Source organism: Hippopotamus amphibius, chromosome 1 (assembly GCF_030028045.1).
Source record: "Hippopotamus amphibius kiboko isolate mHipAmp2 chromosome 1, mHipAmp2.hap2, whole genome shotgun sequence".
Taxonomy (NCBI): domain Eukaryota; kingdom Metazoa; phylum Chordata; class Mammalia; order Artiodactyla; family Hippopotamidae; genus Hippopotamus; species Hippopotamus amphibius.
Window position 1 is genome coordinate 204,624,380 of NC_080186.1, and position 144,179 is coordinate 204,768,558.

Sequence of the window (144,179 nt, forward strand, 5' to 3'; positions counted from 1 at the left end):
CTGCTCCAAACCCTCCCATGGCTTCCCACCTTGCTGGGAGTAAAAGCCCACGTCCCGGCAATGGCCTACAAAGTCCTATGCGATTTCACTCCCTCTAACCTCATGTCCCACTGCTCTCTGACCGTGTGCAATCCACTCCAGCCACACTGGCCTTCTTCCTGTCCCTCCAATACACTAGGCAGAATTCCTCTAGACCTGGCACTTGGCTGTTCCTTCTGCCTGGCAAGCTCTCCTCCCAGGTGCCCACATGGCTCACAAACTAATTCTCCTCAGTCCTGTGTCTATCACCTTTTCACTCAGGCCTTTCCTTACCCACCCAATCGCAAAAGCAAACTCCCCCCACCCAAAACACTGCAAAAAAGAATGTCTATATGTGTATAACTCAGTTACTTTGCTGTACAGCAGAGTTTGGCACATTGTAAATCAAGTACACTTCAATAAAAAACAACAACAACAAACCACTGCAACCTCCTTTCCTACTTAATTTTCCTCCATTAAATTATCACTATCTAACATACTAATGTTTCATTTATTTATCTCTCTCCCACCACAAGAATATCAGATCCATGAGAACAAGGATTTGGGCCTGATTGTTTACTACAGATCCCTGGTGCTTAAAACAGAGCCTGAAATAGAGTAGGTACTTAATTAATATTTGTCAAATGAATAGCTGTAATTTCTGTCTATATTTTGTCAGATGAGCACTACCTTCACTTTAGATATGTGCACCTCGCTGTTCTGTGATTCTTTATCTGGGTATGGAAGCTTTGCTTTGAATTTCTATCTTGTTTTTTCAAATACTGTTGGTTAAGCTGAGGACTGTCATGGGAGTGGTCTCTAACTATCTGGAAAGACCTAGACTAATACAAGAAAACACTTTTGTCTTCATTTTAGAGATCTTTCCATGTATCTCCTCGTTTTTGTTTTATGCTTCCCTGCCTCCTGATCTTCTTGACTCCATGAGCACATTACTTAAGAAATCTATCTGGATATCCACTCTCTGGACTTTATTTTGACTAGCTCTCCAATTCTGGATGCCCTCACCCAATCCCATTGACTGGCATCATCTGTCGTGTTTTCATTTGGTGAAACGGACTTACTTAATTCTGTCTTACCATCCTAGGTCTTTGGAGGAGGCAAAACAGCAAGCAGGCTACAGATTCTAGGGCATTCACCTGTCCTAATTTACTTACGTGGCCACAGTAATTGTAGAGATCACAGGAAACAAGGCATTTCAAAATATAGTCTACTTAATTGTAAACACATATAACTATTCCTTTCTATGCGTAACAACTACTTAGCTAAAGAATTTAAGAATAGTATTTTGAGTCTAGTTTTCATCTAGTAATGTCTGTATAGACAGAGGCATTTGAAGTCATTCAACTCATAGTTAATATCCCTGAATTACTTTAATTTGTATTTATAAGCATTTATATTTACATATATAAATGCATTTATAATGGCATTTATAAGCAACTCTGGATTCCTGAAGTATGCTTGACTCTTATCCACATTATGGTGGAGATGTGATTATGATAATCACTATGCTTTAAAATCACAGCGTGAACAGCAACTAGGGAGCTCATCTGGTTTATCTCTAGCAGAACATATCTAAATCATGCAGTCTGGTTTGTTTGTTTAAGACTTCTGGAGAAGAGACAATAATTTTTTCCAAATATAGATCGTTTGAAGATCAGAGATGAGGGGAGTTTTTTTAGTTAAATTTATTTGAGTTTAAGTATTTCCTTGGTGTACTACGGTCTTTTCCAGTTTTGCTTCTAGAAAGAGAAGGAACAGCTGATAAAAGGATATATGAAGAAGCAGAGAGTTAAAAAGCAAGGATGAAAGAAATCTAGCAGAGGGAAATAAAGAAGAAATATGAAAAGAATTAAATGTTCTATTACTCTTTCATTTTTGATTTCTAAGGGATTTGATCTGGTTCTTTTTTACAGACATTCATACTTGAATACAAAGTACAGAGAGACTCGAATGATTAAGAGATGCATGTCTGACAATTTGTTAACTGTGGATAAAACAAGTCCAGTTGTTCAACAATAAAATATGTTTAGTCTTAATATTTTTAAATAATAATAAAAGCACATGGTAATAAAAATTCAATCTATGCAGAGAGGTCTGAAAAGAAAAGGCAAAGTTTTGTGCCATATCTAGTCCTTTCAACCACTGTTAAAAATTCCTTTAGTAATTTTCTAGAAAGAAAAATTAAACGCATAGATATATGAATGTGTGTGTGAGGGTGGGGGGGATGAGGGGTGTGCATTTAAAATTTTATTCCAAAGGAATAACATCATACCTCCTATGTGGCAGCTTACTTTTTTCTCTTTAAAATACATTTTGGAGACCTTCCCATGTGCCTAGTCATGGAAGCTCCATAAATAAGGAAACTTTGTCTTTTTAACCATTGTACCCCCAATGCCTAGAACAAAGGTTTCACACACACTTTTTCTCCAGAAAAAAAGTGTTAGGTACATGAATGAATAAATCAGAAAATAAGAAAAACAACTTCATTGTTTTGAGCCAAAGCATAATATTGCATTATTTAAATGTACCAGAAATTTCCAGTCTGTTATTGATGAACATTTAGGATATTTTTAGATTTTTGGCTATTACTGTAGTAAACATTCCTGAACATATCTGTTAAATCTTATACATGTTTTCCTGTAAGTGAATCCAAGGTCATTACTTTGCAGTGCAGTAGTTCAGTCAATTGCAATTTTAACTTTCATATTTCCAAGTAACACTCTTAACCGGTTGCATCAGTTTATACTCTTATTAAAATACAAGTTATATTCTGTGGCAAACCACAAAACCTAAGTGTGTAATGACAGAAATACACATTGTGAGAAACTACATATCCTTTCGTCTACAGCCTTTTAATGAAAACTGTCAGATGAGATCTAAAAAACCTGAAAATCCTTGTGGCCTAGCTCAGCACTAAGGACATCCTTTTTCTCAAAGACAAAGTACTTGTTCCTACTGGCCAGCTTTTTGGAACTTGGCCAAAATTCATGGCTAACTGCTTCCTTTGTATATTCCAATAATAAAACATAATTCTGTTATTGTCTTTTTGTAAAAAGTTCAATAACTGCAACTTTTTAAAATATAAATAATGGTTCAAGAGCATTCACGTGACATTGAGAAAGTATATATACAAAGGAAACAGGTAGCAGTCCAGTAGAAGTGCTTGAAATTCTATCTCTTGGGCTTTCACATGGATTCCACTGCCTATTGACATTAAAATAAGAAAAGTAACCTATATGCAGAAAGAAGGTTGTATTCACATTCACATTCATGAAGGCTGAGCCGCCTGAGCCCTACACATCAAATAGGGAATATATCCTTTGTCTTCCGATGAGAAAATGTCTCAGTGATAAATGGTTACAGACAGGGGTGTCACAAGGGCAACAGCACACAGGACAGCTCCCACAAGCTTAAAAAACATTTTTTTAAAAGTCTTCTCCTGCAGTTCTTTTTGTGGCACTGTGGAGCGCAGTGCCTAGCCCCTCAAATGAAAGAAAAATATTGCACTGCAGAATTCCTAACCTTTACTGGGGCACTTCCCAGAAAACAAACAAACAATACTGTTAAAATAATTTAAAACAAAGCTTCAAAGACTTCATGATGCATAAATATTCAGACATTCTGAAAAGAAGTGCCCTGCACCCTGCACCCTGCTTGTTTGGGTCTAAAATGTATATTGTCATAAAACAGCACGGTCGTCAAAGTGCAAAGTCTAACGTCAACACTAGGAGACATTAGGCATACCATTAAAACGCTTTACATTCGTTTACATAAATTTAAACATTATCACACTCATTCGGTAAATTTCTGAGAAAAATCATATATGAGGTCATGAGTTTGTCATTAAAGAAACTAATATCTTATTGACTCCAAAAGTGACTTGGTAGATTTTCAGTTAATTTTCAAAAGAGACAAGTTGCAAATTGTGGACAGCCTTGTCGGATTGGGAACAGGAACCAGGGCACGAGGGCAAATATTTCCCGGGACCTAACTCTAGGGGGCTCACTTTCCTCACCTAAAAACACAAAGGCTGAAACAACCGTCTCCCGCCGCCCAAGGGTTTTCTCTCCCGTATTTTGTCTTTTCTGCAGGAGTCTAGTGGATTCATCACGAAAAGTCAGAAGCACAGAACAATCTAAAACACGGATGTCGATGCTATGCTTTTGGTCGTCCTTCCGCATCCCATAGAAACCTCCAGATGCAGAGCAAGAGGAAATCCACAACAGCCGCCGACAAATTCTCAGCACCTCCCCTCTCAGTGTTTTCTAGACAGATTTTTGCCGGGGCAGGGCGGACGAAGGACAAAAACACAGCCGGCAGGTCGCCCGGGGTCGCCGGGTTAGCCCGCGGACTTGGCCCTGGAGCTGTTACTGGGGGGGAAGGGGCGGTGCCTAAGGGGAGGAGTCAGGGGCGGGGCTGTAGCCCGGACCCCGCCCCCGAGCTCTCGCGGAATGCCTGCGCCTGCGCGCTCGCGTAGGCCTGTGCCTGGGGAGCCACCGGGTCCGGGCTCTCCCTCGCGCCCCCGCCCGCCGCCTCCTCCCGGTCCCTTCCCACCTCCGCCCACTTGACGCGATGACGCAGGGCAGGTTTGCGGACGTGGCGGCGGCGCACTGCACGAAAGGCGGAGACGTTGGTGGCGGCGGCGGCGGCGACAGTGGACCGGGACAGCCCAAAAAGGAGGCTCGGCCATGACCTGGCGCAGGACGGCAGCGGCGGCGGTGGACCTGGTAGCCTCGTTGAGTACCCCCTGATAACGGGACAGGTAAAGATGGCGGCGAGAGGTGAGGGGTGGCCGGGTTCCGGCTGGCGGGTTGGGCCCCAGCTGCGTCCTCGCTGGAGGCTGCGCGGACCCCGCGGTCGCAGCTGTGGCGGGGTGCCCGGCCGGGGCTTGGACCCTGGTCCGCGTGGAAGAGACTCCGAGGCAGGGAAGACTTTGGAGACCAGCCCCACCAAAGCCCCTTGTTACACTGCTGGGGAAACTGAGGCTCAGAGAAAGGACTCCTACCTGCCCGAAAATCGAAGCAGCGCATGTCCCACCTAAACACAGCTCATTACTCCCAGAACTTCGTGTTTGTGTTGACTATTCGTTGACAGCATCTCGTCCACATTGTCCAAGTGAGATGCTGTAACAGAGAGATCTGAGATTTAATCCTCGCAGGGGATAACAGGGAAAGGTAAAACCAGACGTGTGGAATGGAGGAGGAGAGAAGTTAGGTTTTTAGAAACTGAAAAGGTCTTGGCAGATACAAGTCCCAGTGATGCTGCCCCAGTGCTGAACTCGCTTGTGACCTGTGGCCCTTTTATTGCTTAAGGAATGTCAAAGCGAAACACCCAACAGTAGTTACAAAGTACGAAGGCGTTTGGGAAATCATTTTCAGTTACAGAGTGAGCAGATGAGTGCTTTAACACGGCACCCATTGGATTACTTTCTTGTTTCAGTTGCACGAAGGGGTCATTTGTGCTTTTTTTCCCTGCCTTAAGAGAATTATGACCGGTGAAGAGAAGTGAGCCAGGTGACCTGACTACTGTGTACTTTCTAATCTCTATATAGTTGGCTCAGGTAATTATATGCCTGGGCCAGAGTCTAGCTTTTCACTTCAATTAGGGACACAAGCAATTCTTGATTATTTAGAAACAGACTACCCAGTTTGTGGTCTTCTGCTGCCTGTGTTTCATTCCAGGGGGAGTGAAGAGATTGTGAGACAGATGACATTGTAGTCTTTAAATATTATTTAGCAGTATGTCATGGAGAGACGTTAATATAAATATCTAAAATGGCTTTTGAGCATTGGTCAGTGAATTTCAGCTGTACTAAGCAGTTTGGGGTTCTAAGAACACACAGGCAGAAAAAGTCTGCGTAAGTTTAGCGATGTGTAAATTGCTGTATATTAAGGGGTTCATAACTTTTTAAACTTTTTGAGAATATGAAAACAATAAACATTATCCCCAGAAAAACGTACATATGTATAAAATTTTGCCTAGGAATCCACAGGATTCACAGACATTCGCTAGATTGAAGACAAGATAGAAAAGACTGTTAAATAAGTGGAAATAAAACTATTATCTGTTTTAGGTAAAGGTGAGAAACTCAGCTTTTTTGAGAACAAAATAAAAATAAAGCATCCTTAATTTACTATGGTATTAAAACAAGTTTAATCTTTAAGTTTGTTAGAGTTGTCACTTGTTAGAATTCCTCGAAGGAATAGGTGTGATTTTAAAACTGCTTTTGAGATGTAAAATGTGGGTAGCTTTCTTTAATTTGGTGACTGTTGAGTTAGGAATTCCAGTTCCTGGTAATAAATAATGTAGCTCTTGGAACAGGTGAAATTATTGACAATATGTAGCTGTTAGTTATTTATGTTATCTGAATAGAAACCTTTGAGTTTTTTACAGGATTACAGTGTTGCCATAGAGCAGGGTCAGAAACTGGTTTTCAAGGGTTAGATTCAATGATATGAAATAGTTCCCAAATTTTTATACGTATGTCCCAAGAGAGAGAGTATATAATCTATTGCACATGTATATTACAAATTCAGACTTTTGCAGTTGTTCTTTTCTGATTTTTTTCTTTTTCATCTGGCACTTGTCCATAGTATTCACAACTGAACTAAGGCCTTTGAGACATCATTTAGTCTTGGCTTCCATGGCACAACACTTTCATGGTTTCCTCCTGCTCTGAACACTTCTTTTTCATCTTTGCAGGCTGATTTTCCTTCATCTATATACTAAATATAGCAGTTCTTCAAGGGTCAGTCTTGGACCTTCTTTTCTTATTCTGCTCTCTCTCTCTCTCTCTCTCTCTCTCTGGGTAATCTCATGTACACAGCTTCAGTTTTCACCTATGTACAGCTGAGTCATGAAATTACGTCACCCAGACCTTTCTGAATTTGTCTACATAGCCCACTTGACTACTTGACATTCTTTTTGGTTGTCTTAAAGGAACTTGTAATCATGGTCACAAACCCCCACCCCCACCCCCAAGCTCTTTTTCCAGTGTTCCAAATCTTAGAGAATGCCACCACCCTTTACTCAGGGATACAAATCAGAAATCTTGGCGTGATCCTTAATTAATTTCTTCTTTTCATACCTGAGCCACATCATTAAGCTGTATTTTATCTCCCTAGATTCCTCTCACTACCTCTCTACTCTCCATCTTTCACAATAATTGAGAACAATGTACTATCCTTTCTTATGTGAACAATTAATATGAAGCTAAAAATCTGTGGAATTAATTTTTTATGTTCTTGTATTGTTTTTTGTTTTTAACATTGACAGACTTTATGGGGGAGTGGGTCTGGTTCCCACCTGGGATCCCACCCTCTTAACATAGATAAGAAGGGATTTAGAAACCTTTGTACAATACAGTAAGTCCCCTACATATGAACAAGTTCTGTTCCGAGAGCGCGTTCATAAGTCCAATTTGTTTGTAAGTCCAACAAAGTTAGCCTAGGTACCCAACTAACACAATCGGCTATGTGGTACCGTACTGTAATAGGTATATGGTACTTTTCACACAAATAATACATAAAAAACAAACACAAAAAATAAAGAAAAAAATTTTAATGTTACAGTACAGTACCTTGAAAAGTACAGTAGTACAGTATAACAGTTGGCATACAGGGCCTGGTATCCAGTGAACAGGCAAGAAGAGTTACTGACTGGAGGAGGGAGAGGAGGTGGGAGATGGTAGAGCTGAAGGATCAGCAGGAGCAGGAGACGCAGGACAAGCTGCAGTTTCACTCAGCCTGATGTTGATGGCACAGGTTCTGGTTCCTTGCTAGATTCAATTTTATCTACCCACTTGAAAAAATGATCCAGTGATGTCTGGGTAGTAGTTCTTTTTTTCTCGTCTTAGTTGACACCATAGTACTGGATTGAATTCTGAATGGCTGCTGTAATCTTCGTGTATCGTTCTACATTCGGGTCCTGTGCCTCAGAAACTAACAATGCCTCCTCAAGTAAAGAAAATCCCCTTGCCATTTCCTGCATCGTCAGTCTCTTCATTTCTTTAGATACTTTTCTTCCTCTTGTCTTTCTTCATCCCTTCTCTGGGCCTCCAGTTCCACCAGGTCTTCATTAGTAAGCTCCTCGTGTTGCACAGCAAGTTCCATTGTTATCACTTGGCTCTTCTTAGCAATACCAGCTACATCACCTCTGTTTTTACGCTTACTTCTGGACATCCTGGGCTTGAAATAAAGATACTGTACTACAGTACTGTACAATAAAGTACACAAAAGCACAACCACTTGTAGAGGATGCATGCACGTGATAATGTACACCAGACACATGAACTAACTTACGTGATTGGACATGAGAACACACGTTTGCATCTTTGAAAGTTCACTGCTTGAAGGTTCGGGTGTAGGGGACTTACTATATCTATGTTTGGGTCCCTGGGGCAGGAAGGAGGTGATTGCTGGGTGGGCTGGAGGGGTGGAGGCAGGACCCTTGCCACCTGCATGCCCACATCCACCCTGAACTTGAGAGTGGGATAAGATGCTCTGGGAGGGATGAGGAAGTCCCCAGGCTAGGGGCAGTGGCAGCAGGGGCTGTGGCAGGTAGCCACGGCTTCAGCAGCGCTTGGTGCCATGGTTGCAGGCCATGTTGTTGCTGGCAGTGGTGAACTTGTAGTCATAGGTGAGCTCCTCACCACGCAGGATGCAGTGCAGGGCTGGGTGAAGATGATCATGTGCTTCTGGCTCTCCATGTGGGTGACTCACAGTTGGGCTCACAGGAGCAGCTGATGCGGGCAGATTGCTCTGCATGATGGCATCCGCCATGTCAGAGTCATCCATTCAGAACACGTAGCACCCAATGCCCTTCCCATCGTAGAACTTCTCCCACTTATTGTTCTTTTTTAATGAGAGTAGATCAGCTTGATGAAGGTGAGTTAAGAGTGAGTACTTAGGTTAGCTCTCACCTCAGTCTTAAAATGTCTTTTCTGAAGTAGAAATGAATGTAGTGACTTATAACCTGTTCAGAATCTTTATGGACCACAAATTGAGTTTCATAACTTTGATAAGTTAAAGTTTGGTGGAAAGCTGCCAGGGAAGAAAAATCCCTGGTTGAGAGCAAAATCATGACCTGTATAGAAGACAAATACTGTGCTAAATACGAGTATCGAAATCATTGTGACCCAGGGAGGGAGGGAGTCCACAAGATAGTTCAGTCCCATGGAACTTACAGTGCGGGACAACTCGAAGTTTGGGGTTCATGTAAAACATATATCCTTTAATTCCATCAGATCTATAAATTGTATATGTGATCACACTTTTAAGACGTAATACAAAATTATTTCTCTAATTTTCTTCACATACTCAGAATTGACCTAAAAAAATATAGCAATTTGCCCTTGTTAAAATGTCATCATCACCATGTTCTGTGATATATGGTCTTTAAGAATGGATTACTCTTCCTCCCACCCCATTGTCTCCATTGCCAAATATGTTCATTGTACTTCAACATCTATAAAACTTGAACCTAAATTTTTAAATAACTAAAGCCATTCTTCTTGTTTGCTTGTTTTTGTTTTTTTGTTTGTTTTGTTTTTTCTTCAGTTCTTTATTGGAATATAATTGCTTTATAATGTTGTGCCAGTTTCCGCTGTACAGCAGAGTGAATCAGCTATATTATTCATATGTCCCCATATCCCCTCCCTCTTGAGCCTCCCTTCCACCCTCCTTATCCCCGCCCAGGTCATCACCAAGCATGGAGTTGATCTTGAGCTATGCTGCAGCTTGCCACTAGCCATCTGTTTTACATTTGGTAGTGTGTTTATGTCAATGCTACTTCTCTCACTTCATTCCAGCTGCCCCTGCCCCGCAGTGTCCTCAAGTCCATCTCTACGTATGCGTCTTTATTCTTCCTCTGGCCACTGGGTTCATCAGTACCGTTTTTTTAAATTCCACATATATGCATTAGCATGTGGTATTTGTTTTTCTCTTTGTGACTTACTTCACTCTTTATGACAGACTCTAGGTCCATCCACCTCACTACAAATAACTCAGTTTTGTTCCTTTTTATGGCTGAGTAATATTCCGTTGTGTATATGTGCTGCATTTTCTCTATCCATTCTTATGTTTTGTGGGGTTTTTTTAGCTCTTTATTGGAATATAATTGCTTTACACTGTTGTGCCAGTTTTTGAGGTATATCAAAGTGAATCAGCTGTATTTATACATATATACCCCTATCCCCTCCCTCCCGTGACTCCCTCCCACCCTCCCTACCCCAGCCCTCTAAGGCATCACCCATCATCAAGTTGATCTCCCTATGTTATGCAGCAACTTCCCACTAGCTAGCTATTTTATATTTGGTAGTGTATATTTGTCAATGCTACTCTCTCACTTCGTCCCAGCTTCCCCTTTGCACCCCCCCGCCCCGCCCCCCGTGTCCTCAAGTCCGTTCTCTTCATCTGCATCTTTATTCTTGCCCTGTCACTGGGTTCATCAGTACCATTTTTTTTAGATTGCATACATATGCATTTGTTTTTCTCTTTCTGACTTACTTCACTCTTTATGACAGACTAGGTCCATCCACCTTGCTACAAATAACTGTTTCATTCCTTTTTATGACTGGATAATATTCCATTGTATATATGTGCCGTATTTTCTCTATCCATTCTTCTCTTGATAGACATTTAGGTTGCTTCCATGTCCTGGCTATTGTAAATAGTGCTGCAATGAACATTGTGGTACGTGTGTCTTTTTTTTTTAATATATATATATATGTTTTTTATAAATTTATTTATTTACTTATTGGCTGTGTTGGGTCTTCATTGCTGCACGTGGGCTTTCTTGAGTTGCAGAGAGCGGGGGCTGCTCTTTGTTGCAGTGTGCAAACTTCTCATTACGGTGGCTTCTCTTGTTGCAGAGCACAGCCTCTAGGCGTGCAGGCCTCAGTAGTTGTGGCGCACGGGCTCTAGACCGCAGGCTCAGTAGTTGTGGCACACAGGCTTAGTTGCTCCATGACATGTGGGATCTTCCTGGACCAGGGCTCGAATCTGTGTCCCCTGCATTGGCAGGCGGATTCTTAACTGTACCACCAGGGAAGCCCCATGTGTCTTTTTGAATTATGGTGTTCTCAGGGTAAATGCCCAGTAGTGGGATTGCTGGGTCATATGGTAGTTCTATTTTTAGTTTTTGAAGGAACCTCCATACTGTAAAACTGTTCTTTAAAAAAACAAAAGATGAAGTATCCTGAATATAAGATTCATGTAAATCAGTCAGATGGATCAGCTACATTCCAAAGTTTTCTTTGCCTTCTTTCCCCACCAGATTTTGACATTATGGCAGGGAGGCATCAGAATCGTAGTTTTCCTCTTCCAGGAGTTCTTTCAAGTGCTCAAGTACATGCATTTGGAAATTGTACAGACAATGATATGTTGGAGGAGGATGCTGAAGTGTATGAGCTTCGATCCAGAGGAAAAGAAAAAATCCGAAGAAGTACATCAAAAGATAGACTTGATGACATTATAGTATTAACAAAAGATATACAGGAAGGAGACACTTTAAATGCAATAGCCCTTCAATACTGTTGTACGGTAAGTTTTAATTTGATTTTGCATAATGCAGCTTCCAATAAATTATTTGTTCATAGTACAAATTGAAATAAATTCTGTGCCCTTTTATCTTGTATTCCCCACCACCCTCCACTTTTTTTCTCTTTCCACAGAAATCTGTATCCTGTTGGTGGATGTTAAGTTCTTAAATTTTTAAGTGAATACTTGAATTTCTGTTTATTTCTAAGTCATGATTCTATTTTCATATTGAAAAAACTCAACTGCGTTTATTTTTCTCCTATTGAAGTTGTAAGAGAATGTAGAAATATGTAAGGAAGAGTTTTTTCCTACCCCAATTTCCTGAGATAACACACGTTGGTTTATTTCTTTCCATACCTTTTTTGGGGGGAGATATATATGTGTGTGGTGATTTTTGTGTTTTTAAAATTGGATTCTGTTATACCTATTACTCTGTAAGTTGCCTTTTTGACTTTTTCATGTGTTGGTATGTCATGGACATCCCTCATAGCCTTATAGATTGAACTCTATTTAATGTATGGATGGACCATGATTATTATTAAGTTCTTCCCTTACTCATGAATAGTTAGGATTATCTCCATGTTTTGCATTGTGCAAAACTGGTACACAACTGGTACCTTTATTTTTGTGAAATATATTCTCAAAAGTGGGATTTATAGATGAAAGGTATATTTTTTATTTTACTAGATATTGAACTCTGTTTAAACCCATCTTAAATGTGTGTCATGTCCATCTTGCATCCGTAGCATGGAATCTGTTTTCATGTAAACACATAGATATGAAAACTGTTTAGATCCTTCATTTTCAAACTTTTTGTTCTCATGCTCCCAAAAGAATTTTGAAATGTATGTACTGTGCACTTCCTTGTACATTTTAAAGTGAACTTCTTAAATACATCCTCATTTTAAATAGTTATAAAGGATTTAATTTCCAGAATGTTGTCAATATTGATATTTAAAAATAACACTATTAGAATACAATTTAAATGTTTGCATGGAATCCTAAATACCACCAGGATTTGCTACCTAAAATCATCCATTTAAAATATATATATGAGATCTTTTTTTAGTAGCATGAAATTTTATCATTCCTTTTTCTCCTTGATTAATATTTTCATTCTCCCCCCCAAAATCTTTCATAGTGTAAAATATTTTTATACTTGAAAACCTTTTATTATCTGTTGTAGCTCTCTGCAATAGAAACACACGTGTTGATAAATTTATATGTATACATTTAAATTTAATTTTAAAAAGTTTCCTATGACCATGAGGTTCTATGTATTATTTTTTCGAATAATTATTGCAGTTATTCACAATTGATCAAAACAAATATTATAAATTTTAATTTAAAAATTTAATAAACAAAATATTTTATTGAAGTGCACTTCTTGAGTTAAGAAAAGCTGGGTTTGGGGATTTTTTTGCAACTTGTTCATGTATGGCAACATTATTGTTAAATCAGAAAATATCTGATTTCATTAATGTGTGTTCTGTGGAGAAATAAGACCACTGAGAAGTAAATTACCAGAATGTGCCTTAGAAGGTTGATAATGGAAAGTAATCAAGACTTTAAAATTGGGGGCAAGGCTAAAAATACCAAGGTGGAGATCCAAGAGAAGAGTGTGGTCCAGTAGCTTTATTAGAGAAAGATAGTTTTCTTTTAATGAGCCTAGAAGGTTTTCTTAGAAAAAGAGAAATTTGAAATGCCATCTGAATGATTAAAAATAGGTCATATTTCCAATCAGGTAAAAAGGAGAAAGTGTTTCAGGCATATGACAGTAATGTGGAGAAGAGTTCAAGGAGGAAATAAGGTGAACAGAGGAAGTTTAATAGGTGTTTTGGAAATGAGTGACACAGACAAGGATTAAGTGCTTTAAAATAATTGAGGAAAAGTTTGATACATTGTAAGAACATCATTGTAAGGCTTTAACAAGAGTGCTGCAAAATGGAGGGGAACCTGCTGATGAATTAGAGGGAATCCAAGAAAGAGATTATTGGAAGATGACCCAATGAATATGATTAGGGCTTAGGCTGAAACATTTATAAGTAAGGATGGAGGAGAAGCTGATAGAAAATGTATTGGGGGGAAATCACAGGGTGTATCCAGTTTCCTTAATTAAAATGAAGAGTGATGAAAGGCAGTTAGCTTCACATTATCAAAAAAGGTGGCATTGACCACAATGGGAAAATTGATATAACAGAGTTAGGGAGTTAAGCAGTGCTCCCTTTTGACAGAGCTCAACTAGCAAAAAAAAAAAAAAAGATTTACCTTACAAGGGGATTTATCATTTTAAAAAGTCTGGTAATTAGTACTATATTCCACTTATAAATATTCAGCCTTAGAAATTATTAAAACTATGCCTGTTATAAAACAGTGATAAGAAGAACAAAAAGTTCAAAGTTGGAATCCTTAATGTAACCAAGGAAGTTAGCATAACAGAGAAAATATTTAGATATTAGGGATGTTTAGAAATTGGGATATTTAGAGAGAGAACCTAGGTAGATGCTCAACCTTGGGAGCCTGGTTTAGAAAGATTATTGAGTAGTTATTAGTTAGGATATACAATACCAAAAGAGCATTTAAAGAGAATAGGGTCAGACTTTGGGGTTTGTCAGTGATCTTCATTTGCCTTAAAAAAGAGTCTCAAGGTAGTAAAATGACAAAGCATCCTTTAACATAACACTCTTATCTCCTAGTTACTGTTCATTCCTCTCTCCCTTTTCCTCCTGTCACGCATACACTTTAAAGGAATTGATTTTTCCAGTGAGAACTCTTATTCTTCATCAGACTTGATCAGTAATATGCAATTAATCCAGGTCACTACTACCTCTAAAAAACCCTCTGACAACCTTGATTCTGCAGGTTTCTGATTTTCCTACTATTAAAATTTAATAACGGCTAATGTTTGCATATACCGTGTGTCACTATTTTAGATGTTCTTTGGACATTTTAATACATTAATCTTCACAGCAACCCTATGTGGTAGGTAGTATTATTACTGTCATTATAGATATGTGAAACTGATTTGCAGAGAGGTTAAACAACTTGCCCTGAATTATACAGCTAGAAAATGTCAGGGCCATGCTTCAAACCCAGATCGTCCATGCTTTTAACCACCATCATATAGTGCTTTCCTGGCCACTATTTCTTAATCTCCTTTGTGGATTTCTCTTACTCAGCATACCCTTCAAATGTTGGCATTCCTCAGGGATCCTTCCTGTGTTACCTTTTTCTCTCAGCCTTTTTCTACTGATTTTATCTACTCTTGTGACCTCAGTTACCATTTTTGCTAGTAATCCACAAATCTGTATCTTTAACTGAGATCATTCTTCTGAATCTTAGGCATACATCTATAACTGCCTTTTGGATATCTTCCATTTGTATATTTCAAGCACCTCAAAGTCAACATGTGTGAAATCTGCATTCATTCTCTTTTATCCCTCTACAGTATTCCATATCTCAGTGAGTGACATCGTTATCCATCGAGTTGACCAAGCCAGAAATCTTAAGTTTTAGCCTAGACTCACTTTACCTCTCTGACATCAGGCACGTGATAAATGATCAGGGCTTAGTTTGCAGCATTGATGGAAATGATGGACTAATAATAAAGGTAGTTGGAGAGCCTGGCATAGTAATTGGTAACCTGAGAAACACTCCCCTGCCCCCTTACTCACAATGGCAGGTGGACAGGATATGTAGACAGGTTGAGGACTATATAAAATATATAAGGAAAGCTTATAAAAATGACCCATCTTGGGGGTAGTTGAATAATGCATTTACACCAAGAAATTTGGGAAAATGGCTTCAGAAGACAAGTGAAGGAGACAGATTGTCATTAATTCCAAGGTGTATTTTTTTAACACATTTTAACATCTTTGAAATTAGAATGGTGGCATCTTCAATACTTTTTTTACCTTAATAATATATAAAATAATGGTGCATCTTAGAGTAGATGGCATCTTAGTTTTAATAAAATATGGTACTTTTAGTTGGGTAAGTTGACATTTGTCTATACTTTAATTGCCACATTGGAAGAAAGAACTTAAGTATCTGTAATCCTTCCTTCACAAATTGTTTACAAGCAGAAGTATGTTTGTGCATGATGTACAAAGAGAAATATCAACAGATCCTAGAGTCTACTTAGTAGCTAGCATTAGTGTTAATACTATATGGGCAATAGAAGAACGTAATTGGTGATTTCTTAAGACTGGTAGATCAAGAGTGGTATAGAACTGTTATCCATAAATAAAATAAAATCTCTCTGGTTGTGATAACTTAATACTTCTAGTAATCTAGCTCAGTTTTTTCCCCTGCAAAAATAACTGGGATAATGAATATTATTACTTCTATTTTGATTTAGAGTTTAGTTGAATGTTGCTTTTTTTTTCCCCCTTTACAGGTAGCAGATATCAAGAGGGTTAACAATCTCATCAGTGATCAAGACTTTTTTGCCCTTAGGTCTATCAAAATTCCAGTAAAAAAGTTCAGTTCATTGACTGAAACACTTTATCCTCCAAAAGGAAGACAGGTTTCACGTCCTTCATCTGTTCAGTACCTTCCAGAACAACAGGAAGTTTTGTCATCTAGTGATTTTCTTTCTTCCAGTGAGTCAGCTGGTAGTTTTTTAAAAGAAGTAGACCGAGATATAGAACAAATAGTAAAATGTACAGACACCAAAAGAGAGAATCTTAATGAGGTGGTGTCTGCCTTGACAGCACAGCAGGTACGTTTTGAACCTGATAACAGAAACATTCATCGTAAGGATCCTTATTATGGAGCAGACTGGGGAATAGGGTGGTGGACAGCTGTAGTGATAATGTTAATAGTAGGCATAATAACACCAGTGTTTTATTTGCTGTATTATGAAATTTTAGCTAAGGTGGATGTTAGTCATCATTCAACAGTGGATTCTTCACATTTGCATTCAGGAGTCACACCCCCATCACAACAGAGAGAAATGGAAAATGGAATTGCTGCAACAAAAGGCATCCCCTTTGGCCCACAAGATGACCATAAGCTATATAGTCAAGATTCTCAGTTACCTGCTGCTCAACACAAAACATAGCAGTTAGTTCAGTTACAGTGTTAGCGATCACATGTGCATCTGGAATGTGGTGAATCAGTTATATACAATAACCACTTCAAAGGCAGAATTTAGGGAGATTGAAGATGCTTTGTTTTTCACCTTTTTTGTTGTTTTTTGGAGCCATTTACAAATGGATTTAGTATAACATCCCTACAGTTGCTGTTGTTGATACTGAAAGCAGTAAATCTGTATATCTGTTTTATCCATATTTAAAGCAGAAATGAATTTAAATATGTCTAGGAAGTTCTTGGAAAATGCATCATTTTTCTTATTCAAGACTGGTTATGTTTAAATGTTTTAAGTAATTATTTTTGGTTTGAGGTTAATATGAAATTCATTAAGCAGAATAATGATAGCATCAGATGTCTGCAACTGAAGAAAATTTATTACTGTGAATCATCAAAATATTTAGTTGCAAAAAAGTTGTTTGATTCTAAACTTATTTGGTAGCACTTAAAATTCCATTTTGAAACTTAAAAAAACCCCCACATTTAGTACATATGCTATGAATACATAAGTAGAACTGAAATGGGAAAGAAAATACAATGTTTGTAATAGAGGCTGAGATATATTATTGTTTTTAAGCCCCCAAAATAATGTGTTACTGTTGGGAAGTTGCCATTTGGTCACTAGAACACTGGATTATGTCAGGACCTAAAAGTTATCTTTGTCTCTTAAAGAATGCTGCCTCTACTTCTGTTTTTTTAAGTGATTATATTTGCCTCTGATATTTGAAAGCACTTTTGTTGTTCTTTGATGAAAAGTGTTATACATGTACAGATTAGCATTATTTAGGAAATATTTCCTTACATACTGTGATAAGTTGTTGCTGTGTAATAACATGCCTTAATTACATTTAATGCCTTATAATATTACTTTCTGTAAACTAATATAACTTTTAGAATTAAAATTAAGCATTATTTCAGATGGTCTGATAGGATTGATAACATAGGCTGTGTAAATTTGTCTCCACCTTCACTATCAAGCACAAGTTAATGGGATCATAACATTTTCATTGTCTCTGAGGTCGGTTGCAGAAAAGCAAGGGTAAAGAGACCTTTTGTATTAGCAGTAATAGACAAATTGTTTTGTATTGTCATCCCTTAACCTCTGTTTTTCAGAGAGGAAGTGTTCAGCTTAGATCTTTTTTTCCCTGAACTAGAGCATCCAACTTGAGAACAGAGGCCAAAGGTGTATGGATTGGTCAAATGGGCTTGATGGTGCCACTTTTTAAGATCTACTGTGGATCAGAAGAGTCTGGCTAAATAAGCATTTGCATATTGATTCCATCAGTTAATTTTTAAAAGTGTGTGTTTTTAAAATATTATCAAAATAATTCATTAGAAGCAAGATTTGGTGGAGTCTGGCTTGCCTGTTTGTGTGTAATAAAGTTATTTACCTGAAGATACATAATACCACCTCATTTTCTGGGCATTATTTCCTTTTAATGTTTCAGCTTTTTGACCAGTTGTTTCATATTTCAAACTTCAGTCTTGATACTAAGTGGGGTGAATAAATATATATGCTTAATGAGGCTTCATGTACTTTTAGGAGCAATGTATCATAGAAAGACAGGACAAAGAAATCAAACATTAAAGCCCTTGCATATATTAGAGGGCCTTAGCTACCAAAAAGTGTTAATATGGAACTTTGCAGCAAATTGACTTTTTGAGTAACTCTCTTGGTTTAAAATTTTAAAAATTGTTTTAATATGCTTGGGCATCTTGAGAGAAGTATGATCTTTCTAATTTATGCTCAGTATTAACTTGGTCAGTATTTATTAAGCCTGCTGAGAATCAAGTTTTAGGGAAGAAAATACAGATTATTTTAGCGTAGAATGGACTAGATGTCCTTTGAAGAACTTTGTTTACATCAAACTGATGAAATTAGGGAGAGTCAAGGACTCCTTTTTGCTAGTGGTACTTTGAAATTGTGATAGAGAAGTCTGATTTCCAAAATGAGTAGTTTTTTAAGAAGTAGTGAGGTGTACTATGTACTTGTTGATTAAAAACCTTTTCTGTCTTGCAGGGTGTCCTATTCCTTGAAGGAAGTATAACACATCCTTATGACACAGTCAGGCAGTTTCCTTTGTCCATATATTTGAATTATATATTTTTTCCTTAATTCCTTATAATTTGAATTATATATTTCTATATATGTGTTATACATATATATAGAATTCTATATGTTATATGTATAAAATTCTAGATTCTAATCCTTAAGTGTCATTTGTAAAAGAAAAATTTCCTAAGCATTTGATATAGAATAATTTTAGCTTTTAAAAGTACTAATACATCAAAATTTGTAGCAAATGCAGATTACTTTGTAAAACTTAATAAAACAAGAAAAGTTAACATTTGATATTGTGGCTTTTGTGTTGAAACCCTTATTTGAATTTACTTTGAGGCTTTACGTTAGAAGATATACACACATACACACACATACATATATACATGCAGATGTAAAAGCAACAGAACTGTGAATCACTGCATTTGGTTTGCTTAAAAAGTTGGAGTTGCAAGTGAAGAAAAACCTGCTATTTTTTTAAAAAGGCAGGTTCTTCTTTGTTAAAGTCTGGGTACAAATGGTTAAGGTTGTTTCAAACTAATGGATGCCATTTAAATATTTTTTGACATCATATTCATAGAAAATTATGGGATTCGTGTCCTTGAAAGATATATTAAGATCAGTTATAGAGAGTCTGGTGGCCACATTAAGAATTAGAAGACAGTAATGTTAAATTAAGTTCTCCAAAGACTTTTTGTTTTTTAAAGCTTGTCTTTTTCTGAACTCTACTTACTTGTTCAATGGCCTGAAGAGTTCTTTAAATGAACCACTGTTTAGTCATTAGTTCTTTTTAAAGGTATCTACTACTAAAATTACTACTTAACATTGTGAAACAAGGATCCAAAGTGTTACGGGGTAAAGATGGAGTTTTTAGGAGTCTGTATTTAAATGGTCCGTTATGATGGGAATCATTCTTTGAATTACAGCATTGCTCAGGAAATCAGTATTTTTCTTCCAAGTATGTGCACATTGCACTGTTAGATCATAGAAATCTGAATGCTTTAATTTTTATGTATGCAAATTATGTAAAACTTTTGTATAATGTATTTTATACAAATGCACATGGAATTGTAGAATATCATGTTAGCATGTACATCTGTAAAACTGGTTTTTAAAACTTTTTGCCCCATATTTTTCATATTTTAAAAGCTCTGCAAAATGTAATAAAAGTTTCTATTTTATTATTCTATCAAAAATGGAATCTGGTTAATTTAATTGAATAAAGCATACCTTTTCTTCTCTTCTATTTGATATAGAAATACTGTGTAAAATAGATTGAATTGCTAAAGACTTACCAATTCAGATTCCCCCTTGTTATACTGAAACAAAATACACTGGATTATTTTTTTTGAGCTCTTTATTGGAATATAATTGCTTTACACTCTTGTACCAGCTTTTGAGGTACACCAAAGTGAATCAGCTGTATTTATACATATATCCCCATATGCCGAGACCAGCTCGGCGACTCGAGGTGAGTGACGGGTGCCGCAAGCTTGAAGAAGACACAGACACAGACTGAAGAGAAAAGTGGGACCGGGGGGCTCAAGACCTCTCGGATCAAGAGCCCTGCTGACTCATCCCAGGTTGCTTTTATTGAGTTCCTCGGCTAACATTCTCAGGTTACACTCATAAACAATCAAAGGCCTCACATGACTGGGGCAATGATCCTTGTTTGCCTCCTGGGTCGGAGCTGAGCAGGTGTGGATTTGAGCTGGGTGTGGAGAGCAAAACAGCCCTGGGGGCAGGAGACCTCTCTCAGATATTGGGGGTCTGTGCCCCACCCGTGTTGGCCCCTCTGCGACTGTGCCTGTCTTAGGTTGTTCCTCCCTTGAGGAATCTTACCCGTCTCTGGCTAACCAGTCATCCTCCAGGGCCAAACACGGTGATATAAGGAAGGCTCTATGCACCACCCCTGTTGGCCCCTCTGCGGCTGTGCCTGTCTTAGGTTGTTCCTCCTCTGAGGAATCTTACCTGTCTTTGGCTAACCAGCCATCCTTCAGGACCAAACGGTGATATTAGTCTCCACGCCCCGCACCCTCAGCTCCTCCACTGCTCAAGCAGGACATTCTGAATCCCATTGCTCGGCCCACATACTTCAACATTTTCAATGTTTCAAAAAGGTTCCAGAATGTCTTCCCACACCCATATCCCCTCCCTCCCGTGACTCCCTCCCACCCTCCCTGTCCTGGCCCTCTAAGGTATCACCCATCATCGAGTTGATCTCCCTTTGTACACTGGATTATTTATAGTACGTAAGTGAAAGGAAATGAAAACAAATTTCAGGTGAATGTTATTTGGGGGGAATCTTTGGTCTCGGAAGAACTCAAGAGGTATGGTCCACTCCTTAGCAAGTTATAGATTGTGTAACAGTATGTTCTATTTATATGTCAATTTTGTTATCAGAAAATACCCTTTCCATCTCACTACTAATTTTTTAAAATACCAGTAGCAAAAAGAATTGAGACGGTTATTTGGAGTTTTTATTTATTTAATGGAGAATTTGTATTTTCCATTTTTAAAAGGATCTTGATCTTAAAATTGTATTTTCAGTTTTTCTTATAAAAAGAAGTTTTTACTAACTTCAGAGCCTTTAACCATATTAAGAAAAAGCCATTGATACTGTACATCTGAAGGTAGTGGGGAGGGAAAGGTTAACAAGGTCCTCTGAGTTTCTTAGCATTCTCTCAATACCCAGATCTCTTAGATTGTTATCACAACTTTAATCACCTAGAGTTTTGTTTTCAATGGTGGTTTGTTCAAGAACATTTGATACTGGCATCCCTGTTCAACAAATTAGTTTTTGCTATCAAATATATTTCAGTAGGGTCAAAATAAAATATCTTGATATAAAACAAAGGACACAATTTTGTTTTGTAAGAATTTAATGTGTAAACAAATACAGAAAAATAAGAATTAGAGCAACAAAACAGTTTTGCATCTTACATAGAAATTTTAAAGATACTTCAACAAGTATGAGGCTAATCTCTGCATTAAAGTTTACCATCTCATAGAATAACTTCACAGTCTCTGAGATTTTAAGCCATAAAAACAAAATTCATGCTGGTAAAGCAACCTGCAAATACTTCCTGCCTGTTCTCCCAATTAGCCTACTTTAAACTTATAAAAGATCTTCCAAAGGAGGAAGACAATGCACTGAACGGAGATGGCTGGGGGCCTCCTGGCAAATCCTTGCCCATAGGAAATGCTTTACCATCTGCAGGACTAAAATGGGTGGCGACAAATTGAAAGCCAGGAAAAGATTCCTGTTATCTTTGGTGTATTTGTCCAATTCAAGTGTTATCTTCAGATTTATAATACAGCAAGTAAACAGAACCATAAAGATAAGCTTCCTATAAATTAAGTGGTATCTGGCTATAGTACTAAGGAGGTGAGAGAATAAGAAACTTACGGTAGTTATCAATCCTAAATGACTATTTTCCCAGTACAACAGCAAACTGAGGATTCTACTCTAAGTACAGTTGATTGCTAATACTTCAGAGTGTTTTACTCATGTTTTCCATTTAGAATCTTTAAAATTTTTGATAAGCTCCTTTAAATAAGAAATCACATAGGATCAACAATATTGAACTAATAATGGCCCTCACACCCATACTGAATTATCTGAAGAAATACTACAATTGAAAGTGGTCTTTTTCCTGAGAAAGCCATGTTACAAAATGGCACAAGCCAATACACATTTTCTCCAATTTTTCCCACCAGAAAATAAGATAAGAAAATCAGATTATATTTTGTGAGGAAAACGTTTGCTTCTCAAAACTGTTTTCAGTCACTTTCCCAGCTACAGTTTTTCAGAGGGTGAGAACAAAATTTGAATTAAGAATGATCATTTCTACAAGGTGAGAGAATAAATACATAGTAAGCTTTGGTTGGAGTTTAAGCAATTTTTATAGAAAATTGTTTACAAGTGAAGAAACTAAGGCACAGAAAACTTAACCAAGCTCAATTTCAAGGTTGAGTTTAATAGTAAAGGCATAAAAAGAATCTAGGGCTCTGATTCTCAGGTTAGAGGGTAATGGGTAGTATCTTCCCAAGAGGGAAAAATTTATTTCTTTTGGTGGGTAATGTTAATAAATTGTTTTTAAAATATATAATATGAATTTCCTTGAAAACCTTTGGCATGTGTGAGTCACTGGAGGCTGAAGTTTTTAGATATCCTCTCTCCCACCCCAATACAAAAAAGCAGGGAGCTAGCTTTTAAATGAATCAAAAAAGATTAATCTTAATTTCAAAGGACCTGAGTTTTATTCTGCAAATTGTTATATAAATCAATTGGATAGCTGAGTCCCGTAAACGTAACAGATGCCACTACACCTCACAGATTACACATACATGCGTTCTGTAATGAGATTTGTATGACTAGATCTTACTCCACATTTTTATAAAGTACAAAATTAAATGTCTCAGTCTAATTTTTCATAAGCCAATGACTCAAAAGATATCAAACCTGTTATAGTGGGATGATTAATTCATATATTGTATGGTATGACATTAGCCCCAAATTCAGGTATTATAAATATTCATCCCAGCTGTATTCGTTAAGATGTAAGCTGTGAAATGTATTTAGCTCAGATTGGCATTCTTCCCTGTGCATGTGTTTCCAATCGCAAAACTTTTAATCTCCTAAAATATGCACTTTTGAGAGCTCAGGTAGATTTATGTAGTTACAGTAGCACAGAACATACATGTAAAAGTAAAAAAAAAAATTATTTTCAAGTTTCTTTGTTTTTAAAGTGCTCCATGTGCAGTATTAACCCAACTTTTGGATTATAGAAATCCATCATGATGACTAGTAGTAGTTTTAGAAAAGATCAGCAGTTAAACAAGAATAATTTGTCTAAGTATGAATATATAGATTAAAAGCTGCAAAAACTCTTTAGACACATTCTAATCCAAATAATATCCCCCCCCCTGCAAAAAAAAAAATGCACTTGAATACATTAGATGACAGAGGTGTTGAGAAGGAATGTCAAAGTGTCAGAGACTAATTGGTAAGGTAACTAGTATGTAAACTCAAAGTGGTGCTGAATATTTTGGTAACAAGTATCTCTCCAACAAAACAGGAATAAAAATAAAATACTTAGTCATTCCTTATCAGAAATAAAATAGAAAACAAGTCTGTCCAAATGTTCAGAAGCTGTATCATAAAAATATTTTTTGAGAGATTTCATAGTTAATAGGTTGCTTCATCCATGTTGTCGTCACTGTCTGCACCAAAATCATCTCCATCTTCAAAGTAGGAATTAATGTAGTCATTTTCCTAAGTGAAATGATATATTCCTCAGTGCACATTAAAAGTATGAGTAGTAACATTAAAGAATATAATGTAGGCTGTCACTTTAATATCTTTATAAAGTTAGGTAATTAGAAAATATGCCAGGCTTAAAAGAAATCTCTGTTATTTCAGTCCTTAAAACACACATTAACTTTCACACACCTGTCTGCTACTTCCTCAAGACCACCATCTCCTACTATTCTCAGGCACCAACTAGCTAAGAGAACATAAACGGATGTCCATAGGATTCAATAGGATTATACATCTCACTTATTACACCTTAGTAGGGCGATACATGGTTTAGTTGATTAAACCACTATTCACTTACTCCAAACAAATGTACAAACACTCAAGAAATGAAGCCAATTTATACTAACGTTCATTCGATTACACCAGAACTGAGGTTTTCAGTTACAATGCATAGCTGAGCATAAGCAGAGAGATTTTTGCTTCCTATCAGAAAACAAAACAAAACAACAAAAAAACCCATCAAGATACTAACTCAAAAGTAGAAGGTGCCATAGTACATTCCATCTAGGGCCCCTCAGTTTCTTTTAAGTTAAGAGAGATTAAGCCCCTGGGAACATTCCAATTGTTATGGCTGAGTAAGACTAAGATCTATGTAAATTACTCAAGATGTGTCTGCTTTCTGTCAAAAATTCAAAAATCCATTTTGGATACAGATTAAAAGAAATTTAAGAGTTACTAACCAATTGCAGTGTATGGACTGTAGTTGGATTCCAATCGGAACAAGCAAAAAAATTTTTTTCCAATCAAAACAATTTGAACACTGGTTTAATATTTGATACTAAATAATTACATTTTATTGTGTTAGCTATGATAATGATATTGTGATGTTGTTAAAGGGCCTTTATTTTTGAGTACATACTGAAATATTTATGGATGAAATGATACAATGCCTGGGATTTGCTTTAAAATAATCCAAGGCAGCTGGGGGCTTGAAGTGAGAGGCAAGGAGCAGACTGGGTGGATGAAAGAGTGGCCGAAAGGCTGGCTATGAATTGATCACTGTTAAAGCTGGGTGATGAGTCTGTAGGCGTTTATGGTGCTAGTCACTAGTTATTGTATATGACTGAAATTTGCCATAAAAAGTTAACCTCCAGGACACAAAGTTTGAGGGCATTAGCCTGCTGTGGCCCCCTTTGCCTGGCGAAGCAATAAAGCTATTCTTTTCTACTTCACCCCCCTCCCCCCCCGCCCCAATTAATCTCCATGTCTCTACTGTCTACAGCAGGGATTATGATAGAGTAAGGAAAGGTAACTCTTATTATTCTATGTATTTCATTACTTTGTCCTCCATAAACACTTTAATTTTCCGTACCCAGCAAAGACCCTTACCACCTCTAGGAAGTTGGCCTGGTTTCTCTGGTGCCAAGAAATCCAACAGCCTGGAAACCTGGCTGAATCCTGGGGCCAGTGTACTGGGGTAGGGGTGGCATGGTTGAGCGTTCAAGTGAGGCCACCTTGTAAATGAGACCTTGGCAAGGACACTTGTGTGAAAATATAAGCTAGCCAATTTGTACATACAAGTGGAAATGAGTAAGGAAGAGATACTGTATTTCAGATTGAGCATATGCCACTTGTGTTTACACATGAGCACCTCCAAGTATGTTCAACGATTTGCATTAGGTAATTTTGTGAGATTAGCAATCTTGATACAAAGATTGGGACAAAGTGAGAACTTGTTGAAATTGATGGCTTAAATGGTTCTTGGCTTCATTTGGGCCTCTGCTTTTTTCTTTAATTATAACACTCAAAAGACTGAAGAAAGAAAAAAGCCTATATTTTCTCAACTTTACATGTAGGTGTTCCACATAGATAATTTGCTCCATTTTACTCTTCAAAACAAAACGCTTGTCGAATCCTCAATATATATCAGGTGAGTTAATTAGCAGTAATTTTTCATTAATTAGTTAATTGCTAGAAAGAGCAAAGAGAATAACTTTAAATCTGGAAAGGCTTTGAGCCTGCTTATATCCAGACTGACCCAACCTCACACTCAGAATATATATCATTTCTTTATTAAAGTAGAAAGTTTTGGTTTTTTTTGAATGAAATATAGTTATATAAACCCAATGGTGGTGTTTAGGACTCTGTTAAGACCCAATACAGAATTCTGAAATTACTAAAATCCTAATGTTTGCCGCTTTTATTAGTACAGATCTTAATTTCAACATAGCTCAACTCAAGCAGACTTTATATAAACAAAGCATTTCAAAAGCCAAAGAATATTCAGGAAAATTCCGAAAAAGAAGGGTAACATGGTCTAAAAATATTAGCAAATAATCAGAAGCTTCTATTAATTGGAACATCTTAGTGATGGTTCAAAAATAGATCAATAGAACAGAGTCCAGAAATACATCTAACTAGATGAAGGAATCTAATAACTGATAAAGGAGAATTTCAAATCAATGCAGAAAGAAATTTCATAAGAATGCAAAATTTAATGCAAAGTAATTGTAGCATATAATAAAGATTTCTTAGTTGGAGCACTTAAGGTGAAAAAAAGATTCAGAGTGTGGTGTGAGAAGCTGAAATGGAGTGAAGACAATGGTCACTGGAACGCAGAGAAAACTCTCAGCTGAGGGTTACTGCATGAGACATCTACAAAGTCCCAAAGAGGCCATGACCAACAAACTTATCCTGCTTGATTAACTCCAGCTTAGTTTGATATGCACCATGTTTCTGAAAGTTGGAAATCCCAAATCTAAAACACTGAATTCTGACTCAGTCAGATACTTGAGGCTGGATTATGAATGTTCTCTGATAGTGCCCACATGCACTCTGGGATTTAAAACCTGATGGTACTGCAGGGATTGCCCCTCAAACCTATGTGATTAAACGCTTAATTACCTTATTGCTGACTTAAAATCGTATGTAGATAAATCTCAAACTAATCTGATCCATTTCCTTAACTTGGGGACTTCCACTTTCGAAGCTGCCATTTCCTTAACTTGGGGACTTCCACTTTCAAAGCTGTCTTTATTTCCTACATTCCATTTGGTATCACAATAATTTCAACACTATAATAATTCTCCTGGTACCAAGGACTTGATGCCATTGATAACAATATACCCCTAGTTCGCATCACTTAGTTTTTGTTTGCTCGTTTATTTTAATTATATACAAGATCATCCTTAAGCTTAGTAACTTCGTTACTCTCCCAGAATAGACCCTTACCTCTTCTTGCTCTTCTTCGTCATATTCCTCTTGTTCTGCAGCATCCTCATCCTCATCCTCATCGCCTTCTTTACTTTTCTCTTTGCTTCCTTCTTTCTCTTCATTTTCCTCATCTGATTTTTCACCATCACCTCTCTTTTCCAATTCCTGGTATAAATGATCTTCATTAATTTAAATGGAAACCACTAGACTCTGACTTTCCTGTTCAACCTCAAGAGAACAGTTACCTATCACCTTAATTCTAACCCTCCCTTACTAACACATCTAGGCCACCATCTAGGACGCTGTGAGTTAACTCAAGAAAGGAGGTACTCACGGGCTCCTCATTACACTGGTATTTTCTTTGATCTTGTTACTTCATAACTGGGTCTTGGGTGATGCTGAGATATCAGCTCTACTGCACAATGCTTTATTTTTATGATTTCTATCCTACCTCCTTCTAAAGTACTGAGTTGATTCAGTTTATGGAGAAGAATTTTTAGATTGTTATTTTGTTTTCCTTCAAACATGAAAGAAGAAAAGAGAATGTAAGGGTAACATTTCAAAATGTCTATGTTTTAGTTTCTAAGTGAAATTGTTTAAAATAATACCATCTTGGGGTGAATTATCCTATTAGTAGCTTATCCATGTTCTTATCTCTGTTCTCCCTCATTATTTACCTTCCCATTTCCAAGGATTTTTGTTTCTTAAAGTATCTGGCAGGTTGAAAAAAAAAAGAGATTAAAACTCAAATCTTAGTTAGTATTAGCACTTATTAGCAACTCTGAGAATGGAGGCAAAGAAGAGATGCAGAGTTAGAAAAGCTTTGATTACCTGATGGGTCCACTTATCCACCTTGTTAAAATCACTACTACCGTCTCACAAGACACAGAGTTAACTTTAAGATGATATCTTTGTATTTCTATTATGACTCCCAATAATTTTTTCCATTTGATAAAAAGTGACCTGTTTTCATTACTGTTACTATCCATTCACTGAACTGTTCCATGCTTAATTTGCACAAGTGACAGAATCTCACCAGTTTTCTAGAAGGTGGGGGACAGCAATAATTCCATATGTTAATACTTATAATTAAGGCATAAGATCACTTTAGCTAAAACATCATTATTCTTAATCAGGAATCAGAACGCTAATTCATAAGTCTGTAAATACTCCACCCTATTATAAGATATTTGCTCTGTAGATTACATACAGAGAGAAAACATATTTTGTATTTGGTGTAACTACAACTTAACTATTCCATTTGGTTCTTAAATATTTATTTTTTAAACTCCCTTTAATTACATTCAAATTTGAATTTAAGGAAATCAAAGGCAATGAAGGACTACATCAGATAGTCTCAATTTTTAATCAAAGTACAAACCCTACCCTTCCTGTCACCTTACCCCACTTAGGTAGAACAAATAAGACCAAGGCAACAGACATAAGATGATTTATCTTCATACTGACCCATGTTACCGTATATGAGTTATGACTATAATACAATGTGTGCAATTTTTACCAATTGGCAATCCCTTTGGAAAATTGCAAGTAAACAAAATAATATTTATAGATTTTTTGAAGTGTTTATAATACATGCAATGTTTATACATACATATAATGATGACGTGTTAGTGTTAAGATATCAAATTTTTTTCTTTTCTATTTTAATCAAACCCTAGTAAAAAGGCCTACAACCTACAAGATTGTGTAGTTTAAAGGGAACTGTAATGCTATACTTACTTAACTCTGTGCAAGGTATATGCTATATCTGAAAAGTCATGCTACTAGCTATTATTTAATAATTAGCAATAGAATTATTTAAACCAGTTATGTAAAATTATTTTTTAAATATAGAATGCATTCAGTGCTACACAGGGACTAGGAGGTCTTGATTTCCACTACTGCCACCTCAATTATCTTTAAATAAATAACTTCACCTTTATTTCTACCACAGACTTACATCAAACCAATATAACGCCTAAATCGGTTAACAAATATCAGATTTATGAAATTTAGAAAAAAGCTCTCATATACACTGTCTCATCACTTCATTCCTTTTGTGTTAAGCTGTTGGTTTTGATTCATCTACTTAGTAGTCTCTGTTTTCTCTTCTGTGAGATATAACTATTTACCACTACTACTTTATGGACTTAAGAACAATGTGAATAACACAATGTGAAAACACTTTGAAAACAGTTAAATTATGAACAGGTAACTTCTTCTAGCTTAAATACTATAGACCACCCTACAGAGACATCCACCTGTAAGTATGTCATACAGAAATAAGCTCAAATATTAGTTTACTGCTGTCTGATTATTCACACAATTACCACAAGAAGTGACTGGATGTCATTCCCTCTCCATCACAGAAGTTTTATTAAAGAAAACTTGCGACTTTACTTTTGCTGAAGAAATGAACAATAATAGAGTCATCTGAAAGCTAACTTTGCTCAATTAAAGCTGCTAATTCATTGAGATTTCCAGATTTAAAACTCCAGTTTTAACAATGTGTGTAATGAAAAAAGGTGTTTAAATGTAGGGAACAAGGAAACACAATTTGTTCTGATGAGAAACCACACCCAGAGGTCCAGATCAATCTTCCTCATAGCACATGTCATCTTAGCAACTTCTTTCCAGGAAGTTTTAAGAACAGTCAGAATCTGTATTCAACCAATACAAGATGGCTAGTTCTGCAACTCCATCCATCATTTCACCACAGTTAAACCTGACAGTTAGCACTATTCCTTCAACAATCCTCCTGGCTTGATTTTTAGTACTGGTCAAAAAGTAAAATTTAAAAAGATGTTTCTCTTACCATGTAGCTATGCCAACTTGGCCAGGCAAATGAAAGTTTTTAGGCCTTGACTTCCTCATTGGTAAGTAAGGAATAATACCCATCTCTCTTTGTTGTTATGAAGTCTTAAGGACATAATAGATGTAAATAGCTCATCAAAGAGCCTGCTATATAAAAAGTTTTCAAAAAGCACTAGCTGCTGTCATCACCACCACCACCACCACCATCACCATCACCATCAGTGCAAGGTACTTAATGCAGTGATAGCGGAAATAAAGGGAATAAACTGGTATAACCTCTATGGAGAATGATATGCCAATATTTATCCATATTTTCCATATTATACAGTACACATCACAACTCACCTAACAAATCTGGAAATCTACCCTACACATGTGAAATCATATACTTAACATGGATTCACTGCAGCATTGCTTATAATAGTGAAACACTAGATGAAACATAATGTTCATCAATAGATTATTGAACAAATTATGGTTCATTCTTATAGTGTAGCCAAAAAAAAAAAAAAGGAAAGAAAGAAAGCAAAAGAAAAAATGAGGGAACTCTTTTACAGACTGACATGGAAACATCACCAAGATATTTTAAGTGATAAAATGAAAAGGCAAAAGAGTGCAATATGCTACTTTTTGTCATTAAAAAAGAAAAAAAATCTGTTTTTTCTATGCATGAAGTGTTTCTGGAAGGATATATTAGAAACTGGTAACATTAGCTGTCTATCATAGGGCAATTGAATGGATGGCTAGGGACAGGGATGGGAGGGCATATTTTCAGTTTATTAATCTTTTGAATTTTACATCTTTTTATTTTTGAAATATTAAAAAAATAAAGATATAAAAATAAGTGCCATAGATAGCATTTTTCCCTCATTAGAATCTTCTACAGTTAAACATAAGACTGGAAAGAAGCATTAAAAATACACATACACCAATAGAAAAAATGAGAGGTTTTTAAAGATATACATTCATGTTTCTTTTCCATGTGTAATTCAAATGCAAGGGAAAAGAGGAATAGAGTGGAAAAGGAGTCAGGTGACAGAAGGTGAGGCAATCTGACAGGTGAGTGGTAGGGAGGACAGGATGGAGCCTCCATATCTCCCAGCCAACAATGTTCAAACCTCGCTAGTTACCCTGTGTGTTGCACTTGGCTCTGCCAAATGTACACCTTATTTAAAAGAGAGAGAAGGTGGAAAGGCTGAAGAAGACAAAAAGAGGTACAATATTTTTTTCACTTTGTTCTTATAGTAAGAAGAAAACCTTACCTCAATTTTTTTCAATACATCTGTAGTATTAGCGACTGAAGTGCCTTTGGCTGTATCTTTCACATTTTTGGATTTGGGGCCTGCTGAAGTAAAACCACTGTTAACACATTTTTCTGTAACAGTAATTGTGTGTTAAATGTCTTCGCCTTTTAACATGCCATCTAGCAAGGCGGTATGTCACACAAGGCACACATGATTTGCAGGCTGAATTAATTTTCTTAAAGAATGAACAAAATAAATCAGCACACATCACCAATTTTCCATGATGAGGAGTAAACGATAATCACTTAATAGGATATTTTCTAAGACTTCAACCAGATATCTTTACTGAAAATCTGAACTGGCAATTAACATCATCAGGGCCAAAACTGCTACAGTGTTCCCTCAGGGAGAAGTACTAGAGGGCCAGTGAAAGGCTCTCACAACTGTATCATCTGCACTGGCTTACTGTTCACTGATCAGGAATTTTAAATAGGGCAATCTTACCAGGTTTGGGAAAATAAAAAACCAGCTTCCAGTTATAAAATATATAATCACAAGGATGTAATGTATAGTGCAGGGAATAGGTCAAGAATACTGTAATAACTTTATATGGTGATAGGTGGTAACTAGTCTCATAGTGGTAATCATTTCACAACGTACAAAAGTATCAAATCACTATGTTGTACACCTGAAATTAATATAATATGTAAGTCAACTATATTTCAATTAAAAAACAAACAAATGCAGAATAAATATGTATTTGCCGGTGGTTAAAGAGATGAGAAAGAAGTTATACTCAGGGCAACACAGCATTATCTTTATAATCAGGATTAAAATAGTTAAATGGAACACACCCATCATATAAATCTGAAAACTCAAAGCACTGTTTCAACCCCAAACAAAGCACTATTTCCACCCCAAAACATTTACAGGAATTTTTTTTCATCTTTGGCCAATTACATGCATATATCTGAATTTTTTTGTTTCTTTCAACACCTGCCAGTAGCTGGTTCTTCAAGAAACAACCTTTTTCAGTCTTTGGCTCTTTTGGTATTGTCTACTTTCTTGTAAATCAGAGGAGGCCATTTTAACAAGAGAGTGTAAGCTTACCAGGAACAAAACATAAAAATTATATAATATGCGATAAAAATATTAGAGCAGAACGGCAAAAAAAGTTTTGTTGTTGTTTTGTTTTTCAACAAATGAAAATCCTGATGCACTGGAAGCTTTTACTAATCATCCATGTGTATATGTGATTCTAGGGATGAGCAATTGGTGGGATGTATTTGAACATTAATTCCTCCAAATCAAATATATTCTTTGCAGTCCTTTAAAATCTGCTAAAAATTTGTGATCCACTAGGACATGACCAGTATCATTCAACCAAATGTTATTTTACTGTGAAAATATTTGCCCAAGAAAAGCCAAGGGTATAAAGGACAGCAGATAAACTATCATATCTCAATATGTAATACTCTGTTCTCAATCAAACTAAATAGTCATATATTGTAGCTTTGAAATAAAACAAAATAAAAATACTTCCACTTAAAATATGTCAAAATTGGACTTCCTAGGTGGCGCAGTGGTAAAGAATCCGCCTGCCAATGCAGGGGACACGGGTTCGAGCCCTGCCCTGGGAAGATTCCACATGCCACGGAGCAACTAAGCCCGTGAGCCACAAAACAAAAACAAAAAAACAAACAAAAAAAAAAAGTCAAAATTCACCAAATTGTATGTTTCCAATATGTACATTTTATTATATGTCAACTATACCTCAATAAAGCTGTTAAAAAGAGGCAGGGGATGTCTTTCAAAAGACAGAAGTAGAGGGAATACTTCCTAACTCAGTCTATGAGGTCAGAATTACCCTAAGACCAAAATCAGACACATTTCATGAGAAAGAAAACTAAAGACTGCTATCTGTCATGAATAAAGATACAAAACTCCTTAACAATATATTCTTAAATCCAATCCAACAGTGTAGAGAAGGAATTATATACCACATCCAAGTGGGATTTATCCCAGGGATGTAAGGCTTGTCCAAAGTCAATTAATGTAATCCATCACATTAATAAGCTAAAGAAGAAAAATCACACGATCATATCAATAGATGCAGTAAAAGCATATGACAAAATCAAACAGCCATTCATGATAAAAACTCTTAGTGGCACTTCCCTCGTGGTCCAGTGGGTAAGACTCTGCACTCCCAGGGCAGGGGGCCTGGGTTTGTTCCCAGGTCAGGGAACTACATCCTGCATGCATGTCTCAACTAAGGGTTCTCATGCTGCAATGAAGAAGTCTGCATGCCACAACTAAGAAGCCTGAATGATGAAACTAAGACCTGGCATAGCCAAAATAAATAAATAAATAAATAATAAAATACACCAAATATTAAAACAAAAACAAACAAAAACTCTTAGTAAATTAGGAATAGAGGGGAAATTCTTCAACTTGATACAGAATATCTACAAAAACACCCTATAGTTACATCATACTTAGTGGTGAAAAACTTGACATTGTTAATAATAAAAAATTTGACACTCTCCCACTAAGATCAGGAAGAAGGCAAGAAAGTTCCCTCTCATCACTGCTTTTTAAAATTTTATTGGAAGTTCTAGCTAATACAATAAGAAAAGGATATAACAGTTATGTAGATTGGGAAGGAAGAAATAAAACTTTCTTTGTTCATAGACGTGTAGAAAATCTGAAAGAATTGGCTAAAAAACTCCTGGAACTAATAAGCAACTATAGCAGGGTCACAGGATAAGGTTAATACACAAAATTCAACAGATTTTCTATATATGAACAATGAACAAGTAGAATTTGAAATTAAAAACATAGTACTATTTACATTAGTACTCCCCAAAATGAAATACTTAGGTATACATCTAACAAAATATGTACATGCTCTATATGAGAAAAACTACAAAACTCTGATTAATGAAATCTGAGAACTAAATAAATGGAGAGACATTCCGTATTCATGGATAGGAAGAGCTAATATCGTCAAGATGTCATTTCTTCCCAACTTCATCTGTAAATTCAATGCAATCTCAATCAAAATCCTATTAAATTATTTTGCAGATATCAACAAACTGACTACTGTATATATGGAGGGGCAAAAGACCCAGAATAGCCAACACAATACTGAAGAAAAATAACAAAGTTAGAGGACTGGCACTAACTGACTTTAAAACACACTATAAAGCTACTGTAATCAAGACAGTGTGGTATAGGTGAAAGAATAAATACATAGATCAATGAAACCGAATAGAGAGCCCAGAAAGAGACTCACATAAATACAGAAAAAGGCAACTGAACTTCCAGATGCAAAAAAAATGAATTTACACAGACTGTGCATCCTTCACAAAAATTAACTCAAAATGGATTACAGACTTAAATAAACACAAAGCTGTAAAACTCCTAAAAGATAAGACAGGAGAAAATTTAGATGACCTTGAGCTTAGTGATGACTTTTGAGATGCAAAACCAAAGGCATGATCCATGAAAAAAAGAACTGATAAGCTGAACTATATTAAAATTAACTGCCATGTAAAAGATAGTGTCAAGGAATTAGAAGACAAGCTACAGACTGAGAGAAAATGTTTGCAAAAGACATACTTGAAAAAGGACTGTGTGAAATAATAGAAAAAAATATATATTGGTCTCAGCTCCTGATTCCTGGCACAGAACTCCTAAAACACTTATGACTTCCTAAGTGATAATATTTTTTTGTTGTTATTGTTCTAATAAGTGTCTAAATCCCTTGGAATATACTGGGCGATAGAAGTGTCTTTTGTTCTAAGGAGGTGACTCTTGGTGGGCTGCTGGGCAGCTTCATGCTGAGGCTGGCTATCAGAAACATCAAGCCATGATTAGAAGCCTGGAACTTTCAGCCTCATCTCCCATCCTTTGGAAAAGGGGAGAAGGGCTAGAGATTGAGTTAATGAGTGATCATGCTCATGTGATGAGGCCTCCATAAAAATCCCCAAAGTATGTGGTTCCGAGAGTTTCTGGGTTGGTGAACATATCCATGTACCAGAAGGCGGCACATCCCAATTCCACAGAAACAGAAGTTCCTGTACTGGTGACCTTCCAGACTTTACCTTTTGTATCTTCTCACCTGACTATTCGTCTTTATCCTTTATCATAAACTTTAATATATAATAAACTTGTAGATGTAAGTAAATAAACGTTTCCCTAAGTTCTGTAAGCTGTTCTAGCAAATCAAATCCAAGGTTGGGGGTGGGGGGCATGGGAACCTTTAATTTGTAGCCAACTTAGACAGAAGTTGTGGGTAACCTGGAGACATACTATACTTGTGATTGACATCTGTAGTGGGGTGTAGCGTGAGACTGAGCCCTTTTTCTGTGGGGTCTGTGCTAACTCCAGTTAGTGTCAGAATTGAATTACATTGTAGGAGACACAGCTAGTGTTGCAGAGAATTGCCTGGTGTATAGGGGAAAACCTCTATACATCCAGTGTCAGAAGTGCTGTGAATGTGGTAGTGGTATGTGAGGAAAGGAGAAACACACAGCAGCAGTGTTTTTCCTACAGACTATCATCCAAAATATACAAAGAACTCTTAAAATTCAACAATAAAAACACATTAAAAAACCCAGTTTCTCCAATGTCTCTCCCACAACCTCACCTTAGCAAGCTCGTACTCATCCTTCAATCTGGAGTTCAATTGTATCTCCTCAAAGAACCCTTCCCTGACATCCCAGTGAAGACAGTGTGTTATGTTTAATGTCTTTACTTTAACTGACTGTAAGCTCTATAAGGGCAAGCATTATTCTCACTTTGTACATTGTTTTATCCTTTTTAGCACAGTGTCTGGCAATAGTAGATGCTCAACAATTTTTTATTCGGTAGAATTATGAAAGAACACAACAGAAAGTTTCATTTTGGTATGTTATGTACACCATAACGTTCTATTCTATCAGTTCCCAAATGTTACTAGTTCCAAATGTTTTAGTCAGAAACTTAAAATATAGCCAGTATAATCATTTAAAACATTTCAAATATGGAAATGAGAATATCTACATAATTCAAGTCTTTCCTAGAGCATCAAAATTCCATAATTAAAGGAAAAACAATTAAACAAACAAAAAATCAACAGCAAAAGGCTTTAACAAGATAATCAAAATGTCAAAAATATTTTAAGGAAAAGCATTCAGAACATTGAGTGTAACTTTAGATTAACAGTTCCATAGCAAATAGAAGTTAAGCAATAACCTTTTCCTACCTGGATTATTATCATATAAGTTAATGTACCTTTTTTGCATTTTTTTCTTGGCATCAACTCTCTAGGGAGTCTTCTCCAATCTGTGTGTACAAAAGGAGAGATATAAACATGGCAGTTTCCTCTAGGAATAACTGGCATTAGCTATAACTATTTAAAGAACATGATAGTTGCTCATGCAATGGAAATAAAATTTCTTAATATCTGGCTGTACAGATTTAGCTGGGGATCAAATTATAACAGTGATATATTTTCTCCAATGAAGGAAAGAAGCTTATTATTAAAATAGCTTTGAAAGTGTTATAAAATTTCTATGACATTCTTTTAACAGCTATATAATATTTATATAATTAATTTCAAATACAGAAATTTTCATAACAAGAAAAATATAGAAAAATACTTATGGGCATGAAAAGTTATTCATGATATATTGTTAAATTAAAAAAGCTTCTAAAACAAATTACATATAGAATTCCTTTTAAAAAATAAACCAGATTTCCCTGGTGGCACAGTGGTTAAGAATCCACCTGCCAACGCAAGGGACATGGGTTCAATCCTTGCTCCAAGAAGATCCCACATACCACGGAGCAACTAAGCCTGTGTGCCGCAGCTACTGAAGCTCTTGAGCCTAGAGCCTGTGCTCCACAATGAGAAGCCACTTCAATGAGAAGCCTGCACACCGCAACAAAGAGTAGCCCCTGCTTGCCGCGACTAGAGAAAGGCTCGTGTGCAGCAATGAAGACCCAATGCAGCCAATAAGTAAGTAAGTAAATAAATAAAATAAAATAAAAATAAAAAATAAACCTAACATATAATACTTTTATATATAATATTTGTGCACAGAAAGCTCTAGGTTGGGAACAAGATTACAGTAATTCCTTGTAAGTGTTAGGATTACAGCTGTTTTTCTTAAGTGTTATTTATTGATTACTTTACTCTGTATTTTGTAAGTTTTCTGTAGTTGATATGTATTTCTTATGTAATAAAAATTTTTTTCTCACAAGTTAAAATATGTGACCACAATCCTAATACATGCGAAACTAAATAAATAATTTAATAATTATAGGAAAACTTTAAAATTAAAAATACAAATATCTATGGAAAAGTAAATTCCCTCCATTTAATGATTTTGCCTGTATTAGCTAAACAATTCCTCTAATTTGTCACTTCGTTTAGTTAATCAGAAAAATGAAGCAACATGAAAATAGATTTAAAAATGCTGCCTAATAAAAAAAAAAACCCTCAGTGTCTTCTGTAGAAAACATTTGTATCGCAAGCTATTTTACCCAAACTAATAAATTTTGCTTTAAGTATATTTGTTTTTATAAACGATCCAGAGGTGATTATAAGAAAGTATTTAGGGACACAACTTTATCAACAATCAGCACTGAAAAGAGAGAGCACTGTACCTCAGGAAAGCAACAATGCTGTAAAATGCGACTTATGCCTTCACATACAGGCAGTTTCTATAACACACCAAGGACAGAGATGTCAAAGGAAAGTTGAGTTAAAATGAGGAGACCTAGGTTTTAGTAGTACGGTCCAAGTTGCCTGGACAGGCCTCTTCATTTCTATGGCAACTATTAATTTTCTACAAAATGAATGAACTGGATGAGATCTCTGTAGCCCCTTCCACCTTGTCTCTATCCAAGGCAATTTTGTGAATGTTGGGGGAAAAAAAAACTCTCTTAGGTATGGTTCTGTTGAAAAGGCATCTTAACAACCAAAAAGAGTCTATGCCTGCTGGAAAGAAAGCAAGATACATAAGCTTAAAATAGTCTTAATATTAGACTTGTTTTCTTATACATAGGCTTAAAATATTCTTAATATTAGACTTGTTTTCTCCTCAGAAGCTATAAAATCACAAGTGCACCAAAGTGAGTACTACTGGTATTACAGATTAAAATTGTGATTGTGGCAAATGAAAACGAAAAACCAAAGGGTTTCGGCAAGCCCTATTTTATTAAAAAAAAAAGAAAAGTATCCTAAGAACTTCTACAAAAACACTTCAACTCTTCTTTGTTACAATATAAAAATCTTTTCATCTTAGTTTTCAACAGATATATGTTGTTAATTAATTACAGGAAAAGAGCCAGACTCTCTTTCCTATGGTGAAAATAGAAAATTTGTCCTTAAAAAATAGGGTAGGGAGATAGCCTTTAAAGATTATTTTAACATTTTAAGTTTTACAGTTACCTGGTATCCAGTCTTCTTTGTACACCTTCATATATCTTTTACTGTATCTTTCAATATCTAGAAATAAAGACAGAAAAAAACGAATTTTCAAATAATTGAAAACACCAGGTAACATCTTTTATTTCATATACAGCGTTTCTTACATTTGTCTACAAATGTGTTCCTGGACACATACTGAACAGTTCAATGAGTATTACATGTTTAGGGAAGCGGCAAGAAGCACCTGGGTATGAATGGCTGGGGGTGAGTGGAAACCTAAACCCTAATAATGGTTCTTAGAATCAGGCAATCTGACTCATCTCTAAGAATATTCACAAAAGCCCAAAGGCAAGTCAGGAAGCCACTTACACATAAGGGCAGGAGATCTACTTGGCATCTTCTATTTTCTTCTTGTGACACTGGCCTCCAGCTCCCAATCTTTAAACCTTGTGTAACTGGGAGGTATTAAGTACCTAAGTGAGGATGGAGGGCTTTTCCTTACCTTCAGTAAGTAGGCAAATACTTAATACACACATTCAGATAGGCTTCTCAGTGAGCTACTTTTCACAACCCACTGGGGAAGAGAATGGGGAAAAGGGTAGGAGTAGGCAAGGTTGAACTTAATGGGGTATGAATGAGCAAGCTGCAAGCCTTCCATGTCACTGCTGAGAACTCTGCAGGGACCTTCTGAGCTCACCAAAAACGAGAGAGCCATAACTGTGGCTCTTGTTCTGCTTCACCCACTTTGCCACAAGAAATTCCCTTGATGAGGGCCCAAACCCTTTCCCATCAGCACAAGTTAGCCAGTAACACCATTACACAACAGCTTGAAACCATGGTTCCTCATAAAAACTGGTTTAGGAGTATAGTCCTGAAAAGCAGAAGGTAATATAAAAGATGAAAATATAAAAATCAAGACCCAAGTATATACTCATTTTTCTTCCATGTTAAAAAAAATGCTTCCACAGACTCACAGATACAGAGCACAAACTAGTGGTTACCAGTGGGGAAAGGGAAGCGGGGAGCGGCAGTACAGGGGTAGGAGGTTAAGAAACACAAACTATTAGGTACAAAATAAGCTACAAGGATAGACTGTACAACATGGGGAATTAGTAAATATTTTATAATAACTATAAATGAAGTATAACCTGTGAGTCACTATATTATACACCTGTAACATATAATATTGTACATCAACTACACTTCAATTAAAAAATGCTTCCAAATACCACTAAGACCATGGTGTTAGACAAAGATAACTGATAATAAAAAGCAGATCAGAAACTAAGAGATAAGGCTTTTCTAGAGATTTTAACTGTTTGACTTCAATCTTGCTCTCAAGTTCTTCATCTGCAAAGAGAAGGCAAATGAGAGATTCCCAGCATCTGCATTTTAAAATTTTCTCCAGATTCTATAGTTTGAAAAAATTTAACCCTCAATTTACCAAGAAAAAATTATTACCATTTATTAATAATCCTTTCAAATAATTTATATTTTTAAGTTACTTTCAAATATTTTACAGAAGAATAAGAGATGTTGAAAACCAACTACTGGAATTCAACTTAAAAAAAACCAAAGGATATAAATAGACATTTCTCCAAAGAAGACATGCATGGGCAAAGAGCACATAAGATGCTCAACATCATTAGTCATTCAAATCAAAACTACAGTGAGCTACCACTTTATACCCAGTCAGATGGCTAGAACCAAAAAGACAATAATAAGTGTTGCCAAGGATGTGGAGAAACTGGAACCCTCATACATTGTTGGTAAAGTAAAATGGTGCAACCACTTGGGAAAACAGTTTGGCAATTCTTCAAAATATAAAATGAAGAGTTACCATATGACCCTAGCTATGTACACAACAAATAGGACAAATGTCCACACAAAAATATGTATACAAATGTTCATAGTAGCATTATCCTTGATAGCCCCAATGTGGAACGGACCCAAATGTCCATTAACTGATGAATGAACAAAATGTGGTATATACATATAATGGAATTCAACCATAAAAAGGAATGAAACATTGATACATGTTTTACTATGTATGAACCCTGAAAACCTTACACTAAGTGAAAGTAATCAGTCACAAAAGAACACATATTATGAGTCCATTTGTATGAAACCTCTAGAACAGACAAATCGCTAGAGACAAAGAAGATTCCTGGTTGCCATGGGCTGCAGTGGGGGAGGGGACAATGGGAAGTGATACTAATGGGTATGGGGGTTTCTTATCAGGATGATGAACAAGTTCTAAAAATTAGATAGCACTGTTGGTGGCACAATTCTATGAGTACACTCAAAGGCACTGAACTGTACACTTTAAAAAGTAAATTTTAGATATGTGAATTTTATCTCAATAAAGCTGTTATTTAAAAAGAAAGAAAATTTAATTATTAGGAATTTCAAAAAGAAATTAAGTATAGTAAACTCAAATTTATATTCCACTATTTTCCTGGTTTTGAAGGTATATTTACCCAAAATGGGCAACATCCTTTGAATGCAGCTAACTGTGCATCAACTGTGTATCGTGAATTTGTCATGTACAAACCTTAAATATAAGCATTTCATATATCCTGATTCCAGATTTCAAATACATCTTTAATAAATTCTAACATCATTTCTGGTTTTTCTCACACCTGTACCACCCAAGTGATTCTAGATTACAAATACATTTCTATTAATAGGTTCTAGCTTATCATTACTTCCAATTCTTCTTTATTTGCACCATCAAAATGTAACACTTTAAAAAAATTTTTATGGCTCACGCTTTTGTTGAAGAGAGGATGGTCCAGCCATCATCTTTGATCTATAATTGTAAAATATATTCCTTATTCAATTTATAATCCAATAAATTGTTTCATTTCTACATAATCTATTTCCTTTCAATCATCCTTGTTTTTGCCTTTGCCTTCAGCAGTTGTCTAGTTACAAACTATGTCAAATAAAATTTGGTACATAAATACTATTAAAAAAAATGGTCACGTCATTTTAGCAAACAGAATTTTCCAGGTTCCTATCACAAAATATTATGTGATGAGGTCCTTCTCAAAGATTAACTGTATGAAAATACCATATTTCCTTTTCATTCTTAGAGATCTACTGTTTACTCATTGATTCATGAGTTTGAGAAAATTCATCTAGGATATTGTCATCTGAAGACTCAGTGTGAGACTTTGCTTAAACAATCAATTCTACCAACACCATTAGCATTCAGGGAGCTGCTATCTATCTCTTTGCATTCCTATTTTGATTTGCCTAGTAACTGTGAAACATCTTCCTCTGCCAATTTTCTTCTCTTGTCATTACCAGTAGAAAATGAAAAATTCTGAACTTTAAATTGTGTTCTAAGAAAAAAAAAAAATTGCATTCTATGAAAGCTAAAACAAAAACAACTACACTGACAAGAGTGTCTCCAGAATTCTTTTATATCTTCTTAAAAATTAATGTAATATTGTGGCCAACACAGTACGAAAATTAAAGGATGACATAATAGTGATGATTTATTCCAATACTGCATGATCATTCTATGCAATTTCATCATTCTTCCATTTTTCATATTTTAGTCTTTTTTAGCATAATAGAGAATAACTGATGAAAAATGATGAAATAATATCTATGATGATGAAATAGAAGAAGGTTTCAAGATGAAAGAAAAACAAGATCACTAACATTCCAAAATGTATTTTAGATTTATGAAAGGGTCCAATGGGCCAATATGGTAATACTAAGATTACGTGAGTTTTTTTCTTTAAAGCAAATTCTCTTTGTTCTTTGGAATACCTCTATGAAAAAATAAGTAATGAATATCAATCATTACATATAATCACTACAAAATAGTAAGAACTGCTCAAAAAGAAATTAAAAAATTAAAATGAGGTCTCATGGACCCTGACAATATATTGAGAGTTTAATAAACCAAATTCCATTTATTCAATGACAGACCTTGTCATCATAATGCAGGTAAATGTATGATTTCCATTAAGCTTTTGAAGTTCTGAAAATGGCTTACAGAACCATCACCACTGTCACTCCTGTTTCTAGCTCAGAGGACTCAGGAACCTGAGCTGGGAACAACTGGACCACATGTTCTCTATGTACCTTTGCAGCTAAAATTCATTAAAATAATAATATTCACTGATTCATCTCTATGATAAAAATAATAAATTTCATTGTAGAGAAAATACCAATCATTTCTATAATTCTACCTCAGAACACTATAAACAAACCTTGAATACATCACAACATGAAATATGTTTATTCTGTGCCCTCAGTTCTCTGTGACAATTCTCAATGCCCTGAGCCACCAGCCATTTGATTATCAGGAAATGCTCTCCTACCCTATTAGTCCAAGTCTCTAGAGATTCAGTGCTTTACATTTGTCCGTAAGTCTCTCTTTCCTAAAGCACGTAGGTAAGTAAGTGATGAGAGAAGGCTGGTGAAGATACAGTGATGGAACACTATCTAGAATATGGCTCCCTATGACAGCTGTGTATTTCTATTCAGACTGGCCAATTCATGGTGTATACACACACACTATATATGTGCATGTATGTATGTTTTTATATGTATATAATGTATATGTATAGTATATATTATATTAACCTGTACTCACACATATATATGTATATATTATTTTTCTTAAAGCCTTTATTTTCAACCACAGTTTTTTAAATAACACATCAGGAAAGAGAGGTAAACATGAATATATTCAAAGAGAATATACTTGTATCAATTTGGAAAATTCTATGCAACACTTTTCTTCTGAAACAGTAACAAAAGATTCCTTATATCTTTAAATACATTATTATGCAGTTATCAAAGGTAGAGAGCCTGTTGATCCACGTATAAGCCAGCTACTCCCAGAAACTCGGAACAAAATTAAGTTCCCAGTCTAAAAGACTCAAATAAATGTCTTCATGGTATGAAATTTTTTTGAATTAGACATGTACTTTAATAACAATCACATTTAGTTAGGTACGTTCCATAATCTAGAGAAGCGACTAATTTTAAAAAGCCTAAAGTATACCCTGCATTATTATTTTTTTCAATAAGAATGAATATTTATTAGTTCATTTAATCTTACTTATTTAAATCTTTAAAATGAGCTTTAATTTCATTTTAAAACTCAGATAAAAGCATACAACACAATCATGAAAGCAAAAAAATTCAGTATTTTTGAGGTAAAAATATCAAACCATTTATTATATAACTTCAAGCAGCTGTTTTGAAAAATTAAGTAAACTTGTCTAAAATGCTTCTTACAATTATAAGCACATGTAATATTACTATATGAGACTTCCTTTTTGATTCTTATCCAATTCTAAATCTTTTAGAAAGAGGGAAAAGGGTATGCATTTTTAATACTAATGGAATGAAATGATACCACATGAGTTTCTCATGTTTTAATTATGTTGTTTTGAGAACTCAAGGATGATATCGATCTCTCTAATTTCAACATTCAGGGGCAGAAACTGAAAATCAATATAGTTCTACTGTGCTAAATAACTACTCAGGAATGGGTTCCCTTCCTCTAAAACCACTTCTCACTTCCAGTCTAAGACTGTTAAGCCTTCTCCGACTGTAATTTCTCCTCTCTGTCCTTGGCATAGCCAATGAATACATATTTTATATCTGATATATAAATGGTAAGCCAAAATACAGTCAAGGCTTTCAAAAATTTTACCCAAAATATTAAATAATCAGAGACCTGCTTAAAGATTTATGTATATGGATAGTAATCACAGCATTATACATATAAGCAAAAAAACTAGAAACAATCTTAAATCTTACAGCACAGAACTAGTTACAATTAATAATGTTATATCCACACAATGGAATACCACATAGTCATCAAAAATCATATTTTCTAAGAATATTAAGAATATGTGAATAAAATATATAATAAGAACCTACTGTATAGCACAGGGAACTTTACTCAATACTCTGTAATGACCTATATGGGAACAGAATCTAAAAAAGAGTGGATATATATATTATGTATCACTTTCCTGTACACCTGAAACTAACACAACATTGTAAATCAACTATACTTCAATAAAAATTAATTAAAAAAAAAGAATATGTGCCAATTGCTAACAATATGCTATTGAGTGAAAAAGGAAGATACAAAGTAAAATGAATCCAATTTTGTAAAAGGAATACACACACAGAATAAAAATCTGGAATATATAATAAAATATTAATAGTAGTTCTCTAGACATAAGGAATACAGGTGATTTTTACTTTCTTAATATTTATTTTTCATAAATTTCACTGAACATATAAAACTTCTATTTTGAAAGGTAATTTAAAAATAATATATCAAAAAACTTTAAAATATATTTTCTGTTAAATCAAGATAAATGTGCTTCTTCAAGGTAGCTGATAATTTCTGACTGAATCAAATCAATCAGCATTAAAGATCACATATCTTATGCTGAAACGCTATTTCATCTGTAGACAGCGAACCACATAAAGAGTCCAATACGCACCTTGTTTTTCTTCAGGTGTTTCTACAAAATAAGGCATTCTTTTCACAGTTTCCCTCAACTCCTGTTTCAAGGCCAGCACATAATCTTCACTCTCTCCTGTTTTCAGAGGCACTGGTTTATAATCTGTATCCTGTTTAAATTATGAGGCAATTTTTAAAAATAAATATTTTAATGTCCCTTTTGTCTATGTTCTGAAAAAGGTCAGTTTTATTGAAAAACTACATTTTACAGGTATTAAGTTTTACTATCAACTTAGAAGATTTTGAGCTTTTATAATCTAGTAAACCTTTTCACCAATCTCCTATTATGCTCTTACTTTAGAAGCAGAAAGCATACTTAATTTTCCTACCTGCCCTAATTTTTCTACTGATCACACCAATAATCATTCTGTTATATAGTCTGTTGACTGTGATTCTATATTTTAAAAATCAAGGCACGCAAATAAAATCTGCTACTTTAGTCTCCTATTAATTTCAGTCAGTGGTGGTGGTACTAGTGGGAGGAACAGCATTTAAAATAAAAAGTAGTAGCAGCTACCATTTAACAAGTGGTTACTACAACCTGGATGTACTCAATACTCAAAAGCCATGAACTCATCTAAAGTATCAGTATTTCCCCTTTTGCAGTGAGGAGACTGAGACATGAACAATCTGTATGCCCATATAACACAAAAGTGGCAAAGCAGAAATTTGAATCTATATCTTTACACGCACACACACGTATACATGTATGTATATATATTTATAATATATATATATTTATTAAAATGTGGGTCCTCAGGGTACATAAAGATATTTCTGGTTTCACAGGCTAAGCATAGGGTACATTTAAAAAATTTCACTGAATTCATTCATTCTACAACTATTTATTGAGTGACTACTGTAAGCCACAGGTGGTTAGACAAAAGGAGATACCACAATGAATTAGTCAAACTTCCTACCTGTATGGAATTTACATTCTAGGGGAGAAAAATAGGTAAACAAATAAGGTAATACATAATTTCAGATAGTGATAAGTGAAACAGAAGGGGTGAGGCCAGGAAGAGGAAAGAGTGACTGACAGAGTACATGGAGATTGGAAGTGGCTGGCCTAGAGACAGTAAGCACGCATGATCTCTCGGGGAAGTTATCTCTAAGCAGAGATCTGGATAAAATTATGAAGCCACCCATGAAAAACAATGGGGGAATCAATGGCTCCCGCCAGAAACCATCAGAGGAAAATGCCTATGGGAACAAGGAGACCAGCATGGGTAAGGAATGAGGACAGTGGTAGGAAAAGGGTCAGAAAGACAACATCAGAAAGGCCAGATGAGACACAGCCTTTCTGCCAGTAATAAGGAATTTCAATTTTATTCCATGCAGAAAACAACAGTATGTACGAATACTCCAAAGCTTTGGAAGTAATCTCACACATGAAGAAGAGCTTGTTTTAAAAGAAATCGATGTAAAGTGACATTATGTCTATACCTGAGATACTTACCTTTGTTTTTAGGCTATACTGAATATCAGAAAGGCAAAATACTAAGAGCAAAAAGTAGACACTCCCCATGTGAGACATCTACATCCCCAATAGATTTGTCCAGGGTCCTCTACTTACATACATCTTTCAACAAAGGATGTTTCCTTTTGAAAGAGGGAAAAGATTCCTGGAGGGAATATCTGGTTATTTATGATTTTTTCATAATTTATACCACAGCACCTGTGCATCTGGAAATGTAAGCTTACATTTTAAACTAAATATAAAGTTAAAGCATTAGATTAAAAATCACACCAATTAAGTTTGTAGTATACTCATTAAATTTAAAAGCAACACTAAATGTAGTACAAATGCTTATATTTTGAGAAAAAGTAACAAAATTAAAATTGACTTTAATAAAATAATGAAATAAGCAAAAAAAAAAGTTCAGTGGGAAAAAAGGTCAAGTGGTGTACTAGGGAGCAAAATTAAATTCTATAGACACACGATGAGGAGAAAATCATTAAGTGAAGGTCTGGCAGAATGGGAAGTGAGGACCACTGTAAACACTAACTCTACTTTTAAAAATATTATTTTAATATTTGAATATATCAATAACAGCATTATAAGATGGAAGAATTGAAAAAAAATTCTTGATTTACAAAATACTGAATATATTCAGGGAAAGGTGTATATAGTTTTCTGTATTTTAAGGAAGCAGTTTGAAAATTAGAAAAGTTTCAGAAAAGAACAGTGGAAATATGTAAATTAAAGATAAGCGACATACTCTCTTTCACTTCCTTATAGTTTAGGACATCATAATGATACCATATACTCAAGTCTTATACAGAATTAAAATCTTCTCCAAAACATGAAAAAACACTCTGTGATAATTTGCTGTTAATGTACTTACAGGAAATAGTGGGGGTGGTTTCAATACTACATCGGGTAACTTATCACCTCTGCTAAATCCAACTGCCTCAATATTAAACGTATAAGCAGCACGTCCTCTTCCTTTATTCCCAGCCATTGGAGCTAGTTATACCAGAAAAAGTGGGCAAATTAAGACACTATTAATGATTAAGATTCATTGGATCACATGAAAAATGAAACCAATATTTTAAAGCAAAATATACTCCACTCCTTAAGTAGCATGGCCTATTTAAAACACTTCTGGAAAGCAAAACTTGTAAAGAAATAAATATGTGATAAACTGATTCCTGAACCCCTCACATCTAGTCACGTTTGGCAAGTAAAGTGATGACAGGCTCAACTACCTCACCCAGATCCTAGGTGGAGGGCTGACCCTGGGGCTCCTTTGCAATGATGCCCCAACCAGCCAGCTGATGCAATTCTCTCCACCCCTTTGTGCTTTGGCAACAAGATCTCAGATGTACGTTAAAAAATGTGGACAAGGAAAAGGTGTGCTGATGAAGAGGGGACATCTTGCTTTTTTAATCAACTTGAAGAATATCAGCAGTCATACATACTTTAAGTTTTTAAATGATTTACTTATCCTAAAATTTGAGTGTTAGAAAGAATCCTTGAGATCTAGTCCAATGTCCTCCTTTTAAGAAATGGGAATGGGCTCAATAAGACTTTGAAGGGGTCTGCCCAAGCAAAAAAAATTTTTAAAGTTCAGAGAAAAACATCTGAAATAGTTATGTTAAAGGTAAGGTAAACCTGTACTCTTTAACTTTAGGGATAATAACAATGTCATTTTTAAGTCCTGTACTGAATTTCTGAATCATGTGAAATATGATTACACTATACAGTTGATGCTTGAACAACGTGGGGTTGGGGCACCGACCACCATGCAGCCAAAAATCCGTGTATAATTTTACAGTCAGCCCTCTAAATCCGTGGTTCTCCATTCTAAAATTCAAACAACCTCAGATTGTGTAGTGTTAGTATTTGCTGAAAAAAAAAATCCACATATAAGTAGACCCACATAATTCAAACTTGTATTGTTCAGAGTCAACTGTAATGTGAAAACAGGATTCCTACACTAGGGCTCTTTCGCTACAAATTTGCATTGGACTATAGTGAAGATTATAATGTGCATTCTTTAAAGCTTTCCTCCAATGATGATAATGAGTATCAGTAAGCCCAAGAAAGCAATAATATGCCCTGCAACATTTCCCTCCCTTTTTTTCCTAACCATTTATGTGTTGAAAAAACGAGGTCATTGTCCTTTACAATGCTTCTCCAACTTTAAGGCACGTGCAAATTACCTAGGAGTCTTGTTAACAGGCAGAATCTGAACCAGTTGGCCAAGGGTGAGGCCTGAGAATCTGCTTTTCTAACAAGCTCTCTGAAGATATCAATGCTACTGGTTTGCAGTCCACACTCTGAGAGTAGGAAGGCTGTACAATTTCCCATATTCTGGATTTGAGTAATTGCATACACAAGATGTGGTTTAACACACTCCTCTACTCCCTATAGTTTCTATAAACAGATGGACTAGAGGCTTACTCAAATTTGGGTTTGATTTTTTACAAGAATGCTTAAAAGAGATGTTTTTCCTGCTGCATCACAGGATGCACATGAAGTCTCTCTTGGTGATGCTCTCTGGACACTGGGTTCAGGTGCTGTCAGTTTGTTTCGTCCAGTATAAAGTTTCTATCAGTTTTCACTTAATGATTTTAAAATTGCAGCCATTGATGATCATAGCTTAGACTCACAATTCCATTATGGACGGTAATGTGGTGATATACAAATTTTATCATTCTTTCTTTATTAACTAGAATCCCACCAATAATCAATTTCCCTCACCTACTATTTAGTTGCTATGAAACAAATTCATACAGAAAAGATACTTATTTTAAAAACCAAGATCATTTCACTTGTCCACACTAAGAGAGGGAAAATATCCAAATGGCCTTGTTTCAGTTGCTGAGTCATTAAAACATACACTGAGCCTATAGAAAGCAGGTCTCCCAAGTATGAAAAATGCTAAGCATTAGAACTCACACCTTCACTCAAAGGAAAACCCACCCTAAAAAGAGAGTATATATCAGCTGCCATTGCTTGATGGAATATCCCTTGAGAAATATCAAACACTGCTGACTCAACTTTCATATTTATCAAGAAACCTTTGGGTGTATAAACTGACTATCATTAGTGAATGCACTGACCTTGGCAGAAAAATCAATCCTAACTCTTGAGACACTCTTCATAATTACATGGCATTCTGGCCTACAAATCCATTTCTTTTTAATTTGGTTATCATGAGTCAGTTCTCCTATACCAGGAGGAGCTGCTAAATTCACTTTCTTCTCTTGTAGAGCTGAGAAGTAATCCCTGGACCCTGGTAACAGTCTCATGGCAAAAGTGGCTCACCAGTGTGGCCTCAGCTTCACTGTTTGAAATCCTTTAAGTTGATTCAAGCATTACCATGGTCCTTTTTCATCCTGCTAAACTTCTTGAATGAAGAGGTTTTTAAATCAGCTTTCCCCATCTTCTCATTATCCAAATCATCCTGTCCTCTACTCCATGCAGGGCAATTTCATCCAACTAATATTGAGCATTCCACGCACTGTGGTAGGACTCAGAGAGCACTGAACAAAACAAGTGCCTGCCTTCAGGGCTTATGTTTCAGTGGATGAAAGAACACAAACAAGCACAAGGATGTAACATAACATGATGTGCCCCTGTAGTGGGCTGAATTATGCCCCCCACTCCCCGCAATCTGTTGAATTATGCCCCCCACTCCCCGCAATCTGTTGAATTATGCCCCCCACCCCTAGTACCTGTGAATGTGACTTTTTTTATTTGGAAATAAAGTCTTTGAAGATGTAACTGAATTATGATGAGGTCATCTGAGATAAGGGTGAGCCCTCTCCTAATGACTGGTGTTCCGACAAGGGGGAAATCTGGAGAGAAAGACAAATACACAGGGGAGACACCATGTGAAGGTGGAGGCAGACTGGAGTGCTGCAGCAGCAACCCAGGAACACCAAGGAGTGCCAGGAAGCACCAGAAGCTGGAAGAGAGGCATTGAAAAGATTCTCCCTCAGAGCTCCCAGAAGGAACACACTCGGCTAATACCTTGATTTCAGACTTCTGGCCTCTAAAACTGTGGGAGAATAAATTTCTGTTGTTTTAAGCCACCCAATTTGTGGTAATATGTTATGGCAGCCCTAGGAAATCAGTATAACTCTGAAGAAAAATAAATCATGGTAAGGGGGTAAAGAATAACAAAGGGGTATGGTACTGAATTTTCACACAAGGGAAGTTTTTCTGTGGTGGATAAATGGGAGCAGTGTGCTGTAGAGGGGCTGTGAGCTTCAAGAGGAAGGAATGAGGTGAAGATGGCTATGGACAGAAGAACAGGGGCAGAGGAAGAAGCCACAAGCTGGGAGCGTCTGAGGAGCGAGAAGCTCATGCAGATGGTGCGGAGCAAGGAGAGGCTGGTTAAGACAAGATCTTGTGGAACCCTGTGTCAGCTACGGCGAAAGGTTTGGCTCTTATCTCACTTGTGATGGGAACTATACTCAGGCAGACGCTGAAATGCAAAGTTCCCTAATGGTCCTCAACAGCAAAGTCTACGGGCCTTTTTCCCTTGTTCATGCTCTTGGACTTCTAAAGCATACCACTCACTATTGCCTCCACCCTCATGAAACTGTCTCTTCTCTAGGCTCTAATGCAATCCCAGGTTCGTCTAACCATGACCATTTTCTGTTTACTTCTCTTCTTAAAGCCCCTAAATATGGATCCCCTTAAGGTTCCATCTTTGGTTCTGCTCTTTTTTTATCTTTGGAAAAAGCTCTCACTCTAAGGGTTTGATAACACCTCCCACACCATTACCGCCACACTGGCCTTTGCCCTCAGTTTCAGCCCATTTTCTTACTACCAAAAGAGTATTTGGACAGTACCTTAAACTTAAAATACTGAGATCATCTTCCCTCTATAGTAACTAGCTTGCCTTTCATGTAAAATGTCCCTATTTCTATCCACGGTATGTTATTTCCCCAGTCACCAATATTTGAAGATTTGGAGTGAGTCAGTATTGATTCCTTATTCTGTTTCACCCCTCCAACGAAATCAATCTAATTGCTCCTTCAAAATGTCCCTTCCTTTCCATTTTCCCTACCATAATCCAACTCAGCCCTTCTCCACTTCACTTTTGATTAGCTACAAATTTTGCGGTATCCCTTGTTCTTCCTGTTTAATTCAATCTCCCACATTATTCATCCTAAAGCATAATTCTGATTATGCTTCTCTTTTCATCATACCTCTTGGCTATAGAATTAAATCCAAACTCTCTATTTCAAGTAACGAGAGCCCTGCACTGACCCTCCTGACTCACTTGTCTATACAGTCATGTCTTGATTAGCATTCTCTCCACTGGAAACCTCTTCCTCCTTGCCTGGCTGCATCTCTTTTCACCTTAAGATCCAGTTTAAGTCCCTCAATATCCACAACTGTCATTTCATCCCACCTTGCTCTTGGAAAGAGATCCTCTTGTTAAAATAAATGGATTTTTAAAAATCGAGGTGATATATATTGCTGCATTCTTCAATTCTGGAAGAAATATGGACAATGCCCCTTTTAGGAAATAGACCTTTTCCAGAGAGGAGTTTCACTTCTGTTTTTTTGCTTGTTTCTTCAACCGTATTAACAGCAGAGATTTTATATTCCCCACTGTTTAGCAGAGTACTCTCTATACAACAACAGCTCTGTAATCAATGTGAAGCTTTCCTTATTTATTTACTTACTGTGATTTGATGAGCAAATTTCCCCACAGAAATACAATTCAGTCAGCCTACTGTCAAGGATTTTTGTTTTTTTTTTTTAACTTATAGAACAAGTTTGGGACCTGGCTGTACACTGGAATCATCAGGAGAGTTAACACACACACACACACACACACACACACACACACAAACTCAAGCATCACCCCAGAACAATAAAATCGGAATCTTTGGAGGCAGGATTTAGGCAGCAGGACTTTTTACAGCATTCCAGGAGATTCCAACGTGTAACCTACATGAAGAACCGCTGCTCCAGATGAACTTCCCATTATACAGAAGAGGAAAGCAAGGTGCTAAGAGGTCAGCTGAGTGCCTAAAAATTTCTAACAAAGACAAGACTGGGTTAAAGCTTCATGACACCTTTCCATTGTCCTTGCGTGTATGCTATGCTGCCTGCAGCACACTTCTACGTTAGTTGAAGACTTTTTAAATTCCAGTAATGTCTTTAATCTTTAGAATGAAGTAAAAAAGTAATGGCAAAACAGATTGGATTTAAAAATGTAAAGTCAGATGCACCACTCTTCCATTATGGGATGCCTCCTGAAAATTCCTATTCAGAACTGTTCTGAGATAGTTTGATGAGTGTAGTTCAAATATCCAAGAGCTGAAATGCAAAAGCCTATTCTAATTAACAACAGAAAGAGATTGAGCTCATCTCTGAAATTCCTCCTAGCTCTAACATTTTAGGAGTTATAATTGTGACAACAGCAATGTCCTCCACGTCTCGCACAGTCTCTTGCACATATTACCCTGGAGAGTAAACATACAAACAGATACAAGCAGGCGAGGCAGGCGAGGAAGCTAGGAGAGGCACTGAAAGCCAGGTCACAGTATCTTTCCGGATAAATGACACCTAAATTGCCCTACTTAGAAACTAACAGTCATGCTGACTTTGTCTCTGCCTCCCTCCATCCTCTCATCTAATAGTAGAAGACTATCAGCTCTGTGCCCCTTCCTCTGTTTGCCTTTCTTCACTTCTGCTTTAGTTCAGGCCTTCACCATCTCTTGCCTGGACCTCTAATACAGAACAAATAAACTTCTCATGGCCAAATTCCCCCTTTCAATCCATTCTCCAGTCATCTCTCTAGAACATGTATCACTCTCCTTCTTAAATAACAGAGCTTTGGAGTCTAACTTTCCACCTCCTGCACCCTGCACCTCCGCCCTGCCTAACCATTCCCAACTCTGCTATACCAGCTATTGCATGTGAAGTTCCTTCTGCCTGGAAGGCCACATCCATGTGAGCAAACCCCAGCATCATTTAAGATACTATGCAGATAGCACTTATCTTCTGACTATTTCCACCACCTTAACTGGAGGTAGACCTATCTCTTCTGTTTCCCAAGTATACACTGCTTTTATTGCCCTTTTAAAAATCATGTTGTAATTGTTAGTTCCTTTCTGTCTCTCCAGTAAGTTCTTCAATTATCCATTCTTCAAGTATTTGTTAAGCACCCTCTGTGTCAGACCATCTTCTACATAATGTGAATACAATAGTGAACAAAATAAAATCCCTGCTTTCATAGCGCTCATAGTCTACTATGGGAAATGGAAAAAAATGTACTTTATAGAGTGCCAGGTAGTGATCAGCACTATGAAAAAAGCAGGAAACACAGGTTCTGTTATGGAAAGAGTGGTTGAAGAAGTCCTGCATTTTGTAATATTTGAGCACAAACCTGACAAAGAGAAGAAAGCCATGCTGAGAATTAGCAAAGGATATATAGGGAAAGGTGTAATATAAGCAGAAGGATCTGTAAGTGTGAAGACCTCTTGGAAGACTCATTCACCTTTTTCTGCCCCATTACTAACCAAAGCCTGGCAAAAGTCCAATAAAATTTGGGAGAATTATTGCTGAGCTCATGGCCTGGTAAGGATATCACTCCAATTCACCTCCCTTTGCCTAGAGGAAAAATAAAACTACAGACAGCCTTGTACGTCCCTGCTGAGAACATCCTAACAAACAGTGGTCTTTCAAGGCCAGCTCAAATGTCACTCCTCAACAACCTCTTCCATGCATATTCTCATAACACCTAGTTTTTACTTCCTCTGGTGTACACATCTCATTTGCTTTATATTGCAAACATCTGTGTACAAATATTACCTTCCTTCAAATTCTTGAGAACCCAGACCATGACTTTAAAAAATTGTTTTTTATACATCCTTTAGCTTGGGACTTGCACATAAGGATAACCCTGAACAGAGTGTCTAGATAAATTCTAACTAGGTTAGGCTTATATTCAGAAAGTCTACATCCTCATCAAAGACTTAAGGATTGTAGGGGAGAAGAATGTACCTCTCTCTCTCTATGAAGGCTTATTAGTAGCTGCCACAGTAAGTGTTTTCATAATTATCTTTTATAATGCTGTCTCATGGGTCTCTTTATAATTTTTCCTGGCTGAGCAGGGAGATTAGTCAAGTTCTCAAGGGAATTTTTGAAGAATAAATGGATGTTTCAACAGCGGGGAGATGCGGGATGGGGACAGGAACCTAGTGTTAATAGTGGGGGCGACTTCTGTGGCTGGTGGGGCCACACCCAGTCATTAACCACTTCTCCTGTCCTCTCAAGGTGCGGCTGCCTCCACCTTTACTTAGTTTGAGCCTTTCTACCAACTTTCTTTGCTCTCTTCCAAGAGCGGACAAACTATCCAAAACAAAGGAAGGTAGGGGAACGAATATAGAATTTAATTTTTTAGGAGAAAAGAGAAACCTTATCAACAACAGCTCTCCCCACGATAGAGGGTAAAGTGCTAACAGTTAAGAAAACACACCGAAGAATCTGTCCTTAGCTGCAAGTCTGCAGCAATGACTCGTGTTTGAACCAATCATACCACCGGAATTGAAAACCTACCATCAGTAAGAGCATAAATTCCCTTCTAACTCACTGCAAACAGTGAGTTAGGAAGTGGAGACTAGGTAAAATCTGGAAACGACGACTTTAAAAGATTGTGAAGGGATTAGGAGAAGGGGAGGTAAAGCTATCTCCCAACGCCCCTCAATCCGGAGGCGCTTGAGTGAATCTCCACTCCTGACTCCCCCCACCTTCCCCACGTGCCCCTTTAACTCCCCCCCTACCCTCTCCAACTCCTCCCAAGCCCTCAATTGCCTCCTCTGTTACCTGCTCCCTAAGTCTCGAGGCTTGGGGAAACTGTGTAGCCAAAGTGCCGGCCGGCACGTAAGGGGTGCGGACACAAGGTTCCGACGCGCGAGCGCTGGTCCCACCTCTGGAGAAGCCCGCTCCGCCCTCCACGCGGCTTCAGAGCCGCGTTCAGACCCCAATCAGTTAGCCCGGCCCACTCCCGAACTAGGCCCCGCCCCCCGGGCCAAGAGCTTTTTAGCCCTTGGCGGGCGCCGTAGTCGCCCAACCCCCGTGGCCTGACTCTTTCTGCGCCGGCTGGAAGTGCGCATCGCAGACTGCGGCGGGGGAGGTGGGCGGCGGCCCCGCTGCCTCCCGCGCCTCGCTGTAGGCCTCTGCGGTCAGCCCCCCAACCCCCCCGGGGTGGGAAGAGTCTCGCTTTCTGGATCTCTCGTTTACTGCATTGGCTCCTGCGTTAAGGTGCCCTTGTGCTGCGGCCAGTGAGGCTGCGATTGTTCCATCGCCCCGGTGGGGGGAGAGCAGCCTCTGCTCTCTGCGGCCCTGGCGGGAGGCTGCGGGCGGACGCTCGTGGCGGCGTCTCCGCGCGTCCTTCCTCCTCCTCGTTTTCCCTCCCACCTCTTCCGCATCCCCCGCCCCCTCCCTGCTTTGCGCCTTCTCCCCGGCTGCGGGCAGACGGCTCCGCACAGCCGCCGCGCCGGAGTCCGGACAGCCTGCGGGAGGCACACACGCCCACACCCACTCCGCCCGGCCGCATCCCTGCCCAGCATGTCGGCGCTCGAGTGGTACGCCCACAAGTCCCTGGGCGACGGCATCTTCTGGATTCAGGAACGGTTCTATGAGTCCGGCAACCGCGCCAACATCTGGCTGGTGCGCGGCTCCGAGCAGGATGTGGTGATCGACACAGGCCTGGGGCTGCGCAGCCTCCCGGAGTACCTGTACTCCTCCGGCCTGTTGCAGGACCGCGGGGCCAAAGAGGATGCGGCGTGCCGGCCACTGCTGGCTGTGGCCACCCACGTGCACTTTGACCACTCCGGCGGCCTCTACCAGTTCGACCGGGTGGCGGTGCACCACGCCGAGGCCGAGGCGCTGGCTCGCGGGGACAACTTTGAAACCGTGACCTGGCTCTCCGACAGTGAGGTGGTGCGGGCGCCGAGCCCGGGCTGGAGGGCCAGGCAGTTCCGAGTGCAGGCGGTGCAGCCCACCCTCATCCTGCAGGATGGTAATGGCCCCTTACGGGCGCGCGATCTCTCATTAAGGGAAGGGATTGGGGAGAAACTGTCAGAGGGATGCTTGTTGCAGACCTGCTTGGCTGCAAGGGGTTTTGTTCTGTCACGTCGCAGAAACACTATTTCTGTTTCTCCCTTCCCTGAGTCAAAAGCCCACTCGACCATCGAGTCTTTAGAAGGCCGTCGCAGCCTTCCCTACCAGAGACCGGCTCTGGCACCGTGTAGCAATGCCGACTACTCCACTGAAAGTCGGCCCCACCCCCTGTCAGTTGCTTGTGTAAGGTACGGTATGTGGTAACACTACAGAGACTTGTGACTAGGCTTCCCATTCTTTTCCCGAACACCTGTCTGACATTTCCAGGCACTTTTCTAGCGAAAGGACTTTTAAGGAATGACGCCTCATGGAGAGTGCATGTCATGCTCTATGCTTTTGAGAACTGCTGACTTCATCCGCTGAGTATGAACAATTCCCACCTGTAGGCTTAGAAACCCATTAGAGAGCAGTGGTTGTAATCTGCTCATGCATCTTTATCTTCCAGATAGGTTTCTGTTCTTGATGTTGCCTCACAACAGAAAAAGCTTGGTAGTGAACATAAAATGTAGAATATGTCTGAGTTTTATGTTATGACAGCTCTCTGTTCTTGTTGAAAGCAAGGCCTGAGAAAGATTAATAAGGAGCTATTTCCCGTAATGGTGAAGTATGTGAAGTAATGTCTAGATACCTTTGGGCCTCTTTGGCTCTGTGAAAAACAGGATGGGGTTCAGAAAGAAACTAATGGAATAAAATAAAGCAGTGTAGGGTTCCAGCCCTTCCAGCATCACACAGGCACTTAAATAATTGAGCCTGTTGGTCACAGCGGTGTTATTTGTACATTAATTTCTTTTTTCTTTTTAGAATGCTTCTGTTTATTTCATTTTATCCTCACAATACATTTGAAGTGAGGCTACTGACCCCCAATTAAGTGGTTTGTCTAGAGTCCACAGAGCAAGATACAGACAAAAGCTAGTGATTTCAACCCAGGCACCATAGATCAAAGCATGCAGATCACACATAAATCCTACCCCGTAAATATATTGTGGTAATTCTGAGTAGGAGGTGAAACTCCCTTTCCTTTCTATCTGGAACTATTCTATTTGCCAATTTAGTTTATTAAACTGTTCCTCTAAGAGGCAGAAAAATCCAGCTGCTGCAGTACAATAAGGCTCACTTTATGACCGGCCAGTATGACAAATAATTACGTGCTTTACAAAAATGAGTTTATCTTATAGATGAGATCTTGAACACTTGAGATATAGAAAATAGAAAACACACCCCACTTAAAAAGTCTTTTTGTTGAAAATTTAAATCTAAAGAGTTTTAAAAAATGGTTTAGATAGGAGTCTTACATTACCTGACAATTTGAGATGAAAGAAAACTAAATTTACATTAAATATACTTTTAACTATTGTATTTGTTGATGAAATTGATACTTTTAGAGGTAGGATTTCCATGCAGTTGATGGGTATTCAGACTAAATTAACTCTAATACCCAGCCTCCCCTCCAAAAAAAGTTCACATTAGTATTTAAAATATATTTAAATTGTCTAAATGAATAAATGACTTTTGATTTATTTACTTTTGCTCCTGTGCCAGAAATAGGAAATCAATGATGAAAGAATGATAGGAATTATTGTTTTATAGATGAAGAGTCTAAACAGGCTTGAATATCATGCCTGAAGTCACATAGCCAGTTAGGGAAAGAGCTCAGACTGGAAACCCAGTTCCCTAGATCTCAGTTGATGGTAGAATTATAGGATTTTGGAGTTGGCAAGGGACCTGCAAGCCACCTGTGTGGTGCTTTAAGGCTTTGCAAGTGTGAAAAGAAAGCTTAATATTTACTAAACACTTTGAAGGTGGTAATACTCATTAAATTAAAAGTTGTTTTTCATTAGGAGCTAGATGTCTCACCTTCTCAAGTAGTATCTAATATCCTCTTTTCTCAGGAATATTAATTTCCTGTCTCTTCTGAATGGTGTGGCCTGCCAACTTGATATTATCTTAATCCAGGTGGCTGGAAGGAGATATAAAATATTTATATTAAAAATTAATACAGTTACACACACATGAACAGCACATGCCTTACAGCATAAAGTCTTCATTGTTTTGATTAGAAAATAAGGAGGCTGGATTCACTAGCTTATTACATTTCATTTAGTATTGATGATCACCTGTCATGGAGAAGCATAAATCTGTGCACTGTATCACTAACCAAAAGCTGACTTGTGTATGAGGGACAGGGAGGACAAGGAGAGATCATCATCCAGTGTGTCGTCTTTGATGGAAAAACAACTCACCCTACTAATAGTGAAATCATATCTTCCTATAAGAAGATAGCAATAAATCCTAGATTGATACAGCACATTCTTCTTGAATGGGCATACATCATTCTGCCTATTTTTCACAACAGGCAGGCATTTTGGCCCCTGATGTATGTATTTAAACAATTTTCCCAGAGTCATCAAGATTTTAGAACAGTTGTTTCAGGTAAACTGAAATCATTTGGGAAGGTTAAAAACAAAAAATAGATTCCAGAAAGGTAGCAGATTGAATGAACACATCTAACTTGACTCCCTCTCAAAATCCTGCTAAGATTACAGCAAATGGACCATGGTTTGTCTATTCTTTTTATGTATAAATCCACACTGACTAAGGTTCTGTTTTTGGATGCTGGAGAGTAAATGTGATAACTGAGTTAGCAGTTTTATCCTATGCCAGCAATGGAAAATTGAGGGCCAATTCAGTTTGCCTGCAGGAGACTTAAAAGGCTCAGAAATTATCAGTAGCTAGTACCTTAGTGGGTGCAAAGGGAAGAAAACTAAAATAAGTAGAGTTGGTTGAAAGCCATTTAAGAAGCTATGGAGGTTCCAGTTAAAACTCTGGAACTCTTCTCCCTAACTGAATGCTCCTCTCCCTAGAGTTAGTTTGTTCTCTGGGGAGAATAAAGTAAAGGGTTTTTTTTTTTTTTTTTTTTGGCTGCGCAATGTGGCATATGGGATCTTAGTTCCCCAACCAGGGATCGAACACATCCTGCAGTGGAAGTGAGAAGTCTTAACCACTGGACCACCAGGGAAGTCCCAAGCCAAGGGGTTTTTTGATTGAGGGATGCCAAGTACTAATGAGCTCAGGGGTTCAGATGGAAAATAGGAGGGATAAGTGTATGTGTATGTATATACACATATAGAATAAGGATAGATAGATGATAGATAATATGTATGTTCTTTACTAGCTTCCCAGAAGAATGAGAGCCAGGATTTTACACATACACACACACCGCACGCCATAGGAAATCGGAAGAATCTCATCTGGAAAATCTGCCCAGCTCAGCCCTAGAGGGAAGACTAAGATGCTGATTCCTCAGTCATCCTTAGCTTAACTTTCTACAGTGAAACCTAGGTCACCAAGCCCCATGCATGTGCTTCAAACAACTTTTTCATTATCCTCCCACTCTTAAACAGTTTGGAAAATCTGAGAAAATCCTCTCACATGAAATCAAATACTAAAACTGCATAAAGCAACTTGAGAGGACAATCATTAATATCATCGGGATAAGAGAAGCTTTTGCATTCAAAGATATCCAAGACAATAGGACGCCTTAAAAATAAGCAACAGACAGAACAGTATTCACACTCATAAAAAAAAACTCGGAGTTTAAAATGTCAGAAATTATTTAGTAGGAGATCTGTAAGGTAAAGTTGAAAAGTGTACAAAAGGAGCAGATAGGCAAAATGAAAACTAGGAGAGAACCAGTAAAGGACCAGTGTGAAAAATCTGACACTGGAATAATAGGAACACAGAGCAAAAAGAGAAAGCAGAGGAAAAGAAAGCATAGTAGAGAAAATTAAAGGCAATATCCCATGATTAAGGGATGTAAATTTCCAGATTGAAAGAGCCCACAGAGTTCCCTGCATAATGGATGAAAACACATCCACCCAAGGCACATAATTATAAAATTTCAGAACACTGGGAACAAAAAAGAGTCTCCTGGCTTCCATATTTAAAGAACAAAGGTCATGTATACAGATCATAATGGCTTTGGAGCTAGAAAAGAGCTGTGCCTTATTTGAATAAAACTGATTTCAAACTTAGAATTCTAACATCCATTCCACTATCAAATCAAGTTCTCAGATTTTTTTCCCCTCATGCTGTTATTTAGGAAGAGATTAAGATATAACTTTATCCTATTTACTCCCTTCAAAATAAGGGAGTAAACCAAGAGGAAGGTATGAAATACAGGAAACAGGAGATCTAATGCAAGAGCAAGTTGCAAGGAAGCATCAGGATGATGTGCAAGGATGACACTGACAATGATAGAACCTCAGGCTTGGAGGGTTCCGGATCTAAGCAGTTGAATCATTACTCTTGATGGGTGAAAGGATGAGAAATGTATACAAGTATGCTGATGGTAGGTGGACAGAGAGGAGTAAAAAAATCTACTAAAAATCCCTGTATTTCATAGTGGAAGTCAACGGATAACATCTAAAATTTAAAAACCAAGAAATGGTAATACATGAACAAAATCAGTAGAGTATATCAAATTGGGAAATCAAGAAATGTAGTATAAGTATTATTTACAGATAACTATATCTACCAGAGAAAGTTGCTAAAATTGTTAAAAGTAGTTGCCTCTTGGGAGCAGAATTGGAGCTAGAGCCAGAGTAGGGCAAAGAACTTTTTCTTACATTTTAAGGCCTCCTGAAATATTTTATTTGAAATATGTACATCTAGTTTGTTGATTAAAAATGAAATGAAAATTAAAAATGGGGGATGCCAAGATGTGAAAGGGTATTTGAGAAGCCAAGAGAAGTCCAGTATGGTTGAAATCTGGTGACAACTGGGTTAGGGTGAGGGCTTAGAAGTATAGTGTGTGTGTGTGTATATTTTTTATATATTTGTATATGATATTTATACATATGATACATTTTATACTCAGTTTTGGTTCTCATAAGAGAAGTCTTGGTGAAATTGTATGTGTGAGCATTATAAGCATGAGGCAGGCATTTATAAAGCCAAAGGGTAATGGCAGATCTAATACCATTCAGTCACTGTGGCCTTATCAGTCGCTTACAGTTGGTATCCATTTTTATAGGTGGGTGCTTATGTCTTATCTGTTGCTAAGTATTTTGAATATCACCTGGCCTTGAATATCAAAAACCCCTCCATTGATAATTCTCTATAGCTTCTTTTTTAGCACTGAACTTCCCTCATTCCTCTCCTGTCTGTACATTTATTAAACAATCTGTCTCCAACAGCTCTATTATTAAATCAACTTAGCTATAATTTCCTTTACCTTACTTGCCAGTCATACAGGAAGTGGTAGGGGTTTGTGAACCCCAGAAGTACTTTAAATCTGGAACAATTATCCTGTGAAGGAATCTGGCCCCTTATGACTGGAATGTGGGGAAGTTTGGGAGTACCTGATTCCATTTTAATGTAATTTTGGGATTCAAGATAAGACCAGAACAATCCCTGCTCCCATCCCAGGCCTACTGGTCTGTTTTGTGTCACTATAGTTTTGTTTTTCTGAAAATTTTCTACAAATATAATCATATAATATATTTTGTGTCTTTTTTCATTTGGCATGCTGTTTTGGAGATTCATCCATGTTGTTTATCTATTAATAATTCCTTTCTATTGCTGAGAAGTAACTCATTTATGGATATAACATGTTTTATATATTCACCTGTTGAAGGAAATTGGAACTTTCTAGTTTGGAATTATATGAATAATGCAGCATGAAAATTTGCATATAAGTCTTTGTGTGGATTCATGCTTTCATTTCCTTAGTAGATAGCTAGAAATGGAATTCCTGGGCTATATGATAGATGCATGTTAAGTGTTTAAGAGGGTGCCAAACTGTTTTTCAAAGTGCTATGCCATTTTATATTCCTAACTGCAGTGTGTAAAAGTTCCAGTTTCTCCACATCTCTGTCAGCACTTGATTTTGTCAGGTCTTTTGATTTTAGCCATCCTAGTGAATATGTCGTGGTATTTTATTGAGGTTTAATTTGCATTTCCCAAATGACTAATGACATTGAGCATCTTTTCAGGTACTTATTTGCTATTCAGATATCTTCTTTGTTAAAGGGTCTATCAAAATCTTTTCTCTTTTTTAAAAATTGAAATTTTGTTTCATTATTATTGAGTTGTAAGTGTTCTTTATATATTCTGAATTCAAGTCCTCTATCAGTATACATTTTGCAAGTATTTTCTCCCAGTGTGTGGCCTGTCTTTTCATTTTCATAATGGTATCTTTTTAAGCAAGAAAGTTTATAACTTGGATGAAGTCCAGTTAGTCATTTTTCCTTATGTTTTATGCTTTTTGTGTCATATCTAAGAGCTCTATGACTAGCCCAAGATCACAAAGATTTTCTCCCGTTTTTGTTTTTTTGTTTGTTTGTTTTTTTCCCTGGAAGCTCTTACATTTAGGATTATGATCCATTTTGAGTTCATTTTTGTTAATATTATGAAGTAAGGTTTGACAGGTGCTTTTTGTTTATTTGCATACAGATATTCAAAGTATTACAGTCTAGCCTGCGTTGGTGGTATAGTGGTGAGCATAGCTGCCTTCCAAAGTATTACAGTGTAATTTGTTGAAGAGACTATCCTTTTACCCAGTGAATTACGTTAGTTGACACCTTTGTCAGAATTCTTCTGACCATGCATGCAAGTGTTTTCTTCTGGACTCTAGTCTCTTTTACTGAGTATGTCTACCATTTAGCCAGCACCACACTTTCTGATTATTACAACTTTATTATAATTCTTGAAATTAGATTAAGTCCTCCAACTTTGTACTTTTTCAGAGTTGTTTTGGCTATTCTAGGTCATCAGCATTTCCATATAAATTTTAGAGCCAGCTTTGCAATTTCTATAAAAAAGCATATCAAGGTTTTGATTGAGATTTTTGAATCTATAGATCTACACTGACCATCAGTCACTAGCCACATGTAGCTATCTAACACAAATTTAAATTCATTAAGATTATTCAAATTAAAAATATAGTCCCTTCATTGCACTAGCTTTATTTCAAGTACCATTAGGCACATGTAGTTGGTGCCTGCCATATTGGATAGTGTTGATACAGAACATTCCATTATCTCAGAAAGTAGTATTAGACAGTGCAGCTGTAGGAAAAACTGGATTTAATTACCATCTTAACAGCTGTAAATCTTCCAATCAATGGATATGGCATATTTCTCCTCTTGTTTACATCCTCTTTAATTTCTCTTGAAAGTGTTTCTGTAGTTTTCAGTGTACAGATATAAAAAAAAATCTTTTTCATGTGTAATTGAAAAGAATGTGTACTTCGCTGTTTTGGTGTAAACTATTTTATGTATGTCATTTAGGTCAAGTTGGTTGATAGTGTTGTTCGGGTCTTCTGTATCCTTACTGATTTTGTATCTACTTGTATTATGAATTATTCAGAGAGGACTATTCGGATCTCTAAGCACAATTGTTGAACTGTTTATTCTTATTTTAATTCTGTCGGCTTTTATTGTATGAATTTTTAGTCTCTATTTTAGGTACATATACATTTAGAATTTTTTTCCACTTATTAACCTAATGTATAGTCTCATACAATGTACCTCTTTTCTCTAGTAATATTCTTATATAAAAATCCATTTTGTTTGACAATATAGCCACTGTCATTCTTATTGTTAATATTTATATGGTATAACTCTTCAACCTATTTTGGTTTTGATTTTATAGTTCCTCTCTTGTAGACTGCATACATATCTTGCTTTTTAATCTAGTCTGACAATCTCTGCCTTTGATTAGAGTGTTTATCCCTTTCATATTTAACATAATTATTGATATGGTTGTATTTAGGTCTGCCATTTTGTTATTTGTTTTCTGTGTCTCATTTCTTGTTTGTCTTTTTCTTTTTTTTTTTCTTTTTTTATTTTTTTTTGGGGGGGTACACCAGGTTCAATCATCTGTTTCCATACACACATCCCCGTACTCCCTCCCTTCCCCGACCCCCGCCTCGAGTCCCCCCCACCCTCCCTGCCCCAGTCCTCCAAGGCATCTTCCATCCTCGAGCTGGACTCCCTTTGTTATACAACAACTTCCCACTGACTATTTTACAGTTGGTAGTATATATATGTCTGTGCTACTCTCTCGCTTCGTCTCAGTTTCCCCTTCACCCCCCGCCCCCTCCCATACCTCGAGTTCTCCAGTCCATTCTCTGTATCTGCTTCCTTATTCTTGTCACTGAGTTCATCAGTACCATTTTTAGATTCCGTATATGTGAGTTAGCATACAATATTTGTCCTTCTCTTTCTGACTTACTTCACTATGTATGACAGATTGTAGTTCTATCCACCTCTGTCTTTTTCCTTTATTGTCTTCTTTTATGTTTAACAGTTCCTGATTATGACACCATTTTAATTTCGCTATTAATTTTAGCTATATTTCTTTGATTTTTTTCCCTGTATATGTGTGTTTGCACTAGAGATAACAGTATGAATCTTTTAACTTATTATGATTTACCAAAGTTAGTACTGATTTAAATCCAGTAAAATAGCAATTTTGTATTCATATAACTCAGTTTCCTCCCCACTGTCAAATAACTGGGAGGAATTTGGGATTTTACCTATTTGCAGATTAGGAAGTTAAGCTGCCACAGTTTAGTGGATTCTGGCAGAAGATATGAAGCTCCTGGGTCAGAGACCCAGGAGCAATAGCGGTAGGCAGAGCATCATCATCTGTACTGATTCCTCAGGCCTTACCTTCCATAGAGTAACAAAACAAGGGGCAAAAATATCATACTATTCACTAGAACACCATTCATGAATTGTGTCACCAGGATACTAGTACAATGGATATTCTGAAAAATGAGTTTTTTGGTCAAATAAATTTGAGAAACTATACAGCCATATCTCACTTGTGTCTATCCACAATGTACGTTAGCATATTAAATGTACATTAGCATATCTTGCAGAAAAGAAAGCTGCTTAATTTTCTTTGAAGGAAGGGTTTTCAGAATTATTTCACCACAAAATCTTCTTTTATGTATTATAACAACCAGCAGAAATTGTGTTCCACTGTTTACTATAGCAAACACTGGTCTAGCAAACAACAGAAGAGAAATATAGGTGGCTTATTTTAAATCATCAGTAAGAAGTAGGGTATTTTTTAAAATAAAAGTAAAATAAGTATCATACTTCCCAACATCTTTGAAACCATTGTGTTCTTCTGTTGTTTAAGTGATTGAAGTCAAATATATAACATGTTTATCTGTAAATTCTGTTTCCATTTTTAGGGGATGTGATCAACCTTGGTGACAGACAGCTCACTGTTATGCACATGCCTGGTCATTCTAGGGGCAGTATTTGCTTACATGACAAAGACCGAAAGATTCTCTTCAGTGGAGACGTCGTGTATGATGGATCACTGATTGACTGGCTCCCATACAGCAGGATTAGTGACTATGTTGGAACCTGTGAACGTCTGATAGAATTAGTGGACAGAGGTCTGGTAGAGAAGGTGCTTCCTGGGCACTTCAATACCTTTGGTGCTGAAAGGCTTTTTCGATTGGCTTCTAACTATATTTCAAAAGCTGGGATATGTCACAAAGTTTCCACTTTTGCCATGCGATCTCTTGCAAGTTTAGCGCTCCGTGTAACAAATTCTAGGACCTCACCCTAGTATTTAATTCTATAAATTAATCCAGTTCATTTTGTGTTGTTTAAAATAGTGAGCATTTTAAGTAGTGCTTTTTTACTACTGTTATATATTAGAGAAAAAAAGGTTGAGAATGAATAAGCCAAAAAAGGAACTTCTTAGTTAAAAAAATTTTTTTCCAAATAAGAAACCACTTAAATAAGCTTATAATTTGCCAAAGCTTGTAATTTGCCATCATCCTGTAATATTTGGTCTAGAAATGATACAGAGTATATGGGGAAGCAAGGAGGCATTTTGCAGTAAGAGAAAGAACTATCCTTGCATCTCATTTCTCTCATTTTATTTCCTAGATGACCTAGAAAGAAGGGCATAAAGAGTTTTATGTTTATACTCCAAACTTGATATTTTTAGTATATTATTTAAAGATAAAGGTTCTTGGGTTTAAAATCTATTAGAACTCAAATCAAACATATAAGCTAACATTTAGAATGACAGCTGAAAAAATCCATTGTTATGGTACAGAATTTTTATGCTTCATTTTATTTATTCTTAATGTAATTATAGTGTACATTATGTGTTGTGTAATTTTACGTACAAAAAGTACAATGAATTTTGTTTTATTGCAGAGCTTTAAATATAAATTGCAGAGTGCTTCAGTAAAAAAGCTACTATATATTGTTGTTTGTTATTATGTAAGTGTACCTTCAGTCGTAAAAGTGAAATTCAAATGTCTGTAATCTAACTATAAATTGTCAGATTTTTCAAAAGGACACTGTCAGGCAAATTTGAAAATATAACACATTGAGACTAATTTTTAAATTATATCCTATTTTAATAATAACAGCTATTATAATCAAATTTTTTCTTGTTAAATAGCAGCTTCAGTATATGTGTCATATTTTATAGTACCAAATAACATCCTAATATAAACCATTCTTTTACTTAATATAACATACATATGTACCACAGAGGCTTTTCAAATTAATGCAAAATGTGCATTACATGTTGACTTAGAGTAAATTGCCTTTTTTATCCTGATTCACAACACCTATTCCTGTTCAGTATTCTTTGTCTTGAATGAAAAGAAGTCTACATTTATAACGTTATAGGAAAGGTTATCCCACTGTTTAGTAAAATGTTTTGGTTTGGTGCTCTTAATAATTTATTGAAAAGCCTTTTGGAATATTTCATGAAAGTTTTTTAAACAATTTTTTCACTGCCTTTTTATTATTGACATATCCAAAATCAAACTCAGATGGCTTTGGAAATCAGATTTTTAGTGTTAGGAAGGTCCAGCAATTTGGATTTCTGAAAAATTATGAAACTTTTCCTACCCTACACCCCACTCAGGTTCTTTAGTCTTTTATTCATTCAACACACACTCACATACACACACACCACCCAACACATGCATACACACAGTCACATACATACATGCATTCATTGTGCTAAACACTGTGGAAGCTTGAAAAGTCAAAGAGACTATATCCTAGCTGGAAGTAGAAGACAGACAAAACATGAATAATAGTATATGCAGGTTGAAGTTAATACAAATTACACATGAGTGTCAGGGACATAAATGGAGGGGGGTGGAGTTTGACTAGGGAAGGGTTCCTGGAGGAGGAGTTTTTGAGTCAGATCTGGAAGGATGATTTGTTAGGTGGTGAGGGTAGAAAATAAGAATCAGATTGTTCTGCATCCTCAGTGCTAAGAACAGGGATGGAAGTATTGCTGTCTAGAGTAGGCTATTCCTTGTGTCACCTTAATTTTCAGGTGTCTTAGGTCTTTTAAACAACAAGCATTTAGCATGAGAAAGATGGGTCTGTGATTGTGTGTATAAGAATCATCCTTAAGACAGACAAGCTGTACTGCCACATACCACCAAATGAACCCTTACTTAAAATCAGTAGGGAGGCCATGGTTGTTGAAATGAAGAGTGTCATGGAAATTTCTCTGTGATAGTCATTCAAGGCAGTAGGTCTGTTTTAATTGATAGTGCAACATCAAGAATATAGATTTGGTTCAGGGCAACTACAAGCTATCACTTAATGAGCCTTAAATATAGCCATTATTTTTATATCAATAGCACAAAAGAAAACCAAAAGTCCTTAACCATTGACCATTTTATCATATTTTAGGACTTTTTTTAAAAATCAGGGTATAGTAGGCACTAAGTTTTATTGAAAAATATTTAAACCTGATGAAGGCTTTCCTTATTTCTTAAAAGTGTGATTTTTCAAAACACATTGATTTTATTTTTAAATTTCCCAATTTTTTTTCCTAGTTTTTCATATTGTACCAAAACATAAGACTATGATATTTTGCTGTTGCTTCAATATGAATAAATTTGGGAAAGGATGTATCATTCATTTAGTGCTCATGCTATGCATTTTAAAATAGGCTTTATTTAATTTAATCCTGACCCCAGTGCCAAGAAGTAATTGACCAGCCTAAGAATACAACTTTGGACAAAGCTGGTAACTGAACACAGGTCTGTCTGCCTCCCAAACTGTGCTCTTTCTCTTATACCTGCACAATAACATAAAATTGGCAAAGTGTATTTTTACTTTTCAAAATGCCACATGTGCCAAGAATAAATCAAGTGATATTAAAGCATAATAGCATATTTTAAAAAAAGTATTAAAAATATATATTTTCACCCTGACAGTGACCCTTGTTGTAATTTATGGTTTGGGGAAATAATATTATGTAAGTATAATTCAAAGTTGTCAAAATATAAGACATTTAGAAATAATTTTTATTATTTATTTTGTTAATAACTTAATTTTTGGAAATTCAGTTTCCTTATTTGGTGTTTCCTTTTAACTGAGAAGTCTTAAAACAAACAAAACCTTGTGTGTTAGCCTGGTATAATTGATTAAATGATTATGTGTAGTTGTTCTTATATGGGTAGTAATATGAATGTGACATGCACAAATTGTCCTCTTATAATTTTCAGATAACTGTAAGTAAACATTTGTGTGATAACTATTAAAGTGGACATTTTATTTCAATCTATAGTTGGTATTTCTTATAATGTTAGCAAATTTCCATTTAATGTCTTACAAGGTTATTTTCTATATGAAGTGCAGTTTTGAAAAGTCTGTAATAAATAAGATGTCAGGGAACTTCCCTGGTGGTGCAGTGGTTAAGAATCTGCCTGCCAGTGCAGGGGACACAGGTTTGAGCCCTGATCTGGGAAGATCCCACATGCTGTGGAGCAACTAAGCCAATGCGCCACAACTACTAAGCCTGTGCTCTAGAGCCCACAGGTCACAACTACTGAACCCATGAGTCACAACTACTGAAGCCCACATGCCTAGAGCCCGTGCTCCGCTACAAGAGAAGCCACTGCACTGAGAAGTCCGCACAATGCAACAAAGAATAGCTGCCGCTCGCAACTAGAGAAAGCCCACACACAGCAATGAAGACCCGAAGCAGCCATAAATAAATAAATAATAATAAATAAATCTTGAAAAAAAAAGTCAAATCCCTAGGCAAGAACAGAGAACCTAGAAACTGAATAATACCTATATGTCTTAAGTAGTTAATAAATACAGCACTTCAAATAAATGGATAAAAGATTGACTAATAGATACTTCAAATGTTGATATATATTCAAAAAAGGCTCCTAACATCATAAAAATAAGTTCCAAATGGATTAAACATCTAAATGTAAAAAGCAGAATCACGTGTATTGAAAGAAAATTTTAATCATGTTTAAGACATTAGGATAGGGAAGATCTCCATATAGAAACAAAACACAAAACTATCAAAATTTAAAATGTCTTAGAACTCAGATGTCATAAATTTAAAGAGGGAGAGAAATTTAAAAATATTCGTAACTTGTGTAACAGAAAAAAAGTTTTAAAACAAATATAAAGCATGCCTACAAATCAACAAGGAAAAGGTAAACTAATGTATGAGAGGAAAGACCTTTCCTCTACCCTCTTAGATTTTGAGGCTGGACCTGAGAATTAAACTTACAAAAGAGATTAACAGGAGCAAAGCATATAAATTTTATTTGACGTTAATATTTTTACATGTACACAGAGGTCTTTATATATAATAAATAAAACCCCAAAGGAGTGGATAGGCTTGAGAGCATATATACCATTTTAACAAAGAATGACAAACTGGAGAATAATGAGACAGGAAAAGGGGCTTGAGCTAGGGTTGATAAATTGTGGAAACTAATGAAATAGACAAGGGTTATCTTGATGGATTTGTTTATACAGACTAATCTTGATGTTGAATCCCTGTCTCCAGTAATAGGAATTTTCTCCTCGTCCTGGTACAGGGAGGGCATTTCTCTCAAGGGAAATTTTGTGCCCTGCTTTGGGTGGTAAGGGGGAGGTCAGAGAGACTTTCCTGTATTTGCTTTTCCCAGTGGCCTTCCCACTTAATCAGTATGCCAAAGCGACATATTTTGGTGTGGCACGTCCTGATACCCTTCACTACCTATTAGAAAAATGGGTAAATTATATAAACAGGTTATTCATAGAATAGGAAACACAAAAGGCCAATAAACATAAATTGTGCTGAACCTCAGTAGTAATCAGGGAAATATAAATTTAAGCAATGAGATAGTTTACTTTAACCAGATTGGGAAATTTGGAGAATATAGAGTGTTGGCAAGGGTAAGGTAAGTGGATATTTTCATGCTGTGCTGCTAGGAGCATACAGTCCTCCAGACATTTTGGGGGGCAATTGTAGAGTGTGATGTGGCACATTCTGATTTTGGGTTAAGAATGGCAGGTGTAGCACACCTTAATTTCTGCCCCTTTATGAAACTCAGTAAAATGACACGAAAGGCATTTTTTTCCCCCTAAATGCCATAAACTAACAAGAATAGCAGGAATGTAAAGGATACAACAGTGTCAACATTTTGGACACTGGAAAGCTGATAGAAAAATGAAAACTAATTGGAAAATACAAGAAAGCTGAAAACAGGAATGAGGAAGGCAAAGATACAATCCTGTTACAACACAACTCCCCCTAAAAAAAAGGCTTAGAGATTGATAGTAGCAGGTACACCTAGGACTTGGCGTGAAAATCTCCTTGTTTCAAATTTTGTTTGCAGTTTAGACTATTAAATCCCCTCAATTCTATACTACTAAGCAATTTCCTCCCCCCTACCTCCAGGAAGATTGGAGGCTAGTTTAGATTTACCATGAAATTAAGTAATCTTTAGCTTCAGAGCCTAGTACTGGCATGGATCCCTTCCCAGGCCCTGGAAGGGGCCCAAGAAATGTGTTCACATGGTCATTTTTTGGTTTGTTTTAATTTTTAAAACTTGTTATTTTAAAAAGAAAAGCTAGAGTAATATCTTATAATAACCTATAATGGAAAAGAATATGAGAAAGAATATATACATACACATCTGTATAACTGAATCACTTTGCTGTACACCAGAAAGTAACACATTGTAAAGAAACTATACTTCAATAAATAAATTTTCAAAAAAATAAATAAATAAATAAAAAACCTTGTTATTTTATTCACTGTCTCAAAGCCCCCAAATTTCATGAGTTTCAGGCCCTGCAAAACTGGGATCTGCTCCTGACTAGAGGATTATTATGTGAGGAGGATAAAATAAGACCTCTACTCAAAAGAAACTGGACATTGTTAAGCCAGGGTCCTATACTAAAAAGAGGGATTTAGCAAAGCTTTATGTACAGTGAAGTTTGTATACTAAAAGTTCACATTCCCAGACTCCTCTAACCTAGCTTAAAGAATGCTGGCAACCAAGATTATATCCTCTAGGCAGTAGATTTTAAAAACCTTTTCTTAAAAACTTGACTCCTCAAAGAAAAGACCTACTGATACTGAATCTAGAGTCCACAAAGAAAGGTTCCTGTGAGATTACAGTACAATGCAGTACACAATTGCTGAGCCTCCCTTCCTTAGCACTTTCACACATGGATTGTAAAGTCTGCTGCTCTTAAGTTTAAATATATACACTAAGAGCCAGCATCATATGGAAAACTAAAAGAATAAATGAAATAAATGAAAAAAACAAACAAACAAAACCCCACTTAAAGCAGTAAGAGAATTTAACAAAGTAGCAGGATGTAAAATTAACATAAAAAATATACAGTCTTCACCAAAGAAGATATACAGATGGGAAATAAGCATATGTAAAGATGCTCCATGCCATATGTCATCAGGCAAATAAAAATGAGACATCACTACAGACCTATTAGAATGGCCAAAATCCAGGACACTGACAACACCAAACAGTGGTGAGAATGTGGAGCAACAGGAACTCATTCATTGCTGGTGAGAATGCAAAATGATACAGCCACTTTGGAAGAATATTGGCACATTCTTACAAGACATAATCTTACCAAATAGTCCAATTATGCTCCTTGGTATTTAGCCAAATGAATTAAAGATCTATGGCCACACAAAAATCTGCACATGGATATTTATAGCAGCTTTATTCGTAATTGCCAAATCTTGGAAGCAAACAAGATGTCCTTCAGTAGATGAATGGATGAACTGTGGTACATCTAGACAATGGCATATTATTCAGCCCTAGGAAAGAAATGAGCTATCAGGGAGTGGCCAAGATGTCAGAATAGGTAGACCCTGAGCTCACCTCCTCTGGTGGGCACACCAAAATGACAACTAGATTGTCTACAGAGCAACTATTGATGAGAAGGACCAGTATACTATCAGAAAAGATCTTCTACAACTAAAAATGTAAGGAAGGAACCACAGTGAGACAGGTAGGAGGGGCAGAGATGTGCTATAATTAATACCTATAACCATCAGTGGGCAATTCACAAACAGGAGAATAAATACAATTGCAGTTTTGTTTCCAAAGAGTAAGGGATCTGAGCCCTATGTCGGGCTCCTTGGCCCAGGGCTCTTGCACCAGGAAGAGAAGCCCTCAGAATGTTTAGCTTTGAAGGCCAGCAGGGTTTACTTTTGGGAGACCCAGAGGGCTGTGGGAAATAGAGACTCCACTATTAAAGGGCACACACAAAATCTCACATGCTTTGGGACCCAAGGCAGAAGCAGTAATTTGAAAGGAGCCTGGCTCCAGACCTACCTGCTGATCTTGGAGAGCCTCCTGGAGAGGCAGGAGGCAATGGGATATCACCTTGGGACAGACACTGGCTGCAGCCATTTTGGGGAGTCACTCTCCCATGAGGACACATGTGTTGGCAAGATGAATTAATAGATGTATATAGAACATTCCATCCAAAAGCAGCAGCACACACTGCTGCTTTTCAATTGCACATGGAGCATGCTCCAGGACAGATTACATACCAGGCCACAAACAAATCACAGTAAATTTAAGTAAACTGCAATATCAAGCACCTTTTCCAACTACAATGCTGTGAGACTAGAAATCAACTATAAGAAAAAAACTGCAAGAAATACAAACATGGAGGCTATATAATACACTACTAAACAACAAATGGATCACTGAAGAAATCAAAGAGGAACTCAAACAATTCCTGGTGACAAATGAAAAAGCAGTTCTAAGAGGGAAGTTTATAGCCATGCAAACCTACCTTAGGAAACAGGAAAAATCTCAAATAAACAACCTAAACTTTTACCTAAAGAAACTAAAAGAAGAAGAATAAACAAAACCCAAAGTTATTAGATGGAAAGAAATCATAAAGAACAGAGTACAAATAAATGAAATTGAAAGTAAAAAAAGTAGAAAAGATCAAAGAAACAGAGACCTAATTCTTTGAAAAGATAATCAAAATTGACAAATCTTTAGCCAGACTCATCCAGAAGAAAAAAGGGCCCAAATCAATAAAATCAGAAATGAAAAAAGAGAAGTTACAACTGACACTACAGAAACATGAAGGATCATAAGAGATTACAACAAACAACAACACAGCAATAAAATGAAAAACCTAGAAGAAATGTACACTCTCCCAATACTGAACCAGGAAGAAACAGAAAATATGAACAGACCAATTACCAGTAATGAAATTGAATCAGTAACAAAAAAAACCTTCCAACAAACAAAGGTCCAAAACAAGATGGCTTCACAAGTGAATTCTACCAAACATTCAGAGAAAAGTTAACACCTATCCTTCACAAACTATTCCAAAAAACTGCAGAAGAAGGAACCCTTCTGAACTCAATCTATGAGGTCAGCATCTCCTTGTTACCAAAACCAGATAGAGAATGTCAGATAGAGAAAGATAAACACTGTATGATTTCTCTCATATGTGGAATCTAAAAAACAAAATAAATGAAAAAACAAAACAGGAACAGGATTATAGATACAGAAAATAAACAGGAGTTTCCAGTGGGGAGGAGAAGGAGGAAAGAAATAGGTGAGGGAGATTAAGAGGTGAGGAAGATTAAGCAGTATCAACTCCAAATTGCAAAATAAATGTCAAGGGTATGAAATGTATAGTGAGGGGAACAGAGTAAACAACTCTGTAATATCTTTGTGGTGACATATCATAAATATAGTTATCATGGTGATCATTTTGAAATGTATAGAAATATTGAATTACTCTCTCCTGAAACAGGAGCTAACAGAGTGTTGTTGGTCAATTATTTATCAAAAACAAACAAACTAAATAAGTAATAGAAAAAGAGGTCAAACCCTCAGAATGGGAGAAAATACTTGCAAAGGAATCAACAGACAAAGGATTAATCTCCAAAATATATAAACAGTTCATGCAGCTCAATATCAAAAAAACAAACAACCCAATCAAAAAATGGGCAGAAGACCTAAATAGGAATTTCTCCAAAGAAGATAATATGGATGGCCAAGAGGCACATGAAAAGCTGCTCAACATCACTAATTATTAGAGAAATGCAAATCAAAACGACAATGAGGCATCACCTCACACCGGTTAGAATGGGCATCATCAGAAAACCTACAAATAGTAAATGTTGGACAGGGTGTGAGAAAAGGGAACTCTCTTGTACTGTTGGTGGGAATGTAAATTGATACAGCCACTATGGAGAACAGTATGGAGGTTCCTTGCAAAACTAAAAATAGAATTACCATATGACCCAGCAATCCCACTGCTGGGCATATACCCAGAGAACACCATAATTCAAAAAGATACATGCACTCCAATGTTCATTGCAGCACTATTTACAATAGGCAGGACATGGAAGTAACCTAAATGTCCATCAACAGATGAATGGACGAAGAAGATGTGGTACATATATACAATGGAATATTACTCAGCTGTAAAAAGCAATGAAACTGGGACATTTGTAGAGCCATGGATGGACCTAGAGACTGTCATACAGAGTGAAGTGAGTCAGAAAGAGAAAAACAAATATCGTATATTAACACATATATGCAGAATATGGAAAAATGGTACAAATCAACCGGTTTGCAAGGCAGAAATAGAGACACGGGTGTAGAGAACAAACATAGGGACACCAAGTGGGGAAAGCGGGGAGGATGGTGTGTGGGAGGGAAATGAATTGTGAGATTAAAAAAATACCAAATTGTATGCTCTAAATAAATGCAGTTCATTGTATGTTAATTGTATCTCAATAAAAGTTCTAAAAACAAACAAACAACCCCCCCCCAAAAAAAAAAGAAAAGAAAAAGAGTTCAGATTTGTTGTTACCAGAGGCAGGGAGTCGGGGGAGGGGGAACTAGATGAAGGCAGTCAAAAGGTACAAACTCCCAGTTATAAGATAAATTATTACCAGGGATGTAATGTACAACATGATAAATATAATTAACACTGGTCTATGTTATATATCAAAGTTGTTAAGAAAGTAAGTTCTAAGTTTTCATCACAAGGAAAAATTTTTTTATTTCTTTAATTCTGTATCTATATATGATGGATTTCACTAAACTTGTGATAATCATTTCATAATGTATGTAAAGCAAATCATTATACATAATGTATGTAAGTCAAATCATCATTATACAGTGCTGTATATCAATATCTCAATAAAACTGGAAGAAAAAAAAAGAAATAAGCTATCAAGCCATGAAAAGATACAGAGAAAACTCAAGTGGATATTACTTAGTAAAAGAAGCCAATCAGAAAAGGCTACATACTGTATGGTTCTAGTTGTTTGACATTCTGGAAAAGGCAAAACTATGGATACAGTAAAAAGGTAAGTGGCTGCCAGGGTTTGGGGTGGGGGGCAGGGATGGATAGGTGAGCACAAAGGATTTTTAGGGTTGTGAAAAGGTTCTCTATAATACTATCATGATGGATACAAGTCATTGTACATTTGTTCGAACCCATAAAATGTACAACACCAAGAGAGAACCCTAAGGTAAACTATGAACTTTGCATGATTATGATGTGTCAATGTAGACTTATCAACTGTGAAAAATGCACCACTCTGATGGGGGATGTTGATAATGGGTGAGGCTATGCATGTGTGGGGCAGGCAAGGTCTATGGGCAATCTCTAGACCTTTCTCTCAATTTTGGTAGGAACATAAAACTGCCCTAAAAATAGTCTTTAAAAATTGTCTTCATTTATATAAACAAAAATGAGTTCAAAGATACAATTTATAATATAGACACATATATTTATAATAAATAATTTTAAAATGCCTAGGCACAAATGTAAAAAAATACAAGGAAACATATGTAAATGTATACAAAGAATATATATTTAAACATATATATGAAAACAATATAAGGAAGACAATGTTTTAAAAAATACTATTCACTAAAGTGTGCAACCAACACCACTATCTAATTCCAGAACATTTTTATCACTTTAAAAAGAAACTTTGTACCAATTAGCAATCACTCTGCATTTTCTCCTTCAGAACCTGGTAACCACTAATCTACCTTCTGCCTCCAGGGATTTGCCTATTCTGGAAATTTCAGATAAATGGAATCATACCATATGTATCTTTTGAGTCTGGCTTCTTTAATTTAGCATAATGTTTTCAAGGTTCATTCATGTTGTAGCATGTATCAGTGTTTTGTTTCTTTTTATTGTTAAATAATATTTCATTGTATAATATACTACATCTTGATTATCCATCCATCAGTTTATGGACTTTTGGGTTGTATCTAATTTTTGACTACTATGAATAATACTGCTATGAACATTCATGTACAAGCTTTTTTGTGTATACATGTTTTTAATTCTTTTAAGCTTATTCCTGGCAATGGAACTGCTGTGTCATATGGTAAGTCTACTTTTCACTTTTTGAGGAATTGCCAAACTGTTTTGCAAAGTGGCTGCCCCAATTTTGTATGTCCCACCAGCAATGTATAAGGGTTCCAGTTTCTCTGCATCCTCCTCAATACTCATTGTTCATCGTTTTTTTAAAATACCATCTTAGTGGGTAAGAAGTTTTATTTGTGGTTTTGATTTGTATTTTCCTAATGACATGATATTAAGTATCTTTTCATGTGCACACTGGCCATTTGCATATTTCCTGTGGATAAATGACTGTTCATATCCTTTGTCCATTTTTTATAGGATTTTTAAATTGAGTTTTAAGAGATTTTTAGATATTCTGCATAATAACTTTCCAGATATATGACTGCAATTTTTTTCTCCCATTGTGTGAAAGTTTTTCACTTTCTTTATAGTGTCCTTTGAAGCACAAAAGTTCTACATTTTTTTTTAATTAAAAAAATATTAAAAAAAATTTTTGGCTGTGTTGGGTCTTCATTGCTGCATGAGGGCTTTCTCTAGTTGCAGAGAGTGGGGGCTACTCTTTGTTGTGTAGCATGGCCTCTAGGCACAAGAGCTTCAGTAGTTGTGGTGCACAGGCTCAGTAGTTGTGGCTCATGGGCTTAGTTGCTTCGCGGAATGTGGGATCTTCCTGGCCCAGGATCAAACCCATGTCCCCTGCATTGGCAGGCAGATTCTTAACCACTGCACAGCCAGGGAAATCCAAATTTTAAATTTTGATCAAGATAAATTTATCTAATTTTTCTTTAGCTGCTTGCACTTTCATGTCTAAGAGACAATTGCCTAATCCAAGGTCATGAAGATTTATGCCTGTGTGTTCTTCTATATGTTTAACAGTGTTAGCTGTTACATTTAGGGCATTGATCCATCTTGAGTTAATTTTGGTTACAATGTGAGGTAGAGGGTCCAACTTTTTTTTTGCATAACAATAGCCAGTTGTCTCAGCAGCATTTGTCTGAAGAGGCTATTCTTTCCTCATTAAATTGTCTTGGCACCCTTTTTGAAATAAAATTTTCAATGGTGTTTATATAGTGAACAGCCTTGAAAAATAGAGATGGTATCTCCTCTATAGCAAAGAGCAGGTTTTCTTACTGTTCAAAATAAAAACTTTGTCCCAAAGCTAAGAGTTTCTTTCTTGTGAAACAACTGCATGTACAGATGTCACCTGGCTCTCGTCACATCACCTTGTGGGAACTGGTGCTTGGGGAACCAGTGCAAGAAAATCCTAATATTCTTGCTACTGCCATTGCTGTGAGTAATGAAATCTTTTGTCTCTGATTTAGAAGTCTCATGTCTTCTGCCAGCATACGTAAAACTGTAACAGGATAACTTGTTAGCTTGCAAATGGGGTAGAATTTTATACCCTTCATAGTTTTACAGATTCCATATCATAAAGGTATCCATACTTCCTAAGCTATTTATAAAATTAATGTCATCCAAATAGGCATAAATACCCAAAGAATTCAAAGTTAAAGAAATTGAAAGTTGGTGCATAGAGAATTCTTTCAGGAAAACTGGCCTGTCCCTGCCTTACAGGGTCTCTGGTATACACTGAATGTTTTTGTCTCCCCCAAATTAATATGTTGAAACCTGTGTGCTGGTATTGGAGGTGGGGCCTTTGGGAGATGATTAGGTCATGAGAGCAGAGCCTGCATGAATGGAATTTGTGCCCATACAAAAGAGGCTCCAGAGAGTTCCCTTGCCCCTCTGCCATGTAAGGACACAATGAAAATATGACGATCTATAAATGAGGAAGCAGGCCTTCACCAGACATGGAATCTGCCTTGATCTTGGACTTCCCAGCCTCCACAACTGTAAGCATTTCTGTTGCCTATAAGCCACCTAGTCTATGGTATTTTTGTTATAGAAGGCTGAAGGGATCAAGACAGTCCCAGACTGACAAGTGGCAAGGAATTTTCCTTCCTGGCAGTCCAGGTATATTCTGATATTTTGGAGACCTCGAGAACGAGGGATTTCCCCAAATTTATAGGTACTATCTATGAAACCTGGTTCAGAGAGTTGCTTGTGTTTAGTTTCCTACCCTTGGACAAGTAAATAGCAATGCGTAAAATTTTTGTCTATAGATATGCAAATACATTTTCTTCTTGTGGAATGACAATAGGGACCATCTCATCCCAAAAGAGCAAGTTTTAAGTCCCTCTGCAAATTCATTTCAGTATTTCTGATTTATAAATATCTTCATTCTTTAACTTTGCTGTTGAATCAGTTATGACACTTTCCTGGTTCTCTGATTAAGAATAAGTTAAGTACACTCTCTCTTGCAAGAGCACCAGAATTACAACTAAATGCTGAACAATCATTGACAGAAAGACACTAGAACTCACCAAAAAAGACACCGCACAACCAGAGACAAAAGAGAAGCCACAATGAAACAGTAGGAGGGGCGCAATCGCGTTAAAATCAAATCCCATAAATGCTGGGTGGGTGACTCACAAACTGGAGAATAGTTATACTGCAGAAGTCCACTCACTAAAGTGAGAGTTCTGAGCCCCATGTCAGACTTCCCAACCTGGGAGTCCAGCAATGGGAGGAGGAATCCCCAGAGAATCAGACTTTGAAAGCCAATGGGATTTGATTGCAGGACCTCCACAGGACTGGGGGAAACAGAGACTCCACTCTTGGAGGGCACACAAAAAAGTGTGCTCACCAGGACCCAGGGGGAAGGAGCAGTGACCCCATAGGAGACTGAACCAGACCTACCTGCTGGTGTTAGAGGGTTGCCTGCAGAGGTGGGGGCAGCTGTGGCTCACCAAGGGGATGGGGACACTGGCAGCGGGGGTTCTGGGAAGTGCTCATTGGCATGAACCCTCCCAGAGTCCACCATTAGCCCCACCAAAGAGCCTGTAAGCTTCAGTGCTAAGTAGCCTCAGGCCAAACAACCAACAAGGTGGGAACATAGCCCCACCCATTAGCAGACAAGCAGATTAAAGTTTTACTGAGCTCTGCCCACCAAATCGGATTAAAGTCTTCCTAAGCTCTGCCCACCCAACCCTACCCACCATCAGTCCCTCCCATCAGGAAGCAGGCAGGAGCTTCCTAGATACCTTCTTCCACAAGAGGGAAGACAGCAGTATCAAGCAGTATCAGCAGTATTTCATCCTGTGGAACTGAAAATCACAGCCACAGAAAGATAGAGAAAATGAAAAAGCAGAGGACTTTGTACCAGATGAAGGGACAGGATAAAGCCCCAGAAAAACAACTCAATGAAGAGGAGATAGGCACCCTTCCAGAAAAAGAATTCAGAATAATGATGGTGAAGATGATCCAGGACTTTGAAAAAAGACTGGATGCAAAGATCAAAAAGTTTACCAAAGATCTAGAAGAATTAAAGAGCAAACACACAGAGATATGCAACACAATAACTGAAATGAAAAATACACTAGAAGGAACCAACAGCAGATTAACTGAGGCAGAAGGGCAAATAAGTGACCTGGAAGACAGAATGGTGAAAATCACTGATGCAGAAAAGAATAAGGATAAAAGAATGAAAAGAACTGAAGACAGCCTAAGAGACCTCTGGGACAATGTTAAACGCACCAAGATTCGTATTATAGGGATCCCAGAAGGAGAAGAGAGAGAAAAAGGACCCGAGAAAACATTGGAAGAGATAGTTGAAAACTTCCCTAACATGGGAAAGGAAATAGCTACCCAAGTCCAGGAAGTACAGAGAGTCCCAGGCAGGATAAACCCAAGGAGAAACACGCCAAGACATATAGTAGTCAAATTGACAAAAATTAAAGACAGAGAAATGTTATTAAAAGCAACATGGGAAAAAGGACAAATAACATACAAGGGAACTCCCATCAGGTTAACAGCTGATTTTTCAGCAGAAACTCTGCAAGCCAGAAGGGAGTGGTATGATATATTTAAAGTGATGAAAGGGAAGAACCTACAACCAAGAATATTCTACCCAGCAAGGATCTCATTCAGATTCGATGGAGAAATCAAAAGCTTTACAGACAAGCAACAGCTAAGAGAATTCAGCACCACCAAACCAGCCCTACAACAAATGCTAAAGGAACTTCTCTAAGCGGGAAACATAAGAGAAGAAAAGGACCTACAAAAACAAACCCAAAACAATTAAGAAAATGGTAATAGGAACATACATATTGATAATCACCTTGAATGTAAATGGACTAAATGCACCAACCAAAACACACAGACTGGCTGAATGGATACAAAAACAAGACCCATATATATGCTGTCTACAAGAGACCCACTTCAGACCTAGGGACACATACAGACGGAAAGTGAGGGGATGGAAAAAGATATTCCATGCAAATGAAAATCAAAAGAAAGCTAGAGTAGCAATAGTCACATTAGATAAAATAAACTTTAAAATAAAAAATGTACAAGAGACAAGAGAGGACACTACATAAAGATCAAGGGATCAATCCAAGAAGAGGAGATAACAATTATAAATTAATATGTCCCCAATATAGGAGCACCTCAATACATAAGGCAAATGCTATCAACTATGAAAGAGGAAATGCAAAGTAGAAATAGAGACCCAGATGTAGAGAACAAACACATGGACACCAAGTGGGGAAAGCAGGGGGGGTTGGGGGGGGGATGAATTGGGAGATTGGGATACCAAATTGTACACTCTAAATATATGCTGTTTATTGTCTGCTAACTGTATCTCAATAAAAGTTCTTAAAAAAATAAATAAAAATAAATAAAAGAATAAGCTAAGTAGGATCTTTGATACATGTTTATATTATATCTATATCAGAGCTTGATTTTAACTATTTTTGTTTTAAGTATTTATTTATTTGGCCATGATGGTGGGTCGCAGGATCTTAGTTCTCTGACCAGGGATCAAACCCATGCCCCCTGCAATGGAAGCATGGACTCCTAACCACTGGATCGCCAGGGAATTCCCGTTTTTACCATTTTTGAAAATTGTCCTTTAATACAACTTACTCCCATGTTTGCCTGCTTATACAGCAATTTTTCTTTTTTACAGAATTTATCATATGCCCAACTCTATTTTGTTTTGCCTACACTATTTGCTCCTCACAACAAAGTACTATAAATTAAGTACTGTTACTAGCTTGCCACCCTCCACTCCTTTGTGGCAGATGGGGAAACTAAGAGTTCACAGAAAAATGAAACAGGATTAAAATCCAGGCAGCTTGGTTCCAGAGTCCACACTCTTCACCACTACATTATACTCCCTATACATAGAGAAAAGTGTCTTGAGCCTCAGCGATTTCTCAAGATGAATCTATAAATTAGTTTCTAATTTTGATTTGGCTTCCCTTGGAGCTTGAAGATCAGCAAAAATCACTAGGTTAACATCAGTATTTCCAGTGTGAGAGAGTTAGAGTTACAAACTTGGCATTCTTGTACTATCCCTCGCTGCAGTGAGTATTTTATAAGTTTAATCTTATGTGATCATGGCTCTGGGCTATGGTAAAAACAAGACAACAGGCCCAAAATGGAGTTGCTTATTCTAAGTCCCACGTCACCAAATCAAAACAATTTAATTACAGTTTCAGCACTATCAGAAATGGAATTTTAAATCAGTCAACCAGGAATTGCCTGATCACCACTAGTTAGGTAATCTGCCTGATAGATCCTTGCAATTCCCTAAAAAAAAGGAACCTTGCAATAACCACCTACTTTTTTGCCTAGTATAACTTCCTGTTTCTGCTCCCTTAAGGCTATAAAAGTCTTTCAGATTGTACAGCTCCCTTGATTGGATGCTGCCTTATTCAAATTGATTTTTACTCAAATAAACTCTTAAAAATTTTAATATGCCTTAGTTAATCTTTTAAAAGCTATGATAAGAATGTTTCTCTGGGCCTTCAAGTTAGGAAGCCAGGTCCTATTGACCTTGGATAACCCTGCAGCACCTCACCGTTTCTACCTTCCTTTACAATTTCTTGACTGATTACTCCATAATAATTGATTAAGCATCTATATTAGAAAGAAAAGATTAAATTATACTCAATAAAATTCTTAGGAAAATAGTAAGTCTGTAACACAGTTGAGAACTATTTGTATCTCAAATAGTTAAAGTAGGTTTTATTTTATTTTATTCAGATCTTTATTGGATTATAATTGCTTTACAATGTTGTGTTAGTTTCTGCTATACAACAAAATGAATCAGCTACATTTATATATATATATCCCTCCCTTTTGAGCCTCCCTCCTACCCTCCCTATCCCACTCCTCTAGGGCATCACCAAGCATTGAGCTGATCTCCCTTGTGCTATGCAGCAGCTTCCATTTTACTAGCCATCCATTTTACATTTGGTAGGGTATATATGTCAATGCTACTCTCACTTCACCCCAGCTTCCCCTTCCTCCACTGTGCCCTCAATTCCGTTCTCTACATCTGCATCTTTATTTTTGCCCTGCCACTGGGTTCATCAGTCCCATTTTTTAGATTCTATATATATATATGCACTGGCATACAGTATTTGTTTTTCTCTTCCTGACTTACTTTACTCTGTATGACAGACTCTAGGTCCATCTACCTCACTACAAATAACTCAATTTCATTCCTTTTTATGGCTGAGTAATATTCCATTATATATGTGTACCACATCTTCTTTATCCATTCATCTGTTGATGGGCATTTAGGCTGCTTCCATGTCCTGGCTATTGTAAATAGTGCTGCAATGAACATTGTGGTATATGTATTTTTTTGAATTATGGTTTTCTCAGGATATATGCCCAGTAGTGGGATTCCTGGGTCATATGGTAGTTCTATTATTAGTTTTTTAAGAAACCTCCATATTGTTCTCCATAGTGGATGTATCAATTTACATTCCCACTAACAGTGCAGGAGGGTTCCCTTTTCTCCACAGCCTCTCCAGCATTTATTGTTTCTAGATTTTTTGATGATGGCCATTCTGACTAGTGTGAGGTGGTACCTCATTGTGGTTTGATTTGCATTTCTCTAATGATTAGTGATGTTGAGCATGTTTTCATGTGTTTGTTAGCCATCTCCATGTCTTATGTGGAGAACTGTCTATTTAGGTCTTCCACCCATTTTTGGATTGGGTTATTTGCTTTTTTGGTATTAAGCTACATGAGCTGCTTGTATATTTTGGAGATTAATCTCTTGTCAGTTGCTTCATTGGCAAATATTTTCTCCCATTCTGAGGGTTGTCTTTTTGTCGTGTTTATGGTTTCTTTTGCTGTGCAAAACATTTTGTTTCATTAGGTCCCATTTGTTTATTTTTATTTTTATTTCCATTACTCTAGGAGGTAAAGTAGGTTTTAAAATTTAAAGGAAGAAACATACAGCTATCCGGAAATCTGCCACCCAAAATGCTTTATCTCCTAAGGTGTCCAAATAGCTGAACTTTCATCACATCAGTTAGTGGCTTTCCCAGCACTGCATGGAAGTCCATTGACCATTGTTAAATAAAATTCTGCTGTTTTTCACCCTGGAGCATGCTTTGCTTCATAAGCCTTCTTTAAAGTTTTGTGAATCAGTTCAAAACATATTGATTTCTGTAGCTGTTCTGCAGATGGCTGCCTAGCTTTCTCAGGCAATCCCAGGATTCACCAAAAGTGAATTGCAAGTCTACCATTAACTCTAAAGTTTGTCAGCCCATTCCAAACCTGCCCTACAATTTAAAAAAGAAAAAGAAAACAAAACAAAACAAAACAAAAAAACCCCAGAGGTGTTTGGGTGATAGGAAAATAGATATTTTAATATCTTCATATAAATGTGAGAGAAATAACAATTCTCAGCCTGACTGTACATTTAAATCATGTAAGAGTGTTAAAAATATGAATGCCTGGAATGCACACGAACCAATTAAAAAAGTATAACTGAAGGGCTGTAATTTTAAAAGCCTGGATATCTGAGTGCCTAAAATTTCCAGAAGTGATTCTCGTGCTCAAAGAATGGGTTAAGAACCACTGCTAGAAATATTATTATACTGAAATTTTGAATGTCAGTTTAGGTAACTTTAAGCAATAGATCTGTTAACTCATATTTTCCAAGATATCCAGGGTCTTTTGGATTGAAGTAATCAACATGTTTTTAAATTTAAAAAAATCCAGTTGTGACAAATGACAATTTGGTCAGTCTCCTCTTCTTTTCTTTGACTAAGCAAAATGCCCAAAACAATTCTCCAAGCTGGCTTCCTTTATATTCTGGACTGACAGTGATGGTCACCTCGAGGAAGGGTAGCTGGTGAATGTAGATTAGAACTATTTCTGGTGATACAGTCTCTCAAGAATTTTTTTTTTAACTTATCTGCCACCAGCCTCTTTGTCTCACTGCCAAATTCTTTTTTAACTTTATTTTTTGGTGTCATCCACTAAAAATTGAATAGTCTCAAAACTTGGAATTCCACTTAAGAGGCTTTTCTGACAAGCAAGGAAGTTGAATTTCTTTGTCCTTTATTGCAGATTGTGAATACAGTAAAGCAGTATTAATCTAGATTCCATCAAGTCACTATGTGCTTATTCAGGTACGTGTTTGACTACGTTGAGTAATTCTATATGTGTATCTTAGCATCGGTGTTATTTGTTGGGAACTAAGAATTTATGACTTTATGTGGGAATAAAACTTGTGATTCGCCATATATATTCCAGGACCATTAGCTCAAGATTTATCATGGCTTTGTTTTCTCCAGCAGACAAAGTACAGTCTCAAGACTGAAAAGTAGTAATTGAATCATTGATCAATGTATCAAGGAGATATACATTTGTTTTTAGGTGATTTGTTTCCATTGAACTATTTCGGTTATTTCAAGCTTTTAGAAATATCTGGCCATTAAATAGACAATAAAATGAACTAAATTTTAAATATGTAAATGATATTTCTTATCACAAAAACTGCAAAAATTACAACCTTTAAATGTAAGCCTGTCAGTCATTGTGATGTTTTTAACAGAAATGTATGACGTTGAGAGAATTACAGAAGAAATGCCAAGGAAGACTCAATTTGACCCTGAGATACTATTTCACGTCTTTTTAGTAACACTTTAATTTAACCCTCAGAGTCAAATCACTTGAGAATCAGCTCTAAGAATCACCATGGAGACCACACCATGTTCTCAGGTCACATGAATGAGGTCTCTCCATTCTGCCAAGGACGAGTTCCCTGCATCTGGCCGTGCTGCATCTAGTAGACAGAATCATGTGGCTGCAAGTATGACAAACACACACTCAAATGAGTGTCAACAAAGAGAGGATTTATCAAAGAGATAAAACTGGCCATTTCAAAAACATTTGAAAAATATAGTTGGGCCACCTGGAAAATGGAAAAAGACTGTTGTAAACCCAACCACTTCCTTTCATCTTCCTGAGAGTGTTATGGACTCTGTTTTTCTATGTGCTTCTGGGTTTACTTGCGGCATCTCTGCTTCCCCATAAATTATCTTGTACTTGGCTTTGATTTGTTGTCCTTTTTCATGTCTTGCCCTGACCTTTCAGTTCAAGTATTTAGCATCTTCTGACTCACTGATTCATTATCTGTATTCAAAAGTCCGAGAAAAAGAATCCAACTTGTTTAGTTTAGATCAGATGTCTCCAGGTGGAGCAATAGGGGGTGGAGGCCTTAGTATATGTCCTTACAGGGGCAAATTTTGGGGGAGACACATGATATTTAATTTTTTTGGGGGGGCAGGGTTAAGTGGCCAGCTTCTTTAAAAACAACAACAACAACAACAATCAGGAGAATTCAAATAACAATATGGTTTTCTTGTTTTTCTTGAAAAATATGAAAATCTGGCCTTTGGGGATCTGTATTTTCATACAGTTGGACCCGAATAGTAATCTCCCTCTTTAGATGGGGCATGAGCTCCCCAAATCTGTCATAGTTCCCCTACTGTGTGCTGTCTTATATTTGGCCTACTTGACTCATTTTACTTAAAAGCCTTGCCCTTGTAGGCATTTGCATTTGCAAATCTTGATCTTTCTTAGTTCGCAAGATGTACTATATTCTTTTATTTTTGTTTTTTTCCAAATCTAACCTCTGGAGAAATTGTGACACATCTCCAGATTTGAGAATATTCTGTGGTACCATATTACACTCAAAATTATGAGCCAAGTCAGAGACAAGTAATTTCTATTCTCTTTTAATCTATGGACAATTCTTTGCTTACCTCCCCTGACACCTACTTCCAGAGCTAAGGAAATCCATTGTCTGCTTAATTTATTACAAAACTTAAGGACCGTGTGCCTAATTTAATCATTGGTCCTGGTCACCATCTGTGCAGAAAATCTAGTGCAAAAAGTGACTCCTTGTGGTTTGCCCTAATATTGCAGCACATGGAATAAGGCTCTTTCTGTAACCATATTGCTCATCCCAACAACATAATTATTTTAAAAAGTAGTAATGTTAGGAAAAACTGTCTACTAATTGGAAATGGGTAAAAGAGATTATTGAGTTTAGCAGAACTTCTGGGGATTATCTGATTCTGTAACATTGTCCATCTTTGACTTTCTACTGAGGAGGGTATTTTACATCTCAATATCATAGAAATTAACTTGTACAAAACTAATAGTAATGCAAATAATACTTGTATGCAGCAATGCAAATTAATTAATTTTGTGTCATAGATATAAGATTGATTTCTGCCTTATAGGAAAGATTACCACAAACATTAAATTTTACTGCCCTATTGGTTATTAACCATTTTTGCATCTATTAGCAGATTCTTTTCAGCATTCCTGACTATGTGTGTATGTATGTATGTTTTTGAAATTTTCTTTTAAACTGATTCTCCCATTATTAATGAGTTGAATAAAATCTTTCATGTGTGTTCATTTTATATATACATGAAAGTAAAAAATATATTTTTTTCCTTATGAACGTAATATTTTAGCAATTAAATACTGGATGTTTTGATTATTGCATTGCAATAGCTCCAACTGAAAGAGAAACTTAGGTTACTAAATATTTAAACCTAAATTACACAAAAATTAGTTGTAGTGATTTTCGGGTGAAAAGAACATTTTACATATAGTAACTATAGTTTTGGCATGCAGTAAGTAAACTTTTCTGTGGTAAAGGAATCTCCTTCACAAAGGTGATTTGCTCTCAAACACTTCTTTGCATCCTTGGCTGTATTTTTTAATCCATAAAGGGGAAAGAGATTTCAGAAATAGTGAAATTAGATGAGAAAGCAAAAAAATTAGTGGTAAGAAATGAAAGATTCAAGAACAGTTTTAGCTGTGTCTTTCTATACAGAGTATCCTTACAGGCCAAAAATCTTGGGAATTTGTGTGCTCCAACGTAAAGCAGACTCCAAAGTGAGTTTTCACCTCAGTGACCCAGTGACACCTCTGGTTATTAAGGAAGGACATTAATTTACTACCCCCAATACAATAAAGTACACTATTTAATTGGACTGAAGTTTTCTTCTCTGTAGATTTCTTTCTTTAAAACTGAGGAATAGCAATTTGGCAGCTGAGGTCAAAGCTTTAAAAAATATGATGAGTGTTTTCCTCAAGAGTCATTTGTCTAGTGGATTCATGAAGAAACAAAGATATTGCCATCTAGTGGTTTAATTGAAAAAATTCAGTAAAACAATTTTTCTCATGAAGGTTCACATTAATAGTTTCATGTGGCCCGAAGTTAAAAAACAAAAAGGAAAAACCAAAAAAACTCTCTTTTAGAAAGCAATTATTAATATACTTAAAAAAAATTACTATTTCGGATTTTGTCACTCTTTTTCTCAGGTAATATTCCCTAACTATTAAACTCTGTAGAATATGAATTAGAACAGGCAAAGATGTTTTCATAATTTGAAGAAAAATATTAATAAAAAACAATGTTCCACTGAATAAATTGTCAGATGTTAAACAAATCACAAACCCCTTAAACCAAATCATAAAATCAAATTAATGATCAAGGGACTTCCTAGGTGGTGCAGTGGTCAAGAATCTGCCTGCTTGTATGTCGAATATATTTCAGTCATCAAAAAAAAAAAAGTCTTCCAAATGATGCTGATTCCTGAAGACCACAGATGGCATTGGCCCATGGTCTTCCCTTGCACCCAATATTCCCCTGTTCCCTGGCAAAGAAGATATCATAAAAAAAAAAAAAAAAAAAAAAAGAATCTGCCTGCCAAATGCAGGGTACATGGGTCCAATCCCTGCTCCAGGAAGATTCCACATGCCGCAAAGCAATTAAGCCTGTGCGCCACAACTATTGAGCCTGTGCTCTAGAGCCCGTGAACCACAACTATTGAGCCTGTGTGCCGCAACTACTGAAGCCCAGGTGCCTAGAGCCCGTGCTCCGCAACAAGAGAAGCCACTGCAATGAGGAGCCTGTGCACCACAATGAAGAGTAGCCCTTGCTTGCCACAACTAGAAAAAGCCCATGTGCAGCATCAAAGACCCAATGCAGCCAATAACTAACTAACTAAATAAATAAAACACAAATTAATGGTCAAATTAATAGTTCAAATCAAATTTTAAAAAGGAACTATATAAAGTGAATAGGTATACATTACATATAATTATAATAGCAGGGTTCTCTTAAGTATGGTCTAAAGCTAGGCTCTTATACCAGGAGCCTTTGCTTTTATTAAATAGCTCCATTTCAGCAAATTGGCTACAAAAGAATATTCCATTAAGTAAAATATTATTTTATAATTTGTTTTGATTATAAAAAATGTATTTCTATAAAACTCTCCAACACCCAAACTTTGACATTTAAAGATAAAAATTATACTTAAAAGTCCAGCAAAATTTTATTTAGAAGTAGGAAAATTCACAGATATTATCATTTATTTTCTGCATTGGTATAAATTTTTACAGTCTTGTGTAAAAGAGAATTACTCTGTTGTATTATAGAACTATTTCGTTTCTAATAGCAGCATGAGAGACAATAGCTCCTGAAGAAATTCTGACTCCATCTGGCTGTGATAGGGATTTTCCCAGGTTCCTCTTGGATTTTCAGATCATCATGTACCCAGGTTTCTTCAAAGGGGAATTTTTAAATAAAAATTTCTGAGTACTCTGATACTACTTTTAAAGTAAACTTTACACTTTGGGAATCGTAATGTTTACACTGAACTTAGCAGAGCCTTCTCATTCTTGGTCAGGAAAGTATCATGATGGAATCCATCCAGTCTGGGACAAACAAGAGAAAAGATGTCTTTTCATGGCATCTTCTAGGTTCGATATAAAAATCTAAAGGAGAAACACAAAAACTAGACAGAGGGACAGATAGGTTCTATTTATGATCACTGTGTGAAATGATGAAACCTTCTACTCCAAAAATGGTTCAGGGGCACAGATTGCTGTATGACCCCTGGGTAGTGTTTAGAAGTAAGAAGTTTCTTATATATAGAGTGGGTAGACAACAAGGTCCTATTGTATAGCACAGGGAATTATATTCAATATCCTGTGATAAACCATAATGTTAAAAATATAAAAAAGAATGTGTATATATATATATATACATACACACACATATATATAACTGAATCGCTTTGCCGTACAGCAGAAATTAACATTGTAAATCAACTATATTTCAATAAAACAATATATATATATGACAGATGATTGGCAGTAGCTGGAAAAAACAAACAAAAAGCAGTAAGGAGAAGGAAGTAGTATTACTGTGCATTCTCATCCTGCAGGCCCCCACCCCACCCACACACTATTGTTGCCAGGGTTTAGGTAACTGTAGATCCTAAAAACCTATGTGGTTTTTATGGAAAAAAAGTACAGACTGAAGGTTTGGAATAAGATTTGATTCTCATATCTAGTAAGAAGGCTATATGCAGGAAGGAAGCCACGTGAGCACACACAAGCCAAAACTGGATGACCGCATTCCTAATCCTTGACTACATTTCCAGTTTTGCTGTCATGGAGCTATATAACAAAAGCAAAGGATCCTGGTAGATTAAGTATGTAATCTTCATTTATAGCTACCAAAAGCAAAAGAACAAAATTAGACAATGCATTTTCTTTAGGTACATTGTTAGCAGGCAAGTCAATCAAGGCAAAATATTATAGCACTACTAATTGTCAAGTGCTATTTGTAAAGTGTGTTGACAACCTCTGTTGAAATAGGTCACACTATTTGTCTAAAAGAAATAAAACATGTGTCTGTAAGTTCTTAGAAATAGCCTTTTCTCTATGTAATATGCAGATCTATTTATTATAGGGGATAATTTCTTCTTCAAGATCTTATTAAAAATAATATAGAGACTTACCCCTCCTCTCTTAAATATTACTGAGTTAGAATCTATGAGATTGGGGCCATATCTATTTTTAACAAGCTCTCCAGGTCTTTATGGTATATCTTAGTTTGAGAACTATTCTTCTAGACGCCATTAACAAAACCAATAAGACTAAACACTTTTCATAGAAACAGTTTAAAGGCAATCAAGGGTGAAAAAGTGGAACAACAGGTCAAATTTAATAGCCACTTAGCTGGAGGACTGGCAGATCACCAACGAGATTCCCAATTTATAACACCATTGGTAAAGGGAATAATTTTTTAATGAGTCATATTACCATAGGTGCAACCTGATAAAATCTCTGTGAAAGAGTGGACATTCCCAACATGTAAACAGTAGTATTTATTAGTCCCAGAGTTACTTATTGAATACCAACTATATGCCAGGTGCTTTAAGTAGGTACTAGAATTACAGAGAAAAAGGTTTTCCCTTAAGAAGCTCTTAGCATAATAAAATGATTCTTAGACTTCAATAGGAATAAAAATCTCCCTGGGTCCTTGTTAAGAATGCAGATGCTCAGTATCTCATTATGAAGCACATTGGTCTAATTAGTAAGTGAGTAAACAGACATTTATAATACACGTAATAAGTGTTAAGAGATATACAGAAATGTTATTTGATCACTGATCTAGACCAAGAGGGAAGGGTAAATATCAGAGATAGTTTTTCATAAAAAGTGATACCAACTTGAATTCCTGAATAAAAACTACTAGTTTTCTAGATAAAGAAAGGTGGTGAAGAGCATGAAAAATGGCACTGAATTATGAGAAAGTGTGGCATATATGAGGAACCAAGGAAGTTTTCTTTCATCTGGAATTTAGGAGTTAAGAGTGAGGCACAAGGGAAACGGGATTGGAGAAGTAAGCAGGACTAGGTCATGAAGAGTCTTGTATCCTAAGATGAAAAGTTTTATTTTCACCCCAAAATAAGTGGTGAATCATTGAAATATTTGAAGTAGTGAAGTAGAAGGTAGCTCCATCCAAACTGGGTTTTGGAAAAAGCATTCTGATAGTCCTGGATGAATGGGTTGAGTAGGGCTGGGGTGAGGCAAGGAAGTGAGACTGGCAGGAAGGCCAGTTAGAAAGTTATCTGATAACTTAAGCAAGAAATGGGAAATGCCTGCTTTAAGGAGCATTGCTGGGACAGAGAAGAGAAGAGAGAGGGGAAAGTGTTTAAGCGATTAGATTGATGGGATGAGAAGAAGGTGGTAGTGTAAAGGATGACTTCTAGGTTTTATTTTGAGACCATTCATCTCATCTCCTTGGTAAAAGTGTTTCTTCTTTTTAATTGGAAAGACTTTCCGTTTGCCATCTTAGTATTTTGTACTTTAAATGACTAATATCATTTGCTATTGCTGGCTATGTTCTAAATGCTACCATGACAAACACATTATCTCACTTTAGAAGATGCTGTCAGTGCCCTGCCCACATCCTCTCAGCCCCCTCCAGAGGTCACCTGTAGCCTTTGTTGACAGTTCCTGGAAAAACCCAAAGTTTCTTACTTCAAGCTCTGGACCTTCCTCTGTGAGGGCTTTCTCTGACCCTGGAGTGTGCCTGACCTGTGCTCAGGGTAAGCCAGAAAGGTCAGTTAATACCTTAGGGGCAGCCCTCAACCAATGGGGAAGAGAGATTGTGGATAACTACCCTTCCAAGCTTCCTAGCCCTTTAGTGGAGGATCCACAGTAGGAATCCCTTTCCTGTCTCACTTTATCACACCCTCACCATGTTTCCTGGGATCACCTCCCAAATAAACTACTTGAACCCAAATCCTTGTCCCAGAGTTTACCCTGGAGGAAACCCAAACTAAGGCACTCAATTCTCACACCAACTCAGTAAGAGTGATAGAAACTATTCTTATCACTGTTTTACATATGTGCAATCTAGTGCTTGGAGTAGTTAAATAAATTGTCCTTATCACTTAGCTGGTAAATGCTAGAGCCTGGATTCAAATCCAAAGCCTGTGATCTTAGCACTATGCTATATTGCCAGACTCAAATTCTGAGATGTAAACCGGGCATCACTATCTTGGAGTGAAAGCCAGAGGCAGCCTGTCAGTCTCTTTTGAGCAATATTGAGACTGATTACTATTTTCAGATTCTGATCCTTATTATTATAAAGGCTAAGCCTGAGACTTGCCTACCAGCATATGTTTCCTCTCTTCATGTCCACTTTAGAGGGTTGAAAATTCATTATGTAGTTTCTTCCCCTTACTGAAGATGGTAATCATGTAGAATTTAGAAGCTGAGCCAATCCCTTTTGGATGAGGTAAATATAATAATGTAATGGCAGAAAGTGGTATGATACATCAACTACTCCTAACCCTTTGCTCTTCTTTCAGATTCCCCTAGCACTTTCCTGGTTTAATTCCTGGTTAAGAATTTGAAGTGGAAGTGAGTGATGAAAGGAAAAGGGCAACTGCTATTTGAGGTGATTAAAAATAATATATCCAGAACTCAGCTCATATTTTCCTCTCCTTGCCTATATTGTAAATAACTCACATTGAAGAGAAATATGGAGAAAGAATATTAGAAATCGGAAGATCTAATTTCAGTTCCTTCACAAATTAGCTGTGTGATATTAAGCAAATCACTTAGCTTTTCAAAATCTTGGTCGTTATCTGTGGAAAGAAGGGTTTCAAGTATAGATTACCTGTAAATTCCTTTCTAGTATTAAAATTTCTGTGGTTCCATCCAATCCTGATGGAAGTCTAGAGTTACTGGGATGAAGGAGTCTCAGCTTTAAATATACAAGTCTACAGTTGTAGTCCCTCCACATGTTTTGTACTTTCTTAAATTCATGCATTTTCCCTTTAATTTTCCTTCCATCTGAAATGCTTTTGCTTCTCTTATAAAATTTCACCCAACTTTAAAATTCTTTGGCTTAATGATGGTAGAAATAATTGTGCCCTCCTCTAAATCCTCAAGCATTTATTATACCACTCATTCATATGGCACTTAACATTTATAGCACAAGAAAACTCTGCAAGAGACATTACAATAGGCACAGAGCATGGGATTAATTGCTAGAGGAGTGGTTTGGACTGTAGTTCTCAACATGTGGTGGACAAATCACATTGAGTTTCTATGACTCTATTCCTTTCTCTCTCACCGATAAGACCCACACTAGTGTGTCATAACACTCCAGGTTGAATATAATTAGTATATAAATAAGCTCAAATACTTATACAGGTCATAATGCACAAAGTGAAGCAGTTATTTGCAATAAAATGAGTGAAGGGTACTCTGGCAAAAAGGAGAGAGCTCAAGTCCCACAGAAAGGGGGCCGCAGTGCCTTGGCTGTGGTGGGGGGTGGCGGCAGCATCTGTAATGTTAAGTCTTCCATTCTTTAAGACAAGCCAGAAATGGAAAGTCCCTGTTCTTTTTTCCTGGTTTTTAAATGTTAGCAGCAAAATCAAACATTTTAAACATGCCTTCGGTAGGTCTTATTTAGACCACAGTCTCTGATCTCTTGGTCATCTCTTCCTTAGCCCATTGCTTCCTCACTCTGTCTTTTCCAGTGAGATTATATTCACCCAAAATTTACCAGTTACCAGCTTTGTGACCCAAGAAAAATAACATGTCCTAGCATTAAATTTTTTTTTCTTTGCATATGGTACTGACCTCACAGGATGTATGAGCAGTGAATGAGAAAACACCTGTAAGACATAGAACACAGATATAAGCATTCCAAGAATGTTCCTACTGTGCTCAAATCATGCTATAATCTGGCTGCCTCCATCAACATGGCATAACCATCTCTCCCTCTGTCAGTGCACAATCTCCCCCCTCTTCATCCACTGAGCTTTAACTCTTTTGAATAAGGCCCTTCTCAAGTTTTGTGTAAGTTTCTTGTATTCTTTTTTTTTTTTTGGCCATGCCTTGCAGCATGCAGGATCTTAGTTCCTCGACCAGGCGTCAGACCCATGCCCCCTACACTGGAAGTGTGGAGTCTTAATCACTGGGGAAGTCCCAAGTTGCGTGTAAGTTTTTTGATGGTAAAGACTATCCTTGTTCTTCCCTCACACTTAAAACATCTTTTATTCTGGAAAATTTCAGTCATATACAAATGTAGAAAAATAGTAGTATAATCAACCCCTGAGTTGATTATCTTCAACATTTTTCAACATCTGGTCAATTTTGTTTCATCCACACCCTCATCAAATCCCTACTCTCCTATCCTACACACATACTGGATTATTTTGAAGCCAACTGTAGATATCATATCATCTCATTTGTAAATACTTTAATATTTATACAGTTTCCTAAGGAATGTGTGAAAAACAGTGGTCTTATGGGAAGATTCTTTTTTTAATATAAAAATATATTTATTATTTTTATTAAATATATATTTATTAAATATATATTTATATTTAAATATATTTATATATTTATTATATTTTATATACATTATATTTTAAATACAAATATATATTTAAAATAAATATTATTTTTATTTTTAAATTTTTATTTAAAAATTTATTATTAATAAAATTTTTATTTTAAAATTTATATTTTATTTAAAATTTAAATAAAATAATCTTATTTAAATTTTTATTTAGCTTTTAATTTTTAACTTTATTCATTTATTTTATTTTGGCTGCATCAGGTCTTAGTTGCATGTGGGATCTTAGTTCCCTGACCAGGGATCGAACCCACATCCCCTGCATTGCAAGGCAGATTCTTTACCACTGGACCACCAAAGAAGTCCCAATTGTGGAAAGATTCTTAGTGATGATGGGGAGAGGAAGGGCAATCAAGAAGGGATGGTCTCACAATAGAGTCAGGTTAAAAGAAGAAATTCTTTCTCCAATTATCAGGTAAACCTATGCATTTAGGTAGTTTTCTTTCTACCTTATAGTTCTCTTACTTAGAAGAAAATTTCAAAATACATTTTGCATAAATCTCGATGGACAATAGAAATGCTATGACTATTTTAAATTAATCCAATCTGGATTTCAACAACAACCTTCCACTAAATGTGCTCTTGCTGAAGTTACCAATATTTCCAAGTCCAACTGAGTTGACCACTTCCTCCTATTTAGTTTCCAGCACAACATTTTCTCTTGGTTTTCTTTCTTTCTTACACTGACCATTCCATTTCACACACCCAGGATTTCACTTTATTTTTTTTAATACACACCACTTTTTCTTGATTTTATCTAGTTATATAGCTTTAAGTACCATTTAGATACTGATGACTCAAATGTATTCCTAGCTTTCACTTTTTTCTGAAGCATCATATACTTACACAGCTGTTTATACAAAGATTCACACATTTCAGAATAAATTTTAATGATATAAAGAATATGTTGCACAAACCTGTAAATATCAATAAAAATAGACAATATTCTTTATTATAAATTCTGTATAGCATATCAATTCTTGCAGAAATCTCTCAGTGATTTTTGCCAAACCCTTATATCTGTATTCAAATTATGGTTGCAACTGATAAACAAATGTAGTTCCAATATGAATGTTCATTAATTTTTTTCATTATGTCAATAAGTATGACAGCACTAGCCAGCTCTAGTACTCCTCTAATATTAGAATTCTCTCTGTTCCTGGATTATGCTAGGCTTATTCCTACTTCAGTACTTTTGAATTTACCCTTCCTCTGTTCTTTTTCAGCTCTTCACTAGACTAGCTTCTGATCCCAGTTCAAGCGTTGTAGAGAGGCTTTCCCTGACCACTCTAGCCATGCAGCTTTACATACTTCATCTACTCTCTATCCTAATGTTCTCCTTTATTTTCTTCAAAGATATTTAGCAAGTATCAGTTCTAAAAAAGCAAGGCATATATCTATGTAGATTTTTACTTGAATGGATGATTTGCACTTTGAAACAATTCAAGCAGTGCAAAAATATATCCATGAGACTTCTACTTCCAGGAAGATGGAGTAGCTGTACTTTTCCAATTATCATTGAAAACGCTGGGCATAACATATAAAACTAACATATGAAGATTCTGATAGGTAAAGAGAAAGCAGAGCACCTAAGGACTTCAGGATCCAAAGAACAAACAATATGGTGGTGAGTTCCCTGGATTTTTCTTTTTTAAATGCACATCAACCCAGAATGAATACCAGAGGAGCCGGCGACCTGAAAATGACAGTGGATACTGACAAAGGCCCAGTAAAAAAGTCTGCTCCCTTGAACCAAATGACCAGAAAAGGGCAGCCGAGCAAAACAGAAAACTTTTAGAAAATAACCGGTTTACCACAGAAGGAACTATGGCCCCATCCTCACCCATGCCAGCAAAGGCCAAGTGGGGGGCCGAGACTTTACCCAATTATATCTTCATCCTCCTTATAAGCTGTCCTCTCTGTAGATGAAATTTGTTCAGACACCCAGTCATATAGTTGCCCTGCTTCCTTGGACCCCCTCAAATTACTCAATCAGAGCCAAGTCCTTTCTTATACTCTTTTTCTCACAATTCTCTCATGGTGTTTGCAACAAAAATACACTCAGTTGTTCGACTACAGTTATTTCTGATAGTCTTTGGCTAATGCATTGACATTGTGAAGTGGCCTTAATCTCTATTATTATTGTTATTATGATTTTAACTCAAATGATAACATGTTACATACACTGGTTTATACTTTCTTTTATTTCACTTAAGGAATTATTTCAAACATATTACATATTATTATTATTATTACATATTAGTATGTACAGATCTGCCTTATTCTTTTTAACAGGTGCATAATAATTCCATGCTATGGATGTAAACTAATATATTTAACTGCCTTCTGTTCATGGATATTTAGTGTTTTTCCAGTCTTTTTCTAAATGGCAATGGATAGTTTTGCACATGCTTTACACACAAGTACTTCTACAGGATAATTTCTGGGAAGTGTAAAGGTTAGTTCAAATAGTATGTGCATTTAAAATTTTGATACATACGATCTCCAAGGCTCTCCAAAGAGGTTGCCCCAAATTACCTAGCTATCAACAATGCATAAAGAAGGCTTTTTCTGCTAATTCTCCATAGTAAGTTTGTAATTCCAAACTTAGACATTTGCAAATCTAGTAGGTGAAGATATATCTCAGTGTAATTTATTTGAGCATTTAACTTATTTGTAGAGAAGCTGAGCAAGTCATGTTTAAAAGCTATTTATAGGTCTTTTTATGTGAGCTGTCTTCCACATATTTTGGATTCTAATATAAAAACATTAAATTTATATATAACAATATATAATATATAATATACTATGTAACATGTAAATTTTGATCTTCTTATTTACCATGGTATTTTACATTCTATGGAATTTGACTTACAGGGTTTATTTGGAAATATAAATCTATTTCCTCACCCTATCATATGCAAGCTATATTGTGGTTCTTTTATCTACATTCAGAAAGTTTATCTTTACTTTGGTATTCAGCTATTGAGTTGTTCAAGCCCTAAACATAATTATTTCAGTGTTTTGCTTCTCTTCTAGTTCCCAATTATCGCATTTTACTCTTTAGTCAAAACACTTTTTTCTTTTAATCATTTTTTTTGGTTTGTTTAATAGCCTAATCCTCCCTCTCTCTCTCCCACCTCCCCCTCTTTTCCCTCTCTCTCTCTTTTTCTTTCTCTTAATATCTAAGCTGTTGCCACAGTAATCACTTTATATAATTAGAGGCCCCAATTTTGGGAGGAAAGAAGAATTTTTCAGGGACATTATGATTTATCAAACTAAAAGAACCATTATTTCCCTCCTGCTCTTGATGTTGTCTGCCTTTAGCATGTAGGTGGTAGCTAAAAATAACTGTATTAATCTTCTCTATATTGTATTCAGCAGCATGTTTAGTGCCTCATTACTAATGAGAATTCACCTAAAAAATGCAAAATCCTTTGTTTGTGACTGTTGCGATAAGAACACAATTTGGGTTCAAAGACATCCTATGAATCTACAACCATGAGTATCTAAATACAACTTATTAGGTTTTAAAAAATATAAAGCCAGACAAAGAAGCCATGACATTTCTTTTTCTTTAGCCAAAGCTCCCCAAAGCGGGTTACCAGATCACTGCTGGCGACTAAATATTCTGATTTGAAGAGTAGATCTGTGATTAATAAATCATTTTCAATTTTAGGCAATGCTTCATAGGGAAGCTTTCAATCATCAAAATAACTCAAAAGGCTAGATGGCTTACTTTTTATGTGGAACCCAGCCACTTAATAAGGATTTATATGTTCTGCTTCATTCTTATTATATTTTTCAGCATATTTGGTCTTAAGTTTCTTGTTCTTTCTAGTTAATAGTATTAGAATCTACCCGAATTCACTGCTGGAAGCAGGAAGTGTGGATAATCCTAGACCTAAATATGACTAGCTAAATTGTCCTTAGATCTGGGCACAAGAGGTCCCTGCTCAGGGCCCCACACTTTGGAACCTGCTCTGGCCTTTCTTCAGCTGTCCTTCATGTGAGGTGAGGCGTCTCAGGGTCCTAAGATATACCCATCTGAAGAGTAGCAAAATATGCTACCTTAAAATGTGCCTCTGACAAAAAAAGTATTTTGAGCCGAAGGCAATTAGGAAGCAGCAAATGCAGGAAAAGCTCTCTCTACCCACCCCCTTAAAAGGATACAAATTCTCCCTTTATTAGAGAGAGACCCTTATTAGCCCAGAGGTGGCACCAGAGGTGGCACCAGAGGAATCTGCAAACAAATCTTACTCCATTTAGTTTCCTCCCATATATTCACATTCCCAGTTTGCTGCCCTTGAAAGCCTAAGGTTGTTTTCCTTTATCCTGTTATTTCCCTACAAATTTACTCTTCTTTGTTGAATATGTTATATTAGCTGGAGTTCTAAGCCACTTTTTATTTTTATTTTTTTATTTTTATTTATTAAAAAAATTTTTTTAACCTCTTTATTGGAAAATAATTGCTTTACAATCTTGTACCAGCTTTTGAGGTACACCAAAGTGAATCAGCTGTATTTATACATATAACCCCATATCCCTTCCCTCCCGCGACTCCCTCCCATCCTCCCTGTCCTGGCCCTCTAAGGCATCACCCATCATCGAGTTGATCTCCCTTTGTTATATAGCAACTTTCCACTAGCTATCTATTTTACAGTTGGTAGTGTATATATGTCTATGCTACTCTCTGACTTCGTCCCAGCTTCCCCTTCTCCCCCCGCCCCCCCAACACTGTGTCCTCCAGTCCATTCTCTTAAGCCACTTTTTAGAATTGCTCATTTTTCCCTGGGTATCTCCCATGTATACATGGGGTAAACATGTTAATATATTTCTGTTTGTTTTTCTCTTATTAATCTGTCTTTTATCACAGGGATCTCAGGCAAGAACTCAAAGGGATAGAAGGAAAATTATTTTCCTCCCTCACACACCCAAAGCCCATATACCCACTTCGCGACCAAGTTCCAGATACTTGGGACCCCAGAATTCCCCGTCCAAATGGCTCTGAGCTTGCCTCTAGGGTTTTTGCATGGCAAGAACCATGCTGTTGGAGTGTACAACCCTAAGCTTATGAGCGGCCAAGTGGCTGTTATTTGCGAAGGGTGAGAATGGAGCTTGGGCTTACAGGCTGGAGTATCCACACGGGTACACTAGAGAACCCTCACAGTGTGGGGTGGAGTTGGAAGCAGGAAGAAAAGGTGGCGTTGGTCTGGATCTTTCCACATTACCAGGATTCAGTATGAAACACTAAGTAATCAGAATTCTAACTTTGAACCTGGACTTCAGGTCATTGGGAAGTTATATTTGTCAAAGTAGGAGAGGATAGAACATATTTTATTTAACAGCTTGCCAGCTTGATTTATAACTTTAAAATATTTGTACATAGGTATTTGGAGTCTCATTTGCCCACGCCTCACAAATGTTAAGGAAGTGCTGGGGACTAGGTTCCTTATCCTCCACTGGGTCTTTTATCCTGACTCCAGATTATTCAATTTGTTTTTCAAACTATTCATGCAGAATAATTTTCTGCAACTTTAGTCCTTTTTTAAAGAGGAAACTAACATTTATTGATTGTCTTAATGGATGCTTTAGATTCATTAATTTAGTGAATCTTCACAGCAACTCTGTGAAGTAAGTGTAATCCCCATCACAGGGATGAGGAAACTTAAAAGGTAAATAACTAGTTCTTCACAGCTAATGAAATAGCTAACTGGCTTCATCAAACCCTCCACTCTATCTCTAGTCATCTTTTCATCTCACCTCCTGACTTTTAGTGGATATCGTGACTTCCTATTTTACTAAGAAGTTTGAGAACAGGTTCAGTGGAAGTGCTGACATTATCTTCCACCTCACAGTCTCTGAGTATCTTCACCCTACCTCTCTTTTTTCGCTCTATCTTCACTCTCTTTATTTAGATAATCCTCCACTTTTGACTCCAAGACATCTAGTGTTATCAACTTTCTCTTCTCCTGCCTCACTCCCAACTTTGACCTATACCTCTCAACTGGCTTCTCCCCTGATAAAGCATTCCCTATTCTAATGGAATTTTTAAAATGTTCTTTGACTTGTTGAAATCTTTATTAATTCCTTAATCTTCTCCTCCTCTTCAGAGCTGAATTTCTTCAAAGTGAAGTTAATCACTGCTTCATCATTCTTTAACCCTTTACAATCTATATTCCCTAATTCTATAAAACCTGTATCCAAAAAACCTGTGAAAAATGAACATTTTTTAATGGATAACATACCTAATAAAAGGCATAAAGTACAGTAATCTTAAGTGTGCAGTTAGAAGGTTTTTACATATACATACACTCTTGTAACCACCACGTAGATCAAGATATAGAATATTTCCACCACTTCATAAAGTTCCTTTGTGCTTCTTTTCAATATATACCACCAGCTATTACCCCATCCCTACCTACCCAAAGGTAATACTGTTGTTACTGTTGTGATTTAGATAAACATTGATTAGTTCTGCCCGTTGTTGAACTTTATACAAATGGAATCATGCCCTATAAATTCATTTGCATGTACTCTTTTGTATATGATTTATTTCACTTAAAATAATATCCACGGATATCCATCTTTTTGTTGACTCTATAAATAGTTCTTTATTATTTTTTCTTTTATCACTGGTAGTATTCCATTGTACGAATATACCTCAATTTGTCCTTTAACCTATTAATGGAAATTTGGGTTGTTTCCAGTTTAGAGTTACTATGACTAAAGCTGCAATAAACGTTCCTGTAAAAATTTTTCTAGGGAGACATACTACTTCTCTTGGGTATATACGTAGGAATGAAATAGGTGTGTCATAAGGTAAGTGACCCTGACATTAGTAGAGACAGACAATTTTACAAAATGGTTATTTTATTTTACACTCATAGCAGCAATGTTTGAGTTGGCCCACATCTTCACAAGCATTTGATATTCTTAGTCTTTCAAAAAACTTTTATTTTGGTGCATGTGTGATAATATTCATTGTGGTTTTAACTTGTATTTTCCTAAGATCTAACACGGTTGAATACCTCTTTATATGCTATTGGCCATTTAGATATCCACTTTGGCAAAGTACCTATTCAAATATTTTATCCAACGCTTTTATTTGGTTTTCAGTATTTTTATAATTGATTTGTAACGCTTTGTCAGATAAATGTACTGTAAATGCCTTCTCCCCGTCTGTTGGATTGCCTCTTCACTTTTCTAATGGTGTCTTTGATGAGCGAAATGTAAAATTTTGATGGTATCTAATTTGTCAAATTTTAATTTTATGATTAATGCTTTTTAAGCCCTGTTTAAGAAATATTATCTGCCCTAAAGTCATGGAGATATTCTCCTGTATTTTCCTTTAGCAGCTTTATAATGTTTTCTTTCACATATAAGTCTATGGTCCATCTCAAATCAATTTTTGTCTATGCCAAGAGGTAGGAATCAGGTTCATTGTTCTTTTGTGTGACATCTGGTTGCTGCAGCACCATTCATTGCAAGATCACTTTCTCACTGAATATTGGTGCTTTTGTAGTGAATCAACTGATTATATGGGTGGGCTCACTCCACTGATACATTTGCCATTGATTAGGGCTAAAACAGTAAAATTTTAACTCGTAGATTTTTGTTTAGAAGAGAATGTCACTCTAAAGGCTACAGTTTATTTTGACCTGTAAAAACATTAATCTGCAGGACATTGTAACTTAGTAAGTTTATTTCAGCACAGCTTTTGTGACTACCTATGTACACTCAGTTTCCCTAATTTTTCTATAAACCAGCTTTATCATCTAGCTGGTTTCCTGATTAAAGAGTTAAAAAGATCTTGGAAACATATTCATAATCACTTTACATTTGTACAATAGTCATATCTTTAAATTTTGGAAATTATACTTTGACAATAGCAAGGAGTTAAATGTTATTCCAATGAGTTATGTGAACTGGGTGACTGGTGATGCCATTATCCAATGTAGAGAATACATAAGAAGTCTTTCAGGAGAAAAGATTTTGTTTTGGTATATTATTTTCCATTAAGATGGACATACATAACACACAAATGGAAATCTAGGTTTGAAGACTGAGTGTACAGGGCTAGAGGAAAAAAATCTGAGAAATTCTGGAGTTGTTAGCATGTGAGGTGATTGTTGGAATTTAGGAGATGAGAGCAGGGAAGTACTAAGGATATAATTCTGTAAAAAATAAACATTTAGGGAATGGGTAAAGAAAAGCCATCAAAGGAAACAAGGAAGGGGTAGTAAAAAGCAGCCATGAGAGCAATTTTATGGAGTAAGTGATCAATGTGCAGATGCGACCCAGGGGACAATGAGGATGGGAATTGAAAAGGAGCAATTGAACTTAGCAATTAAGAAGTCTTTGGTGACCTAGTAAAAGCTATTCCAGTAGAGAGGTAAGGATGTAAGCCAGATTTGCTATGAGTTCAGAGAAAATGACATATGAGGAAATGGATGCTGTAAATATAGATTGTTTCAGGAAGTTTGGTTCTAAAACCTAAATCAGATCACAATAATTCACTGCTTAAAACATGCTGACGGGTTTCCATTACATTTCAAATAAAATTTATCTCCTTATCATAATCTATTAGGTTCTGTGTGACAGAACTCTGTTTATCAATCTGCCTTCCTGTACCACTCTGCCTCTCTCATTATGCTTCAAACTTATTGAATTCTTTTTTTTTCCCCTTGAATATGCCAGTCTTGTTCCTATCTTAAGGCCTTTGCTATTTCCTCTTCTTGAATACTCCCCTTCCAGACCTTTGCAAGGTTTGTGCAACAGGAATGAAGGCATCCTGGTCAGATCTCCCTTTAAAAGAATCTGCTGTGAGGAGCATTAGTTAACACCTTCGAGCTGCTATATACCTTCAGATCCACTCACACTGAGCCCACACTTACCCTGAGATGCATGTAGCCAATGAATGAATACCGCAGGGATATCAGAGCTAGTGTCAGGCTATTTCTGCCTAACACAGGATTCCTCAAAAGGGCAATTCTTACTTTGGGGCTCCTCATTGGCCTAAGATTTTCTCACAACTACATTTCACTCTGAAGCTCTTCCTACCTAATTTCTCCTCCTTCCTGCTATCCTTTCCCACATGTTACAACTGGATTGTAGTTTGAAAACTCTCTTGCCTTCTTGCCATACCTTATCCTCACAGATGTTTCCTAGTCTCTGTCACACCCAATTCTATCTTCTCTTCTGGACTTTAGAGGACCTGAGGTAACACAGCTGGCAATCATTTTATATCTCAGCTCAAAAGTTACTTTCTCAGAGACCTTCCCAGATCTGTAGTACTCAACCTCTGAGTATTCAAGTTACCTCCTATCCCATTCTCCTGTCTTATTTTCTTCATAGAATTTATCATTGCATTAAAAATTTTTTTAAACTGTTTTAGGTATGCTATTTCAAAGTAAGCTACAAACATTTTGAACCTTTTACCTCTAAACACTTTAGTTTGTATCTCTAAACAAGAGAATATTTTCATAGATTGACAGAATATTATCAGAATGCCTGACAAAATGATTTGTTTGTATCATCTAATTCCCTGTCCATATTCAAATTTCCTCAATTGTCTCCATAATGACTTTTATACTGAATTTTACAGTGAATGCTTTGTCCAAACCAGTATCTAATTCAGGACAAGGCATTCTATCTGGTTGTACTGTCTTGTAAGACCCTTTTATTTTTATTATTTATTTTTTTCCTCAGATCTTTATTGGAGTATAATCGTTTTACAATGTTGTGCAGTTTCCGCTGTATAACAAAGTGACTCAGATATATGTATACATATACCCCCATATCCCCTCCCTCTTGAGCCTCCCTCCTACCCTCCCTATCCTCCCCCCCACTGCCCCCTGCCCAGGTCATCACCAAGCATCGAGTTGATCTCCCTATGTTATGCAGCTGCTTCCCACTAGCTATCTATTTTACATTTGGTAGTGTATATATACCTAGGCTACTCTCTCATTTCATCCCAGCTTCCCCTCCTCCCCTCCCCCCCCAACCCCTGGTGTCCTCAAGAACATTCTCTATGCTAAGACCCTTTTAATTTAGGTCAGGCCCCTTTTTTCACGCACTGATTTGTTGAAGAGCATGGCCAGTTGTCCTATAGAATGTTTTACTTTTTGGACTTGTCTAATTGTTCCTCATGGTGCCTTTTTTTTTTTTTAAAGAAGTTTCCTTATCTCCTATATTTCCTATAAAATGGAAAATTAGATATTACAATTTAATAAATTCAAGTTAAACATTCTTGGTGAAAAGATGTAAGAGATTGAGTTGGGTACTTCATAGTGAATTACATTAGCAGATATTAGATATCTGGTAATACTCCAATTTGTTGATGCTAACTTAAACCATTAGATTAGCCTAGTGACACTCTGTGGTAAAATTACATTTTCCCCCTTGGGACCAGAAAGTCATCTATGTGGTGTTACTTTGGAAATATACGAAGATATAGTTCTCCATCACAAATCAATTTTTTGTGCAGTTATCCTACCTCAAATTCAATGCTTTTGTTTCCTTGTCTCCTTTGCTTAATGTAGTTTTTGCTATCAGAAATATTTCATTATCATATAGTAGAATCTGTCCATCTTTGCTTATTGTATTAGTCTTTTAGGGCTGCCATAACAAAATATTGGGTTGGCCAAAAAGTTCATTCGGGTTTTTCTGTAAGCTGTAACAGAAAACCCTGAATGAACTTTTTGGCCAATCCTATACATCAGACTAGGTGGCTTAAACAACAGGAATTTATTTTCTCACAGTTTTGGAGGCTGGAAGCTCAAGATTAAGGTGACAGCAGGGTTGGTTTCTCTGGAGGCCTTTCTCCTGGCTTGCAAATGGCTGCCTCCTTGCTGTGTCCTCACATGGTCTTTTCTCTGTGTGTACACATCCCTGGTTTCTCAACCTCTTCTTATAAGGACATCAGTCCTGTTGGATTAGAGCTCTACTTTTGTGACCTCACTTAACCTTAATTACCTCTCTAAAAAACCCACCACGAAATGTAGTTACATTGGGGGTTAGAGTTTCAATACATGAATTTTGGGGAGACACAGTTCAGCCTATAACACACTTACATAGCATTTGACTTTGGTGTCACATTTAGGCAGGGCTTCACCTCTCTTAATTTTATAAAAGTACTTCCTCATACTCTCTTATAGTAGTTTTTAGACTTCATTTTTTATTATTAAATCATTCATCCATTTGAAATTTATCCTGGTGTTAAGTTTGTGGTATGAACTCACCTTTTATCTTGTTTCCACAAGGCTACCCAATTGTTCCAATACAACTTAGCTAACTATTAGGGAAAAGCAATGGACTAGATGTAGTTTTGCCATAGACTAGACTGGGGCTTTTACTACCAGAAAGGAAATCATAATTACAGAAATGGGGCTTATTCTTAATCAACCATGAAAAGAAAGCTCTTAGATATGCCTTAGACAGAAAGCAACAGGAAGGAGAGATTGGGTAAAACATACTTGAAAGCAGTAATTGAAGAACAAGAAAATAAACTTCTTGCTTGCTTGGAACAAGTCAAGGTCAGATTATATAGTAAACAATTTTCAGTTATATTATAAAAAATAATACCCCCTTGTCTGTCATATATTTTGCAAATATTTTTCCTACTTCATTATTTGCCTTTTAATTTTTTAATCTTTGTATTTTTGGGTCTTTATTGGTTTTATTATCATACTTGTTTTTTACACACACATATACATATATTTTTTTCTATCTATTGCTTGCAATCTATTCGATTTTTCTTCTTGAAAACATACTAGGTGTCCATATATTTATTTTAGACTAAATGCTTTCTAAGCCTTTTGTCTCTTTTCTCTTTTCATTGAATTATGAAATGTATTAGTTTTCTCTTGCTGCCATAAAAAGAGTACTACAAATTCAATGACTTAAAACAATACCCACTCATTATGTCTCAGTTTTAGAGGTCAGAAGTCTAGGTACAGTTTAGTTCAACTCAGTTATCTCCTTAGGATCTCACAAGGCCTAAATCAAAGTGTCAGAAGTGATGTGCTCCCTTCTGGAGGCTCTGAGGATGAATCTGCTTCCAAGCTTAATCAGGTTGCTGCCAGGATCATTCCATGCTTTTGTAGGACTGAGGTCCCTGTTTCCTTGCTGGTTGTTGGCTGGGGGTTGTCTCAACTTCTAGAAGCTGCCCACATTCCTTGACTCATGACATCATTTCTTCATTTTAAAGCCAGCAATGGTGGATTGAGTCCTTCTCTTTCTGCACATCTCTCTGACCTCTTCTGCCTCAACATGGAGAAAGTTCTCTGCTTTTTACGGTTCATGTGATTAGATTGCGCCTACTGGATAATCTCCCTATCTTAAGGTTGGTAACCTTAATTATGCTTGCAAAGTTCCTTTTGCATGTAATATAACATATTCGCAAATTTCAGAATTAGGGCATGGACATTTTTGGCGAGCCATTCTACCTCCCACGTTAGATTATAATTCTGGTCTTTTACGTCTATCTTATTTTTTTATTTCATTCATTTTTACGGAGTACACCTCTCAGACAGCATAGATGATGACTGAATTTTCTGAAATCCTTATTATGTTCTCACATTTGATTTTTGTCTTGACAGGGAATAGAATCCAAAATTCCAAATAATTTCCCCTTACAATTTTGATGGTATTGTCATCTATCTAACATTTCTGATAAGAAATCTAATGCTAATTCAGTTATTATTCTTTTATAGGAGATCATATTCTTGTCTCTGAAAGCTTTTAGGCCTTTTTCTTTTCTTTTTGATGTTATGAAATGTCTTGTTGATGTGGCTAGGTGTGGTTTCTTATACCATTTATTTTGTTCAGCACTAGGAATATCTGTCAATCTGGAGACTTGTGCTGCTCCTCAATTCTTTGAAATTTTTCTTCAATTATTTATTACTTTGATAATTCTTTGCCTCTTCTCCAGTTGTTGCTCTCTCCTTCTGTAATTCCTAATAGACATATGATGGACCTACTGAATTAATCCTCCATGTTTTTTCAATTTTTCCATGTTTTTGTCTGAATGTTACATGTTCTGAAATATTTCCTCAATTAAATCATTTCACCGTTGTATTAAAATTTTAATTTCTGCAATCATATTTATTTTCAAGTCTTTTCTTACTGTCAGGATGTTCCTTTTTCAAAGTATTCCATTCTCCAATACAGGATTTTCTTGACTACCTCTTAGCTTAATATTATTAATTTATTATGAATTTCTTTTGGTTCTGAAGCTCAGTCTTCCTAGACAGCTGTTTGTTTTCCTTAGTTTTATCTTCATGTGATTCTCTTTACATCTTTGATGGTTTTTGATTTTTCATTCATTTTTTAAACAGTGGAGTTCTAGATAGAGGTGAAGAGAGAGAATAATGAGGAGGAGAATCTGGAGAATCTGAAGTGCAGTGGTTTCCTGAAGAGCTTTTTAATTTACATTTTGTATTTAGCCCTCTTCTCATTTTCACCCTCTACTGTACAACTTTAATCCTAGGGTCTCTCTGGGACTTTGCCAGGCAGATCAACTCTCTCTGAACCTTTAGTCACCTCCTGCAAATTCTGAGATGCCACTCTGATGATCTGTGTCATTTGTTAACAGGCTTCTGTATCTCTTTTGATCGTTCAGATATTTTTTGAAATATCTTGTCTGCTGATGGTACTTCTCCAGCTCACTTCAGTATTAGACATTAATTTCTCAACTATTGTTTCACTAAGGTTTCAGGAGGAGGGCTAAACAAATACTAATGCTACCGTCTCCTTTTTTTTAAATTTACTTATTTAATTTATTTATTGGCTGTGTTGGGTCTTCATTGCTGCACACGGGCTTTCTCTAGTTGTTGTGAGCTGGGGCTACTCTGTTGTAGTGTGCAGGCTCCTCACTGTAGTGGCTTCTCTTGTTGTGGAGCATGGGCCCTAGGCACGTGGGCTTCAACAGTTGTAGCACATGGGCTCAGCAGTTGTGACTCACAGGCTCTAGAGCACAGGCTCAGTAGTTGTGGCACACGGGCTTAGTTGCTCCGTGGCATGTGGAATCTTCCCAGGGCAGGGTACGAACCCGTGTCCCCTGCATTGGCAGGTGGATTCTTTACCACTGCGCCACCTAGGAAGTCCCCTACTGTCTTCTTAAACCAGGAGTTTTATCTACTTTTGGCTCTGGCTCAAGCCTTACCATTCTGATTACCATATTCTATTTTCCCAAATTATTTGCCCACAAAACCCATTCTTCCTGAAATGACCATAAACATCTCACAAAATTCTAGGGTTTCAGAAACCAGGTGTTAGAAACGCTAACATTTTATTAGGTATATTACTCATCATGTTAAAAAAAAAAGCACCTTTTATATTTGGTTTATTAATATGTACTTTATTAGGAATGGGTATTGAGTATTTTCCAGTGTCTTTTTGGACATTTGAGATGATCACTTTAACCTAGAATTATGATTAATTAATACAGATTTACATTTTGAACTATCTTTGCATTTTTAAAATAAACACTATTTGGTTATAGTGAAATGTTACTTAAGACGGTGCCAAATTGATTTCATCACTATCTAGGACTTTTGCACATGTTTACTAATGAATATCAACTATGAGGCCAACACATACAATAGTGAGCAACATGCACACACTCTCATCATGGAGCATGCATTCAGTCACTTTAAATGCTTCTTAAGACGCTAAGGGTTGTTCTAGCTTCAAAAATTAAGCTAAGAAGCTCTCCATCATCCTTCGGGTTTAAAGCACAAGAATTATAGCTCTTCAAGAATTTTTAAAACTCACCCATAAACCTGAGTAGGCTGGATGCCTTTTTATTTTGTGATACAGAACTTTGGCATCATCTTTAAGTCCTGTCTATAGTTACTAACCTAATTCAGTTTTCTATCTTTTTGAGTCTTTATCTTTGTTTTCCTTGAAAAGTGACTATTTCTTTTTGGTATTCATTGGTAGAATGAAGTTGTATGAAGTATTTTAATAATTTTTAAACTTCCCTTTAAATTATCAATTTTATTAGTGGCAATATTCCCTTTCTTGTTACACTTCCCTAACTCTGTGGATTTTATTGGTATAGCCAAAAACCGGTTTATCATTAGATTATGAGAATACCTTACCAATTTATTATTTTACCAATTTTCTTTTAAAAACCTGTTTTCTAATTCTTTTGTTGTTGCTGTTTTATCTTAAGTAATTTCTTCTTCCTAATTTCAATTAATTTTGTTCATTTCTAAAATATTCAAATAAATGCTTGGTTTATTTTCATTCTTATTTAATAATAAAATAATTTTCTTCTACAGCTTGATCTATATCTTGCAATTTTAATATATAGTTTTCTATTGTCATTATGTTCTAGTATGTAATTGCAATTTTACTGTCCTTTTAGACTCAAAGGTAATTTATAAAGATACTTTAAAGTTTTCTACTTTTGTTTTTTTGGGGGGGCTATCCTGTAACTATTAATTTTTAGCTTTATTCCAACATACCATCTTTACTTATCCAAATTAGCTCATCCTTCTAAGCCTAACATATATGTCATCTCCTTCAAGAAGTCTGTCTTCTACTCTGCCGTGTTCTCTCCCTTCTCTAAACCTGTACATGTATTCCTTTATATTTATACCGCACCTATTCTCAGGCAATTTCGTTCCTTTACAGGTTAGCTCAGTACTTTGTGAGTTTTCACAGCGAGATTCCATTCAATGCAACAAATATTTATTGAGCATCTATGCATCGTACATTGTATTAGGCACTAGGCATAGCATTAAATGAAAGATAAAATCTTGGCCCTCAAGATTAGTAGGAGAGATGAACAGGTGAAGATATTAAACACCCAAGTCAGCTTCCAGAGACGTGGTATGGTAGGGAAGATAACATAATGTGTATAAGCAGCTTATAGCCCTTGAAAATAAAGGACATAAAGGAATAAATCCGTTCAAAGGAGGAAGAAGGGAGCAAATGGCCCCTTAAGTACAGCTTCACCGTAAAAAGCCTAATAATTCAACACAGTGATTATCAAAGTATAATCCATAGCACCTGCCTCAGAATCACTTGCAGTTTGTAAAGGAAAAAAATGCAGATTCACACCTACTAGAATCAAAATGAGGGATATTTAAATCTGCGTTTTAAATAAACTCCCCCTGTACTTAAACCATCCAAAAACGCAGAACACAGTGCGGTCAAACTTCGCAGACCTCGTTCGTAAGCCACTCCCTCCTTCTAGCCAGAGGACAGCCTGCGGCTTGTCTCTTCCCTTCCCGCCCCTTCTCCGGACGCTGGTCTACAAGCCGCAGGCCCTCTCGCCCGAGGCGTAGCTCAACCACCCTCTGACCTAAGAGCCAAGAAGACCCTCTGGTCCCTCGCTTCGCAAAGGATTAGGGGGAAAAAGCAACAGGCCAATCTAACGGGCCAGAGGCGTAGCCTGCGAGGCCGTCGGGGAGATCTCTTTGATTGACGCGAAATATGCCCAATGAGAGCAGAGGACTAGTGACGTTTTCGCCTCAATGGGCGGGACATTAGCGGTTTCAACCAATCCAGCTCAGAAGTGTCTACCTTGTGGGAGGTCCTTGAGGCCGCTGAGGTCGTTGGTGTCTGTTGAACGGCTGTTGAAAGTCGTGCTTCCGTGGATAGGGGCTTAAAATCGTTCTCGAGAGGAACGTCTCTGTCCGAAGAGAAAATGAGTTTAGCTCTGAGGTCGGTAATGAGGAGACGGCAATGCTCTCCACACCCCGCAGCGGGCCCCAGGGCGGTTGTGTGTGGAAGGGAGGCAGCTTGGGGCCGAGACAAAGAAGGGAATGCAGTTTGGGACGAGGGAAGGGGTCCTTGGCCAGCCTTCCGGGACCTGGACCTCTCACGTTGGGGGCCCCGGTGAGCTCCGCGCAATTCTCTCGAAGCGGTCGTTTCAGGGCACTGGGCTTTGAACCGCCAGAAAGCTGTGCTGTTTTAGTCTCGAGGAGGCAGTGAAATATCGCGAGGTTTCTGTGCTCTGCGTTTGCGAGAAACCGGGAAACCAGGCCTTGGAGCATCCCTTGGTTCAGTTCCTTGTGTACGGCCCCCAGCTCAGCTGACCTTCTGCTAACATACTTACCCAAGAATTTTGGAAATAACACAGAACCCCGCCCTCGCTCTTCTAGGTTCCTGCCTTGCGGTATAATCGGAGACCCATTTTAGTGATTTTTAGTTGGTAATCTCCTAGATTTCCTAAATTTCTTCAGTTCCTTTACCTTTCATTCAGTTCCAACCTCTAACCCGCTGTTTGTTGCATCCTCCCCCAACCTCAGCTAGACATTTTATCTTAAAAATATCTATGTAGTTACACCACACTAAAAAGGTACCGAGTTTTGATAAGGGATAATCGTGGTTTCCTTGGATGGGGTCAGCTGTCAGTGGGTTGCGAACTTGTCCCTTCAGAGTCTTGGGAAGAGAATGACCCTGGGAGTTTGCCAGCTTGTGTGAAGTCAGGTCTCTTATGAAAGAAAGATCTTCCTCAGTTTTATCATACCTTTTTTGGTCATTTTCTAGCCATCTCTTGCCTTTGGCGGGGGTGGGGGGGTAGATTTCAGAGACCAAAACAACTTCAAATGCAAATAAATAAAAGTCAACTGGGTTTTACGTTTTTAAAGTTTATAGAATTCCTCTGTTTCAAAACTTGTTACACAAATGTTGTAGCCCCGTGTGAAAATTTGGAACACTTGGATCGGCACCTGTTAAGGAAGACGTTTCTGGCTTTACAGTAAATTATTTTTTTTTCTTTTAAGTTTTCTCAGTGTTTATGAGAAATTAAGCTTAGGTGTATATATTAAGTGAGATTTACAAGACAGTTGACTTTTCACATTATTATATAGAATTAGCACAAATATGTACTTTTTTTGGTGTTTAATATTCATGTTATACTTAGATTCAGTATTTTGGCTGATTTGTTAATATCAATGGAGAAATCACGAAAAAGTGCTGAAGTGTTAAAAATGTGTAATCTAAAAATACTTTTAACACACAATGCCAAAATAATTTGTAAGTTAATTGATGTTAGATTTTTTTGCAATAATTTTGGTAATTATAAGCACTAGAAAAGTAAACCTAATGTGTAGTGATAATCAATTGTGAATTGAACTCTCCTTTTTTTTAAACAGTGTATATTGTAGAATGGTGGGAATAAGTATGGGTGCTTTGTTTTCTGTTGGGGTTTCTGACATAAAACTAATGTTTCTTATTCACAGTTCTTGTTTCTTCCAGGGTAGTATTAGTGGGAATAAATACAAAGCTAGGAAGAAGGAAAAGCTAGGTCCTCATTTCTTTTAATAACCTGTAACACTTTTCAGTTTTAGAAAGTACAGATTTATAGCAGCTTAGGCCATGGACTGAGCAGGGCTTTGATTCACGTAAGGAAAATTTCCTTATATTTTTACAAAATACTTCCTTTTTAGAAATTTACGAAATTATTCACTGGCTAATTTTTTGTTGCATTTTCATAATTTTATCATTTAGAATTGTTGGAGAATAGGATTAAAGTGGGCTAAATAGACTTTTTTCTTATCATTTCATAGAAATGAGCTTGTAGTAGACAAAACAAAGAGGAAAAAAAGAAGAGAACTCTCTGAAGAACAGAAACAGGAAATTAAAGATGCTTTTGAACTATTTGACACAGACAAAGATGAAGCAATAGATTATCATGAATTAAAGGTAATATACTTAAAATAGATCTTTCTGTTAAAATGATTTACATTTTTGACAGTTGATTAAAAATATATTTCTGCATGTTTTAATTAAACTGGTTTTGGAAATATGAAAACATTTTAAATATTCACTGTTAAGTCTGTAATAAAATTGAATAGTACTCATAGCATCTTTTTAGAAACTCCTTTTCACATGGTAAAATGAATAGTATTTTAAATGCAAAAATGTATTCCTATGGAGGGGCGTATTTTTCATTTACCTAATTAAAAAATTTGAAACTATAGGATTATAAACAGTACCAAGTATATCTCTCTTCCCACTATGAGGTTTTTTGTTGTTTTTTTTTTCTTTTTTTTTTTTTTGGTTGGTGACCTATTCATTTTTCAGGTTGAGGGAGTGTTATTTGGCTTTTTAACTTGACAATGTTAGTAACAGCCTCAACCTATTTTCTCTGGTGCAAACAACCAGATGTTTAAGTGATGTCCGATGTTAAGTGATGTCTGATGTTGACACAATGCTAGTGGGGAAAAATGTCAATTTAAAATTTTAGAATTATTTATAAAGAATCAGAGGAAATTGGTGTTTAAGGTAGTTTGGATCTTAAACTCAGCACAATGAGAAAGGTAGTATTTTTGTAGCTCTTTAGCTTGCTTTTCCCACTGTTTATTTTAGTTACCTAGCTTCAATCAGTTCTTTCTTTATAATGTCTCTTCCATTTGTTGCCATTCTTACTATCTTGATTTGGGATCTTATTTTATATCTGGAACTTCCTAAATGGTTTCTCCGTTTCCTGTACGCTATCATTAGATTTGTCTTTCTAAAATTCTTTCATCATGTTATTCATTGCTCATATACCCTCAATGACTACTCATTGCACACTGGATAAAGTTCAGGTTTTTTTCATTTGTATTGAATGCCCTCCACACTTTTATTACTACCTACTTTTCTCATTTGCTAACTGCTTTCTTCCACCTGATTTTTTCCCATTCAGGTAAGGTAAACTGTTCTGTTCACTGTCTTCAAGCCTATTCTTTATTTCTGTGTGTGTTTTAATGCTAGTCACTCTTTCCTAAATGCCCTTCTGTTCTACTTCATCCATATATGGTTAAAGGAACAATTCGAATCTCTCCAGATAAGACTTCTTTAACCAGTAACGTCTCTCCTTCCCTTATTACCAGTAACTAGATCTCTTCTTTCTCTAAGCCAGGGTCCTAGACTACTTACTTGATAACTAATCACATTGCGTCTGATGAAAATTCTTATTTTAATTTTTTTAATCTCTTCTATTATATAACTTTTTAGTATTTATGCTGTGCCTTTTTTTGTTTTTTGGTTTGGTTGTTAATCCTTTGAGAAAAAATAACTTTTTAAAATAATTTGTGCACGAAAGTCAGTACATTGTACAATGTATTCTATAAACACTCATTGATTAATTTGTCATTAAAAAAGGGATATATAAATGAAAAAAATTGGCATATAATTTCAGTAATGAGGAGAAACTATCACTGTTATTTTAGAGACATAAAAGCAAAAGAATATGTGTTTGATTAATGTGTTGTCATCTTTTAAGTAGTAAAAACATTTAAGAATTGGAGTTCACTTCTTTTGTAAAACATGCTTTATAATTTGCTTTTCCCTTTTAATCCAAAAGGTGGCAATGAGAGCCTTGGGGTTTGATGTAAAAAAAGCTGACGTACTGAAGATTCTTAAAGATTATGACAGAGAAGCCACAGGGAAAATCACCTTTGAAGATTTTAATGAAGTTGGTGTGTATTTTACAATATTGTAAAGACTATTTTACAATAGTCTTTGTAATCAGTAGTTGTTAGGAAATTATCTGGTTACTATCTGTATTTTTAAAAGTCCCTGGGTTATGGAATTTTGTTATTGAACATTGCCGTGTAATGTGAATCTTATTTTGGGTTTTCTTTTTGGTACTCTTTTTGTGTGTGTGTGTGTTAATTTTCAAAGAAAATATGAGATTTGTAGCTTCAGTGTAAATGAAATTTATCATTTTGTCTTTTGTTCTGAAGATTTTAACCAAAGAGCTACTGTGTAGCTTCTTATGGGAAGATGTCTTTCCATGTAATGTATACCTATAATATGTGATAAAACTAAAAGAGTGATCAAAAATGTATTGTCTCACAGTAAAAGATAAAATTTTGTATATTTTTGTTTGGAAAATATCTCCCAAGACCATCCTAGTATGTGATTTTTGTTAGCAAAGTGGGAGCAGAGGAAATTGTAGCAGTTGGTATCTTTAGCTGTAGATGAAGTGCATGCCTTGACAAAGCTTATGAGAGGCTACGTATTCTGGATGACCTTGGTCTCAGTGAATAAAGTCATCTCTTTAAAGTTGCTGGTAGGGAGAAGATGATAGTAAGGGAGGCAATTGGCAGACTGGGAGCAGGAGAAAACATTTTAGAACAACCCACTGGATCATAATATAAGCATGTTATTTAGTTATTTTTAGATATTTTAAAAATCCAGGAAAATTCAGTTCCACACAGACATACACACAGACTATTAATTTTAAATATTCAACAAGAAGTAGTATGAGAAACAAAAAGAAATGGCAGTTAGTACGTGTGGAAAAAATGGATTCATATCATTAATAATTTTTTTTTTAATCTGAAAATTCAAACTAAAAGCAAGGAAGAGGGAAATTAAAGAATAAATCTAAAAGACAAAAGCACAGCACAGAAGATCCCCAACTTATGAACTAATAGGTGACTATTTAGAAAGGCAGCTTGTACCTTTAGAGAGCATATTCTTTTTTTTTCCCCTCTAATTTGTAGAATTGTTTACTTGAGAAGAGGGAGGGAGCCATGTTTATTTTCCCAATATTGAAGCTTTTCTGGGGTTTATGATGTTAGTACAAGTTTCAGCTTAGATTGTTTATAGAAACAAGGTTCGAGATAAAGTAGAAATGATACTATTAGGAAAGAGCTATAATTCAAGTACATTTGGTAGAGTGTAGTGGTTTAGCATGGACATTTTGGAACCAGATTGCCTGGGGTTAGATCTTGGTTTTGCGATTTACTAGCTGCGTAACTTGGTCATTTTACTTCCCTGTGCCTCATTTTCAGCTATAAAATGTGGATAGTTGTACTATCTCATAGGCTTCTTATGAGGAATAAGAAGGTAAAAATATGTAAAGTGTTTAGAAAAGGGCCTAGTATGTAGTAAGTTCTATTAACTGTTTGTTGTTATTATTACTTGAAAAATTATTCTTTGTTTCAATGGCTGGAAAATATCATATATATATATCTCTCACTGGAACATAAAAAGTATTCTACTCCATGTATTTATATTTTTCTCATTACCTTTTCCCTGTAGTTGTAGGTTATTTTAAGCACTATATAATTGCCTCTAATAATTTTACAAAACATTATTTCATCTTAAGTGAATGCAGTTTTGAAATTTTGATTTTATAGCAGTTGAAGCTGGAGTCCCATGCCATCTCTACCTTTCCTGACCCTCCATCTCTTCTGTTATTAATGGAGCAGAAATACTGGGTTCCTTTTAGAATAAGTGGTTATGAGTAAACTTCAGCCTGACTTTCAAAGATCGACCTTTTGACAGCCTTAGCACATACTTTAACTATCCTAAGGTTGCCTGTTGAGAATACCAACTGTTAAATAATATTTTATTATTGTTTGGGAATCAAATAAACAAGAGGTATTATTCTCCCTATTTTTTGATTATTATTATTATTATTTTGATTATTTTTAAATAATAACTAACCACAGATGAATATATGTTTTATAGTTTGGGACAAATAACTAAATCAGAACATTTGAGTCTTAGTTTTATCTACTATCTATTCCTGCCTAGGGATATTGTTCCACAGATATTTACAGGTATTTCTAGATAAAGTTTGGCACTTCAGATTCTTTCCAATGCTAGAAAAAAGTATTAAAATATATTTCATGAAAGTTTAGAGTTTAGATAGCCTGAGGCTAGTGAGTAACAGGTGTTTTAGGAATTGCTGCTTTAAAGTAAGACCAAGATAAGTCAGCTGTTTGTACTCATCTATTTTTGGCATGTACTATTTATTATTTCATTGCCTATTTAGAATAGACTATTGTATTATTGTTATTTGTTTTGCTTAGCAAACATTTGCTGAATTTTTTTGGCATTCGATACTATGCTGGGGTAAGGGAGGAGAATTAATCAAAAGTTACTAAGAGGTTCTTCTTTCAAGGAGCTTACAGTTTAAATGCAGGTGACAACAAGCTGTGGTGCTTTGTGGCAAATTATAATTTTGTATAGGGCAGTACTGGCAAACTGCAGCCCTTGGGCCAAATTCACCTGTTGCCACTATGCTGCCACATCCATTTTTTTTTATGCTGCTTTGTGCTTCCATGACAGAGTGAGTGGTTGAGACAGAGATCTTATGCTCCGTTCCCTCCCCTGGCCTTTGGCAGGAAAGTTTGTCAATTCCTAATCTAGAGCAATTAAAGAAGACTGCTGAGGGGATTTCTAATTTAGGCCTTTGGGAATAGGAATAGGATTTCATCCCAAGGAGAGAATTGAGGGAGGAGTATAGAAAGGCATTCTAAGCAGAGAAAACAACAGCAAAGAATGAGCATTGGGAAACTTCAGTTAGTCCCGTGCTCTAGAGAATAGGGAGATGACTGGAAAGGTAAGATTGGGCCAGCTAGGTAAAGTCTTGCATAATATAGAGTTTAGACTTTAGTCAGCAGAGGATCTATGTCAATTTTTAAAGAAGAGGAGATGATATGTTATAGAGTGGTAACTGTTGAGATTATTAAAAATGTATTGGAGGAAAGAGAGATTGCAGGCAGGAGATACAGTTGGCCCTCTCTATCCCTGGGTTCCACATCTGTGGATTCAACCAACTGTGGATTGAAAATATTAGGGAAAAAAATTCCAGGAAGTTCCAAAGAGCTAAACTTGAATTTGCTGAATGCTTGTCAATTTTTTATATAGCATTTACATGATATTTACAACTATTTACATAGCATTTACATTGTGTTAGATATTATAAGTAATCTAGAGATGATTTAAAGTATACAGGAGGATGTACATAGATTATATGCAAATATGATCCGTCACAGATTTTGGTATCTGAGGGGAGTCCTGGGACCAATCCCCCATGGATACCATGGAAACTGAGGGGCAGCTATAATAGACTTTTTATGCTGAGGGTGGTAAGAATGAAAAGGGATACGTTCAAGTGTAAAAAAGGTAGTAACCTCAGTACTCTAAGATATAATAACTGATTGGGTTTAAAGTTTTAATGTGATGTTTTTGAATTTGCTATATTAAGTGATTTTTATAATGTATAAGGTCTAACTATTTTGAGTAAGTACATTTCTGATAGTATAATTAAATCATTTGAAAATAGAGATACATGGACAGAAATTTGTGAAATAGATTGAACCCACCTTTACTACCTGTATGTCACTTGATTTATTTTCATTGAAAAAAAATATATTTCTTATAATTCTACTTTGTAGAATAAGAATAGAACATGAAGGCGTGGAGGAGAGTCACCATAAAGTTATAATGTTTTAGCCGTCTAGAATGATGGGTACTTAATAGTTCCAAAGAAAAGTTGCATTCTAAGGCAAAGTATTGTTAAAATATTATATAGACACATAAGTCTGAAGTAACTAACACAATTAACGCATCAGTGGGATAGGAAATTATACATCTTGGAACCCCATCTGTTCCCCAGATCACCCTGTTGCTTCTTTAAGTACATTAATATTTTCAGCAAGCTGCTTTTTTGGTTCACCTGTCATGTAAATTATTTAATTGGTGAAGAAAATTTCTTAACACTTTTTTTTTTCTTGTCCTGCTTTTTTGTTGGGACTAAATTCAAAATAAGTTGAGTATGAGCCATAGAGTTAAGTGTGGTATTTTAGTTTGGTGTTATGGCTGTATATATGCCAATTCCTTTTTAACTGAATATTTATGAGCTTTGATGATTTGCATACTTATAGTAATATACTTCAATTAGTTACTTGGAAGACTTTTTGTATAAAATTAATGGATAAAAGAAAACGAATATATGTGTTGATGATTTAACATTAGCTTGAATAGGTACTTATTCAACCAAATACAATGAAAACAACAGCAAAACAATAATTTGTGGGGGACTTGAATTATATATTTCTTTGGGGTGCATTAAATATTCCAGTATTTTCCATCTACAAGCTTTTGCAAATTTAATGGTTCTGTAAACCTCAGCAGGACTGAGTTACTTTTACTGGCACAGTGAAGGTCATAAATACCTCTTGTAGTGGTAGACTAGCATTACTTCAGAGATATTTACTTTGATATTTTTAGAATTTTATCTAGTAACTTAAAAAATTTTATACCACAGATTTAAAAAGTTTTGTTATTGTGGCTATTGATTAAAGACTGGTTATATTGCAAATATTGTTCATTTATTATATATTAATAATTATATATTAATATACATTTAGTATATTAAAATAATTATTACTATCAAGGTCTGAAATTACTCACATTTAATTTTAATTTAGCTGTCTCGTATATTATCATGCTGAACAAAAGGAATTTGACTCAAGCGAGATCTCCTTTCCAGACCTTATTTTTCCTTACTACAATCAGATTCAATCCTTTTAATAACTACTTTTGAGAAACCAAGAGGTTCTTCTAAATCATGAAGATACCAGTGGAATTTTCATCTACTGTCTGAGATTGTGTCTGTATCAGTGGTGGCGGTTAATTTTGTAAATTTGTCGGGGGTTTCTTGTTTTTAAGTTGTATTAAATTTGAAGAACAATCAGTATTACTAGTAAGTTTAGCCAGCGAACAACTTTTATCTAGTCGGTTGTAATTGTTTTGTTGGTATATCATCTCTACAACTGGGTTACAAACTCCTAGACTTGTGTGCTTGATGTCAGTGGAGCCTAGTACAATTCTTGACAATAGTAGACCTTAAATAAATATGGTATAAATATAGTTTTCAAAATTTTGCTTTTGTGTGATAGTTATGTTTACTCTTATAATAGGATTAATTGTTGATAATGTAAAGATTAAATTCTAAAATATGGATTTGGTTTTTCTAATTTTAGGTTTATCTCTAGGTTTTTGGACTTTGATTTGGCATTTTTATTGTCAAACTAAATGTTTACACACAGCTTTAATTCTCATCTAATAATTAGTTGATTTCAAAAATGAATGCCTTTGTGACTATTAAGGTTTAATTTTCATCTTTTTTCAACTATAGTGACAGACTGGATATTGGAAAGAGATCCACATGAAGAAATATTGAAGGCATTTAAACTATTTGATGATGATGATTCAGGTAAAATAAGCTTGAGGAATTTGCGACGTGTTGCCAGAGAATTGGGTGAAAATATGAGTGATGAAGAACTTCGGGCTATGATAGAAGAATTTGATAAAGATGGTGATGGAGAAAGTAAGTTTTGAGTAAAACATATATTCCAAATATTCCTACTGTACATATTACATATAGTAATTTTGTATAGTAATGTACAATTACATATAGTAATTTTTTCTAAAACCAAATGATTTTCAGGACCCTTGGCAAACTGTCTCTTTATTTAGTGTAAATATTGTTCATCTTGTAATGGGCTTCTTGCATAAATGTTACACATACTCAGTTTAGAGTGAAGCAGGCCTTTTTTTTCTTTTTTTTTCTTAAGCTCTTTTTTGGAATATAATTGCTTCACACTCTTGTAACAGTTTTTGAGGTACACCAAAGTGACTCAGCTGTATTTATACGTACATCCCCATATCCCCTCCCTCCCGCAACGCCCTCCCACCTTCCCTGTCCTGGCCCTCTAAAGCATCACCCATCATTGAGTTGATCTCCCTTTGTTATGCAGCAACATCCCACTAGCTATCTGTTTTACATTTGGCAGTGTATCTATGTCTATGCTACTCTCTCACTTCATCCCAGCTTCCCCTTCGCCCCCCACCCCCGACCGCAGCCCCATGTCCTCAAGTCCATTCTCAACATCAGCATCTCCACTCTTGCCCTGTCACTGGGTTCATCAGTACCATTTCTTCAGATTTCATAAATATGACTTAGCATATGGTATTTGTTTTCCTCTTTCTGGCTTACTTCACTCTGTATGACAGTCTCTAGGTCTATCCACCTCATTACATATAGCTCCATTTTATTCCTTCTTATGGCTGAGTAATATTCCATTGTATATATGTGCCACCTCTTCTTTATCCATTCATCTGTTGATGGGCATTTAGGTTGCATCCATGTCCTGACTATTGTAAATAGTGCTGCAGTGAACATTGTGGTACATGTTTCTTTTTGGATTATGGTTTTCTCTGGGTATGTGCCCAGGAGGGGGATTACTGGGTCATATGGTAGATCCATTTTTAGTTTTTTAAGGAACCTCCAAACTGTTTTCCATAGTGGCTGTACCAGCTTACATTCCCACCAACAGTGCAGGAGAATTCCCTTTTCTCCACTCCCTCTCCAACATGTATTTTTTCTAGATTTTTTGATGATGGCCATTCTGATTGGTGTGAGGTGATACCTCATTGGGGCTTTGACTTGCATTTCTCTAATGATTAGTGATGTTGAGCATCTTTCCATGTGTTTGTTAGCCATCTGCCTGTCTTCTTTGGAGAAATGTCTGTTTAAGTCTTCTGCCCATTTGTGGGTTGGGTTATTTGCTTTTTTGGTATGAAGCTGCATGAGCTGCTTGTATATTTTGGAGACTAATCCTTTGTCCATTGCTTCGTTGGCAAGTATTTTCTCCCATTCTGAGGGTTGTCTTCTTGTCTTGTTTATGTTTCTTTCACTGTACAAAAGCACTTAAGTTTCATCAGGTCCCATTTGTTTATTCTTGATTTTATTTTCATGATTCTAGGAGGTGGGTCAAAAAGGATCTTGCTTTGATGTATGTTATAGAGTGTTCTGCCTATGTTTTTCTCTAGGAGTTTGATAGTGTCTGGCGTTACATTTAGGCCTTTAATCCATTTTGAGTTTATTTTTGTGTATGGTGTTAGGAAGTGTTCTAATTTCATTCTTTTACATGTAGCTGTCCAGTTTTCCCAGCACCGCTTATTGAAGAGGCTGTCTTTTTTCCATTGTATATTCGTACCTCCTTTGTCAAAGATAAGGTGCCCATATGTGTGTGGGTTTACCTCTGGGTTCTCTATTCTGTTCCATTGATCTTCCTTTCTGTTTTTGTGCCATTAGCATACTGTCTTGATCACTGTGGCCTTGTAGAATAGTGTGAAGTCAGGAAGCCTAATTCCGCCAACTCCATCTTTCCTTCTCAAGATTGCTTTGGTATTCGGGGTCTTTTGCATTTCCATACAAATCGTAAGATTTCTTGCTCTAGTTCTGTGAAAAATGCCATTGGTAATTTGATAGGGATTGCATTGAATCTGTAAATTGCTTTGGGTAAGATAGTCATTTTCACGATATTGATTCTTCCAATCCAAGAACATGGTGTGTCCCTCCATCTATTTGTATCATCTTTAATTTCTTTCATTAGTGTCTTATAGTTTTCTGCATACAGGTCTTTTGCCACCTTAGGCAGGTTTATTCTTTTTGTTGCAGTGGTAAATAGGAGAGTTTCCTTAATTTCTCTTTCTGCTCTTTCGTTAGTGTATAGGAATGCCAGAGATTTCTGCGCATTAATTTTATATCCTGCTACTTTACTAAATTCATCGATTAGTGCTAGCAGTTTTCTGGTAGAGTCTTTAGGGTTTTCTATGTATAATATCATGTTGTCTGCAAAGAGTGACAATTTTACTTCTTCTTTTCCAATTTGGATTCCTTTTATTTCATTTTCTTCTCTGATTGCTGTGGCTGAAACTTCCAAAACTATGTTGAATAATAATGGTGAGAGTGGACACCCTTGTCTTGTTCCTGTTCTTGAAGGGAATGCTTTCAGTTTTTCACCATTTAGAATGATGTTGGCTGTTGGTTTGTCATATATGGCTTTTATTATGTTGAGTTAATTTCCTCCTATGCCCATTTTCTGGAGAGCTTTTATCATAAATGGATGTTGAATTTTGTCAAAAGCTTTTTCCGCATCTATTGAGATTATCATATGGTATTTATCCTTCAGTTTGTTAATATGATGTATCACATTGATTGATTTGCATATATTGAAGAATCCTTGCATCCCAGGGTTAAACCCCACTTGATCATGCTGTATGATCTTTCTAATGTGCTGTTGGATTCTGTTAGCTAGTATTTTGTTGAGGGTTTTTGCATCTATATTTATTCATCAGTGATATTGGCCTGTAATGTTCTTTTTTTGTGACATCTTTGCCTGGTTTTGGTATCAGGGTGATGGTGGCCTCGTAGAATGAGTTTGGGAGTGTTCCTCCTTCTGCTCTATTTTGGAAGAGTTTGAGAAGGATAGGTGTTAGCTGTTCTCGAAATGTTTGATAGAATTCGCCAGTGAATCCATCTGGCCCTGGGCTTTTGTCTGTTGTGAAATTTTGAATCACAGTCTCAATTTCCATACTTGTGATTGGTCTGTTCATATTTTCTATTTCTTCCTGGTTCAGTCTTGGAAGATTGTACTTTTCTAAGAATTTATCCATTTCTTAGAGGTTATCCAATTTATTGGCATGTAGTTGCTTGTAGTAGTCTCTCATGATCTTTTGTATTTCTGCGGGGTCAGTTGTTACTTCTCCTTTTCATTTCTAATTCTGTTGATTTGCGTCTTCTCCCTTTTTTTCCTGATGAGTCTGGCTAATGGTTTATCAATTTTGTTTATCTTCTCAAAGAACCAGCTGTTAGTTTCATTGATCTTTGCTATTGTTTCCCTCATTTCTTTTTCATTTATTTCTGATTTGATCTTTATGATTTCTTTCCTTCTGCTTACTTTGGGGTGTTTTTGTTCTTCTTTCTCTAATTGTTTTAGGTGTAAGCTTAGGTTGTTTATTTGATATTTTTCTTGTTTCTTGTGGTAGGACTGTATTGCTATAAACTTCCCTCCTAGAACTGCTTTTGCTGCATCCCATAGGTTTTGGGTTGTTGTGTTTACATTGTCATTTGTTTCTAGATATTTTTTGGTTTCCTCTTTGATTGTTTTAGTGATTTCTTGGTTGTTTAATAGTGTATTGTTTAGCCTCCATGTGTTTGTATTTTTTACAGTTTTTTTCCTGTAATTGATATCTAGTCTCATGGCGTTGTGGTCAGAGAAGATGCTTGATATGATTTCAATTTTCTTGAATTTACCAAGGCTTGATTTGTGACCCAAGATGTGATCTATCCTGGAGAATGTTCCATGTGCACTTGAGAAGAAAGTGTATTCTATATGTTTTGGATGGAATGTCCTATAAATATCAATTAAGTCAAGATGGTCTAATGTGTCCTTTAAAGCTTGTGTGTCCTTATTTATTTTCTGTTTGGATGATCTGTCCATTGATGTAAGTGGGGTGTTAAAGTCTCCTACAATTATTGTGTTCCTGTCGATGTCCCCTTTTATGGCTGTTATCATTTGCCTTGTGTATTGAGGTGCTGCTATGTTGGGTGCATAGTTATTTACAATTGTTATATATTCTTCTTGGATTGATCCCTTGATCATTATGTACTGTCCTTCCTTGTCTCTTGTAATAGTCTTTACTTCAAAGTCTAATTTGTCTGATATGAGTATTGCTACTGCAGCTTTCTTTTGACTTCCATTTGCCTGGAATACCTTTTTCCATCCCTTTACTTTCAGTCTGTGTGTGTCCCTTGGTCTGAAGTGGGCTTCTTGTAGGCAGCATATAGAAGGGTCTTGTTTTTGTATGCATTCAGCCAGTCTGTGTCTTTTGGTTGGAGCATTTAATCCATTTACATTTAAGGTGATTATTGACATGTGTGTTCCTATTACCATTTTCTTAATTGTTTTGGGTTTGTTTTTGTAGGTCTTTCCCTTCTTTTGTGTTTCTTACTTAGAAAAGTTCCTTTTGCAATTGTTGTAAGGCTGGTTTGGTGGTGCTGAATTCTCTTAACTTTTGCTTGTCTGTAAAGCTTTTGATTTCTCCATGGAATCTGAATGAGATTCTTGCTGGGTAGAGTATTCTTGGCTGTAGGTTTTTCTCTTTCAGGACTTTCAGTATATCCTGCCATTCCCTTCTGGCCTGCAGAGTTTCTGCAGAAAGATCCACTGTTATCCTTATGGGTTTTCCCTTCTATGTTATTTGTTGCTTTTCTCTTGCTGGTTTTAATATTTTTTCTTTGTGTTTAATTTTCATTAGTTTGATTAATATGTTCCTCTGTGTATTTCTCCTTGGGTTTATTCTGTATGGGACTCTGCACTTCTTGGACTTGATTAATTATTTCCTTTCCCATGTTGGGGAAGTTTTCCACTATAACCTCTTCAAATATTTTCTCAGGCCCTTTCTTTTTTTCTTCTTCTTCTGGGATGCCTGTGATTCGAATGTTGGTGCGCTTAATGTTGTCACCAGGGTCTCTGAGACTGTCATCCATTCTTTTTATTCTTTTTTCTTTTTCCTGCTCTGTGGCAGTTATTTCCCCCATCCTGTATTCCAACTTACTTATTCGTTCTTCTGCCTCAGTTATTCTGCTGTTTATAGCATCTAGAGTATTTTTAATTTTGGTTATTTTGTTATCTATTACTGTTTGTTTGCTCTTTAGTTCTTCTGAGTCCTTATTAACTGTTTCTTGTATTTTCTCTATTTTGTTGTCGATATTTTGGATCATCTTTACTATCATTACTCTGAATTCTTTTTCAGGCAATTTTCCTATTTCCTCTTCATTTATTTGGTCTTGTGTATTTTTACCTTGTTCCTTCATCTGTGACATATTTTTTTGTTGTCTCATTTTCCCCCCACTTTGGATGGGTGTGATTGTGTTCATGTCCCACTGGGTGTTTGGTCTGAGGTTTCAAGCACTGGAGTTTGTAGGCTGTTGAGTATAGCTGGGTCTTGGTGTTGAGGTGAGAACCTCTGGGAGACCTCACTCTGATGAATATTCCTTGGGAACTGGGTTTCCCTGTTAGTCCAATGTTTTGGACTCAGAGCTCCTACCTCAGGAGCTCAGGTCTAACCTTGGGCTTGTGAATCAAGATCCAACAAGCTGTGTGGAGCAGGAAAACGAAAAAAATTAAAAAAAAAAAAAGACAAGTAGGAGAACAGCAGAGCAATAGCAAGATAAAAAACACAGTACTAGGAAACTAACAGATATGTTAGAAAAAATTAAAAGAAACAAAAAGATGGAGCAACAACTGGAAGGTAAAACAACTGCAATAGCCTAAGTGAGGAGGTAGGAAGAAAAAAAAAGAAAGAGAAAGAAAAAAAAAAAAAAGCCAGAAAAGGCCTTGGCTTTGGGGGTGGGGCTTAGATAAGGGGTGGGGGGCAGGGAAAGGTTAGGCAATGGGCAGGGCCTATGCTTAGAAAAGGCCCTCGGGGTGGTGGGCAATGGGGCTTAGGCCCAATGAGGCAGAGGGGCCCAGGAATGCCTCTGGTCCTGGGAAGCAGGCCTTTAAAACCAAGTATAGATTATGAGGTTCTACACTTTAAGAAAGTACTTTACTTTTCTTTGAGGGTGAAATATCTCCAAAATTTCATCCACTCAGAAAAATTTCAACCTTTAATGCCATCTTCCTCAGCCTACATGCATGTCTAAGTTCTACTGAGTTTAGCCTTCAAATATTTTGAATCTGTTCTATTTCTTCATTTATTGCTGCTGTCCTAATTTAGGACCTAATTTCTTTGTCGGAATGTTATCATAGCTTCTTTCATTATTTTCTTGAAAGCTTGCTGGGTACATTGCTGTGTGTGCTGACTGGTGCTACCCAATGAAAGAGGCTGATGTCCCTGCTCTCACTGACTTTAGTGTCTCTTGTAGCCTCCTAATTGCCCTCTATGTCTGTAAGCCTCTGTTCTCTTCCTAATTTGTTCTAATAGCATTCTTTTCCTAAAATACAGGTTTGGTGATGTCATTTTCCTATTCAAACATTTAGAATGACTCTTCAGTGCCTATGGAGTAAAGTCCAAAGCCTTCTGTGATCTGTCCCACCATGATTATCTAGTTTTATTTCCCACTGTATTCTTCCATTTTCTCTTTCTTTTTTTCTTTTTTTTTTTTTAATTGTTAAATTTCTTCTGTTTTTGGCTGTGTTTGGGTCTTTGTTGTGTGTGGGCTTTTTTTCTAGTTGTGGCGATAAGGGGCTACTCTTCATTGTGGTGTGTGGGCTTCTCAGTGTGGTGGCTTCTCTTGTTGCAGAGCATGGGCTCTAGGTGCACGGGCTTCAGTAGTTGCAGCATGCAGGCTCAGTAGTTGTGGCACACGGACTTAGTTGCTCCACAACATGTGGGATCTTCCCAGCCCAGGGATCAAACCCATGTCCCCTGCACTGGCAGGTGGATTCTTAACCACTGCACCACCAGGGAACTCCCTGTTCTCCCATTTTCTACTTTAACTCTCACCTCCCATATAGTATACATACTCTGACAAAATATACTGTATTCTATCTTTTTATGCTGTCTTTCATCATGATATTCTTTAATTCTAGAATGCTCTAATTGCCAATTTCCATCTGCTAAAATGTTAGTTGTTCTTGCAGATTCGTTTTAAATTCCATCTTTTTCTCAAAAGCCTCCCTTAGTGGTCTCTGTTTATAAATTATGAGATTTCCATTAAGGTCCCATAGCATTTAGAGAAATAAACTATCTTGACCATTTATACACTGCCTTCTGTTAGTTATATACATGTGTGTCTCTTCAATTATACTGTGAGCCACTAAAGAGTAGTTTGGAATCATATAGTGTGAAAGGCCTGAGGCTTTGGAAGTATGCAGACCTGGATTTGAATTGGAGCTCTACCACTTGGTAGCTCTGTAATTTTGTGCAAGTTTTTAACATTTTCTGAGTCTCAGTTTCCCTATTTATAAAAATCAGAATGGTAATACCTTTCTGGGTGGTTGGCAGTATTAAATGAAGATAATTGAAGATGCCTAGCATTAAATGTAAACTTGTTTTCCTTTTTTTTTTTCATCTTTATATTCTCCTGCGTTTTCTTAACATGATGAGTACTCTGATTTTTGTGGACCTAAGCAGCGAGCAGGAGTGTGTTACAGTAGATATATGTTGCTTTAGTACCAACTATTCATTTTTCCAACTATTCATTTTTAAGTACATATATATAAAAATAAAACCTTGGAAATACTTGCATGCTTCAATAAGGAGGTAAGACAGTAGCAACTAGTTATCAGCTCAGGTTTGTAGATTGTCCATTGGAATTGTGCATTTGTATGCTTTCTTATATTTATGTGACTATTTGAGCATTATACAACTTTTCTATTTTAGTACTAATTCTTTGAAGGGTATCAATGTAGTTATATTTTAAAACAGAGATGATAAAAACTTGAGAAAATTTAAAGGGCTTCTTAAGCTGTAACTCTAATATTTGGACTTATCTGTTGCTTCGTTGTTAAAAAATGTTTGTGTCTTCCCTTGCTGTTGATTATTACCCTACATTAGCTTTAATTGAGTTCCTTTATGTAAAGGTACTCTCTTCACTGGTAGAGAGAATCTTGATATGTCTTTTTCATACTCCAGCTACTTATGTGTCAAAAGATCAGCATTATGAACAGTTTCTTTTTCCTCTGCTAGGCTCATGCAAGTTAGATTTTGATTATTAGCTTCATTTGACCTTAGAAGAAAATACCAGTTAGGAAGCTGTTCTTAAATTCCAACTTCATGTGAAACTTTTCTTAGAAAATGTGTCCATTTCTTGCATCCCTTGTTAGACTGCTTTACCTGCTGCTTTAGTGATCTGAGTTCACACCTGTGCTCCATTGCTGGAAGGTTTATATCAGTGCATCCTTAATACACTTCTTCAGTCCTCACTGCTTGCATTACTCCACTTTGCTTGGGCATCCTACTGTCATTTATTCAAATGAATAACAGGCAAATAACATTTTTTCCCCCAAGTGACTGATTACAAATAAATACACCTGACACATAATCTTCTACTGTTAAAAAAGATTTGTCTTTTTGGGGTGGGGGGTGGTGAGGAGGGTGGTCTTATCATATTAAAATAGTCTAATCTAGTAGTTTACAACCTGGGATGTGGGTCTCTAGGAGTAGGGCCTTCTGAGGTATTGCGCAGGGTCTGGGAGTTCATGTATGCATCAAATATTGTCCATAGACCGTATGAGTAACAGTATTGCACATGTATACCTATACTGCTATTTTTCAGTTATATCTCTAAATGCTATTGTGACTGATTATAGAGTTTATAGTAGCTATTTGACATTATCTACTTCTCAAACAGTGTATACTAAGGCTAGCTGTTATTGTAGCAAGTCCAGAAAATTATTGTTGAAAGGCATTTTCATATTCAGAAACAGTGAGAACTCCAACAATGAGAACGCTATTTAGTGTGACTTTGGGTTACTGCCTTAGCTTGTACTGGGTCTCTGCAGCTATCTGAAAATCTGCCCATTTTTGAAAAAGTGGGAAATTAGATTTTATAATAATTTATTAATCTGATCACTTAATCTGGTTTTTTTTGGACTGCAGGCAAAGTTTTTTGTAGATATAACTAACCTTTCTTTGTGTATGTTCAGCTAGTAAATATCATAATACTTTGCTACCTTTTTTGGACTTTAGTAATTGTCCTGTTTTTACGAGTTTTTCACACTGTTCAGTATTTAAGAGCAACGAAAATGTTTTTTTATTGTATATATAGAATAATAAACATGGTGAATGAGGAATTAAAGGAAATGAAGACTTAATATGAAATATAAATAAAGCTGTGGTAATGATATAGAAAGAATCCCTCCCAAGATATATAAAATAAAACACAGTAAATCTTTTTGGACAAATGGAAGCAGCATTTAAAAAGCCAAAGTGGACCATCTTATAAATAATTATGATGAGTGTTAACATTTATTTAGTAGTTAATATATGTTAGGTTCTGTACTTAGCATGTTACATTGTGGATTATGTCACTTAATTTTCATAATAGCTTTTGTGAAGTAAACACCATGTTAAACCTATTTATGCATAGTACAGGTGCCTATATAGATGAGGAAACTAAAACTCTTGAGAGTTTAATAACCTGTCCAGGGTTATCACAAAGCTAATATATGGCAGAGCCAGACTTAAAACTCATATCTCCATAATGACAATATGCTTTTAACCATATACTGTATTGCCTCTTGTGCTATAAAGTAAAATATTAATTAGGTTTCTATGTTTATGGAGTTTTTAAAATTGCATACTATTATAGGAAACAGTGTATTAGTAAAATATTCAACTGGCACTTCAGATGCTAAAATTTGTTTTTTCCCCTCAGAAGCCAGATGGTCTCTAAGGTACTTAATCTACTTAATTTCTAAAAATTTTTTATTTTAATGACATGTAATAAGATTTACCCTATGAAATGATTGATTTATGAAAATTTTGTTAAAAAGGCAGTGTAGAAAAAAATGAAGTGTCATTTGTTTGATTCAATATATTTTTTATCAAATGCCTATTTTAAGGTAGGCATTGTGTTAGAGTTATTAGATAAAGGAACTTAATATAAGATTTGATTGACAGAGAAGGTTATAAAACCACATGTATAAAGGCATCACAGATTCTCCTAATTGAAAGTCTCACTGTTAATAAAAGGAGCTAGCTTAAATTCCTTAGCCACTTTCTTTCCTTCAGCTTTCAAGTTCACTTTTTTGGACTTAAGTATCCTGTTTTTAGGTATGAAATTATGGAATAGTTTAAAGTACCTTTTTTTAAAAAAAAATTCATTTATTTATTTATTTATTTATTTATTTATTTATTATTTATTGGCTGCGTTGGGTCTTTGCTGCACACAGGCTTTCTGTAGTTGCTGCAAGCTGGGACTGCTCTTCATTGTGGTATGCAGGCTCCTCATTGTAGTGGCTTCTCTTGTTGTGGAGCATGTGGGCCCTAGGCGCGTGGGCTTCAATAGTTGTGGCTCACGGTCTCTAGAGCACAGGCTCAATAGTTGTGGCGCACAGGCTTAGTTGCTCCGTGGCATGTGGAATCTTCCCAGAGCAGGGCTCGAACCCATGTCCCCTGCATTGGCAGGTGGATTCTTAACCACTGTGCCACCTAGGAAGTCCTAAAATACTTTTGAAATGCTAGAATGCTTTAAATTGTTTACTCATAAATAATATAAAAATTGAGTTATTTTGTTTTAGAACTATATGAAGCTTAATTTGAAATTTGAGCACTGAGATTTTACAAATTGGGAGGAAAAAGTTTTAGATCTTTAAGTAACAACACAAGTACTTTTCAGATTTTGAATATTTTAATCATGGCTCTGTTATGCTGTTAAAATGATGTGTAGTCAAATCATTCTAAGGCCACTTTCCTTATGTTGTTTTTCTTAGAAATATACTTGTTTCCTGTTTTGGTTTAGATGCCTCACTCTAGATTTTTCTAATTCAGGGGTTTTTAAATGAAGGTACATATTGTGATTAAGTTGTGTAAAATTTTTGTATATTTTGATTTTTTTTTTTTAACTAGGGAGAATGGGGTCCTAGCTTTAATGAGATATTGAAACATTCATTTAACTGCAAAGGTTAAAGATCAGTACTACAGTTTATAAGATCATTGAAAGTATTTTGAGTTTTGTATTACAGGTTTTGTATTCTGTTATGCTGTGTCTGTCATTGTGTTTTGTAGATGTTTAATATTGAATGCATGGATTCATTGTTCTTTACCAGCTTCTGGACAACTCATTGTTCTTAAGTCCTTATAGCTTATTTTTTGCACTGTTTTTTTCTTTAACTATGTTTCAATTACCTTTTCTTTAAAATAGGCTTTTAAATACATAAAAGTTCCAAAAAATAACAATTTGACTTTTTTTCTAATTCTATTTTCCTTCAGAATTCTAATTTACATGTGATATATTTAAGCTTATTTGTTAAGAAAGCGTTTGCTAAATGAACTAGTAGAATAAAGATTATCAAGAGAGTTTAACCATCTAAGAAATATAAAATGTCAAGTTTTTAAAACTTTTATTAAGTGTGTATAAATATTATGCTTATGGTAGAATTTTTGTAACATATACTATTATGTCTTTTTCCTAGTTAATACTATAGAATATTAATTCATATTGTTTATTATATTTATGTATTTTTGTATTCATGAAGTTTAATTTAATTAACTTCCTAGCAAAGAAGTAAAAGCAAAAAGCTATGCCTTGGTTTATTAAGAATTTTTGTATAATATAAAATTTATACTTAGTGTAAAACAGTAATAGTGTTCTCTGAAAAAAAATTTATATTTCTGACTTACATTTTCTTTCTTACCACAGTAAATCAAGAGGAATTCATTGCTATTATGACTGGTGACATTTAAAGAATTACAAGGATAAACACTAAGAATGTTGCAGTTATCATCTTATATTCTATTTTTGTGCCTGGAGCCGTGTTAAAAAAAAAACAAAAACAACAAAAAACAACTTAGTTCTTTTTTCCAAAAGGACCAAAAATAAGCATCTTATGTATTCATATTTTACTACTGTTAAGTTTCTTTATATGAACAGTATTGTTAGTACTCTAATAGGAGCTTTGTATTTATAATATAGCTTTTGTAAGGTTTAAAAAATTGAATCATGTGGTACACATTTTTTGGAGGTTTTTTATTTAGCATTAGTAGTCACTTTTGTTTTGGTGCATATGTTTTTCAGACCTTCATTAATAAAATGTTTATTTTTTAGTATTTTAAAATTTGGTAAATTTTCTGTTTTATTTTGATCCAAATGTCTGTTAACCCTCAAAAGTATCTTTCTTAAATCTTTTCTCTTTACACTGTTGGTTTCAGAAATGAAAATTGAAATACAAATTGCAATAGAATAGCACATTTTTCCATTACAAGTTTGACATTCGATGTTTCAATACAAATGATGACTCATTATAGGCATAATTCCATTTTCATGAGTCATGTCTCTCAGTTTGGAGGGAAAAGTATTGTGCATTTGGACTCATTTATCCTCATGTATTCAATATTCTATAGCACTTTTGGTATCTTAAGTAAGTTATGACAGTTAAATATGGACATTTCCTTCTCAAATTAATTGAATACAGTTTGAATCATCTAACTTTTTGACAAAGTAAAAGATTTAAATTTTGGAATTTTGATCTGTTAAGATAATTCTCACTCAAACATCACAGTGATGAAAATAGGAAACTGTAAGCCACAAAAATCATTTAAGGCTGTGTTTTAGTGATTCACCAGGAAAGAGTGGAGACAGATTTTCCAGGTATTGGTGGGTTCTTCTTCCTTGTAGAAGTGTATGTTGGGGGGAAACGTGGTTATGGGAGATCGGTCCTAGGGAAATGGTACCAATACCCATCCTTCACCTATAATCTGGTCCCTGGTGGTATGAACTCTCCAGGAAGAAAGGTTGTTTCATTGGTCTTTCTTTAGGTTTCTTGTTTTAAATCTAAAGTACGCTAATAATTTGAGACACTTTAAATGTTGTGAGTCTCCTAGAATATTACAGAAAGAGTTATCCACTAGAAATTTAACAAAAAAACAGTAGCGTGTAATGTAACGGTGATATTTCAAATCATTATCTAGAAAGCAAGTTAATTGTTCACCATATTAAAATTTAATTTTGAATATGAAATTGATATTCATGGTAGTACCAATATCCAGGGCAACAAATAGACTATGAAATTAAAAAAATTGTATCATGCTTAACTGATGAATTTGCCTTCTATATCTCAATCAGGAAATATGTTGATTTCCAGGAAACTGAAGAATAAAGAAAATGAAGAATAAAACAAGCACACATCTGGGCTTGCTGGCCTTCTATCTCTTATAGCCCAGGGTGCTTTTTGTCACTTAAAAAGATAGCTTCTTTATTCTTAATATAAATACTTATTCCTTGGGATGCCAGTATTTTGTTTCTTCTTACTGTGGGTTGAAGGAAGAGTGCTCACCTCAGTTCTTTATGTTTGTGAAGCTTTCTCCTACAGAAGGGTAGGAATTATTTTCAAGTGTTTTTCCAGTGTTAATAACTGTGGAGTCCAAAGGCCTATAAAATTCACTAGTAGAGGTGGCAATAAGAAGAAAGGAGTGAATTTGCTTTAAAAAAGAAGGAAGTGGAGGAGGGTATTAGTCATTTATCATTATAGTTGTATTTATTATGCAATGGCATTTCATGATGTAAGAAAATAACTTGCTAAACTTACCTAGTGCATTTGCCGTTCTGGTGTCCTGGTAAGCTTTGATAGTTTGGGATTTGTCAGCTAAGATCTTGTCTTATGTGTAAGCCAGCAAGTCTACTTTCTAAAGAAGTTATGTGCCTCATAGCAGCTCCTAGATTAGAGTCTGGTGGTAGGTAGTTGAGATGGGGAGGAAATCAAAAATATATTTGTTATGCACTTAATATGTGGTGTAGGTACTGCGCTAGGCTTATTTAATCATTTATTGCAGGAAATTCATATAGCACTTCTAATGGAAGACTTTCATATTTAGTCGATGTGCCAGTGTTAATGGCTTTGCATTAGCAAACACCATCATGAGTAGACTATCCAATTGAGTTGCTAATTTCCTCAACTCCCTAAAGCATCCATCTGATGCTAATCTCTGGATGTAAATTATCTTGAGAATTGTTAGTGATGTGTTCTACACTAAAGATGATTTATAATGTTCTGAAGACCAATGTGAAGAAGGCAAAATAGTTTCAAAAAGTCACTTAAAATATGTAATTAAATTTAAATTACGTAAGTAATATATAAAGGCAATGTATAAAGTAAAAGCGAACATTCTTTTTTTCTTTAAACTGCCAGTTCCATTCCCATTCTTCTGAATAGTATCAGTTTCAGTTAGACTTCAGACATCAAGAAGAGCACAACCGGATATTTTAACAGAGTGTAATATAGGGAATAGGTTAAATTGGTGTTGGAGAACCAAAAAAATCAGAGATATCTGAGGGTAAAGATTGTAGTTACTGGAAACTAGAAGCTTGGAGGAGAGGTCTTATAGATCAGGGACTCAGAGGTGTTTGAGGAAGGGGGCACTGGTAGGTGGTGCTAATATTGATGGGGAATGATGAGGCTGGTTTGGGGAATCTCGAGAAAAAGCTGGAGAATCAAACCAGGTGCTGCTCCTGGAATGAGGAACTTTTGCCCTGGGGATGCTGCCAGAAACCCCAGGCAAACACGAAACAGCAAAAGAGTCTTTCTGCCTCCTGCCTTCCTGTTTTATTCTTCTAGTCCTCTTTTTTAGTGGAGCTTAAAACAATTCAGCTGGCAAAGGAGAAATGTAGTTTACACAGTCCTAACCCCGGTATTACACATTTGAGTATAGAATAGTGGTTTGGAGCTGTGGGGAAAAAGTTACATAACCAAAACAATTGACCACATATTTTATGATCTGAACCAGATTAGCTGAGAGTGAAGGAGCTTAGGGGAGACTATTATTTATATTGGAACAACAGGTGTAATTCAGAACTAGCCTAGGCAAACTAGGACATACTGTCACCTGATCTCTGGAAATAGTAACCATTGTTATTTTAGAGAAGATTCCTTCAACCTGTTTCCTTTGCACTTGCGTGAAATTATAGAAGTAGTTTTTTTTCACATGAATGTTCTGTCCATTCTGCAGCCAAGTTTTATAAAGGAAATGTGTTTTTAAAAATTTAGTAACTTAAGTGCTGCTGTGCTCCAGGCACACATAGGTATTTACATACATTATGTATTTTAATTTCAATAACCTGGGGTAGATACTGTTGGGTTGTCTTTATTTTACACACAAGAAAACCAAAGCTTAGAGGCATAAGTAACTTGTTCAAGGTAGTAGGAATTGGAATTTGATCCTAAGTCTTCTGACTACAGAGCCCGCTCATAGCCACTAGATTTTATCTCCTTCCAATGACTTTTATAAACTGTCTCAAAGTGTAAAGGATCAGACTTTTTTTTTTAAACTTCTTTTTTAAAAAGTTTATTTTTTAAAATTTATTTATTGGCCGCATTGGGTCTTTGTTCCTGCATGCGGGCCTTCTCTAGTTGCGGAGAGTGGGGGACTACTCTTTGTTGGTGGTGTGTGGGCTTCTTATTGTGGTGGCATCTCTTGTTGCTGAGCATGGGCTCTCCATGTGCAGTCTTCAGTAGTTGTGGCACACGGGCTCAATAGTTGTGGCTCACAGGCTCTAGAGTGCAGGCTCAATAGTTGTGCATGGGCTTAGTTGCTCTGCAGCATATGGGATCTTACCCGCTCAGGGCTCGAACCCCTGTCCCCTGCATTGGCAGGCGGATTCTTAACCACTGCGCCACCAGGGAAGCCCAAGGATCAGACTTGTAAAACTACAAAACTAAAAGATAGAATCTGGAATTCAGAAGCTCAGTAGCAAAAACATTAAACATTTATGCATAATCTCGCATGGCATTTGTTGTATTGTGTATTATTCCATGTGAATTAATGTTTGGTGCTAGACCTCTGGAAGCTACTAAGCTTAGATAAACTATGTTTTTAAAATCATGGAGTCATCACATTGAAAAAGTATATGTTTGGGGAAAAATAATTAAAAATATAATATTAAGCAAATGCTTATTGAGAAAGTGTATATTACTGAATAGTGAAGACTCAAAAGATTTTCATTTTGGGAAAACATGTTTTCCAATTACCCTTTGTGGAGAAGATTTTATTTTAGGGGCTATTTGAATGAAGAAAGAACTCTTAAATTCTTGGCAGGAAATGGAAGGAACCTTGGGCTTAGGAGTGTGTTTGGTAAAAGGATGTGTGGGAAGATCTTTGAGGCATCTAGCTGGAGAGGAGGAAGATTTATGGACCTGATAGTCTAAAGCAAAGCTCTTGTAGGTCTCAGTGGAGGTGCATTGGTCAGAGAAGAGGGTCAGTAAAGGCCATTTTAATGGTAGAATGATGACTTGTTTAGGATTTGGGTTGCAAAGAGAAGTTCTTGGGTTGAAATATGACAGTCATCTGGATGGCAGCTTAGTTGGGTCTTGGAGATCTTGATTAAACAGTGTAGGCTTACCCATTCAATTGAAATAGGTAATTTGCCTACATATCCTGATTCTGCATTCAGTCGTATGTCATTCTATAGTTACAGCATTCACTGAAAACTTAATCTAAGACTCTATGAAAGATTGCCAAATACAATCTAAAAGTAGTGAAATAAAGTCTCTGGGTTTTCTGAGATAATATATTTGTTAGACTTACCTTTGTGAGGTGTACTGCAAATATTGTGTAATTATTAATAGTATTATCTAATTGTCTTTAAGAATCCATATTATCCTTTTCTTGAGAACTTGGGAAACCTGTATGTCTTGTGCTATTCTGAGAATATGTAAAATATTTTTTCATTATGCGATAATTTTGGGAAGATTACTGACATTTTATAGAATCAAAGATCAGCAGGGTTACTTCCATTTTATACTTAATTAAAAGTATTTTTAAATGGGTTTTCTTTGATTCCATAATAAAAGAAATCAAGGATACTTAATAGACTTCCTGGAGTCCAATATTTCTAATTTTAATATGCTTGTAACATTTGTCCAACACACCACTGCGTTCTCTGAAAAGAGCAATCATTTTCTCCGTATGGCATTATCATAGTCTATCTATCCCCAAGGTCTTCCAAAAGGTCTGTGTAAGCCTGACAGCTAGGAAACGTGTACTGTTGTAGAACATAATTCTGGTGACTTATTGATACAAGCCTACTCCTGATAGATGTCTCTTTAAATAGCATTCAGCATACATCAGCTAAATGCTGAATGGTTAAAATATTTCCAAATCATATTCCCTATCATGGATGACCTCCTTAAATTTAACAGCAGGTTAGTGATTTGTATTTGGCTTACTGAGGAGCAATCTTTCCTTAGAAAACATGAATTTTGCTTTTGTTGAAAATTCAATCATTTAAAGTCCTTGCCAAGCTGGTAAACTTAACCATACTTTAAGCAAAATCTACATTTTTCTTTTTCATTTTCTATTAAGATAAACATGTTCAATTAAGTCTAAAATAGCTGACCAAAACTAAACTTTCCAGGAGACTTTTTCTATACCAATCCTGCTGAGAGATGATTATTACTGACATACTCAGAAGAGATGAGGTGATGTTTTTCAGCATTGGCAATAAAAAGTAACTCTCTCAAAGGAAAAAAAAAAGCAGCAAGATATAGATTCTAAGGACTTTCTTCATGGGAAAAAACTTTTCATATCTAATTGGCTGGTTTCACTGCTATAGCAAAGATTAAAAGAAAAAAAAATAACTAGGAAAAGATTTTTAAAAACTGGAAAATACAGTATGTTGTAACTACCTTATTTGGTTTTGGGAAAAATTAAATCAGATTATACTGAAAAGGTTTTGAAAGTTGCAAATTTTACTAAAATATGAATTGTTATATAATTAGGCCTGTACTGTAGTTGGAATTATTGATCTATGGGCCTAGGTGACTTACAGTTCTATAGTCTGATCCTGGAAATTCTGGAATCTCCAGGGCCCCTAAGGGATTCTGAGGTGTACCCAGACCCAGGTAGCTAGGAGATTGCTTAGGGGAAAATTTTAAACCCACATTAGTTTCTTCTTTGGAGTGTTCATAAGCAGATGAGCAAGTCCAGTGTTCAGTCCATTTGAAGGAAGTGTATTCTTAGGGCACCTGGGGTATCTCAAAGTAGAGAATTATATAAATCATATACTGTTTACATTTGGTGGAAACAATAATAATGTTAACTATTTCCATTTGTTTGAAATAAGCTTAAAATTGTAACAATGTAATTTCTACTTAAGTTATGATCAAAGATTAAAAAAATTATCATGAAAAGCTAATCTTAATTCCTAGCCGCTATTAGGGTCTTCATTTCTAAAGGGTATTCATTTCTTCATTTCTAGTTCATGTGAAAAAGAGAAAAGGCAAATGTTTTTTCTTAAAGAGGTGTTTGTTTCTGTTTTATTGATAGTTTATATCTCATCTTTTCCCAAAGACATCTGTAGCACAAATACGATAAGATTATCAATAGATTTTTATTAGATAATTTTTAGATTAGATTATTAATTAGATTAGAAATAACAGATTACAAACCAGATGGAAGGAAGAAGAGACAAATCAGAGTCAACTTCAGTTATTCAGTGTTAATTTGAAAGTGTTTTCAAATTAACTGGCTAGCAGAGACCTGGGACAAGGCTTAACTCCCCATCACAATTAGTTGCTTTTTAGCACTTTTAGTCCCTCCTTCCTTTTGTCTCCCTGGGATTGGAGAAGTGCTGAGTTAACTGAGAAGCATCTCTGCTTTAAGTGGGGTTGAGAACCTACAATAGCCCCTCATTCTCCAATACATGCCCCCAACCCCTAGCACTATAGAGGAGGAAAAATACTGGACTCCTGCTATGCCTTAGTGTTAATCTATAGATTAGTTAAGCTGTTCCTACATAATCAAGATACTTGTTCCAGGAATCCAGACCAGGTAAAAAAGGTGAGAGCCAAGAGGTAAAAAAAGAGCTTGATTTAGATTGTGACTTATTTAGACTGGGTTGATGTAGAAGTTTCCGAAATGGAAATTAATTCACAGACTCATTGTTTGTCCATATACTACTTTCTAAAGAAAGTCTAGAAACATGAAATTAAAATAAATTAGGATAGCCATATTGATGTGGATACACTAACCGTATCAATAGCTGCTCAGGGGTTCCTAAGTCTCAAGGAAGCCAGAGATTTAGGAGTGGTGTGGGAGAAGCTGGCAGGAGTTGTAGAGAAAGGACGGGTGGCCGAGAGACTGTGATGGCGAAATACTGCTCAGTAGTTACTGGCTTGTGCTGTGCGTTTACAATCTGATCTTGGATGTTCTGGGATCTCTAGGACCCCTAGGGTGTGGAAAACAATATTTAAATTTCTGTTTTTGTCCTGTGACTGACTCTGCTTGACCTCAGTTTTCAAAAGAGCCCAGAATGAAATCTAAGTTCCATATTGTCCTAAGGTGACTGTGGGTGGGCATGCACTGAATTGAATAGGAACACCTGGTTCAGGTTTCATTTCACAAATGTCTGTTTCGTTCATGCATAGAAGTTGGCACACTTATTTCTCCCATTTTGTATCACTTAGGGTATCATCCCATGTAACCTAAAAATGAAAAGTATAATAACTCTTGGTACTTAAATTTGGTAATATTCTTGTGAGTTTTTAGTGAAGAGTGATTGTACTTTTGTGTCTAAGGAGCTATTTGCCTTGTATACATTAATAGATATAGACCAATAAGAGGAGTCATTAGCCAGATTCTTGTAATTTAAAGCTTCATTTTGTTACATATTCAACTTTGTTAATCTCTATTAACTAAATCTTATGTTTTGAGGATGTTCTTTTTAGGGGAAGAGGTTTTGATTCTTGTAATTATGAATGTGTTAAGAACAAATTTACATGTGGTACAATTCACAGGCCTTCTAACTTACTTCTTTAATCAGCCAGTTTTTCTCTTGAACCTTTTCCTGTGCATTCCTTTAAGAAAGAATGTAAATATACTTAATCTGACTGTTAGAATAGTATTTGGAAAGAGAGAAAAATAGGACAAAGTATACTTTCAATCGCCACCAGGGGGACCTATTGCTGCAACTAAAAAATTGAGGAAGAAACATGCATTTCATATGACAGTTACATGATAATAGTTTTTTTTTTGAGGTATACACACATTTGAAAAAATGCTTTTATAGTCCACTTAAATATTTCTCATAATTTTATTCTTACATTATATGTAAAAATTAAAATATGAAAATAGAGAAATATGATGAGGTTTTCTTGATTTAACAAACTTTTTTTGTAAAAATTTTAAAATGAAAATATAAATTCAGTCTTTATTTGAGAATAATTTGTATTTAAAATTATGTATAGGATGACCTACATAAAACAGAAAAATCTTTTTCACAAAACATATGTTTCTAAATTTTGCCAATTCAGTATATTTTATTACCTACTCTACTGGCTTTTGTCAGCTATGGAAAGGCTTATAGTTTTTATGAAACATTTTTATTTATAGTATAATATTTGTAATCATAAAATGGGTAAGTTATGTAATCACAAAATTGGTAAATCTTTTTTGCCTCACTTCTAGTTGTGAGGACATTCTCTTTTGTGCCTTCAGATTATACATGCTTTCTTAGCATCAGGTACTATTCTATTTGTTTATACTCATATTTCTTAATATTCCTTAATTTTTTTTTTGGTTCAAGTAATTCTTTTTCTATATTCTAGGTGTTTTTACCTGACTTGTGTTACTGCCTCCTTCCTGAGTTTATTGATTGGAAGTAATTTACATTAATGGTTCTCATTGGTGAACAGTTTACAAATTCTGTGGGCAGATATTACTATCTCCATTTTTCAGATCAGGAAATTGAGGCTGAGAATGATTACATTACATGACTATTGTAATGTACTCTGCCTTGTGATTCTAAGCCCAATATTTTCTCTGCAATACCACAGTTGATTTTAAGGTATCCCAGATATGAACTAACCATCTTTCCAAGCATATTTCTCAACGAAGACTAGTGAACTCATAATTTGAGTTAGTGTACCTTCTGACTAGTTATGTTCTTCTGTATGAGAAATGCCTTGCTCTAGATAAAGTATTTGGATAATTTCCATTGTCCTTAGAAAATAACACATGGTGTTTTAGATGTAGCAAGAGAGATTTTTTTGTTGATACCATAATAATATATTTGGCTCAACAGTGGGTTTTTTTGTTTTGTTTTGTTTTTTTTAAATATTTATTGGCAGCATTGGGTCTTTGTTGCTGTGAGAGGGCCTTCTCTAGCTACAGTGAGCAGGGGCTACTACTCCTTGTGGTGCATGGGCTTCTCACTGCAGTGGCCCCTCTTGTTGTGGAGCACAGGCTCTAGGCATGCAAGATTCAGTAGTTGTGGCATGCGGGCTCAACAGTTGTGGCTCACTGGCTCTAGAGTGCAGGCTCAGCAGTTGTGGCGCCCGCCTTAGCCGCTCTGTGGCGTGGGATCCTCCCAGACCAGGGATGGAACCCATGTCCCCTGCACTGGCAGGTAGAGTCCCAACCACTGTGCAACCAGGGAAGTCCTTCAACAGTGTTTTAATGATGCCTTTGAATTTCTGTTTATAGACACACACACACACACACACCATTTTTCTCCCCAAAAAGAAGTTTTAACTCTACATAATGAAGAATTGAATGCAAGTCAAGTAAAATGAGATGAAAATGTGTCTCAGACATATAAAAAGTTTTACTTGTGCTAAAAGAAATGCCAAGTTAAAGTACTCTGAGATACCATTTTCACCTATTCAGTTATTTTTTGTAATATGCTGTTAAACACTAGAAGGTGTATTAGGGGGATAAATAAATAAATAAACCAGACATTCTTCCACTGCTGGGATTAAAAATTGGTATAGCCACCAATGGATAATATCTGTCAGCCCTATAAATGATAGACACTACTTGGCCCAGCAAGATGTTTCTTTAAATTTAGCCTGTGGATATGTTTG

General features: G+C 36.2%; 4 protein-coding genes across 7 annotated transcripts; 3 read left to right on the plus strand and 1 right to left on the minus strand.

Moving 5' to 3' along the window:
* The first annotated feature begins 4,591 nt into the window (after positions 1 to 4,591).
* LYSMD3 (LysM domain containing 3) lies at positions 4,592 to 19,919 on the plus strand. Of its 2 annotated transcripts, XM_057739423.1 has the most exons (3): positions 4,592 to 4,801; positions 11,314 to 11,579; positions 15,976 to 19,919. In XM_057739423.1, exons 2-3 carry the CDS (start codon positions 11,325 to 11,327, stop codon positions 16,639 to 16,641), a joined length of 921 nt encoding a protein of 306 aa, XP_057595406.1. In that variant the 5' UTR covers positions 4,592 to 4,801; positions 11,314 to 11,324; the 3' UTR covers positions 16,642 to 19,919. The 2 variants fall into 2 exon arrangements, with proteins under 2 accessions (XP_057595406.1, XP_057595413.1); XM_057739430.1 differs by lacking the exon at positions 4,592 to 4,801 and having other exon boundaries at positions 11,288 to 11,579.
* A 1,692-nt stretch (positions 19,920 to 21,611) lies between these two features.
* POLR3G (RNA polymerase III subunit G) lies at positions 21,612 to 55,802 on the minus strand. Of its 3 annotated transcripts, none has more exons than XM_057739459.1 (8): positions 55,507 to 55,802; positions 47,549 to 47,670; positions 45,181 to 45,310; positions 38,705 to 38,761; positions 36,541 to 36,591; positions 31,282 to 31,364; positions 27,224 to 27,370; positions 21,612 to 24,007 (listed from the first exon to the last, which is right to left on the minus strand). In XM_057739459.1, the coding sequence occupies exons 2-8, from the start codon at positions 47,663 to 47,665 to the stop codon at positions 23,921 to 23,923; spliced, it is 672 nt and encodes a 223-aa protein (XP_057595442.1). In that variant the 5' UTR covers positions 47,666 to 47,670; positions 55,507 to 55,802; the 3' UTR covers positions 21,612 to 23,920. The 3 variants fall into 3 exon arrangements, with proteins under 3 accessions (XP_057595442.1, XP_057595461.1, XP_057595453.1); XM_057739478.1 differs by lacking the exon at positions 55,507 to 55,802 and adding an exon at positions 49,978 to 50,009; XM_057739470.1 differs by lacking the exon at positions 55,507 to 55,802 and adding an exon at positions 49,773 to 49,781.
* Positions 55,764 to 69,364, plus strand: MBLAC2 (metallo-beta-lactamase domain containing 2). The gene is made up of 2 exons (XM_057739445.1): positions 55,764 to 56,704; positions 66,014 to 69,364. Exons 1-2 carry the CDS (start codon positions 56,251 to 56,253, stop codon positions 66,397 to 66,399), a joined length of 840 nt encoding a protein of 279 aa, XP_057595428.1. The 5' UTR covers positions 55,764 to 56,250; the 3' UTR covers positions 66,400 to 69,364.
* A 43,292-nt stretch (positions 69,365 to 112,656) lies between these two features.
* CETN3 (centrin 3) lies at positions 112,657 to 139,534 on the plus strand. Its single transcript, XM_057739489.1, has 5 exons — positions 112,657 to 112,791; positions 114,642 to 114,777; positions 116,423 to 116,537; positions 122,003 to 122,194; positions 134,027 to 139,534. The coding sequence occupies exons 1-5, from the start codon at positions 112,775 to 112,777 to the stop codon at positions 134,068 to 134,070; spliced, it is 504 nt and encodes a 167-aa protein (XP_057595472.1). The 5' UTR covers positions 112,657 to 112,774; the 3' UTR covers positions 134,071 to 139,534.
* The last annotated feature ends 4,645 nt before the right edge of the window (positions 139,535 to 144,179 follow it).

What these genes read in the sequence shown, in the direction of transcription:
- LYSMD3 (XM_057739423.1), top strand. Translation starts at nt 11,325, where the DNA reads ATGGCAGGGAGGCATCAGAATCGTAGTTTTCCTCTTCCAGGAGTTCTT. An exon ending in CCCTTCAATACTGTTGTACG is followed by an intron (nt 11,580 to 15,975) that starts GTAAGTTTTAAT and finishes CCCCCTTTACAG; the next exon opens with GTAGCAGATATCAAGAGGGT.
- POLR3G (XM_057739459.1), bottom strand. Translation starts at nt 47,665, where the DNA reads ATGGCTGGGAATAAAGGAAGAGGACGTGCTGCTTATACGTTTAATATT. An exon ending in AAGAAAAAAATGCAAAAAAG is followed by an intron (nt 31,365 to 36,540) that starts GTACATTAACTT and finishes GTTTTACTTCAG; the next exon opens with CAGGCCCCAAATCCAAAAAT. An exon ending in ATGTATTGAAAAAAATTGAG is followed by an intron (nt 27,371 to 31,281) that starts GTAAGGTTTTCT and finishes CATTTATACCAG; the next exon opens with GAATTGGAAAAGAGAGGTGA.
- MBLAC2 (XM_057739445.1), top strand. Translation starts at nt 56,251, where the DNA reads ATGTCGGCGCTCGAGTGGTACGCCCACAAGTCCCTGGGCGACGGCATC. An exon ending in CACCCTCATCCTGCAGGATG is followed by an intron (nt 56,705 to 66,013) that starts GTAATGGCCCCT and finishes TTCCATTTTTAG; the next exon opens with GGGATGTGATCAACCTTGGT.
- CETN3 (XM_057739489.1), top strand. An exon ending in TAGATTATCATGAATTAAAG is followed by an intron (nt 114,778 to 116,422) that starts GTAATATACTTA and finishes TTAATCCAAAAG; the next exon opens with GTGGCAATGAGAGCCTTGGG. An exon ending in TGAAGATTTTAATGAAGTTG is followed by an intron (nt 116,538 to 122,002) that starts GTGTGTATTTTA and finishes TTTCAACTATAG; the next exon opens with TGACAGACTGGATATTGGAA.